The sequence below is a fragment of the Delphinapterus leucas genome, chromosome 2 (assembly GCF_059928025.1).
Source record: "Delphinapterus leucas isolate spDelLeu-1000000601 "Yukka" chromosome 2, BTC_Dleu_Yukka2, whole genome shotgun sequence".
In the NCBI taxonomy this organism is placed as follows: domain Eukaryota; kingdom Metazoa; phylum Chordata; class Mammalia; order Artiodactyla; family Monodontidae; genus Delphinapterus; species Delphinapterus leucas.
Genome location: NC_143130.1, coordinates 41,469,149 through 41,613,327, shown reverse-complemented (window position 1 = coordinate 41,613,327; position 144,179 = coordinate 41,469,149). Strand labels below are relative to the sequence as shown.

At 44.4% G+C, this 144,179-nt stretch overlaps 2 protein-coding genes across 4 annotated transcripts in view; one reads left to right on the top strand and one right to left on the bottom strand.

Moving 5' to 3' along the window:
• The first annotated feature begins 28,672 nt into the window (after window positions 1-28,672).
• ABHD2 (abhydrolase domain containing 2, acylglycerol lipase) lies at window positions 28,673-138,591 on the top strand. Of its 3 annotated transcripts, XM_022564057.3 has the most exons (11): window positions 28,698-28,780; window positions 53,032-53,130; window positions 55,623-55,822; window positions 90,631-90,806; window positions 93,723-93,890; window positions 112,941-113,124; window positions 123,582-123,674; window positions 126,222-126,332; window positions 128,869-128,938; window positions 130,427-130,511; window positions 132,700-138,591. In XM_022564057.3, the coding sequence occupies exons 3-11, from the start codon at window positions 55,629-55,631 to the stop codon at window positions 132,894-132,896; spliced, it is 1,278 nt and encodes a 425-aa protein (XP_022419765.1). In that variant the 5' UTR covers window positions 28,698-28,780; window positions 53,032-53,130; window positions 55,623-55,628; the 3' UTR covers window positions 132,897-138,591. The 3 variants fall into 3 exon arrangements, with proteins under 3 accessions (XP_022419764.1, XP_022419765.1, XP_089762942.1); XM_022564056.3 differs by lacking the exon at window positions 53,032-53,130 and having other exon boundaries at window positions 28,673-28,780; XM_089906816.1 differs by lacking the exon at window positions 28,698-28,780 and having other exon boundaries at window positions 46,657-53,130.
• A 4,567-nt stretch (window positions 138,592-143,158) lies between these two features.
• The window catches only part of RLBP1 (retinaldehyde binding protein 1), a 10,227-nt gene continuing 9,206 nt past the window's right edge, over window positions 143,159-144,179 (bottom strand). Inside the window, exons 8-9 of the mRNA XM_089906226.1 lie at window positions 143,683-143,793; window positions 143,159-143,361 (exon numbers count right to left, since the gene is read on the bottom strand). Of these exons, the coding sequence (XP_089762352.1) occupies window positions 143,203-143,361; window positions 143,683-143,793 (270 nt within the window). The 3' untranslated portion in view covers window positions 143,159-143,202. The remainder of the gene's footprint in view (window positions 143,362-143,682; window positions 143,794-144,179) is intronic.

Here is a 144,179-nt window from a genome sequence, read left to right as displayed (position 1 = left end):
TGAGACCCCGGGCTCTTTTCAGCACCATCAGGGTGGCCATGAAAGTGAGCAACACGGCTGTGGACAGACAGCAGTAGGAAATAGAGTGTCTCTCTGAAGGTGGCAGCCCACCCTGCCTGAGCTCTTCCTGGTGCCATAAATCAAGGTATGTTTGCTATCGGTAGAAGAGCTGGGGTCAGGGGCAATCTATAATGTTGGGATAAATGTTTTGATATATTCATCTGTGAGTTTTTTCCCTCCTCCTTGTATTGTTCTCTTTACCATCCTTCCAGAGATACAGGTGTGGGATCGTTGTCTCTGGGCAGGGCTATGGCAGAAAACAAAAGTCACCCACTAAATACCATCTCCCTTCCTGGACTGTTGCCATGGCTCTGGTCTAAGACTCTGAGGTGGAGAAGATTTCGTGGAGGAGAAAAAATGTCTTGGAGGAAGAGGAGGGCAGCTGGGCATCCCCTCCCTGCTAACACGAGCCTGGGAGGAGGGAGAGGTCATGGGTCCCAGAAGCAGCAAAGACCTGGCCCTGCTCCCAGCAGACCACCAAAACCTCATACGTGACCCCTGGCACAATGGCTGGAGACTGTGTCTAGGTTGGCGGGGGGGGGGGGGCTAGTTGTGATGGAATTTGCAGTTTTAGAGGTCAAGGGGAGGGACTGTGGACCTCTCAGCAGTAACCGTGTGGACATGTGTCCAGTGAGACAGCTCAGCACAGCCTAAGATGTGGGAACTGAAACCAGCCATGGAGTGGGGCAGAGAGCAGGGAACTCATCTCCAAGAAGAACTGGAGTTAAGCTCCCCACAGTTTAGCAGAGTGCTTGATTCATGAAAAACAAAGTTAAACCTCATGTGCACCTGAGTTTGCAGACTGAAATTTCTCCCCAGCGCACCTGTTCTCACATTGTGAGCCCTGGGGAGACAATCTGTTCCTGTTCTCCTTGGAGCAGGGGAGCCAGCACACTCACAGGAGCCCATCTGCTGAGGTAGGAGGTGGAGAGGAGGGGGCTGGCTTTCCCTCTGACACCAGATGACAGTTCCCCAGGGAGCGAATCCTGCCACCTGCCTGGTTCTCTCAGCCCTGAGGGAGGCAGGGGGAGCTTGAATAACCCATGGGTCTGGGAGCTTGGGAGAGCAGACTCCAGGGGCCAGGAGAAAACTGGGAGAAAGAAGTCTTCATGAAGTTTGTCATAGCAGGGGATTCAATCCATTTAAGAATTATACGCTGAACATCTAGTATATGCCCAGTCCTTGGCTAAGTGCGGGGGAATAAGTAAAAGAAAGTATGCAAGAGAGCACTGTTTCAGAGCCTGGCACATAGCAGGTGCTTCATAAATGCTGTATCCCTCATACTCTTCCTGGAAGGATACAAGGATGAAAAAAATAGTCTTGCCCTCAAGGATCTTAAGATCCTGTAAGAGGGACTTTCCTGGTGGCACAGTGGTTAAGAATCTGCCTGCCAATGCAGGGGACACTGGTTTGAGCCCTGGTCCAGGAAGATCCCACATGCCGCAGAGCAACTAAGCCTGTGCGCCACAAATACTGAGTCCGCGAGCCACAACTACTGAAGCCCGAGTGCCTAGAGCCCATGCTCCACAACAAGAGAAGTCACCGCAATGAGAAGCCCGCGCACCACAACAAAGACCAAATGCACCCCAAAATAATAATAATAATAAATTAATTAATTTTAAAAAAAGATCCTGTAAGAGGTCAAGACCCTTGCACACAGTTCTCTAGAACCCAGTCAAAGCAAGGTAGGCACTACAGCCCAGGCCCAAAGGTCCAGGGGTTCAAGGGAGGAGAGAGAGGGTCTGGTTGAGACTTCACAGAAGAGGTACCATCTGAGGGTTGAGTGTGTATAGGGGAGGTGGGAGGTGAGGAAGGGTCCAGGGGACAGGACTCGTGGGGAGCTCTCAGAAGGCTGAGCTACAAGAGAATACATTCTGGCCGTCCCTAACCTCCAGAGTGAAAGTTCATGTGCAAATCAGTTGTTTGGAATTTGGAATGCATTTTCCCATGGGAACAAGGCCATAAATGGAGGCTAGGTTCTTGGGCCAGAGGGTGGAAACAGATTTCCCCCCCAACTAGATTACTCAGAGCTAGGCCCTAGTTTAGGGTTCAGAGAGAGGGGAGCTCTGTGGCATAACTTCCTTCTGGGAGGCTGGGCTTGCCATAGGCCAAGGACTTTTTGTTGGGGGTTTTCTATGGTTTAGGAAGAGATTAAACCTGAGAAATCGTAAGCCTAGTTTTAATTGTATTTAATAACAAAGCTATCAGCTGACATATATTTATGATTACATATTGAAGGAATAGTCCATTTGTAGGAGGTAGAGATGAAGTAAATTCTAAATTACTATCAAATCAGCAGGCAGGCTAGTCTTAGTATTTCATAGTGGCCAAAGCAGTTCTGTTTGTTGTAAATGCCTCCTAATCCCTAATCCAATATGACTGGTGTCCTTATGAAAAGGAGGAATTTGGGCACAGACACGCACACAGGGAGAACACTGTGTGAAGATAACGGATGTGATCATGGTGATGCTGTAGGCCAAGGAACTCTAAAGATTGCCGGCAAACCACCAAAATGAGAGAGGTGTGTACGAGATTCTCCCTCACAGCCCTCAGCAGGAACCAATCCTGCTGACACCTTGATCTCAGACTGATCTAGCATCCAGACATGTAAAACAATAAATTTCTGTTATTTAAGTTTGTGGTACTTTGTCACGGCAGCCCTAGATAATGAATACAGCCATTATAGTAGTCACAGATAAGTGACATGCAGCATAATCCCACCACATTTGTGACAGCTGACCGGGTCAGGGATCTCTAACAAAGGCTGACCAGTGCCCTCTGACCCGGACTGGTGCTAGAGCTCCTGATACTGGCCACCCAATCAGACTGTCTTTCTTGAAGGGTTTAAAGAGAGTGCAAGACTCTCAGAAAAGGGGAACACAGAGAGGAGCTGACACCGGGTGTAAACAGAAACCATGGAGGAACTGGTCAGGAGCAGATCCTTCAAGCAGAGAGGAGAGTGGGGTCAGGTATTGGGAGCAGCAACAGAGATGGAGACTCATGGATAAAGCAGAAACCAAGGCAAGAGGCCTGGACCAAGATGCACTTATGAGGGCGCCCCTCTGAGCAAGAGCACCTCCACCGCCCTTGAAGGCTGAGAAGAAGCTCACCCCACCGCTCCCGGGGGCTGCCAGAGACAGCGTCATCCTGAATAATGTGTCAGCCTCCCAGACACCTGATGTCCTCACCTTTCTGGTGGAGCCTTAAAATAACCTCACCCCTGCCAGGTGAGACATCTGGTCTCTGCCCCCCTGCAACCAGAGAGAGCCTAACACATTACTACACAAGCAACACAGGATCCCTGTAGAAATTTTAGAAAATATAAACAAGGAAAATAAAGGTCATTTATGACCTCACTACTCAGAAATGACCACTGTTAATATTTCAGTTAATATATTTCAGTTAATATTTCTGTTAATATTTCTTAAAATCTTTTATTCTATGCACATATTTTTACAAAATAGGGTAATACTATATAACATGGCTTTTCTCTAAATATCATCTAACAAACGCTTTTCAAAACCAATAGAAATCTGTCATTATTTGTAAGGAATGTTCCTTTGTGTGAGATGTGTGCTAATCAAACTCCTACTGTTGGAAATTCGGCTTGTTCCCAGTTTTAATGAGCATGCACTTTGATCCTATGATCCTACTTTTAGGAATACATCCCACAAAGGTAAAGCACTGGTTTCTAAAAATATATCTACAGAGACATTTATTGCAATATTATTGACAATAGAATAATCCCTAGAAGCAACCTGGATGTTCACCAATAGGGGAGTGATTGAATGATTTATGGCACATTTGTACTATGAAATTTTGGACTGCTATTAAGAATGAGATAGATCAATATTATTTGTAAAAATGACCATGGTATATTCTTAAGTGAAAAGTAGGTCACAAGCTAATTGTATAAGGGGATTTTTGCTTTTGATTAAAATTTTGTAAATGGCAGTGGGGAACTCCTACATGCATTTTTACAAATTTGCATTTGTATCTCCATAGAGAAAATAATAGGAAAAAAACTCACAAGACTATTAATATTGTTCACCTTAGGAGGTGCTGGTGGAGATATTTAGCTACGATAATATGTATTGATTTTGCAACTTGAATCATGTGGTGGAAAGCAGTTTAAGAAGCAACAGAAAAAAAGAACACCATGCCCTAGTGCAGGGATTGTGGCAGGAATCTGAATATTTAATCCCTTCTGAGATGCTTGCAGAAGATAGAACAGTGTAAGGAAAAAAGAGAGATCAGGCAATGCTCCTTATTACTGAGTGACCTTGAGTAAGTCATTAATCTCCCTGGGCCTCAACTTCCTTGTCTGTAAAAGGAGAAACATCACAATCTCTACCCGTCAGGGCTCATGTGAGGGCAATGCCGGGAAAGATAGCAAGATTTATATTTTTCACTTAAAATAACGTTCAGCGAAAGGGGGAAAAGACCTATTTAACTCCCGCTGTAAACATGTGAGCTCTGCTTGAGAGGCTGCCCCCAGGACAGCTCTCCTAAGCTACCCAAGCCTTCATCTCTAAGTTACATGGGCACTTGGCGGGGTGGCGGGGGGTTCTGGTGATGAGAAGAAGCAGTGGTTATACAGGGACCATTGGGAAGTTGGGAACTGCATTCCTTGGGAGCTCTGAGGACTGACTTTTCACCATTAGTAAACAGCTGAGAATCCCTGGGGAGCTTCCATGAGGAAACCGATATTTTTGGTAAGAAAATAAAAAGTAAAACCTCTAATGTAGCTGTGGCTGTGGAATCAGGAAGTGGCAGATCTGGTGCGTCAGGCTCTTAGAGGCCGGCCCCCTTGGGAATCACGCAATGATTTCTGCTGCAGTTCCCACTCTGGCCTCAGGGTGGCACTGCTCCTCTTCAATGATTGTCATTTATCCCTGCTATGCTGTAAGCTGTAAAAACCAACTGGGACTTTCCAACAAGACCGTCCTAAAAGCTGAAGAATAACAAAAGGAAAATAGTCTCAGAGGGCACCATGTGTCAGAACTCTAGCTTGCCAGGTTTAGCTTGTTCCCTGCAGCTCACAGCCCTCTTCCCAGTGCACCAGTGACCCCAGGGCTACGACTCCCTAGCTCCTCACCTCCAATTTCAGGCCCCACTACATTGGTGGGGTTCTTGACAAGAGGACAAATGGAGGGCTTGGTGCCAGTTGGTCAGGAATTCTGGGGTCCTGGTACCCAGAGTCTAGTCTGAGAGTGTATATTAGTTTCCCAGGGCTGCTGTAACAAAGTACCACAAACTGGGTGACTTAAAAAAACAAAAAAATATTGTCTCACAGTTCTGGGGCCTAGAAGTCCAAAATCAAGGTATCAGCAGGGCTGTGCTCCCTCTGAAACCTGTATGGGAGGCTCCTTCCTGGTCTTTCCCTAGTTTCTGGGGGTTTGCGGAATCCTTGGCATTCCTTGGCTTGTTACTGCATCACTCCAGGCTCTGCTGCATCTTCTCATGGCCTCCTCCTCCCATGGGTCTGTGTCTCATGTTAACTAATTACAACTACAACAACCCTATTTCCAAATAAGGTCACAGTCTGAGGTACTGGGGGTTAGGATTTCAACATATCTTTGGGGGCACCTCAATTCAACCCATCAAAGGATGGGTATGTGGACTCTTTTGCCTGTGGGAAGGGATGCAGCCAGAGGAGGTACAGAGCAGGGGCTTCTCTTGCTCTGGGCCAGGATGGTCCTGGGAATGGGGGCAGGGAGAAATGACATCCTTAACCCCCCATCATGGGGCATGCCCCAAGACATCTGGACTCCTAGAAATCTGGAATGAGAGAGGCCAAGTCCCCTCTCTCTTCCTCTTTTCTGCTGTGGACCCGCCTTGTGTCCAATGATTGGCACCAGGAGAGACCTCACCCTCAGGCAAGACCACAGTAAGTGACCTCAAAGCCTTTCTCTCTCCACCCTCAATAGTATCTCAATAAAACTGCAGCCCAACCTTCTTGTGAATGATAGAGGCCTACAGTAATGTGGGGTGGGGTAGGAGCTGTCCTTCCAGGAGCACAGAGTGCCCTTCCTCTCTCAAGGGACAGATGATTCCGCCTTAATGCAATTCTTCATCTGCTCCATCTCCAGCTGCTGTGAAAGCAGGCTCCCAAAGCAGTCCCAGTGAGAGATAAGGGCTCTTTGCCTGAAATGAAAAATTCATGAAGGGAGACTAAGGATGGGGCACTCGGATAGCAGCCAAGTTGCTGTGCTCTGGGGACATGGCAAGAAGCTGGAAAAGCCAAATGGAAATTTTCTCTCCTCTCCAGCACCTCCCTTCAGGCTCCCCTTCCATGTTCAGTAGGGCTCCTTTCTCTGCTGTACCCGCACACCCCTCCTCAGTCTCATTTGAGACTCCAGGCCAGCACCAGCAATGCCCATATGCCAGGGCATTCAGGAAGAGGGGTACCTCTCCTTACCCAGACTGGGCATCTACCAGCAGCCTCAACAAAACGTGCGTTGTTTCTAGAGCAAGGTGGCACAGTCCTGACCACCTGCACCCCCAAACCTGGAGGAGCCACAAACTGGCTATTATTTGCCCCTGGGAGGACCCCTCCAGATTACTTCCTGTTCCAATTCCCTGACCCACAAATCTGACCAAAATTCTTAAGATCGGTCAGATGATGATAACTTACAACTTGGGGAGGAAGCCTTGGATCTGTTGTCACCATGCTGGACAGACAATGGTTTCAATAAAGAGGGAAAACCCCTCGAACCCTCAGAGTTGGAGAATTTGACTCTAATGTAGAGATGGGTTGAGAAATGTGACTGGCTGGCCTGTGATACGCAAGATGCATAAGATTTGCAGATGCTAGTACAGAGACAGTGAGCACTGGGGCAGTGGCTGACCCCCAGAAATCAGGTAGAAGGGCAGGCTGTCATTGCGGGGGAATCAGCCACCAGACTCCACCGTCAGTGGGAAATGGGGAGCTTGAGTTTCCTGCTGCAGAGCTGCGGTGCTTCCTCCTAGTCACAGGTGCCACGGGAAAATCTCACTCCACCATCCCTGCCCAGGCCAGCTGGGGCGCTCCATCAGGCAGAGCACAGATAGGCCTATCTGCCCCCACGCAACATAAACAGGAGCCTCTGACAAGACATCAACAAAAAGACAAAACACAAGTTACGTTTTCCATGTACCACCCTGATGTACTTGAGAGCCTAGCCATTCAGACACCAAGTCCAAGTGTAACTGAGTCATTTCTTCCTCTGTGTGTGGAAAGTCTTTTGGAGCTTTTTCCTACAGATGATAAAAGGGAGTTGTACTCCCGTGGAACACTTGAAAAGTATAAGTATGAAGACAAACGGGAAAAAATGTACCTGTAATCTCACCACCCAGAGGCAAATTATTAATATTTTGACATATTTCTTTTTTATTTTTGTTCTATGACTTTTTTATTTTACTTGAAATCGTGCCAGATATATCATTTTGAGCAAGCGTATTTTTCCTCTGGCATTAATGATACTCCACAAACATATTAATGGCTGCATAACTGTCCACAATAGGCATATGCTATAATTTGCTTAATTTGGTCAATCTTCTGCTCTTGGACATCTAGGCTGCTTCTGTTGTTTTGCTAACTTAAATTATGTGATTCATATTTATGCTTTAATCCTTGTCCATCCATTTCCTTAGGAGAGAGTCCCAGAAATGGAATTATAAGGTCAGAGTTTCAAAGGCTATAAATATTTTCAGGATCTTCTTTCAAATTGCCAAATGGCGCTTCTGGAAGCTTGTACATCCCAGTAGTTTATGAAAAGGCTGTCTCTGCAAGACTAATTCTAAGCTCCACCTGGTCATAAGGCCAAAGCTACACAGTAAGGGGTGAGGGGGGCACGACTGAGCTTGAGGTGAAGGAAGAGTAGACCCAGCCAAGAGGAGCTGAACAGGCAGAGCTAGCAAGGCCGAGGCTCACAGAGAGCACCAAAATTTGAGGACACTTTTAAGACATGATTTCTGGAGGATGCAGCCACAAATGAAAAGAGAAAAACCCTTGGACCCAGGGCTGGAAGGAAAGACAGCTGGAGTCTGGAGGCCAGGCTGAGGTCCAAGAAAAAGCACAGAGCGTGAAGAAGGGTGTTGAGGGCCCCAGAGCTGTTGCTCATTCAGGAACATGAAGGTTGTTTGGGCATGACGCGCACTAGGGTAAGTCTGGAGGAGGTTGAGGAATTGATTTTAAAGAAAAGACACTTAGGAATGGGTAAAGAGAGGTGGTTCCAATGCTGGCAAAGAGAGGATAAGGGTAGTTTCAGATGTTCTATTGTAAAATAGGAATGAATATGTCAAAGAGGAGATCCGAAGCTGGCCCATCTCACCTTGTTGATTTCTACTGTTGACTGACTGAATGAGTCACTTTTATTGAAGAATAATTTCCTTTTAGTTTTTTAAATCTTGCTTATTTGACTGTGTCATCTCTTTAATCAGTCACATTGCCGCTTCTTTTTTAAAAATTTATTTTATTGAAGTATAGTTGATTTACAATGTTGTGTTAATTTCTGCTGTACAGCAAAGTGATTCAGTTATATACATGAATACATTCTTTTTCAGATTCTTTTCCATTACGGTTTATCACAGGATAGTGAATATAGTTCCCTGTGCTTATCCATTCTATATATAATAGTTTGCATCTGCTAATCCCCAACTCCCAAGCCATCCCTCCCCCACTCCCCTTCCCCCTTGGCAACCACAAGTCTGTTCTCTATGCCTGTGAGTCTGTTTCTGTTTTGTAGATAAGTTCATTTGTGCCATATTTTAGATTCCACATATAAGTGATATCATATGGTATTTGTCTTTCTCTTTCTGACTTACTTCATTTAGTCCATCCATGTTGCTGTGAATGGCATTATTTCATTCTTTTTTATGGCTGAGTAGTATTCCATTGTGTATATGTACCACATCTTTATCCATTCATCTGTCCTTGGACATTTAGGTTGTTTTCATGTCTTGGCTATTGTGAATAGTGCTGCTATGAACGTATGGGTGCATGTATCTTTTTGAATTATAGTTTTGCCCTGATATATGCCCAGGAGTGGGATTGCTACATCACATAACAACTCTATTTTTAGTCTTTTAAGGAACCTCCATACTGTTTTCCATAGTGGCTGCACCAATTTACGTTCCCATCAACAGTGTAGGAGGGTTCCCTTTTCTCCACACCCTCTCCAGCATTATTATCTGTAGACTTTTTTTTTTTTTTTTTTTTGCGGTACACAGGCCTCTCACTGTTGTGGCCTCTCCCATTGCGGGGCACAGGCTCCGGACGCGCAGGCTCAGCGGCCATGGCTCACGGGCCCAGCCGCTCCGCGGTATGTGGGATCTACTCGGACTGGGGCACAAACCCGTGTCCCCTGCATCGGCAGGCGGACTCTCAACCACTGCGCCACCAGGGAAGCCCTATCTGTAGACTTTTTAATGATGGCCATTCTGACCAGTTGAGGTGGTACCTCATTGAAGTTTTGATTTGCATTTCTCTAGTAATTAGCAATGCTGAGCATCTTTTCATGTGCCTGTTGGCTATCTGTATCTCTTTGAAGAAATGTCTATTTAGGTCTTCTGCCCATCTTTCGATTGGGTTGTTTGTTTTTTTTGTTACTGAGTTGCATGAGCTGTTTGTATACTTTGGAAATTAAGCCCTTGTTGGTTGCATCATTTGCAAATATTTTCTCCCAGTCCATAGCTTGTCTTTTCATTTTATTTTTGGTTTCCTTTTCTGTACAAAAGCTTGTAAGTTTGATTAGGTCCCATTTGTTTATTTTTGCTTTTATTTCTATTGCCTTGGAACACTGGCCTAAGAAAACATTGGTACAGTTTATGTCAGAGAATGTTTTGCCTATGTTCGTTTCTTTTTTTAAAAATTAATTAATTAATTTTATTTTTTGGGCTGCGTTGTGTCTTCGTTGCTGCATGCGGGCTTTCTCTAGTTGTGGCGAGTGGGGACTACTCTTCATTGTGGTGCATGGGCTTCTCAGTGTGGTGGCTTCTCTTGTTGCGGAGCACAGGCTCTAGATGCACGGGCTTCAGTAGTTGTGGTGCGTGGGCTCAGTAGTTGTGGTGCATGGGCTTAGTTGTTCTGTGGCATGTGGGATCTTCCTGGACCAGGGCTCGAACCCATGTCCCCTGCGTTGGCAGGCAGATTCTTAACTACTGTGCCACCAGGGAAGCCCCTATGTTCATTTCTAATAGTTTTATGATGTCATGTCTTATATTTAAGTCTTTAAGCCATTTTGAGTTTATTTTTCTACATGGTTTGAGGGTGTGTTCTAAATTCATTGATTTACATGTAGCTGTCCAACTTTCCCAACACCACTTGCTGAAGAGACTGTATTTTCTCCATTGGATATTCTTGTCTCCTTTGTCAAAGATTAATTGACCATAGTGTGGGTTTATTTCTGGGCTCTCTATTGTGTTCCATTGATCCATATTGTCCAAGAGCCAATACAATGCTCTTTTGATTACAGTAGCTTTGTAGTATTGTCTGAAGTCTGGAAGGGTTATGCCTCCTGCTTTGTTCTTTTTCCTCAGGATGACTTTGCCACTTCTTGATGAAACATGGGATTCCTTTCTTTTAAAATCAGGTTTATTATTTTCTGATTACACATGTAAAATTTACTCATAGCCAAAGAACCATAGTATATAGAAAAGCATGAAGTATAAGAAAGAGAATAAAGATCATCTGTAACCTGAACAACAAAAGATAAGCATTGTAGACATATTGATATAAATTCTGCCAGATTTTTTTCTATACATTTTCCTTCTCTCTCCCCCCTCTCTTTCTCTCTCTTATACACACACACAGAGAAAGGTAATTGTATTATATACATAGCCATTTCTTATTGTGGTAAAATATACATAATATAAAATTTACCATTTTAACCATTTTTCAGCATATAGTTCTGTGGCATTAAGCACATTCACATTGTTGTACAACTATCACCACCATTTATCTCTAGAACTTTTTCATCTTCCCCAACTGAAATTCTGGACCCATTAAACATTAACTCCACATTCCCCTCCACCATCAACACCCAACCTCTGGAACCACCATCCTTCTTTCTGTCTATGAATTTGACTTCTCTAAGTACCTCATGAGAATGGAATCATACAGTATTTGTCCTTTTGTGACTGGCTTAATTCACTTAGCAGTATGTCTTCAAGGTTTATCCATTAGAGCACATGTCAGAGTTTCCTTTCTTTTTAAGGTTGAATAATATTCCATTGTATACCACATTTTATTTATTCATTCATCTGTCAATAGGCACTTGGTATATATAGTTTTTAAGCTGCCTTCCCCCTGCCCCCTACCCCGCACTGGGCAGCACGTGGAATCTTAGTTCCCCCACCAGGGATCAAACCCATGCCCCATGCATTGGAAGTGCAGGGTCTTAACCACTGGACCACCAGGGAAGTCCTAAGCTGCCTTTTTCATTTACTATATTATGGACATGATTTCATATCAATAAGGTAAGATTACATTATTATTTCAATGGCTTGTTAGTATTTCATTAAACAGATATTTTATGTTATTTAACCAGGCTGCTGATAATGAGCACCTGATTGTTTCCAAATTTGTACTTAATAAACCTCTCAGTGATGAACAGTCTTTACAAACTTTTATTGAAAAATACTTCACACATGAGAGGATATAATATATATGTAAAGCTTAAAAGATAATAATAAAATGAACCCCTCTGTACCCCCCTCCCTGCTTAAGAAACAGAGCATGAGCAGAAGCTTAGAAGCCCCCTGGAGTTCCTGCCCCAGCTTATCAGACTCTCATCCTCCTAGAGGCACTACTCTCTTGAACTCTGCATGAATCATTCCCATGCTTTTCTCTATAATTTTATTCTATGAGTATTTATCCTCCACCCCAATAAACTAGATCCTAAGTATAAGCCTACAGGATAAAATAAAGAACAAGCGTGCTACGGGCATCTTGATTCCTGGCCTTCCTTTCTAGACTAGGGACCCTGACTTAACTGAGCTCTACATTCACAGCCTGGAGCTTAGTATATGATTAGCAATTGTTTGATGAATGAATGAATTTGTAGATGAATGAGTGGGTGAGTGAAAGAACCAAGTTCAGTGGAACTCTCGCCATAAAGACCGACTAAACTTCTACTCCCTTTACCAAGGAATAAGGGAGAATTTCTTTCTCAAAGACCTTGGCCCTAGACTTCATGACCCTAGACTTTTCCCCTTGTGGGACTTTTCCTGTCAGGGCCCCTGCAGGCCATTCTGTGGGCCACCTACCATCTAACATATGCAAACTCACTTTAAAAAGGCCTGTGAAGAGATTTTTATACAATAGATAACTGACACAGTTTTTTTATGTGTATTTTTTAAACTGTTCCAGTCATCCACTGTTACATAACAAACTCAGTGCCCCAAAACAAGCATTTTATTATGTTTATGAGCTCTGTGCATCAGGAATTGAGACAGGATCTAGCAGGGGTGGCTTGTCTCTGCTGCCTGATGTCTGGGGTCTCAGCTGGGAAGACTCAGAGGCTGAGGATATCCCAATGGTTGGGGGCTGGGGCCAACTGGAGGCGTCTTTACTCACATGTCTGGCTGTTTGATGCTGGGTGTTGTCTGGAACCTCAGCTAGGCTGTCAGTTCCAACACCTACACGTGGTCTCTCCACGTGGGCTAGTTTGGGCTTGCTCAAATTAGCTTGTAGCTGGGATGAAAGAGAAGGTGTACAAGAAAGCAAAGCACAAGTGCATGCCATTTTCATGATCCAGCCTTAGAAGTTACATAGCCTCCCTTCTTCCATACTATTGATATATTGACTGAGGCAGTCACATAGTTGCCCAGGTTCAAGGCGTTGGGGGGTGGCAAGTTTCTAGACGAGTATGTAAACAGGAGTTATTGTGTCCATCTTTGGAAAACATAATCTGACATGCTTTTGCTTTCATTTTCTTTAAATTACGTAATCTACACTCAAAAGAAGAAATATAACATCTGAGGAGTCTAAAACTCTCCAATCATGTCTGTCTCCCTTACCTTCAACCAAAGGGAACCACTCTCGTGAATTTTTTTTTTTTTTTTTTTTTGGTACACGGGCCACTCACTGCTGTGGCCTCTCCCGTTGTGGAGTACAGGTTCTGGACGCGCAGGCTCAGCGGCCATGGCTCACGGGCCCAGCCGCTCCGCGGCATGTGGATCTTCCCGGACCGGGGCACAAACCCATGTCCCCTGCATTGGCAGGCAGACTCTCAACCACTGCGCCACCAGGGAAGCCCAACTCTCGTGAATTTTGTGTTAATTATGCTCTTGTTTTCTTTATAATTTTGCCACCCCAGGTTTGTTCCTAAGTAATATACTGTTTAATTTTGCCTGTTTGCAAACTTTACAAAAATGGAGTCATACAGAGGTATACTTATGTAATCTTGTTCATTCACTCTTGTGTCAGGCAGGATTGGCCTGGTTATGCTGTGGTAACAAGCACCACCCAAATATCTCTGGCTTATTACTCTAAACATACTACATATATGTTGAGTTGGCTGCAACTCTGCTCTGGGATCCAGGCTGAAGGAGCAGCTCCTATCTGGAACATCACTAGTCTCGTGGCAGAAGGAAAAGAGAAGATGGTGGGCCACGAGCTGGCTCTTCAAACTCCTGCTCAGAAGTGACAATTGTCTGTTTTACTCACATTCTATTGGCCAAAGAAACCACGTGGTTAAGCCTAAGGTCAATCAGGTTGCAAATATAATCCTCACGTAGATAGGGACCCCAAAGAGAGTAGCCCTAGAGGGGCAACAAATATTTTGGATAATAATACAGTCTATCCCAACATTCTCCTTTGGTCACAAATATTTATTTCCCTTTTTTCTGTAAAATAAATTCACTCGTCTCACAGGAGACAACCTAAATTCTCATCTAACCATGGCACCAGACTTTTTTTTTTTTTGGCTGTGGTGGGTCTTCGTTGCTGGCTTTCATCTTGCAGGCTTTGTCTAGCTGTGGCGAGCAGGGGCTACTCTTCATTGCAGTGCACGGGCTTCTCATTGTGGTGGCTTCTCGTTGTGGAGCATGGGCTCTAGGTGCACAGGCTTCAGTAATTGTGTCATGGACTCTAGAGCACAGGCTCAGTAGTTGTGGCTCACGGGCTTAGTTGCTCTGTGGCCTGTGCGATCTTCCCGGACCAGGGCTCGAAACTGTGTCCCCTGCATTGGCAGGCGGATTCTTATCCACTGCGCCACCAGGGAAGTCCCTGGGTGAGTGTTTTAAAGCCTCCAGTAGTGAGGGACCCATAGAGAGGGGGAATGAATGTTCTGAATACTAATACAATCTACCGCAGAAAGCAAGTCAAAAACCTCACAGCCCCCAGGAGGGTATGCCCTCTCTAGGAAGAAAATAGAACAAGAAGGACCTCCAAGATGGCAGAGGCAAGAACTATGAAGGAAAATGGCCTGACAATTCCCCTCTTCCCCTGAGAGCAGGACTAAGACCTGATCAAGAAATATTCCCTCCACCTAGGGTCCAGTGGTTAAGAATCCGCCTGCCAATGCAGGGGACACAGGTTTGGTTCCTGGTCTGGGAAGATCCCACATGCCGTGGAGCAACTCAGCCCGTGCGCCACAACTACTGAAGGCCGTGTGCCCTAGAGCCCGTATGCCACAACTATTGAGCCCACATGCCACAACTACTGAAGCCTGTGGGCTCTAGGGCCCACATGCCGCAACAACTGAGCCCATGTGCTGCAGCTACTGAAACCCGCATGCCTAGAGCCCTTGCTCCACAACAAGAGAAGCCATCACAATGAGAAGCCCTCACACAGCAACAAAGAGTAGCCCCTGCTCGCTGCAACTAGAGAAAGCCCGCGCATAGAAACGAAGACCCAACGCAGCCAAAAAAAAAAAAAAAACAACTCACCTGATTGATGACAAACTTGGTCGTGTGATCTTTTTGGCCAATGTAATGTGAACACAAGTGACATGTGTCACTTCCAAATAGAAGCTTTGTTAGGGTGACCAAACATTTTGATTTGCCCAAGACTGTTCTGGTTTTAGCACTGAAGTTGTGTGTCCCAGGAAACCCCCATTCCTGGGCAAAATGGGATATTGGTCACCTTAGCTTAATGAATCATTACATGGCCAAGCACTCTCTTTTTTCCTTTTTCATGAGACCACAAATATCATTAGAAACCTCCCATGAGCCTTGATCGCAGAATGAAGAGGAGATGCAGCTGACCTCTGTGGACATGTAACATGAACAGGAAAGAAGTCTTTGCGGCTGTGAGCCATGGAGATGTGAGAGTTGTTTCTCACTGCAGCCTTAGGCATAACTTAGCTTATCTGACTGAGAACACTGGACATGGTGTTTCTGACATTCAGACATTCATTCATCTACTTCTTGCTGACGTCCCGGCAGACCCTGCCTCTTCCTTCCCTCCCTAAGTTTATACCAATTTTCTCCTTGAAACTCTGGTACTGTTGTGAGTAGGGTTGCCAAACAAAATACAGAATGCCCAATCCAATCTGAACTTCAGATAAACAATGAATAATTTCTAAACAATTTTTACCAAATTTAAACTGATCAAATTTATATTTTTTATTAGTAAATTAACTAAATTAATTTTTTACTATTGAAAATAATTTTAATAAGTATAATCCCATGCAATATTTGGGTCATACCTATACTAAAAATTTATTTACTATCTGAAATTCAAATTGAACTGGGCATTCTGTAATTTTATTTGCTAAATCTGGCAAGCTAGTTGTAATGAAAACACCTTCTGAGGTGCCTGGGACAAGGAGTATACTCAGAAAATTTCCTCTTCTGCAGGGAGGCGGCGTTGTGGAGTGGAGTGGTCCCCAGACTTACTTGATCATCACACTTATGAGGAGCTTTAAAACAAGGACCTCGGGCTTCCGTGGTGGCGCAGTGGTTGAGAGTCCGCCTGCTGATGCAGGGGACATGGGTTCGTGCCCCGGTCCGCGAAGATCCCACATGCCGCGTAGCGGCTGGTCCCGTGAGCCATGGCCGCTGAGCCTGTGCGTCCGGAGCCTGTGCTCCGCAACGGGAGAGGCCACAGGAGTGAGAGGCCGGCGTACCGCAAAAACAAACAAACAAAACAAAACAGGGACCTAGGTATGACCTCAGACCTAATGAATTAGAAACTTGGGATACCTAGGGAATTCATACTCTAAAAAAACAAACAAACAAAACTCCCTAGTTAATTCTGATTGTCAGCCAGGTTTGGGAATTACTGGTCTTCTCTTTTTTTGTTTTTTTCCGCACCGTGTGGCATGTGGGATCTTAGTTCCCTGACCAGGGATCGAATCGAACCCACACCCTCTGCCTTGGAATCAGAGTCTTAACCAGTGGACCGCCAGAGAAGTCCCTGGTCTTCTCAAATTTTAAAGCGCATGCAAAGAACCTAGGGATCTTGCCAAAAAGATTCTGAATCAGTGGGTCTGGGGTAGGACCTGAGGTACGGCATTTCTACCACATTCCCAGATGATGCTGATGCTGTGCGTGTGTAGATCACAATTTTGTTTGAGTAGCAAGGCTTTAGAGCAGTGGCTCTCCAACCTGATTGTGCATCAGAGCTACTGGGGGGCTTGCTTTACCAGATTGCTGGGCCCCACCCCAAAGTTTCTGATTTAGTAGGTTAACAAGTAAGTAGGGCCCCCGCTTGCTAGAAAAGTGCCAGGGACCTCACACTGAGAACCACTGCCCTAGGGGAAAGTGTTCAGGCTTTGGAATCAGGCTGGCCAGAGTTGAATTCCATCCCAACATGTGGACCACCTCCAGCAAATTCCTTACGATGGTACTCCACTCTGACTATACATTAGAATCACCTGAAGAACATAAACAATTCAGATGCCAGCGTCTTATCCCAGATCACATTAAATCAAAAAAGCTGGGATACCCAGAGCCACAGTTTACAAAGTTCCTTGGGTGATTCTAATGTATAGCCAGGGTGGAGAGTCATTGAAATGCTTTGAGCCATTCTCCTCATCTGAAAATGAAGACTGTGGGGATTAAGTGAAATAAAAGATGTAAAGGATCTGGTACAAGGCAGGCACTCCAAGCAGCTGCTATTACTCCTTCTCTATTGTTGCTTTCTTCCTTGCCTTCTACCTTAGAGGAAGAGTTGTCTCCAGGCCAGTCCAAGGCCCATCTGGTCCCCCTCCCCCACAAAAATAAACCTAGTCGCCTTTGTCATTTTGCTTCTGTCACTGCCCCCTCTCACCAGTCTCTTAAGTCTATTTCCCATGGGCTCCTCTCTATGTCTTTTAAAATTCTCTGAACACCCTCATCCCTCAATCTTGCTGACATCCTGTTTTCTGCCCCTTCTCATGAATGTATTTTTTAAGCACGTGGCCTACAACTGGGCCAATTCCTAGGTTCTCCTTAACCCCTGGGAACAAGGGACTCATTCTCTCCATCCCTGAACCTAAATTTTACCACACAGACACCCAAAGACTATCACGGCTGTTTGAATGGTCAACCCCAAAGGTCTTTTCTGAGTAATTATTCTCCTTCAATTCAATTGAACAAACATATTTAGTGCCGTCACTGGGGTACAAAGGTGAATGAGTCACCATCCTTGCTCTCAAGGGGTGGGGTATAGGAATGGCTATTTATGTAAATAAGTCAATAGTATTGATGAGATAAGAGCTATGATGTAAAGTGTGAACCATGTGGATTCTTGACTTAGCACTCAGACTTAGTTAAGGGCCTTGAGCATAAATATTTTTTGAATGAATGAATGAATGAATGAATGAACTCCACAGGAAGGTGAGGGAAGGCTTTATGAATGAAATGACCTCGCAGCAGTGTCCCAAAGGATGAGTAGGGTTTTCCAGGTGGGGAAGTGTATAGGTAGGTGTTCCAGATGGGGTCAAAGGTATGGGAGCAACAAATAGCATGACACATTCCAGAAATGGTGATGATATAACTGGCTGACAGGGAGGTGTGAAGGGGAATGGGAGGAGGGAAGGCTGAAGAGGGCAGGTGGTTTGGAGGTGGAGGTGTAAAGAGATGCTGAAGGACATCCTGTGCCTCCATAAGAGTTTGAATGTTATCACTTAGGTAATGGAAACCATTCCTGGGTTTTAACGAGGGAATAGATTGATTAAAATCGCATCTTTAAAGGCAGCCTGGCAGCCACTTAAGCTACTGGGAGAGGATGAAACCCTTGGCAAGAGTATATGGGAGAGGAGCAGAGGGTTTAGGAAAGAACTCATGGCTGAAGAGTCAGACACAGGAAGGAGAGTCCACAATACAGACTAATGGGGGAGGTAGGGAAAGCAGAGGTTCCTGCCACCAGAGTCCCAGGCTACCAAGAAATCAAGAAAGGGGGACTGAAAGCCGACTTCCAGATGTGGGAGTTACAGTGACCTTGTCAGAGCTGATCCCGTGTCTCAGGGATCTGTCTCAGCAGGGGCAGAGACAGAACTACAGCAATGGGCATCACAAGACCACTCCTTGCCCCTGTGATCTCTGTGACCACGTGCCTGCTCTCTCCTTGTCTCTCTCAACGGAAGTACAAACTTAAAAATATGAAGGGCTTCCCTGGTGGCGCAGTGGTTGGGAGTCCACCTGCTGATGCAGGGGACACGGGTTCGTGCCCCGGTCCAGGAAGATCCCACATGCCGCGGAGCAGCTGTGCCTGTGAGCCATGGCCGCTGAGCCTGCGCGTCTGGAGCCTGTTGCTCCGCAACGGGAAAAGTCACAACAGTGAGAGGTCCGCGTACCGCAAAAAAAAAGAAGCCACGGGAAGTAATTCCTTTGCTGGGACATTGAATGTAAGTTTTCTTCTTTTTAAAAAACTTCTTACCTAAAAAATGTTCAAACATATACACAAGTAGAGAGAATGTTACACAGAAACCCAGGTAGCCATCTTCCAGCTTCCAGAATGATCAGCTCCTGGCCAAGGCTGTTTCACCTCTACACTCATGACCAATGAGTGTAGCAAATCCCAAACATCACATCATTTCATCTATAAACATGTCATTACCTCTGACATATAAAGACTTAAAAAAATTAACAATACAATTAATATACCTAAAATCAACAATTTATTAATATCATCCAAAATACAATGTGTTCAAAGTCCCCGATTGTTTCATTATTTTATTATTTTTACAATTTGTTTTAATAAGACCCATGTGTTGCATTTGGTCAATCTCTATCTCTTACATTTCTTTTACCTTTCTAATTGTATAGGATCCCCTCTACATTTTTTTTTGCATTTTACGTGTTGCAGAGGAAACAGGACACCTGCTACCTTGACAGCTCATGGTTAAAAGGGCATGTCCTCAGATCATATGGCCTACTTCTATTTTGCTTTCTTTTGTATGAGTAAACTTTTTATTGATGTATTACCTATTATACAAAAGTATATAAATCGTAAGTGTGCAGGTTGATACATTTTCATAAAAGAACACACCTGTGTAACCACCACTGAGATCAGGAAACAGGACATTATGGGACCCCTTTCATGCCCTCTCCCAGTGTCTACTACCCCACAGATGTGACCTGACTTATTCACACCATAGATTCATTTTGCCTCTTTTTGAACTTCATATAAATGGAATTATACAACATGTTCTCTTTCAGAACTGGCTTCTTTTGCTCAACATTGTGTCCATGCTGTTCCTTATGACAATGGTTTGTTCATTCTCAAAGCTGTATAATATTCCATTGAATATTACCAGTTATACCAGTTATATTGAATATACCATTGAATATACCAGTTAGCTTACCCATTCTAGTGTTGATGAACATTTGGGCTGTTACAAACAGTGCTACCATGAACATTGGTGTATGTTGCTTTGGGTACACACTTTGGTATGAATGTTATGCATGCCTAGATTTTCATTTTGGCTCGACTGCATACCACTTGTGTGACCTTGAGCACATTATTTCCCCTCTCTAGCCTCAGTGTTTTGATTCATAAAATGGGGACAATAATACCCACCCTGGGTATTATTGTGAGGATTAAATTGAGTTATTGTGCGGATTAAATTCAAGAAAGCATGTAAAACAGTGCTTGGCTCTTAGTAAGGGTTTAATAAGGGTTGGCTATCATTATTCCTACCTGTCTTCTGCTAACTTCTCAATCTCCTTACTGTTTTCCTCCTCCTGCCTCTTAAAAGTCCATTTTCCCGAGTTTAAGGTAAACTGGTCTGGTTTTCTCTCTCTGAAACTTATCTATTCTCATGACTTCCACTATCATGTATGTGGGCAACTTTGCAAAGGGTTACATAAAAACTTTGACCCAAAAACTCTTGCCTTGGGTCTTCCCTGGTGGTGTAGTGGGTAAGAATCCGCTTGCCAATGCAGGGGACATGGATTCGAGCCCTGGTCCGGGAAGCTCCCACATGCCACGGAGCAACTAAGCCTGTGTGCCACAACTACTGAGCCTGTGCACCACAACTACTGAGTCTGTGCACCACAACTACTGAAGCCCGTGCGCCTAGAGCCTGATCTCCACAACAAGAGAAGCCACCGCAGTGAGAAGCCTGCGCACCACAACGAAAGAGTAGCCGCCACTCATTGCAACTAGAGAAGGCTCGCGCGCAGCAGCGAAGACCCAGTGCAGTGGAAAATAAAAATAAATAAATAAAAACCCTTGCCTACAAAACTCAACCTTTCCCCTAATCTCCAATCCTGCCTTTCTAGTCCCAATGTACTATTTGCCCTTTTCCTTGCATATATCTGTTACCACGATCTCACCAGACCTAAATAAGACTTGTCTTTCCTCCTCCATATTACCATCACCTTGGAATCCTCTCTGACACTTCCTTTCCCCTCGCACCCCAGATTTAACATGCAGGAAGTCCTGACGAATCTTTCTGTAATCACATCACTCCTTCCTTCCTTTTCCTTTTTATTCCCCCTGTCAAGTTCATATCTTTATCACTTTACACCTAAGCTAATCAATCGCCTGCTGTCTCTTCTACCTGGCTCCAGTCTCTCCCACAATAAATTACCTGAACATTGCCTTCAGACTAACTTGACTAAGATAGTACTTGATGACAAATAATCATAACAGAGCATATGACTGCTGGAATGGTGCCATGAAGAGTTCCATGAACCCTCTCCCCAGTGAAACAACCATAATTGGTGAAAACTATTTTAAAAAATTAAAACCCCAAATGCAACAATTTTTAGTCTCTGAAATTTGTTTTAAGAGCACACAGTAAATTAAGAAACTTTTATTCAAGAAAATCTAAATCTTAGCAAGAAAAGTGAGAGTTGTACAACATAATAAATACAATTAACACTGTTGTATGTAATATATCTCCGCTAGAATAGTCCAGCCAAGTCACTAAACAAACAAACAAGCAAACAATAACAACAAGCCCCAGAGAGGAGAGGAATCCATATCCAAAGTTACTACATTACCCAAAATATCCAGTTTTCAACAACAAAAATTACGGTACGTGCAAAGAAATAGGAATGTATGACCTATACACACAAAAATCAGGCATCAGAAACTGCCTTTGAGAGGGCCCAGTTGTCAGACTTACCAAAGCCTTCAAAATAATTGTTATAAATATGATCAAAGAACTAAAGGAAACTGTGTTTAAAGAAGTAAAAGAAGGTCTGATGACACATTCTCTATTTATTTATAGAAGTATATTTATAGAAGTAAAGGAAGGTCTGATGACACATTCTCTATTTATTCTCATTAAATAGAGAATCTCAGTAAAGAGAACTTATAAAAGAGAACCAATGGAAATTCTGGAATCAAAAGTTCAATAAGTGAAGTGAAAAATTCATTAGAGTACTCAGAATAGCCAAAACAACCTTGAAAGTGGAGAGCAAATTTGGAGGACTCACACTTAACAATTTCAAAACTTACTACAAAACCTCAGTAATCATTGTGTAATATTGGCATAATGATAGACACATAGATCAATGAAATAGAATTGAGAGTCCAGAAATAAACCTATACATTTCTGGTTAATTGATTTTTGACAAGCAAGGGTGACATTCAGGGTGAAAAGTATAGTTTTTTCAACAAATGGTGTGGGACAACTGGATATTCACATGCAAAAGAATGAAGTTGGGCATCTTCCTCACATCGTACACAAAAATTAACTCAAAATAGATTATAGACCTAAATGTAAGAGCTAAAACTATAAAACTCTTAGAAGAAAGTATACAAGTAAATCTTCATGGATCTTGGGATAGGTAAAGTCTTCTTAAATATGATACCAAAAGCACAAACAAAACTAAATAAATTGGACTTCAAAATCAAAAACTTTCATGCTTCTCAACCATTTTTAAATGTACAATTCAGTGGTATTATGCACATTCACATTTTTGTACAACCATCACCACCATCCATCTCCAGAACTTTTTCATCCTGCAAAACAGAAACTCTACCCATTAAATAATAACTCCCATTACCTCCTTCCTGTGGTCCCTTGTAACCACTATTCTCTCTGTCTCTATGAATTTGACTTTTCTAGGCTCTTCATATAAATGGAATCATACAATATTTGTCCTTTTGTGACTGGCTTATTTCACTTAGCATAACGTCTTCAATGTTCATCCATGTTGTAGCATGTGTTAGAATTTCCTTCATCTTAAAGGTTGGATGGTATTCTATAGTATGTATATACCACACTTTGTTTATCCATTCATCCATCAATGAACATTTGGGTTGTTGCCACCTTTTGGCTATTGTGAATGTTGCTATGAACATGGGTATACAAATATCTGTTGGGATCAAGTAGCATGTGGAAGAACGTTTTAAAATTTAATAGTTATGAAATTATTTTAATGTGGAGTAGAATAACTATAACCAGCACACCAAGCTTGCTGTATTATAGATGTTATTACTTAGGTCCACAGGGATTCTCAACCTCAGCACTACTGACCTTTTGGGCCAAATAATTCTTCATTGTGGGAGCTGTTCTGTGTGGCAGCATCCTTGGCCTCTACCCACCAGATACCAACACCACTCCCTTCAGCTCTGACAACCAAAAAGTGTCTCCAGACATTGCCAAATGTCCCTTGGCGGGTGAAACTGCCCCCAGTTGAGAACCACTGATTTCGGATGATACAGAAGAAGGTATTTAATATAAAAAATGAATGAATTTAATGAAACTATTAAGTAAATAATAAGCAGGTAGTAAAGAGATAGGGTCAAAATGATGAAGGTGATATGCAGGTGCCTGGAGCTTAGGATGCCTGGGGCATGCCATGCACTGAGCTAGGATAGCCAAATCCTCAGGCAGCTAAGAGGAAGCCATCAACTTAGATGAAGTATTAACTAGCCTCTGTCACGGGCCCACTCTATCTTTCCATCTTCTCGCCTATTGATTCTCCAGTTGGACTCTTCTCTGGACAAATCAACTTGTATTCTTCCACTTAGAGGCCTCTGTCCCTGTTGTCCTACCCCAACTGGAATGTCATGCCACCCCAGCCTGACTTCAGCCCATAGACCTTCAAAGGCCAGTTCAAATCTGTAAGAATCGAAATCAGAAGAAATTTTTCCCTCCTCAGAATAATTGTTCATGTTGATTACACTTTATTGCTTACTGCTCAGTCCTTTTTAGTCATCTCTTCAAGTATTTCCCCTTGCCCTATATAGGGATGGGACTTCACTTCCTGGTTCTCTCTCTCTGATACTAAATGTCTTGCTTGGTAAAAATATTTACTTTCTTGTTAACTCAAATATTTGGTAAAACAATATAGGGATCTCTGGTAGGATGTAAACAGCTCAAAAATAGCTCAAGAGGGCTTCCCTGGTGGAAAAAAAAATAGCTCAAGAACATGAAATTATGCAGGAAATGATTGTAAAGCACTTACTTAATGCACAAGTTTTACTGATTCCTCTTGAGTTAACAGCATGAACAACTCAATTTTTATTACTGTAATTAAGGATGACGTCAAGAAAAGGAATACATGGTGACTAAGAAGTCATCTTTAGCCAACCACCTGTCTGACACTCTGCAGACATTATAAGGCTACAACAGCTTTGTGTGTGTGTGTGTGTGTGTGTGTGTGTGTGTTACATGAGAATTTTCAGTTCTGGGTCCTATGTATGTAAGTGTAAAAGTTACCACCCAATTTATCTTTCAAACTGAGACCATTTGAGAGTGAAAGACACTCTTTCAAATTTGGGGGACACTATTCATATTTTGCCAGGACAGTAGGCATAAACCACGACTGTCCTGGGCATAAAACCACCCTATGATTTTACTATAGACAACTTCACATGTAGGTTTAAGGAAGCAGCCTGAATCACAAGGTTATTGTTCAGCACTGTTTGACTAGCCAGAAGGAAGCTTTCCTAATAACAAGAGGCTAAACCCTTGAATTTCACCATAGTTTGTTCTGTGGAACTACTGCATGCTGGCACTTAGAACTTCTAAACAAACTTCATCTCTGTTATCAGTCAGAAGCTAGCCAGGAGGCCTGGCCCTGGGGCATTCTGAGCTCACTGCCTAGACTTTACACACAGGCAGCACTTGGTGTGACAGACAATAAAGTGACAATTTTGGAGTCCTCAGAGCCTAAGGTATCTCAGGCCTTGAGGGGAATCTCATGAACACCCAGTTTGCAGCTTTTATCACTATTCTCTCAGCTACAGGCTTTCCCATTTCCCTCAGAGTGATTATGCTGACGAGGTCTGGTCTCAAAAACCTCAACTTATGGTGGGAATGTAAATTGGTGCAGCCACTATGGAAAACAGTATGGAGTTTCCTCAAAAAAATAAAAATAGAGTTGCCATATGATCCAGCAATCCCACTCCTGGGCATATATCTGGACAAAACTATAATTTGAAAAGATACATGCACCCCTATGTTCATAGCAGCACTATTCACAATAGCCAAAACATGGAAACAAACTAAATGTCTATCAACAGACGAATGGATAAAGAAGATACAGTACATATATACAATGGAATATTAATCAGCCATAAAAAAATGAAATAATGCCATTTGCAGCAACATGGATGGACCCAGAGATTATCATACTAAGTAACGTAAGTCAGAAAGAGAAAGACAAATACCATGATATCACCTATATGTGGAATCTAAAATATGACACAAATGAACTTATCTACAAAACAGAAACAGACTCACAGACATAGAGAACAGACTCGTGGTTGCTAAGGGGGAGGGGGAGAAGGGGAGGGATGGATTGGGAGTTGGGGATTAGCAGATGCAAACTATTATATATAGAATGAATAAACAAGTTCCTATTGTAGAGCACAGGGGACTATATTCAATATCCTGTAATAAACCATAATGGAAAAGAATATGAAAAAAAACCTTAACTCAGTCCTCTGAACCCTCTCTGGTAAGGGTATTCTGAAGGAAAAGCTTCTCTCACTAGGTGGTAGATATAACTAGTAAAAAAAATCCTGCATGCATTGGGGCAATGGGTAAATGAGAACTTTCTGTACTTGCTGCCCAATTTTACTGTGAATCTAAAACTATTTTTAAAAATAAAGTCTACATAAAACCAAATCCTGAATCCTGTGACCACTACTTCTGAGGGACAGAACTTAGAAAATGAGTTAGCACTTAGAGGAAAAAAATTTTTTTATATTTCTTTTTTCTTTTTTTGGCCTTCCCACAAGGCATGTGGGATCTTAGTTCCCCGACCAGGGATCGAACCCGCACCCCCTAGCATTGGAAGTGCAGGGTCTTAACCACTGGACCACCAGGTAAGTCCCTAGAGAAAGATTCTTAAATGGGTTCCTACAATAACTAGGGCAAACATTTATTAAGAGCTAGATATGTGGCAGGCACTGTTTGATGCACTTTACATCTATTAACTCATTTGCTCCTCACAGCACCCCATGAGGGAAGCACAAATACTGTCATCTGAATTTTATGGGAAAAAGTGGGCACAGAGAGGTGCGGTACTTGCCCAAGGTCACAAGGCTGGGAGAGGCAGAGTCAGGATTCAAGCCCCAGCAGCAGAGGGGCCAAAGCCCATTGCTCTCAATCATTCACTAAGGATACAGAATAATGAAAATGACAGGCTGAGTGAATCACTGGTTTTGCTAGAAAAGAATAAATAGAGCTCACTACCTTCTCTGACCTCTGCTGCTCGCTATCTCTCTGAGGACCTCCAGGACTTTCACAAATCCTGCTGAGAGGCCCCAGGTGAGTTTAGAGCCACTTCTACTTCGGTAAATTGATGGAGCTTTAGTCATTCCAGAACGTGAGTGGGTGCACACCCTCTCCCTTGTTCCCTTTATAACAAGGCACTCTTATGCTTTCAAAAGTGTACTTCATAGCCACGTCCTAACCACTGGTAATCCCAAGCCAAGCCTCACCAAATCCTCAATCCCAACAGGCTACTAAACTTGAGTCCATTCTGTCTCCTAAATGGCCTCCCACAGAAACTCTTTATAGAGGGAAATAGTATGATTCAACAGAATATGGCAAGAGCCAAAGCAGAAGAGAGGAAACAGAAACCAGAGACCAATAAGGAAACAGTTCTATGTGTTGCAAATGGTAATGGTTATTTAAACCAGCCAGAGCTGCAAAGGAGAAGATGCACGTGTCCTTTCCCTCTTTCTCCTCTGCCTGGCCTCATTCTGCACCTCCCTTTGAGCCTCGGTGACACAATTGTGCTTTAGAATTCCCGAATTGGATGGACATCCCTTTCTGGAACTCTTGGCTGAACCTGTGTTCCTGACATGGGTGGAAAAATCCATTGGCACAATGATAAGTCCATCTGCAATCTACTCCCAACAGCTGCTTTCTGTGGCTCTGAATCAAGCTGGAGAAATCTTCCCGGATATCAGGAGCCACTACATGCTTTTCATGGCCTAACAAGACATCTCAGTCTCCTTCAGCAAACACAAGCAGGAGCAAGCCTGTTTCCCCATCACGCGTGCAGACGTATGTATGGCCACCAAGCAGTACTATTTAAAGACACAACAACTGGAAAACTGTGGAGCAGAACCAAGTGCATGAACACACACGTGCACACACACACGTGCACACACACACATCCAACTGGCCACAGATCTAAAGCTTTTTTCTGGAAGCTCAAACTGTTTTAACACAGAGTCGGAACTATGGGCGTCCCTCACTAAAATCCTTTGGGTTTTTCTTTCCTAAAATAGAAGAGAATATAGAGGAATAAATAAATGCTGAGGTAAAAAAATTTTTTTGACAACGGAATGACAAAAATACAGCAATGGCAAAGGATTCTTTCTCCTCCTTCACCCTAGAAAACCACAAGTGTGGGTTCTCTCAAAGGCAGATCCAAAGGATCTGGGGCTAAATTCAGGCTTGAGAGTCTATTTCTGTTCACATTCTAGGACTTCCACACCTTCAGAGTGGCAATGGGCTTCAGGAGCTCCTGACAGATAGATTTTTATGCAGTGGTTTTTGGTCCAGTGCTGATCAGCCTTCAAAGGGATGAAACATGAGCCATTGGACACTTGGATGGGTGAACAGGAAAAAGGAAGCTCCATTTTTTCTTGTCATAATCCTGAAATGTGTTGGAAAAAATTTAACATTGATACAAATACCACTTCCCTTCTCTGGCTAAATGGCTACTCTCATCTCAACCCCTGCTCTTGGTAGGGTGACCCTGTCTGCCCTAGAGCAGTTGGCCTTTCAAGACAGTCAAGTGTTCTATTCGTGGTAAAAGCACATGCCATTGCAAAAGCAGTTTCAGACTCAGAATTTTAGAACTGGACCTAATTCCATAAACCAATGTGTAAGTGGGTGGGGAACTAGTCTTGAATGAATGCCTACTGAGTGCCAGGCACTCTTAGCGTTTACCGGAGTTATTTAATCTTCTCATCAACTACTATTGTTACTCCCAGTTGCCAAATGAAAAAAATCAGGATGCATGCAGAAAGGTTAAGTGACTTGCTCAAGGCCGTACAACCTGTACATGCCAACAGGGAGTTCAATTCTAGATATGATTCCAAAGGTTACATTCTTCCAGGCTGCCTCCAACTGGGAGAAGGTCGTCTTAAGGGCTGAAAGAACAGTGGGACAATAACTGAGGTCCACACTGCCTGGCACGGCCCCATCACACTTTCCTACCTGGAAGGGGCCAGAAGTCGCTGCTTCTTCATCCTTTCCTCTCCTTGAGGCTTGGTGACTCACTAACCTGACTCCTCTCTCCCGGGACACGACCCCAAATTTTGCCCCTGGTGTCCTGGACTACAGGTGAGTCCACCTGTCGGCCTGGAGCCATCAGACCCGGCAGCTGAACTACCAGTCGGCCTCCCTCCTCCCAACCCCAGACGACACCTGACATTACCCAATCGTCCAACCCAGCTTGCGGTCACAATTGCCTCCCTCTTTGCAACCCGCCACAGTCAACATCAAACAACACCCCTCCAGTAGCCCTCCTCCCTTTTCCCTGCCCCCTCCGGGCTGGCTTTATCCTATAGTGTCTCAGCCAACGGGCTAAAGACGTGAAAAATAACCAATTGTCGTGGAGCTCTTCACTAAGGGCTCAGCCTCCGCTCTGAGGAGCAGCTCCGTTGACCAATGGGCTACCCTCAGGGTACAATGGAAGTGCGGGGCTAGTAGAGCAGCGGCTGGGCGGCCCAATGAACGGGCGGGTTTCCGTGGCTAGGGGCGTGGCAGAAGCGGTCGTCAGGGGCGTGGCGGCAGTTGCTTGGGCGGGGCCGGTAGCGGCGGGAGCTGCACTGGCCAGGGGTTCCGGCTGCATTTCCTTGAGCGCCGGCGGCAGCCGCTGAGCTGCGGGAACCTGACTGGGGGCGAACTGGGCCGCAGTAGTCAACCACAAGCAGGTAAAGCCACGGCGGAGCGAGCTCCGCTAAGCCGTGATTGAGCCCCCCATCAGTCGGGCCAAACCCCTGAGCCCCACGGTCCCTGTCGTGGCTCGGCCCATCGCGCCGCAGCCTGAGCGCCCCGGATCCTCGGGGGGCCTGTCACCTGTCGCCGCGGTGGTCCCCAGGGCTGGCGGGGAGGGAGGCAGCCTGGAACGCATCGGGTGGGATACGCCTTCCTGAAAGGCCTTTGTCCCCTTCAGCGTCAGATACCGAGGATGGGGACAACCCCGACTGCGGCCTCCCTACCGGCCATCCCTCCATCAGTGCGCACTCTTGGGACCTCTGGGGTCTGGGGAGGGGCTCTTCCAGCCTTGGTGATGGAGATCCGGGTTCGGCACCTGCAAGGAGAGGGCCGAGGGACCTGATTACAGCCCCGAATATCCGAGGGGCCTCTGCGTTTCTGGGCTCCAAGGGGGCACCCAGGAATGATGGGTTCAAGTTGTACGGAGGCAGCTTTTGACCCACTTGGAGGCACACTTATTTAGCTCGCCCACGTGCCAGGCACTGTTCTAGGCGCTTCGTGGTCTTTCCCCACAGTGAGAACTGTCCAGCAGCGCAGGCCCTGCTAGGCGAGGCAGCCAACACCGCGACCTTGGAAGTGACCAGGCAGAGGCCAGGTGACAGCCACCTGCCAGGGATGCTTAGAAGGGACTCGCAAGGGAGGACTGCATGACCCACCTGTAAGGCCCTTCTCCATTCACAGATGCACTCTGACCTTTAATGCCTACCTTGAGAAGAATACTGCTGGGGGCTCATTAGTTTGAAAGTGGGTGTTGAATTCATCCACAATGAACTTGTGGTCTCAACTCTCAAGAGTGGGTGTTAGCAAAGAGAACGGACCATACCAAGAAGATAAGGTTTATTTAGCCATTATGAAACTCCTTAATTTGAACTAGTGTGGGCTGCGTGCGTCTTTTAGTCTTCCTGATTCCTCTCCTTTGGTTGCTTCACCTCCAGTGTGTCAGTTTCACCTGCATTCCAGTAACTAGATCCAAAGGCAGGCTCCAAAATCAGACTCCTGAGAGGTGCCTGGGTGGGACTGTAGGTTTGGCAGAGTTAATGTGATCTGGCCCAGAGCTTTTCGAGGGCCATTTCATTGCAACCACACGAAGTAGAGGCCAAAAGAAAAACCATGCAGTACCCCTTTCACTACCCTCTGTCATTTGCCTGAATAGAGGCATAATAGAGGAATAATCTATTATTATTAGAGTAATATATATATATTATATATATAATATATAATTATATATATTATTATATACTAAGAGGAATAATCTTCTGAAGGTCAGGAGGCAGAGGAAGAACCTTAATAGCAAGTTTGCTGCTTGTTTTAGGATGAATTAACCTTTGAATAACCCTTCAGAAAGCAGACCTGTCCATATACTGCTGATTGTCGCATGAACTTGCGGCATTTTAGAGCTGAAGACACCTTAGGTAGAGCTTGTCTAATCCGTCTTCTCAATGCACAGGTGAGGAAACGAAGGCCTGGGGAGGTCACAGGACTGACTGGTCATCACAGAACCATGATCTGTTGACCCTGGATCTAGCCAGTGCATGACTTGTATTTCACTCCTAGACTACTTATCTCGCTCTCTGTGTTGAAATTCTAGGGGAGTCTAGAGAGGTTAAGAGCACAGATTTTGGGGCCAGAGTGCCTGGATTTGAATCCTAGCCCTGCTTCTTACTAGCTGTAACCTTGGGCAAGTTACTTAACCTCTCTGTGCCTCTGTTTGTTCACCTATGAAACAGGAATAATAAGGTACTTAGATTAGAAGGTTGTTTTGAAGATTACTATATCTGAGGCATTTAGAACAGTGCCTGGCACACAATAAGCACTATAGATTTGCCAAATACGATCTTCTGTTGCCTTTTTATACAGCTTTTCTTCATACCTACCACCCAGTATTTTCTATCAGGAGCTAATTTTTTCCCCTGCTTCCTCTCCCCCAGTTCATTAAATATATTTCAGATTTCATTGTATATAGCACATATGTCTGTGGGGTTTTCCAAGTCACGTGGCATTTCATTTCTTATTTTTGTCTTTTATTGAATCAGGTAATTCATTTTCTCTGTTAGTCCTCTCGTTGTAATTACACTCTTCTTAGACTCCAAATCTCATTCTCTTTAAAAGGGGGGTGGGGGAAATCCCTCAAAGTGATAAACCAAGTCCCTGATGATACCAATCTCCACGGCGTCCTTCCAAATATCTGTTCCCTCTGTTCGGCCCTATTTCCCAGTTGTCAGTGTGCTGCAGCGTGATTATAAATGGGTGAACATTTTTAGATGAAGATTTCATGAGCCAGTGTATTAGGTGCTTTTCGGAAGTTCAGGGATCGTGTGTCAAATGCATTGAAGTAAGTTACTTAGTCATTGGAGCAGGGGGTGCATCAGCAACGCCTGCCTTGCCTGGCAGAAACACAAGTGTATGACTGATTCTTGCTGGTAATCTAGCTCTTTCACTAATTTTACTGCATTTTTCCTGTTCTTTTCTTGAGCTTGAAATAAACCAGATGGGATGTGCAGCGGAACGGTCTTTTCTCTCGTTCTAGTTGGGGAAATTCCCTTTCTTTTCTACTTTCACCTTCATTCTCTTTATCACCTTCACGGTTCTGATAAATATCTACTCTCAGTCTGCCATCCAATTCTCTTTTAATCAGAAGATACCTGTCACCTTTATTTCTTGCAGGAATCCGGTCACTTTGGGTTTTCCCTTCTCTGTTTTTACATGTTTTCTAGAATGAAGCAAACTATCGATTGGCACCTTCCTAAGAGTTGATTCTGAGTTTGGGTTTTTTGTTTAGGACATTCTGGAACTCAGCCATCTTAGAATAATTGTTTTAGTTTCTTTGTGTATTAATAAGGGCCCCTTTCTCTCACTCTCTTGTTCTCTTTTCTCATAACGTCTTGGTGAAAGGGCTTCTTATTTGCTGTTATTCCTTACTTCTTCCACTTCCGCCTTCCTCCTGGGAATCTCTGGCAGGGCCCATGAAGAGTGTAGTGGTTCCCCACTGCCCTTGTTCCAAGCTCCTGTCCAGAGCACGAAATAATTTCTTTGGTCCTATGGAAGACTGGGGTGAAGTCTGCCTTGTTCTTTGCCTAAAACCTGGCTCTTTGAAGAGTCCTAGGAGAGAGAGCCTGCCAATATAATGGAATTCACGTGGCAGAATTTCTGCTCTAACCTACTGCTTACAGTTTTCCGGTTTTCATTGCAGGGTGGGTTTTGAGTACTCTTTGACCAATTTAAGAGCATAGGTGACTGGGGCAAGGGGTGTTTAAGCCTTCCTGTTTCATCTTGGGCTACGCTGTCCCTAGAGCAGAGCACAAGGAGTTCAGGCCGCCTTTGATGTTCTCTGGCATTAGGATTTTATAGCAGCTCCGCATGTTCCAACCTCTTTGGCCAGTGCGTGTTGTTTTTAACCCTCATGCTGCTATTTCTGCATTGATACCCTGCAGGTGCTGACATTATCTCCCTTCAGGATCATTTTCATATCTGCATGTTTGTTTTTGTGGTCTTGGTTCCAAGGCATCATGTTTTTGGATTAAACATTTTCTATTTATAAAATGGCTGGTGTGGGCAGGCCACCAGACCTATTGTTACCCATGAAGCTTGCGCACTGGACCCAGTTGGGTGCAGGGCTTGTGACCCAAGGACCCATTTTCCGATCTTTTGCAATAGTTAAGTAGCAGACAGGTAAAGAGCTTATTAGAGAATTGGAACACTGATACCCTTGGGTTTGCCTGGTTTCTGATTTTCTTTTGTTGTCTTTGAATGGAGCTTCATTAAGTTCAACAAACTGAGCATCTGGTGTGTGCCAGGAAGACAGCTGTCCAGATTAACAAGGGTGTTTGGTTTGTTGCAGAAAGACTATTTTGTTTTTATTTTACATTTTAAATTTTTCAGTGTTTTTAATTTTAAAATTGTTTTAATAGGTAATGCATTTACATGATGAAAGAAAATATTCGAAAGGCGCAAAAGTGAAGTAGTAAATACATCTCTGTCCACCCCAGACTCCTACCACCTAGTTTTATTCCTTAGAGGCACCAGCGTTACTGATTTCTTCATCCTCCAGAGGTGTTCCAGGCACAGCCGAGATATTTTATAACATCTATTAGCAAATCCATTATGATTATCTTTCCCTTTAACACAAATGGTAGCAAACGATACATGCTATTTGGAACCTTGCCTTCTTTCACTTAGTGTTTCTTCGCAGTATGGAAAGAGCTTCAGCCTCATTTTTTATGAAGATGATCTATTTTAGATATTCGATTCTGTTTCTAAGGCTGCTAAGAACCAGTCTTATTTAGGCAACAGCTTCACATGGAGATCCAAAAGCATTTTGTGGATTATTTGGGGGCAAATATTTTTCCTCTCTGTCCTGCAGCTCTGAGCCTGAGAAGAGGCCGCGTGAGGGGGAGGGCCTCCCCTGAAGGTCATCCTATGAGGGGAGAGCGGGGACATTACAAAATGAGGAGCACTGACCCTCAGGCTCTTCACCTGCCCTCTGGGCAGAATGTGCTGGAATTGCCTGGGAAAGCTTGCTATGCTTTCTCTGGTCTCCAGGGAAAGCTCCCGGCCTTCCTGATACACCTTTCAGCATCTCTACCACGTCGAATCCTGTCTCCTGCACCCCAGCCCCGGTTCTGTTTGTTCTCGCCCTTGGGCATCAGAGAGGAGCCCTGCCCTTCATGACGGGACTTCCTGTCTGGAAAGCTTTGTTAAGGGCCCCACCCCTTCCTTTCTCTCACCCCATGAAAAACCAGCTCTCACACCTGTGCCTCTGTGAAGCATTTTTCCCAAACAACATTTGGGAATATGATATTTGTTGCTCTCCTTAGGAGTGTTTCCCATTCTCCATATCACTTGACCAAGGTCTCTGAGCCTCACATGGCCTTGCTAAGCTTTTGCTGATGACTATTCTAAGAAGAGAATTTAGGGGGTCTTCACATTTGAATTTTCTGTGGCTGCCCTTATGTTTTGGATAACCACGCTGGTTTAAACATGGTCTCATGGTCTTCTGTGGCTCCCAGTGGTTGCCTGTTGCTTTGTTTCTCACTTTTATTTAAAATGTGTCTTGGGACTTCCCTGCTGGTCTAGTGGCTAAGACTCTGTGCTCCCAATGCAGGGGACCCAGGTTCGATCCCTGGTCGGGGAACTAGAGCCCACATGCCGCAACTAAGAGTTCATATGCCACAACTGAAGATACCGCATGCCACAACTAAGACCCGACGCAGCCAAATAAAATATAAATAAATATTTAAAAAAAATAGAACACAATCCTCCTGGGAATAAGCTATAAAAAAAATGTGCCTTAATCTTCATCTTGTTTTTATTTCCCTCCCAATCTAATTTAGAGTGTTGAATTGCACTGAATCTTTATGGTGTTAGTCAGCCAGTCTATTGAGAGTCATTACTTTCTGATCTTTGCTCCTTGCTGGGTGTCCACGTCATCAATCAGTTGTACCACAGATGCTGTGTTATGTAATATGAGGAGAGGGAGGTGATGTTATCAGTCAGCCTCTTCCCAGTCCCTCTGGGGTAGAAGAGATAGAAGCTTTGAAAAATCTGCCCCATTTCTGCACAGTCACTCCAGGCATGTATTTGTGTACTGTTTACTTAGTCATGTCAATGAGAGCAGTAAAAAACAAATCAGCAAGTCCAACATAGGATTGCCAAATTTTAAGTTTTTCAAGTAAGGCATTAAAAAAGCCCTGTCATCTCCCATCATCGCCATCATTTAAGAAAAGACTTTTTAACCCCAAAAATGTGGGAAGGTCCGTATCCGAGGATAAAGAACAGCCTTCTAAACAGAACATATTTAGATTGATAAAAAGGTCGAGCTCATGGAAATCGAATCGTGGCGTTTGAGTGGGTCTGAGGTAGAGGATTCTATTCAAGGAGGGTTCCACTTTTTCAGTTTCCTTAAACAGTGCCAGCTGTTCTTTTGCTGAGAAACCAGGCCATTCACTTAGCCAGCTAACCTAGCCATGGCATCATTTGATGTGGTTTTTGTGCCCAGTGTTTTTTTTTAGATGGTATGGACCACACAATGTCGATGTGCAGTTGTAGCATCTTAGATTGATGTGAGCTGTTGGTGGGAGTTGTTCTCAGACTCAGCAGGGGCTGGATGTGTTCATGTCTAAAGTGCTATGTTGGGACTTCCCTGGCGGTCCAGCGGTTAGGGCTCCGCGCTTTCGCTGCCAAGGGCCTGGGTTCGATCCCTGGTCGCGGAACTAAGCTCCCACAAGCCACGTGGCGTGGCCAAAAAAAAAGGTACTAAAAAAACCACAATAATATAGTGCCCTGTTGTAGTTGTTAACAATGAGGAGTGAGGGAAATTGGGGTGGGACCTCCACAACTTGGAATGAGGCCATGTGGTGGGTTTACACATCAGGCTTTTGAAGCGTCTGCTTACGCTCCTTAAATTCTTGATGTAATGTGTCAGGTGGTGGCTCCTGTTGTTTCTGAGACATAATGTGACTTATCACCTGAGTCCCCATGGCACCTTTTGCTCTCCTCCAGCAAAAGTAAGTACCACGACATTCCTTCTGTGTTATGGGTATTACCCAGTCCAAGGCCAAGGGTATATTCTTGAGTTTCTTTGAGTTCTCCTTAAATTCAGAACACTCAGACTTTTAGGTTTCATGTTAACGATAACTGGAAATATTTTAAAAGCATGTCCTGGATCATGGGGATGACCTAATTATATCCGGGTCCAGGCACACGCCACCTCAGTGCCCCTTAGGTGTGTGTGAATTTCTGATGAGTTAGAACCAGGCTAACCTGCTATGAGAAAAATACAGAGATGGACTTAGCGTGAAGAAGAGGAGCTAGCATCAGGTGAAGCCAAGTGTGCAAAGGAAGGCTGAAATGGGGGTCCCAGCAGAGGAAAGGGGTGCGAGAACAGTCACCACACTGCGCCTGGTACTCATACAACCTGCCCAGGAGCGGGTGGGAGCACCTGACGTTGTCTTGGGGATTTCAGGTCTGAGAAATGGCATCAGCCTCATTACGTTAGTGTAGTTAACCTGAATTATACTGTTTGGGTAATTGTATTTGTATTTATTTGTACATTCATTTTAGTCTCCATAATTGTAAAAGTGCTAAGAAAACTTTATGTCTGGTTTTATGTTCGTACATTTTAAGAAATAGTATAAGAAATAATAATCGAATAAAAGTAATTCAATTTAAATTTAAGATTCGAATAAAAAGTCCCCAGAGGATCCGGCGGGACCGTTTTTTTCCTGTAGAGGGGGCCAACTAGCACCTGAGTTTGAAAGACCCCAGCGTAGGAATCTAACCTCATGACTGAGGTTTCCAGTCATGTTTGTGTCCTTTCCACGTGCATGCGTGGCTCCTTTCCACGTGTTGAACACTTTAGAAATATTCATTGAGTCGAAATGAAGAGTTAGTTTGCATCATTGCCGTGCTGCCTGAATGAGATCCTGTTTGTATGTGCAGTCCACACTAAGTGTCCGTCCCAGTGGAGGGGAGCCCTCCAAAAGTAATGTCTTTGATTCTTTTTGTTTAATTTTGGAGTTAGTGATAAAGTTTTCTTATTGATATTTACATGACCCACACACTACCAGGAGGACCATACCTGGGAGCAGCCTGAAGCTTATTCACCACAAGTAACTCATCAGCCCAGGGACAGTGGAGATTTGACCATAGCTGAAAGCCAGGTGTGAACTTGAACCTCAGTGACTACTGAGACTGTTTGTACTGTGGCTAAATAATCATTCATTCACTTGTTAGCTTTTATTATGGGATTTTAAAGGTATACAGAAGTAGAGAGAATCATATAGGGAACTCCCGGGTACCCAACACCACTGTTTCCTCTTTACCAGCCACTGCCCCAGCTCACATCAATTTTGAATAAATCCCAAATATCATACAGTTGTATCTATATGTATTTCTGTGATATCTCTTAGAGATAGGGATTCCTTTATTAAACCTAACTACAGTACTATTATTACTCTTTAAAAAGTTAACAGTAATTCTTTAATATCATCAGCTATCTAGTCATCATTCAAATTTCTAAGTGTCTAAAAATGTCAGAAGTACTTTTCTTCAGTTTAACATTTTTGAATCAGGATTCAACAAAGGTTCACACACTGTGGTTGGTGGCTCTGCCATTTATGTCCCTTTTAAACTACAAGTCCATTTCCTTTTCTTTTTTTCCCTGCAGTTTTTTGGAGAAACTGGGTAATTTGCCCTGGAGACATATTTATTTATTTATTTTTGAACAGGTAATACACTCACACAGTATAAGAGTCAAAAGCTATGACATAGTAAACAGTAAAAAAAAAACCTCCCCCAAAGCAATGAATGTTACTAGTATCTTATATATTCTTTCAGAGGTATTTTATGCATATCGCAGCAAATGTATGTATATCTCTATCCTGTTTCTTTCTTTTTTCTATAACTGGCCACATATTGTGCTTGTTGTTCTGTTCCTTGCTTTGTTTGCTTAACATGGAATGATGGATTTTAGCAAATCTCCATATGTATTGTTTGGCATCCTATTAACTTTTCTCAAGTATCCAATTATGACATTACTGCTTTTGAAAAATTGAGGGAAGCACAATCATTCCCAGGATGATGTGATTGCACTGGAATCTTTCAACAAACATTTATTGAGCCCTCTCTCTGCTGGGCCTCTGCCATCCAGGCTCTCCCCTGAAGCCTGGACACCCTCTGCCCCACCGTTGGCCCATGCTTAGCCCAGAGGTGGTTTTCCATGAATGTTTGCTGAGCTCCCAGCCCCTCACAGCTAGCTAGCTCCCTGTGTGGCCTGGAATGTATTCACACCGTAGACTTAGCTTCTCAGATTCCATATACCCTGGCTACAATTCCCTTCTCTATTCCAATCAGATAAATAAAGTGCTCACTCACTCTTGTCAATGACATTGAAAACTGTGCCCTTCTAAATAGTGAGATGATAGAAAATACCAAGGAGATTATAGCCAAGGATATTTTTCCCAATTTAGAAAATACAGACCATTTCCCTCTGTCTATCATTAATATCACCCATCAGTCTATTTATTGACTCCCCGTAGAAAGCTGGATGTTACACTGAAATTGCAAGAGAAATCTTGACTTTGCCACCAAAGAGTTTATGAGAGGAATGCAAATTTCTTTAAGGCTCTCTTTGGATGGGAGAGGACTTGCAGAGCGTCTGTCAATGGGGCAAAAGGGATCAGGATCCATCCAGCTGTGTGACAGGTGCCTTGTTTCTCTGTATTCCTAGAGCCTTTTCTAGACCTGGCCCAGGGTGGGTCTCCAGGCCTCAGACTCCTCCATGGCATTAATAATAACTCACAGAACTGTCATAAGTACCAAATGAGGTAATGTCTAAGGGCATACTTTGTAAACAGTAAATTACAGATTGGTTTCCATGTCAACACCAATGCACTTTGTGACATGTTTCTTTTTTTTTTTTTCTTTTGGCTGCGTTGGGTCTTCGTTGCTGCGTGTGGGCTTTCTCTAATTGTGGCGAGCGGGGGCTACTCTTCGTTGCAGTGCGCGGGCTTCTCATTGCGGTGGCTTCTCTTGTTGCAGAGCACAGGCTCTAGGCACATGGGCTCAGTAGTTGTGGCGCATGGCTTAGTTGCTCCGTCACATGGGATCTTCCCGGACCAGGGCTCGAACCCGTGTTCCCTGCATTGGCAGGTGGATTCTTCACCACTGTGCCACCAGGGAAGCCATTGTGACATGTTTGAGGAATTACTGAGGTCATGTATTTAAATCACAAGCCTGTGATAAACTTTTGAGCTACACAAATAGGAATTTTATTTTTGTCTAGTTCTGCTCCTTCCTTTTGAAAATATGGTGACTTGTTAGTTGGCATTAGCCAGAGAGCACTTACTGGTTCCCAGGATGAGGGTTTGACCCCTAACCTGTGGTTCACAGACTTAATATTTTCTCTGGGGGGCTGATAGATAAGCTAATGGTCTGGAATGGATGCAGGAACTTGTAGTACATCCGTGATCTACTCGTCACCTGCAGAAGATGGTTAAATTGGGGTTGGTAGTGATCGCTCATAGGCAAGTCCAGGACCTGGACTAACCGGGCTTGAAGACACAGACTTTGGTCTCTGCCCTGGGACCCTCTAGCCCTGTTGGATAAAGTGAGCCCCTCTTCTACCATGTCTGGTGGACACACCATTGCCAAGGATTGTGTTTGCATTTAAAATTTTCATTTTAATAATAAGGCACTCTTTATCATCCCCGTTTTAATGGGTAAGGAAACTGAGGTGCCAAGAGGTTAAGAAATTTGCCCAAAGTCATACAACCAGTAAGTGGTAGATTTGTGATTCAGGCCAGACCTATCTGTCCCCAAAGCCTGTCACCCTACTGTGCGTGGCCTTACTACCCCACCATCCGTGCACACCCACAGGAAGCATCTCAATGAGGTAGAAATCTTTGTAACAAGACTTGTTCTGACCTGTTTACATAAACCTGTTTCAGATACCACAGATATTTAAGGAAGGATTTTCCCATTTTTCTTAGATATTAAAAAGGATCCCTATTTTTTAATTTCCACTAACCTCTCAATCTAGGTTAACCTTAGGATTAATCGAACTCAAATTTATATTTTCTGGACCAGATAAGCTCACATCAGTTGGAAAATGCCATAGACAGTTTTGTTGCACTGGATGTTTTGGAGTGAAAAGCACAAATCATGAGTCTTCTAATGGTATTTCAGTATTTATCTGAATGCCAACAGTCAATGGACAGTTTTCTGCCTACCTTCTCTTTGGGCATTTTTCCTTCCTTCTGCCACATAGAACAGCCTGTTTTTGCTTTGAATTCTCTTTCTTTCTTTATTGATGAGCAGTTTCTGAAGTAGATTTATAACTCTTTGAAACTTTAGATAAACAGGGGAAAAGGTGAAAAGAAATATGGCATTGGACCTGAGCTTCTCTGAGTGATGAAAAGTGGAAAACTTTCACTTCGGTGGATAATTATTTGCCTGAACTTCAAAATGTTCTTTAAAATATCCAAAAGCTACTGACAGCCCAGGTCACACTGAGCTTCTTCTCTTGATCCACGGTAGTATGGCAGTTACTCATAATGGCCCTTACCTCTCAGCCTAATGTAATAATTTCCTCATGAGAAAATTCTGCTCAAGGGATCAGAATGGTGATGCGTTGGGCCTTTTCCACAGGCTCAGTCAATCAATAAATATTTACAGAGTGCCCACCCATGCTCCACACCCTAAGTTTAAACTAGTATACAATTTTGCACTGAGGATTGAATTAGCAGGGCATAGACCAGAATCCCCAACAGAGATCAAAGGGATATGAATCATCACTTTTATGTGGAAATGAGGCTTGCTGATTTTCTAGTTATGAAAGAGTATTTGCAAAATGTGAAGGGAGGAAACAGGATGATTTTCAGGGTCTGGAGGGGATGGCCCTCAAATGAAGACTCCTGTATAGTTGAGCAGATTGTATGGAAACTACTTAGCTGTCATGGCGGCTTGGGGTGATTTTCATGTGGTGATTGACAATGTTTGTCCAACACCCCACGGGTCAGGTTACACACAGCCAAACAAAGCCTTCTCACACTTACGAGGCACATCAGTCGCCCATTGGGCCAGCACAGTAGGCTCTACCAAGGTGCCATCTTCCAGGTTGATGTCTGGAATTCCCCCGGGAGTAAAAACCCTGAAGCTTCTTCCACAGTGACTCACTCCCACTGCTCCCAAACCTGTCCCTCTTGCCCTGCCTGCCACTCTCCTGGCTGCTCAGCATCCTTGGCTGGCCTGTGAGGCTAGCTTGAGGTCTGCACCCACCCCTCCTTTTTCTCTTCATCTGTTCCATCCCTTCCCATGGTTCTCCAGCTATCTGAGCCCATCTCATTCTTTCTGCCTCCTTTGTTTGAATTCCTCTAGTATTTATAGTTGGAAATTCAGGATTTCATTCTGAATTATACATGGATTTGCACTGTTTGCTAATTATTTCCTGGATGCCATGTATTATACTTCTTTCATAGTCCCCACAGAGCTTAGAATGAAGCTGGTGTCTTTGGTACCCGTGGGGAGCAGGGTGGAATGTCAGAAGCAGGAGGTAGTTTTGCAAATATCTCCCCCAGTGGTATTAACACACTTTTTTGCAGGGGGAGGTCTATCCTCTTCTTTTACAAACCACTGCTTTATCCATGAGGGTGCTCCAACTTATACAGGTAAATCAATTTGGGGGAAATGGGATCACTTTCCTGATGATGGAGAAGCATTTCCTTCCTTTCCAAGGAAATCTTCCTTGATGGCTAGTTCCTTGCCTCCCAAGAAACGTGATTGGCATCACATATGCGTGGGGAAAGCCTGGCAGAGGAAGACCTCCTGTACAGTGAGCTTGTGGCTGAGTCTCTGCTCCATACGCGGCTCACCTGCCTTGAGCAGAGGTGGAGATGGACTCAGAGAAAATGCCTGCCTGATACAGGCAAAATTTAGACAAAAACCAAAGAGGAAGGCTGCTGGGCAACTAGGAGTAATGGTGGGGACTTGCCCTCAGGCTTTAAAGTAAGCCGAGAAAGCTCACTTCCAAAGTGGGAGGACAGGGGGAAAGGCCCAGAACAGCAGTGGGATGTTTGCGCTGGATGGACCAGGAGACAAGAACTTTCGAGGGTGTGAACCTAATTCTGTCTCTTTACTTGGAAAAGCCATCTATTTAGTTAAGACCCCAAAATATATCAACCCAGAGGGCTGCCCTTTCTATCTCAGAGCCTTTGAATTTTTATTTTTCTAGATTTTCAGTGTCCTCAGTAGAAGTGTCTGATGAAGTCCAGCTCAAGACTGCCTGGGGACCTATTCCCATGTCCTTCATGTGTTGAAAATTCCCTAGCTGTTTCTTTAAAACTGACATTTTTATAATCTTGAAATATGTAATAAGGCAGTTTTCCTTTAAAACGCTCAAAGCATTTTGCAAACCTCATCTTGAGAGTATGGGTATTTTATAATTATAAAGAGTTTTTTTTTACCTACAAAATTTCATCAGCTTCTTTCCCTCAATAGCCTGTAAGGTAACCTCCCCTACCCCGTTTTATAGAAAAAAAGGAAACTTTCACAAAATTTAGGTAGTTCATCCAACGTCACTTGGCACAACCTAAACTCAAACACAAGTCCTCTGACTCTAAAACCTTTGTCATTTGAACCTGATTAAAAAATGGGCAGAGGCCCTGAATAGACGTTTTTCCCAAAGAAGACCTACAGATAGCCAACAGGCACGTGAAAAGATGCTCAACGTTGCTTATCATCAGAGAAATGCAAATCACAATGACAATGAGCTACCACTTCACACCTGTCAGAATGGCTGTGATCAAAAAGAGAACACATAACAAATGCTGGAGAGGGTGTGGAGAAAAGGGAGCCCTCGTGCATTGTTGGTGGGAATGTAAATTGGTACAGCCACTATGATGAACAGTATGGAGGTTCCTCATTATTATAAAATTATGAATAGAACTACCATGTAATCCAGCAGTTCCATTCCTGGGTATATATCCAAGGAAAACAAAAACACTAATTAGAAAAGATAAATACACCCCTATGTTCACTGCAGCACTATTTACAACTGCCAAGATATGGGAGCAACCTAAGTGCCCACCAGAGATGAATGGATAAAGAAGATGTAGTATATATATATACTATATATAGTATGGAATATTACTCAGCCATAATAAAGAATGAAATCTTGCCATTTGCAACAGCATGGATGGACCCAGAGGGTATTATGCTAAGTGAAATAAGTCAGACAAAGACAAATACTGTATGATTTCACTTATTTGTGGAATCTAAAAATACAAAACATAACAAAAATGAGCAAGCATAAAACAGAAACAGAGTTAGATACAGAGAACAAACATGTGGTTACTAGAGGGTGGAAAAAATAGGTGAGGGAGATTAAGAGTACAAACTTCCAGTTGCAAAATAAATGAGTCACCTGTATGAAATGTACAATGTGGGGAATATAGTCAATAACTATGTAATATCCTTGTATGGTGACATAGTGTAACTAGACTTGTGGTGATCATTTTGAAAAGTATGGAAATATTGAATCACTGTGCTGTGTAACAGGAACTAACATAGTGTTGTAGGTCAATTTTACTTCAAAAACGGACGGACAAACAAACTTAGAAAAAGAGATCCGATTTGTGGTTACCAGAGGCAGGGGGTGAGAGGAGGGGAAATTGGATGAAGGTGGGCAAAAGGTACAAACTTCGTTATAAGATAAAAAAGTACTAGGGTTGTAATGTACAACATGATAAATATAATGAACACTGCTGTCTGTTATTTATGAAAGTTGTTAAGAGAGTAAATCCTGAGTTCTCATCACAAGGAAAAAGATTTTTTTTTCTATTTCTTTAATTTTGTATCTGTGTGAGGTGATGGATGTTCACTAAACTTATGTGATAAATTTCATGATGTAAGTCAAATCATTAGGCTGTACACCTTAAACTTATACAGTGCTGTATGTCAAATACATCTCAATAAAACTGGAAGAGAAAAATATAATCTTTGTCATTTGATTATAGCACACAGGCCCTTAGGGTAAGTTTCAAAATCCCCAGAGAGGGCAAGTGATACGCCCAGAGCTACACAGCACAGCATACTCAGAGGGGAGAATAATTCCAGATACCATTGGAAGCAAGTTGTATGGAGACACAAATGGGATTCCCTCCCTCTTCTGACATCCAGAATCCAGCACATCTGGGTCCTTCCACTTGGATTGTAACCTAGAAGTTGGGGACGAGGCTCTGTCTAGCTCTCAGAATCGGCAGGACTGATGGCAGAGGCTGGGTAGGGGCTCCCTGGAGGCCCAGTACTGGGGCTGGCTTGTTCAGCCCCAGAAGGGTGACTATCTCGCATTAATATCGTGTCCTTCATTTTTAGCCTAAGGGTGTGAGTGTGAATCAGTCCTTCATATGTATCTGTATTTAGCTGGTAGAGTTTGTCTTCTAGGACTTGGGCACTTGTCACAGTGGAATCCGTGTGATCTTTAAGCTTACTACTCCAAGCTAGCAGGAGATACTCTTTCTAGTCACAGTGCCCGAGGTATATAAAACAGAAATAAATAAAGCATGCCTTAAAATGCCATGCACGCTGCATACCCTTGCCCCTAGAACCTTCTCTCAGTCTCGGAAGGACAGGAAGCCCAGAACCTTTCCTGCTTTCTAGACTGAGCCCTGAGGGGAGCTACTGTTCTCACTACCGGCAAAATTCATCATCAGAGAGCCCAGAACTGAGAGAGGCGGGGGGGGGGGGTGGTGGAGCTCAGCCCTGCCCCTGGCCTTGCGAGTGGGCAGGGGTGTCTCTCCCTAGGGGAGGGGCGAGGGGCTTGACCTGTGGGTCTGGTCTCCTCACAGATCTACTTCTTGCTGCCTGTGCAGTGAAAAGCAAGTGTCAGGATTATAAAGGGCTGCCCTTGGTAATGCTCACATTACAGCTTCCAGCGGCACTGTGCACCATTCTGGCTCTGGGGCCCTTGGGACACCCCAGAATGCTCAGGAATGGGGACTGCTGATTATTTTTATTTTCTCATTAACTGAAGGTAGCTGTAACTGCTTTGTTTTGCAGCTCTAGGTGAAACTTTCTTCTCTGTTTTAGTGAGTTCCATGGGGTCAATGATTTTTAGCCAAGGGCCGTGCCTCCCACCCCATCCCCAGTTTCCTCCTTCTGGAAGCTTTTTTGCTGGTGAGATTCCAGCACATGCCCCAGAAAGTTTCTTCTGTGGAATAAATCTGGAGATGCTCTTCTCTTCAGCTGTATCTATCTCTTAAAAATTCCAGTAAACTGGGCACTTGGGTTTGTTGGGTTCAGGCAAACTGGGATTTTCTTTTGATATTACAGATTTTAATTGCAGTGTATGGTTTTTTAAATTTATTTATTCATTTTTGGCTGCATTGGGTCTTTGTTGCTGCACATGGGCTTTCTGTAGTTCCAGCGAGCAGGGGCACTCTTTGCTGCGGTGTGCAGGCTTCTCATTGTGATGGCTTCTCTTGTTGCGGAGCACGGGCTCTAGGCGTGCGGGCTTCAGTAGTTTTGGCTCGCAGGCTCAGTAGTTGTGGCTTGCAGGCTGTAGAGCACAGGCTCAGTAGTTGTGGCGCACGGGCTTAGATGCTCCACAGCATGTGGCATCTTCCTGGAGCAGGGCTGAAACCCGTGTCCCCTGCATTGCCAGGCGGATTCTTAACCACTGCGCCACCAGGGAAGCCCTAATTGCAGTATATGTTTTTTAATACAATGTTAGAATTATCAAATCTCTCCATTAAAATGCCTGTTCTATTAGAAAATTCTCTCATCTCCATAGAGGAAACACTTGGCTTAGGATTTTTGGTTTGTTCTCAGGTGTGCATTGAATGGTTTCTTGATGGTAGAGAAAGCAATTTTGCTTGTGATTTTACTAAGTGCTTTTACCCATTGTCCTCCACTTGAAAGTACTACTCTTTGAGCAAGACTATTTGCTAATGAAAGAGGCCAGCTGCCTTTCAGTAATTTAGTAAATGCATGTAAAAGTGTCCAATTAAATGTGCATGCTTAACTGGTGACTCAGTCTCCAGCTATTTTTAATTTAGTGACTTTGTGAAAGTTGTGGGTTAGTAGCCATTCCTGATATTTAAACAGGAGGTTCACATTTTCTCTCATAGGGTAACTTTCCTCTTACTAGAAACTTGTAGGACATTTTCTGAAATTTCAGCAGGATGAATGTGTGGCCTTATGACTTTGTGGAAGAATATGGTTAAATAAAACTATTATCACATGAGTGAGTTTGCACAAAAAGGCAATTTCAAGCTCTTAAATTTGAATGCAACTGAGAGTGAGGTTAACCTAAATGTATTTAATTATCTGTAAATTCTCTTCTCTTTACCAAATTGTGTGTGACTTAGGACATTCCCTTCACCTCATAGGACCTGATTTGTAAGGGACGTGGGACTAGATCTTGCTTTCAGTCTCCCTGCCACATCCCAGTGTCATAACCTGGTCCCAGGCCCCCAAGGCTGCTTCCTGGTTTGATCTGCTGAAGGAAAGGGTCTGGGTACTTGATGCTTAATGTTCAAAAATTAATTAATTAATCAATCAATCAGTGTCTCTTGGCATCTCTGGAAAACAGGGTTTTGGCCCCGTCGTTGCCAGTGCTCTCCATCATTTGGGGCTTGAGGTAGTGGCGGTGGTGAGAAGGGGAATTTCAAAACCCAGTTACCCTGAAGACTCAGCCAACAGAACTATCCCTGGGAGAAGGAGACGCAGGACTAGAACAGCCTGGCTGTGCTGAGAGGCGGTGCCGTGAGCTGCTGGCGGAGGTGCTCACCCAGGGAATCGAAATCTCACTGTGAGATCAGAGTGGGGCCCAAAGTGGCCCAGGTTATCAAGGGTACGCAGGCCTGGGTAGACTAGGACATGCCTCGGAACCTTCTGGCCGTGCCTCCGACTCTGTCCCAGACCCGTGGCAGTGAGCACTTAACAAGTGCAGAGAAACAGCTCAGTGGGGGTGGTGGGGCTTTGTCCTAGCAGTCTGCTCTGGGCTTGTTTCTCCCCTTCTGTGGAGTTACTTTTTTCTGTGTGTGCAATAGCCCTGATTTCTTTAGTTAAATGGCAGATAAAGGGGTGAGAAACTGGCCCTTTTCCTCCCTGCTTTCTCCCCAAAGGTGTCATGTTGCCTACATTTCGGGTTAACTACTTTTATCTAAGTTGCCACCAAGAAGGCTGACAGATTGGGATGATGTGAGGTTTTGTCTGCTACACTACTCATAGGGCATTCTGGAGGAAGGAAGCCTGCCTGAGGCTTACTATGCTGGCGTAGGGTTTTATTTCAGGGCATTGAAGAGGTTTGCTAGGAGAGTCGGGCCAGACATGAGTGGTTTTACCTGCAGGAAGGAGGTGCAGATGAAGGAACGGTCTCTCTGCGGGAAAGGAGGGGTCCCTTGGCAGGAGAGAGGTTGTGTGTATCGGAAGGAGGGGGTCCAGGCTGTGCACCGCCAGACCCCTTTCAGCACAGAAACGAGAACACACCTTGGAACTGTTAATGGACCTTGGTGGTGAACACTCACTATCCAACAATTTATTAAGTCTAACACGGTTCCGCGTTAGAAGAATCAAGAGTGTGTCCTGGGATTAATTTTAAACTTGTTGGAGGAGGCCCAAGCAGTGGATCCACTAGTTATTTCATTGTTGATGAGGGCTGTCAGCTGGGAAAAAGTATCTTTTGTGGTAATTTCTGTCAGATTAGCGTTTACTTAGGCAAAATGGAGGAGAGTTTAATGGTGGGGATGGGATGGCTTATATTTGGGGAACGGACACTTACTGTATGTCAAGGATTGTTTTAAAATACTTACTGTGTATTAACACCTTCAGGTTGCAGAGGAGGCCCAGAGGAGGTAAGAAACTTGCCCAAAGACAAACACCAGAACTGGCGGGACCAGGATTTAACACGGGGTTACCTCACTCCAGGGCCTGAACCTAAACATAATCCTCTTCAACCTGATTGGAATTGGAAGAGAGAAATCCTTTAGGAGTTTGGTTTGGTTTTCCTTGAGGAGTATTTGCCATGGGAGCCACGTATGTATTGAAGTTTGCTTGTCAGGTCCTTTGGGTGGCAAGGCAAAGAGGGCCCTCCCCTCCTAGCCCGTGATGTCTCCGTCTCTGGGCTCCCTCACTTTCCTATAACAGGAGAGGAAAGGATGGTCTTGACAGCTGAATCACAGAGGCAAAGAGGCCAAGCTAGTAAACATTTGTGCACAGAATACAATTTGCCTTGTGTTAACAAGTAGCCTGGGAGTATCTTGTTGTTAGCTGATTATTGGTATGTATTGGTTGGAGTTTGTCTGGATAACTTCTGAAAGCATGTGGCAGAGGGTCTCTTCAGCCTCTGAAGAACAGGGGTGTGGAACAGCTGAGTCACAAGAGGTCATTTGGGCTTATTCTGTCACAGTTCTGGAGGCTAGATGTCTAAAATCAGGGGTTGGCAAGGTTCTCAGTGTCAAGCCAGGTTCTTGAGGGCTCTGAGGGAAATCTGTTTGTTCCCTGTCTCTCTCCTAGCTTCTGGTGGTTGCTGGCAATCCTTGGTGTTCTTGGTTCAGAGATGCATCACCCCAGTCTCTACTTCCATCTTCATATGGTCTCTCCTCTGTGATCTGTGTCCAAATTTCTCTTTTCTTACAAGGACACCAGTCGTGGGATTAAGGGCCACTCTAACCAGTATGACCCCATCTTAACTTGATTATATCTGCAAAACCCTATATCCAAACAAGGTCACATTCACAGGTCCCTGGTGAACGTGGATTTTGGGGGGACAGTATACACCCCATTATACCAGGTAATGAGTCTTTTGTGTTTGAGGTCTCTGCTTGTTTTTTTCTTCACTGTAAGTTTTAGATTTTCAGTGAACATTAATATTCCAAGGCTGAAATCATCACTCACCCATGGAGGTGGAATGAATATGATGGAATTATTGGCATAAATGGCACAGCTGAAAATATAGAACTGTTTAACTTATTTGAAGGAAGAACAAAGGCCCTGAGGGTTGTTAGCTCTTATGAGTTTTACTGTTTAATGGTCCATGTAGTAGGCTGGAAAACAGGGCTATCTTCTGTTACAGAGCACAGAGAGAGTGTTCCTGTGCTCTTTAGCCAAGGACTGCAATTCTATACCTAGAATCTCAGAAATTTTGAGCTGAGAGAGACCTTTGGTATCATTGACTTCTAATCTAATCCTCTCATTTTACAAATGAGTTCTTTAGGGCCCAGAAAGGTTCAGGGACTTGTTCAAGGTCACCAAGTGAGAAGGGGCAGAGCAGGCACGAGGACCCAGGTCTCAGAACCCCCAGACTGGGCGTCTCTCGCTGAATCTGTGCCTCCATCTTAAAATAACACTCTTAGTCATGGGGGAACAGTGAGAAGCCCAGGCCCTCGCACTGGCGGAGATGCCAGTGGAGCCTGTCTTAGAGACTGAGGGCAATACCGAAAGTTCCTTTACTGCTGGGCCTTTGACAGCACCTTGGATTTCTTCGTTAATGTCGAGAAGACAAATGGAATTTTAACTATCATTTACAGCACCGAAATCTCACTCATAAGAAGACTGCGGTGGGAGCAGGGAAGGGTGGAGGAAGTGCTGATCGGGTGCGTGTGAGGTGTGGGTGGGGAGATGTCTCCTTTCCATCTTCCGCATACCTGGCCCTAAGCTGCCTGAAGTGCACTTTAACTGGATTTCACCTGCCCAGAAAGGGAGAAGGGGCACACAAAATAGCGCAATAGAAGCTAAGTTTGTTATGTCTGGAACAAGTGCAGAATATTAATTTTTAGTGGCAGGTCAAACTTAGATAGAAAGAAGACCATAAAATAAAATGCAGCAAGATAAGTTAAAATGAATATCAAGAGTTTTATTCTACAGTTGCGAGTTAATTCCTTGTTTAATGTATATCGTGCACACGCACATGCACACACACACGCACACACCACAAAATCTCTCTCACACAGACTTACACACACTTCTTCTAAATCTATACTTCACTAAGGTGCAGTTCTAGTTCTAGCTGCTCCATAAGTCCTTTCCCCACTTATTTTTTTCCTGGACTACTTATTCTTGTCCCCAAGTTTCTAAAGTATATGTAGCCCTAACATAAACTTCTTTTCTTTTTCTCCCCAGTTAAAATGAGAATTCGACTTAACTGTGGTTCTACACAATGCTTAGTACAGAGCCAGGCACACAGTAGGTCATCAAGTCCTTAAGCCCACTGAAGTTCAAGGAAGGTGGCCCTAGCAACATGCGGTAGAATCGCCCTGCTCCTCAGGACTTCAGCTCAAGGCTCTGTATCTGGACCGTAATAATTAGAAACCTCTCATAGGATTGCCTTCACCGAATCAAATTCAATTTTAAACCGTTGGCATTTTTCAAGCGTTGAGGAAGTTAATTCTCTACTTCATTTGCTATTAAAAAAAGTTGTAGGAGGACATTACCTATCACATCACTCAAGGTCCCCTTATGTAAAGTCCCGCAGAATTTTTTTTTATAAATCTGTGCCAGAAGAACCCTGTTTTCTTTGAGTATCTGTCGTGTTCTCTGGAGGTAAGAAGAGTGTACTGTGGATTAGCTCTGCATTTTGGAGAAACCATAGGTCTGACTAGGTTTCCCTTTTCCCCCTGGCAGTCAGAAATTTCAGACACATTCTAGGCTTAGTCGTACGCTTAGTTGTATATCATTTATATATATAAATTTATTTAATTTATTTATTTTGGGCTGCATTGGGTCTTCGTTGCTGTGCAGGCTTTCTCTAGTTGTGGCGAACGGGGGCTACTCTTCCTTGCGGTGCGGTGCCTTCTCTTGTTGCGGAGCACCGGCTCTAGGCGCGCGGGCTCAGTAGTTGTGGCGCACGGGCTTAGTTGCTCCACGGCATGTGGGGTCTTCCCAGACCAGGACTCGAACCCCTGTCCCCTGCATTGGCAGGCAGATTCTTAACCATTGCACCACCAGGGAAGTCCCAATTGTATATTTTGACCTAGGTATTTTCCTTGTTCAGAGCCTCTTAATTTCTTTTTAGATTTTGTTAGTTGCTATTTTAAAGCTTTTTTTTTTTTTGTAATAAAAAAAAGTTTGTAGTCATTATGAATTTTGGAAAAGAAAAAGAAAAATTGCCTGTGCGCTAATAATAACCCAACCAGTGTAGCATCCATAAAGATTTGGGGAGATAGTTCTTCCTCCTGTGTCATTAGAAATTACAGACTACAAGAGTCTAGAAATAACAGTGGTTTAAAACATGCAAGGGTTTATTCTCTCACATAAGAGAAGTCCTGAGGTAGGCAGTCTGGGTCTGACATGGTGGCTCCATGGAATCATCAGGGACGCCAGGTCTCTGTCTTTCTCCTCTGCTGTCCTCTCCATGTGGCTCCTAGAGTGACCTCAGGGTCACTTCACGGCCCAAGATAGCTGTCGGAGTTGCAGCCCTGTCGTCTGTATTCCAAGGAGGCAGGGAGGGAAAAGGGCAGAAGAAGAGTTAACTCCCTGCCTTTTAAGGATTCTCCCCAGAAAGCAGAGCAGCCCCCCCAGAACTGGCCAACATTTAGTCACGTGGGCTTGCCTACCTGCCATGGAGCCTGGGATCTGTGGTTAGTTTTTTCCAGCTAGGCGCATTTTCCAGATTTGTGTTGAAAGAAAGGAGGAGAGACTTCTTACCGGGAAGCAATCAGCAGTCAGCCACATTTCTGAATCTTTCTCTGTGTAAGTCTATTCAGCATTCTCTTTTTTTGTGTGGGGGGCATGTGGGATCTTAGTTCCCAAACCAGGGATTGAACCCGCAGCCCCTGCAGTGGAAGCACGGAATCTTAACCCCTGGACCACCAGGGAAGTTCCCTATTCAGCGTTCTCTTGAAGCTATCTCAAATAGTTTGTGGAAAAGAGTGAAGGTATAAATAAACATCAGTGTAAATATCAATAAATAAAACATACTACATCTTGTTATTTGCTACTCTGCCTTCCCATAATTGTTTTTTATTAATTCATCATTTATACATATACTGATGGTGTTATGTTTTGAATATTCAATCAATATAGACTTATCCAGGGCTAGTAAGGACCTTAGATTTCTGCAAGGTTTGTACATTCGGATGCCAGCAATGATTAAGTAGGCCAGAGGTCATTGTTGAGGGCCATGATAGGGAGTGGTGGGAACTGTGGCAACCAGGAGGGAGCATGGCCTGTCTAGAGGGGCAGCCCCGCCCAGCTCCATTCATTGCTGCCTGTGAGAATGCTGGATCAGTGTTGCCAAATCTTCAGATTTTTTCTCAAGAGAAACCAGAGATCCAGATTTTTATCTGAAATCTCCTGGTGTTTATAACTTAGCAGCTAATAAATTCATTTTTTTAAAATGCCAGTTAAATGCACTGCCATCCCATAGGTTGCCAGTTTAAGGTCTCTGATCTGGCACATCCCTTGTTTTTTAGTTGGCAGCCGAGCCCTGGAAAGGTCAAGTAGCTTGTGATGTGGCTGGAGACATTGCTCTTTAGTCCCCTCCCCAAAAAAGCCTGGTCCTCTGTGGCTAATTTGTCTCAAAATGTGAAGAAATAATAAAAATTTGAAGTTGAACAAGGCTACTCTGAAGGTTAATTGAATCTCCCCTTCAACTGGCTTTCATTTTCTTTTTAAATCATTTTGGTGTGATGGAATCAGAGAAAATTGGGCTTCAATACCAGCTCTACTATTTTACAGCCGCATGAACTTGAGCAAGCTTTTGGTGTCTCATTTGTGTTTTCAGGTACTATCCACTTTCTTTCTTGTTTCTCTCTCTCTTTACGTTTCCTGCTTTCACACAGCGTAGTGGTTAAAAGCACGCTCTTTGGAGCCTGGTATGAATCTTGGTTTCTCTGCCTACTAGCTGTGTGACCTTGAGCAAGTTACTCAAGTTTTCTATGCCTCAGTATCGTCGTCTGTAAAATGGGGATAATAATAGTACCCACCTCAGAGGTACAATTAATAGCGTTGGGATGGGTAAAGTATGAAGAGCAGAGCTTGGCACATAGATAGTGCTGTATAAACACTGGCTGTCCCTCCCCGACCCCTTTCTCTCTTGTGTTTCCTCTGCTGCTTTCGAAGCCACAGATCTTTAGCCCAGTGGGCCTGGCTCTGGTTCCCCATCTCACGGTGAGCACTTTTAGCTCCGGATGGCCCTGAGTAGCCAGCCTCCAGCCCCCAGTATGGACCAGATCTGGCAGGTGTTACGGCTCCCCACTTATTACTTTCAGTTCTGTTCTGTTTCTGGAACTGTGTTTTTGAGCCCATCTGTGCCCTTTTACTTTTCTCAGCTCATATTTTTTCCTGTCGTTGCTGTATACCTGGGAGAGATGGAACAAGTCAACTGCCTGCTGTCTTGACCTAAACCTGGTTAAGTTATTTCATTGGTCACACAGAGATGGTACCTGTCAGGTGTTTCTGAAGATTATGTTACAAGTTAAAGGACAAAAGCAGTGTGAGTTTGCGTTAGCCAGAGTTTTGAACACAGCAGATAACTCGTCCTGGAAACCACAGAGAGCCCGTCAGTCTGTGGATTCACAGAGGCTTCGCCAGCAGGTCTGTCCAAACAGCAAAGAGTGCGTCACATGTGTTAATTAAAGAAATTGTCTTTTTCCCTAAAGGCTTTAAATGCAGAAAAACTTAGACTATGCTTATATTTCAGTTAAATTGCTTCTTTCTCAGCCTTTAATAGATCACCATCCGATCTTTTCAGCTTTTAGGTTAAATCGAATGAGATCTGACCTGACTGGCCCAGCTGTACAGCTTTTCAAGAACAGTTCATATTCGCAGTAGAGAGGAACAGGTGACGTAGGTACATATTGGCGAGACTCTTATTTTTGCTTCTTCTCCCCACCTTCCCTGACATTAGTAAGTAGGAGTGGAAGTGGGGACAGAGGGACTTCTTGTACGTTTTTAATTCAATAAGTCTACTCTAGACCAGCCAGGAAACTGGTCAAGCCATCCAATGCATTCCTCTCAGAAGGATGTCTGTTTCAGTTCCATATCACCAGCATCATGTCAGAGAAACTGGAATTCCTGCTAGGTTTTGGTTTTGGCCCTTCACTAACTACACTTAAAAATCCCTATTAAAATTAACACAACATTGTAAATCAACTATACTTCAATAAAATAAATTTTTTAAAAATCCCTATTAACAAGCTGTGTCATCTTGGATGTTTGTTTCTCGTCGGTTTGACTGGCATAGGTGGCAGGGCTTTGGAGAGATGAGGGACAGGGGCCACAGGTGGAACCCCTGGGGCATCTTTGAGTGCAGTGCTGTGTACTTTTTAGGTCACAGGCCCCTCGAAGAATCTGATTAAGTCTGCAGACCCTCTTCCCAGAAAACTTTCAGACACACACACTTTCATGTATAATTTCAGGGAGTTCCTGGACCTTAGAATTCCATAGGGGACCTACAGACCCCAAGTTAAAAGAATCCTTGTTTTAAGGGTTTGAGGAACAGCCTTTGGGGAACATGGCCCTAGGAGTGAGCTGACATGTCCCCAGAGGTTAAGTTTTAAGGAAACTGTCAGCTCATAAAAGGTCAAAGGTTGATGTAGCTGAAAAGTATATTCTGAGGTCCAGCCTTGATTCTAAATCATGCCAGATAAATTTTAAAAAATTATTTTCTTGCCCTGATGGTGAGTTAAGGAGCTGGGATCTTTTTTTTTTTTTTTAGTTGATTTACAATGTTGTGTTAGTTTCAGGTGTATAGCAAAGTGATTCAGTTATGCATATACATATATTCATTCTTTTTTAGATTCTTTTCTCATATAGGTTATCACAGAATACTGACTAGAGCTCCCTGTGCTGTACAGTAGGTCCTTGCTGGTTATCTGTGTTATATATAGTGGTGTGTGTGTGTTCATCCCAAGCTTTTGATTTATTCCCCCCCCTACCCCCGCACTTTTCCCCTTTGGTAACCATCGTTTGTTCTCAATATCTGTAAGTCTGTTTCTGTTTTGTAAATAAGTTCATTTGTTTCTTTTTTTAAATTAGATTCCACATATGAGTGATGTCATATGATAACTTGTGGGATGTTTAATTGCCTTTCCTCACTGAGTTGGAACCCCTGCCAGAGATCGTCTACAGTGTGTTTGGGTCCTGTATTTGCCAAAATCACCTCGATTTTAGAAGAGGGCTTCTGAGACCTCTCTGGCCTGGCTGTAGGTCTCAAATGAGTTCATTCGGTTATGCCCCAAACACGTTTTTGAGAGATCGTTTTGTCCTGCCTCTTCAGTCTGCACCGTTGGCCACCAGAGTTCTCATACTGTTTTTAGCAGAGGCTACTTGAAACCATTCCAGAGGATGCTGTTGCCATAGCTACCTTGGCTGCCAGAGTTACCGTTTTCTCCTTTTTGTTAGCTTGTGGTTTCCCTGATTTTTAAGGTAACAGCTGATGTTCTGTTTTCCTGCCTTGCAGCAAGGAAAAGGATGGAGTTTTGTTGCTGTTGATGTTTGGTTTTTTATGTTTGGAGTGGTGTGTGTGTGTGTGTTCTGTGTACAAAATAAAGCTACCCGAGAAGATAAAAGCCAGATATGCATGTACATTTTCCATACTCCAGTTTTTAATTTTGGTCTAGCAGTTGAATTTGGTCCACTTTTAGTCCAATTTTGGACTAACGGCTATAGTCAGTTGCCTTCGGTGGGGAAAAATGTGGCCAAGTTCCATTTCACACTGCCTACAACTCCCAGGAGCAAGAACCACTGTGACCTGGGCTGAGCCTGAACTTGGCTCCAGCACCAGGGCTGCCTCCAAAGTAGCAGGTGGCTGAATCAGGCCCTTCCTGCTCTGAAAACAGAGGTGAGGCCAGCAGGCAGTACAGCCTCACCTGGTGGCAACAGCAGTCCCATCTCACGTCTCTGTCCGAGGCTGTAAACACAGCGCCTCACGTGCAGCTGGTGCTCCAGGTGCAGGTTAGGTCTGCAGAGAGATTCAAGGTTGCCTGGTAACAGAAATCAGAGCTCGCCTCCTGGTCCCCCTTGTACCTCTCCGACTGGACTCCTGTCTCCTGCTCTCAACAGGACACTATTCACAGCATTTTCCAATTCGCTCATCTTAGAAATAAACGTTCATTAGATTAAAAAAAACACCACCCAGCCCAGTTTATTAGTGCTCAGGACTGTTCATGATCTGGGTTGTTGCCAGTCTATTGGCACTTGTAAGGCACCGATGGGAATCGGCCAGGGTGGGTTCTGTGGACACATCTGGATCATGACAGGTGATCGCTGGCTTTGTCTCTGTGTGGTGGGCTCCTCCCCTCCCCACGTGCTTCTAAACCTGCCTGTACCCCTGCTCCCCAGATCAAGATGAATGCCATGCTGGAGACCCCCGAGCTCCCGGCTGTGTTTGACGGGGTGAAGCTGGCCGCAGTGGCTGCTGTGCTGTATGTGATCGTCCGGTGTTTGAACCTGAAGAGTCCCACGGCCCCGCCTGAACTCTACTTCCAGGACTCGGGGCTCTCATGCTTCCTGCTCAAGTCCTGTCCTCTTCTGACCAAAGAGTGAGTAGACCTCAAACCCACCTGTACACCGGCCTACTGATCTGTCTTTGCAGTGTTCAAAGAAGAACCTTCTCACAATGTGTCCTCAAGGCATCCATGTAAAATAGTGTCATTGGTGTTAAAGTAGCCACCGTCTCAATAGGAGCCTGGCGTTTGAATCCTGGCGGGCAGGAGACAGCCTCAGATCTTTGTTGCCTGGAAACATCCCTTCCTCCACGGGGTGGTGTCATCATCCATGACAAGGACTTTGCAGAAAACGGTTGTCATTTTTATGTAGATGCAGAAAGCTTAGACAATATTCTAGCCCTTTATCAAATGCTCTGTTGCCAGTTCTAAGACAGAGAAATCATTCTGACCCAAAATAATTAATGAGCAAAAAAAGCACAGGCTCATTCATTGGGTACTGTCCCTCTGCCTTATTGAAAAATATACTGAGCATTAACTAAGAGAATCTACTTAAAGAGAGGGTTTTCATTGCAAGTGAACCAGATTTCCCTGCAGAAGCCCCAGGTCTGTGTTTTGGGGGTGGCAGGGGTGAGCACTGCTTTTGATAGAGGAAACCGTAGTTGTAAAACAAAGGGTATCTGCATTCCACATCACGCGTGCTGTTTTCAGGAGATGCCTCGTGAAATCTTCCCTTGTAGATGTCTTCTGAATAACTCCGTCTTCCTGCAGCGCTTGGGACAAGCCTCTCACGTGAAGCAGTCCATGCTCTCTGGGGTCTTAGTTCCTTCCTCCTTCCTCATGATTGCTGCTTCACCTTGTTTGTGCCTCTTCAAGGTTAGTCCTTTCTGCCAGGTGTGGCTTTCCAGATGGATGCTGCTCGGAGAGCTGTCTTATCCCAACCATGTCCCCGGAGCGCCTAACAAAGTTTCTTATACTCAGTGGACAGTAGCAGAAGCTCTTCCCTCTATCCCGGTATAACCTCTCACCGCCTCTGTTGGGTGAATGATTCCCTTCTAAGAGGAGATGGGCAGCAGAGACACCTGAGAGTTTGAGCTCTTGCTTTGTCCTCTTTGGTTGTCTAGTTCATTTTCATCTGCTGTTACCCACGGGTGAAGATTTGTGGGTTGCAGGTGTTTTGGGTGTTTGTGTACAGTTTGCTCGTAGTTGTAACAATAATGCCATGACTCCAAAAAGTTGCTGTCAAGTCGAGAGAGACTTATAACTCCGTTATATTGCCTAACACCTGTGGACTGCCATGTACCATATAAATGTCATCATAGTAAATTTGGACCTGCCCCTGCTGAAGGGACTTTACATTACAGTAGGCTCCACAACCATTATCAAGGACGTGGTGTTCTTAGCAAGCAGTGTTTGCATTGAAAACGCTCCTCTCTGAGGAGCGTGCACAGAATCGGTATGTTTTCAAAATTGTCCAGCATTTTTCTTCCATACTTAATTTAGATAATTCACTCATCTGGCAAGGAACATTGGCACCCGATTTCAGATTGAGCGGGACCCAGTTAGACCCAGTTCCCAGGTCTTCTCTTTGTAGAGAGCTTTTGAAAACCAAGATATTAAAAGCCCTACAAGATTATAGGCAGCTGAGTACACATTTCGACCCAGCATTGCTTCCTAAGTAATTAGAGGAAGCCCTGGGAAAGTTGCTCCTGTCCAGGCTCTGGATAAACATCACATAAGGTTTGATTCCACACTAATTGTTAAAAAAGAGCTGATTTTGGCAGGTTTTTTTTTTAACCTCTTTTCTTGTTTTTCTTTGAAAAATACCCCAGAGACATAAGTCCAACAGTTTCTCTTTGCTTTTTCCCCTTCCTGGCACTCTTTCTCGATGAGCCTATGGAACTGTCCTGGCGCTGCGTGACCTCTATTGCGATTGCCCCCACCCTCCCTCCTGGGATGGAAGTGCATCCCTGGTCACAGTCTCCTTGGACCTCGTGGCTCTGGCCACCCTCTCCCACCACCCCCTTCATTAACCAGTTGCCACGCTCCTTCCTGGTGAAACCCAAATCAGGGAGAGGTGGAGGTCAGCCTAGGTTAAAGGCAGAGCTGATGCATGTTTAGGACTTAGCTATGGTTTGAAGGTGGCTGTGAGAGGACAATTCCCCAGAAACTATGTACTTCCAAGACCTGTCCTGTTGAGCACAGGACCAGCCCTCCTAGAGCACGTTGGAACATTACTTAAAACAGCTAAATGCCAAACACCCACATGCTCTGACTTGATCGTGACAAATGATTATTAAAGGGCAAAAGGATTCACTTTTCCCCTCCATCTTTTAACTAGGTTCTTATTTTTTATTTATACTCTTAATTTTGAGAAAAACTATATCCTGTGTTCACATAGCATATCACCAAAATGTTTTCCTGTTACTCTCTCATCCACATTACTGCATTTAAAATTTTGAGTATCTCTCATAGGCATTATGCCATTTAATCCTCTTAACAACTTTGAGGTTGGATTCATTTTTCCTCCCATTTTAAGGATGGGGAAATGAGGAGTAGCAGAGGCGGAGACTGGACCCAAGTCTGTGACCCCAGAGCTGGCTTCCTTCCTATCCACAGGGAGGGGGACAGAGACCTTTCTCAGTGTACAGGTGAGAAAGAGGAAGCCGAGAGTAGTGAGGGGCCAGCCCACGACAAGAGTCTCTAGCAGGACTGGCCCCAGAGTGGCCTTCCGATTCCTGCATGACCCTCTTTCTATTTTAATCCCTGTCGGAAGCCAGTGGCCTTGATGTTCTTTCTCTGTGTGGCGTGTTTGTAACAGCCTTCCATATATTTGAAGCTGAGGGCAGGAAACATATCTGTTATGGGTAAAAGTGCTTCTCCTGGGACTTTGAAGATTTTTTTCCCAGAGGAAGCCTGTCTGCAGCCTTCACAAACAATCATCTAGGCTAGAAATGTCAGTTAATTGATTTACAAAAAGCTAATGGTGTTACTCAGTAACCCTGACTGAAAGTGGCCAGTTATTATGACTTATGTCCGGAATCAGGACACAGTCTCTTGCTGTTCTGGTGTAGAAAAAAAAGTCGGTGAAAGGTGAACATCGAAAACCTGTTAGGAGAATAGGGATTTTTTTCCCTCCTTTCAGCACTAAAGTCAGTTTTTAAATCTGTTTTGAGATCACCTATGTAAAGATACATTAGAAGTGAACCTTTTAATGTCTGGAAGAAAACTTTTCTAAGATGGGATGATATGTCTCTTGATCACTTAGCAACAGATCAATATTTACCTAGCAATTCCTTTTTTTTGTTCTCAAGAAGTGTTTGCTTTCAGTGAAACAAGCAAACTAAAAGATCAAATCAGTATTTAGAAAATGTAGTTGATGATACAGATCTCTGTTTTTTCCCGAATAAAAAATTTAATGCATATTCATTTTTTTAAATGGAGAATAAAGTGAAACATACAAAAATCATCTGTAAGTCTCCTCCTCAGAGATTCATATCATTACTACTTTGGTCATCACCCCTGTGGGGTTTTTTCTGCTGCAGATACTTTCCCCCAACAAAATCAGGGGCATATATAGCATTTGGTAACCTGCTTTAACACTTCGTGTTCCCTGGGAACGTTCCTGGCGGTCCAGTGATTAAGAGTCTGCACTTCCAATGCAGGGGGTGCAGGTTCGATCCCCTGTGGGGGAACTGAAATCCCACATGCCTTGCGGCGCAGTCAAAAAATTTAAACAAAACAAAGCACTTGATATACCATGGACATTTATCCACGGTGCTACATATCTTCTAATATTTGATTTTTAACAGCTTCAGAATTATGTCAACCATTCAGATTTCCTAATGGCCGCTGGCAGCAGTGGTGTAGAGAAAAAGGCTTGATTTGAAATGTAGATTAGGATACAAACTGAGGTCTTCTTCTAAACTGGCTGCAGAACCCTGGACCAAGTGACAGGCCCTCTGATCCTTGGTTTCCTTGTGTATAAAATGAAACAGTCTTACAAAGCTACTTCTCATCATGAAGCTATGATAGGAAAGTACTACCCAAGACAGCATCAATGTTCTTTTTATTTATACATGTGGCAGACACCACGTAGACTTCTAATACCCCAGCTTTTTGTTGGGGGTGAATGACTCAGTGACTAGAAGTCACAGAGCCATGAAGAGGGGAACATTCTAGAGCTGTGCTTTACATATATCTCTAGTCTTAAGCCATGAAGAAAAGGTTGAGTGTTTCTGATGGTAATTCTTTAACTGTAATGCATGAAAAAAACAGGGCTGATTGACCCCATTATTCTGGCTGTGTATACTACCTCTTTTCCCATTCTAACTCACATTGAACCATCCCAGTGTGGCTTGGGAAATGGGTTGTGCTATGGACTGAATTGTGTCCCTCCCCAAATTCATATGTTGAGGCCTTAACTCCTGATGTGATGATATTTGGAGATGGGACCTCTAAGAGATAATGTGGGTTAAATGAGGTCATATGGGTGGGGCCTTCATGATAGGATTAGTGTCCTTGTAAGAAAAGGAAGAGATACCAGTGCTCTGTCTCTACCATATAAGGACACAGCAAGAAGGTGGCCTTCTACAAGCCAGGAAAAGAGCTCTCACCAGGAATCAGATTAGCTTACACCTTGATCTTGGACTTCCAGCCTCTAAAATTGTGAGAAATAATTTCTGCTACTTAAGCCAGAAAAAAAAATTAAAATTAAATAAAATAATAAAATGAAACAGGTAGCTTTCCTGCAGTACCCTTTCAGCACTAACATCCTCTGAGTCTAGGACCACTGCATTGTCACCAAGCACCAGAAGAGCTTCCTACGGGAAGGACCCTGGGGTTGGGGAGCCCTGGCTACAAGGTAAGGGCAAGAACCCAAAGAGAAGGATTTTCTTGTGTATCTGCCCTCTCCTAACTATTCCCACTCCCCTTGCTCTAAGACAAGGGGACACTGGATCCCATGGGCTTTTATTTTTTTTAAGGACTTTTTTGAGCTATCATTTACATATATTAAAATACACAAACCTTAAGTATACAGCTCAGGGCCTTTTGCATATATATTCACCTGTGTAACTGTCACTCCCTTGTGCTTTACAGGAGTGTCCCGAGTCACCTCCCTGCCTCTGCCCCACTCTGTCACAATACCACTTGAGTTGGGTTCTTCAAGCAGGCCAGCACCCAGGGTGCTACAGTGTGACCCCAGCCTACCTGGCCCACCTTACCACTCATGGCGTTCTCCTATTGCCTGTTAAGTGCCTACCCCTTAGGTGTTCATCCCTGGCTCCCCCAAATCCCTTCTTTCTCTCTCCACCAAGATACCTCCTTACCCTGTAAGAGAAACTTTAAATAGCTTCAATTCTGAGAAAATTTGCCTGACTTCCTCCAACTCCTCTTCAGCCAGAATGAGGCCCTCTTCCATCTTCCTACCCATGTTTCCCCAGCATGTAGCTTCTGTGTCCATTTAGCACATTTCATCTTGTTCTTTAGGGATCTGTGTCTGTCTCTTTTCTTCATCAGTGGAGTACATGTACCCCCACATCAAGAGCCATACTCTTGACCAGACAGAACAGGTTTCCTAGCAATGCCAGATCTTTAAGTATATGCCATTCTGTCTCTCATTTTCCATAGACAGGTGTAGATGAGGGATGTTCCCATTTTGGTGAATGCCACGTGCTCAGGCGAAAGAAACCACACTGTTTTCAGCTTATGCGATCAGTGCTGCTCAGGGGCGCTCCAGGGAATCAGGTGTACCTTCGGCTCTGATCAAGTTTTGTTTATTAGGAAGTCACCATGCTGTCTCTGAAAGTAGATAGATTGGTTGTTTGGTCTTAAATTAAGTCAGGGCAACCCCAGGTCTATGCAGAAAGGCAGTTTGCAGCCTCTGCCCTTCCCTTGTATTTTCCATCACCAGGTCCTCGTTAGAAAACGAAGACAGGAAGCAGGTGCCCCATCTCTGGAAGCCTGCTATTAAAGTGTATATATTCCCTGTGGGAAGCCAGGCTTCTACTTTTTCACTCATTAGCAGGCCTATCAGTATGGGTCATGGTATAGCTGAAGATGAAGGCATTTAGGAGGAATGTGATGGAGCACTTAGCTAATAGACAAGCCTAAAAGCGGGTAGCTGAGGTGTTTTTATTGTATGCAGGAGACATCTGTGAGTCCCTACGGGGTCTGGAGAAGGGAAGCAGTGTGATCAAAACCTCAGCCACATGTTTGTGGGTCCTTTCTTCCACAGAGACAAAAAGGTAATGGGTTTCTTCTGCAACCAGCTGCCACCTGTATTAATAAGAACTGGATGTTATTATTCTCTGTGAGTTTGAGAGATACCTGATACTTGAAGAAGAGGGTCACACCCATTCCAACGCCAAGTCAAAAATAGTAGTTGACTCACCTATGCCATGGTGCCCTTTCTGAGCATTTCCTCTTTGAAGCTGCTTCAGACACTGATAAGAGAATGGCAGAAACCCCATGACCTTTCCATGGATCGTAATGGGGTCATCTTCTGTGGTTTTTTTCTGTTTGTCTCCTCACTCACCGAGAGTACAAACTCCAAACAAGACTCCTATTGAAATGTTGTTCTCATCGTAATTAGTCCACGTTTTTAGTTTCCTGCCAGTGGTCCTCCGTTAGTCTTGGTTAATGAACATTTGAAGACCTACTTCTCTGAGACTCCATTGTTGGGAGGTATTTTTAAAAGGTCATTTTTAAAAACGTTTTCATTGTGAACAAAATTTTTAGGGACTTCCCTGGTGGTCCAGTGGTTAAGACTCCAAGCTTCCATTGCAGGGAGTGCAGGTTCGACCTCTGGTCAGGGAACTAAGATCCTGCATGCCACACGGCACAACCAAAAAACAAAAACAAAAAATGTTATTGGTTTCTGCACAACTGTACTTCCTAATTATTTCTTCTCTCAAGCAATACCAATTCCCTCTCTGTTGCAGTCATACACATTCCCTTCCTAACAGTAATATTCATTTTTCTTTTATGTACCCCAAATAAAAGCCTGATTCTATATATAAAATTACTATATATATATATGTATATATACGCAAGATACACTATTTTTGTCCTAATTAGAAGTACTCAACAGAAAATCACTAATTCAGATCTCTCTGATACTGCAGTATATGGAATTATTTTCCAAATCTAAAGAGCAAAGGACTCCGTATATAAACTCCTACTCCCCTTCCCATTTCCTTCCTTGCCTCCTTTTTATTTTACTGTCTGTTTGCAGTGGCAGTGTCACAGGGGAAGCTAGGGCAAGGGTCTTGGATATAGACAATTGGTGTTTTCTCAGTCTTAAATAAAACACCATGCAAAAGCAGCTTCACATGTCCCCTTCCAGTCAGATTGCCACCCCTAGGCCCCTCCTGGGTAGAAATTCTGGAGCCAGCACTGCTTATTTATAGTGAGTTAAAGTTGAAAAGAATTTGATTATCTTGGGCTTAAATTCTTAATTCCCTCTTGCTCCCAGAGACATTCCAAATCAGATTTAGATCCTTTCCTCCTTGGCTGAACACTAAAGCTTTGTCCTGTTTATAGGATAATCTCCTAATTGCCAAGAGTCTTAATTCTATTGACCTGATTTTACCCATTTTAAGAACTGTACAAATATTTCCTTAGATGCTTGTGGTAAATCATTAACAATTGATAAGTGGATCTGTAACGCTCTGGTGAGCTTATTATGTAAGCACCAGACCTTCAAGCACATTTTTGGGAAACTTACATTGCAAGAGAGTTCTTGAAAGATGAAAGATTCAAAATCATCTCTGTTGAGACTGATTATTGATGGTTAGCCTCAGTGAGGACACGTTCTCAGGTGACTTCATCTTAAAATTCCTTGTTTCTGATGACATGGCCCAAACCAAAGCGGTCAAGGTGAGAAAGTTGAGAGTTGTTAAACCTTGGCTACTGTCCTCTGTTACTAGGCTGACCAAACATCCCGGTTTTCCCAGGACTGATAGGTTTCCCAGAATATGGAACTTTCGATGCTAAAACCAGGGAAGTACCAGACAAACGGGGGTGCGTTGGCCACCCTCTGTTACTGTCTTCTGCCATCAGATGGTGAGGTTTTTATAAGGGGGTATGCATTAGGGGTAGGTGTTCAGTTCACCAGTGGTCAGGTTTAATTTAACTCTTGGATGTTGCCCACCTGTACTGTCTCTGCCCTAGCAGGTCACTTATCCAAGAGGCCAGGAGGAAAGTGCTACCATCTTTGAGGCCTCTTGTATTGAATCAAGATGAGCAAGCTGAGCCTGTGGAGAAATTCATCCACTTTCTCTAACCTTGGTACAGGTTGTAGCTTCTTGTTAGAGACTCTGTGCCTTCATGCAGGAATTGCTGAAAGATCTAAAAGCTTCCAAATCCAGAATATTCAAGACTTCTTTGATTTAGTTCAGATGGAAGGCAGCACATCTCCCATGTGCCGTGCACTCCTTAAAGCAGTCAATTTCAGTTTCCAAAAACGTATGACCAACCTATTCCCCTGTTCATCATGCCTGAGTTTATTCTTCAGGGCTCTACCATGCCTTCAGAAAGGCAAAAGAAGCATGTGCTACAGCTGATTCCATCACAACGGTGTCAAACCCAGCACATATGGATGGGCAAGTGGGCCTCTGCTCCGTGCAAGGCCGGTCCCATTGCCAAGTCACCCTCTCTTTCACTCTTTCCCAGACTAGGCTCCAGCAACCATCTTTGTCCACCAATCATCCTTAATTTTGCTTAAACAACTTAACTAAATCCAATTTACTTTACAGGATTTGCCTGGGATCAGATCCACGTTTCCCGTCCTTCTCAATATGTAGTTGACTGAAAATCAATCCAATATCCAGGAGCAGAAAATGGGCCTCATTATCTAGAAACTCTAAAATTTCCAAGTGTAGCCAACTTTTATCAGTTTCTTATGTTCTACTGATCCTATAAATTTAGTGCTTACCAATTTTGATGTCAAACTAATCCTTTTGTCTGCCTGCTCCACGGCACGGCTCTCTTCACTATGACAGTACACTCGATACTGCAAAGCAGTATATGCTTTACTAGTAAAGTATAATTAAGACAGTAACTTGACTTTGAAAGTGTGTTCTAGAGGGTTAATAAATATGATTTCTAAACTCTAACTGCCCCTGTTGCCATCCAGCGGTGTAGAGGGTTAAGAGCTGACCGCAGTTTTACTTCATCTTTGTCTGAATCAGCCGTGTGTGAAGCGACCAATTTTGGAAGCCCCCAGTTCTCTGTAGCAGCCTCAAGGATACCTTCTGTGCAAATGGAGTCTGTTGGGGGGACTGGGTTTTAGGATCAGAATCTGCTTGGTGGTTAACTCAAGGAAAGCATCTTCCTGGATTTCTAAGGAAATCTACCCCTCCGTGAAATTCTAGGAAGCAAAGCTTTTACTCATACAGAAAGCTGTAATCCTTCACGAATTGTTGTTTCACATGATTGGATGAGATGCCATCCCTGTTACCACCCCAAGTAACTGTCTGCCAGGCTGAGCAGTGCCCTCTCTCAAGGACTGTGTCCTCAGAGCAAGCACTTCCTCTGCCCAAGGCGGCTGCCTGCGGTGCAGTGTCACCACGAGCCCTGGAAATGAGTCAGCCCTTGTGGCAGCTTGTGAACCACCCTAAATCTCCACCCCATGTCATTTCTAATCATAGAGTGAGGACTCTCGGTCAGCGAGGGTGCCTGGCGTCAAGTTGGAGGGCTTAATTTCTGAGGTAGACAGTAAGAGTCTATAATCCGGAGCATTTGGGAAACCTCCTAGCCTGGAGGTCCAGTGGTTGATCCCAAACCATCTCTGGCCTTGTGGGAATGGAGAGGTCCACAAGAAGCAGCAGGTTGTGTATTTTTCCATGTTTCCACTGAGTACTAATGCCATTGCCAACCAACCTGACTTTCCTGTTGACATGTGGCACCAAATTCTCCAGAACTAGTGTTTTCAGCCAGATAACAAAAGCTTGAACAGTAATTCCTTATTAATATAAAGTGAGAAACTCCATGTTTGTTTGTTTGTTTAATTTCTTTTTCTTTTATTTTTTTGGCCGTGCTACACGGCTTGTGGGATCTTAGTTCCCTGACCAGGGATTGAACCCGGGCCCACGGCAGTGAAAGAGCCGAGTCTTAACTGCTGGACCACCAGGGAATTCCCCATGTATGTTTTTTAAACTTGAAATCTGCCAAGCCGTAACAGTACAGACTTTTCCTTCCTTAGCATTTCAATAAAGGATGATTCTTCTCAGTGAATACATAAATATGTATTTTTTGAAGTTAGTTAATATTTAGTAACCTGCTCTTCCAGTCTGTTCTCTGTGTGTATACCACACTCGTCCCCTCCCACACACACAGAACCCTTTTTCTCGTGTTTCCATCTCCTCTGCGTGTCAAAGTGCTCTTCGTCCCTCAAGGCCTCCCCACATCCTAGTTCTTCCAGCATTCTCAGACTTTCAGTCTTCTTCTGCCCCTTTGGCTCCTACCTAACTACAGGGATGTAAATGATATCATTCCATGTGTGTATCTCTCTTCTGTATTCTGAGAGGCTTAAGGACAGACACCATCTTAAAATTTTCTTTATTCTCTATGGCTGCTACTTTGCACAGAGTCAGAGCACCCTAATGTTTTTAGGTAGTTTTGGTAGGAACCCAGGTGATTAAGTGTCAGAATGAGTAATTCAGGTAAGTGATAAAGGAGTTTAGAGAAAGAGGGAGATGGTACTATGGTGGCTTGGATGTTGAGGTCTTGTGTGATCCTGAAAGATGAGTTGATTTGGAAAGAAGAGAAGATAGAGAGGTTGGTGTGAGCGTGAGCCAGTGAAATCCATCCTTTAAGCAAATGCTTCCGGTAGAAAACTGCCTTTGCTCTCCGGGCCAGCACTCTTCACCCACCCACATCTCTCCCCTTGTCCTGCTAACCTCCCAGCCAGCTGGCCTGCGTAACAAGATGATGGAGTCCTCACCGACTTGGCATGTGTCCTCATTGTCACTGCTGTGCCCTGATCCCACAGCCCCTCTGCTCCTGTCGCCCCACTTCCAGGATCTTCATTTGGCTGGACGTTGACCATCTCTCTTGCATTTCCCAAACATCTTCTTGGTGCTCTTTGTGTAGCCTTTGGACCTGCCGCCCTCTCTGCCCTTTGTTCACTGTGCCCTTGATTTTGTTTGCTAGTGTGCTTTGGCCCCATCACTAGCCTAGTCTCCGTAGCTGCTTCCCGGACAGCTCTTTGCCAGGTCCCTATGCCATGATCTGGTGTGACAAGAGCGTCTGACTACAGCAGAGAGCCCCAGGTCTTCAGGGGAGAAAGAGGAGGTCAGATCACATGGATTCTCAAATTCCCAGAAAGGAGGTGTTTGGACTTGATCCCACGACCAGTAGTGGTGGTAGGAAAGGGAAGGATGGGACAAATTCCAGATGCCTTTCAAGGTAGAATCAATAGAATCAATCAATCAAATGTTGGTGGATAATGGAATGGCCTTGGGCATCGGGCGGGAAGGGCTGAATCACAGAAAATGCAGAGGTTACTGAGCAGTTGAGAGAAGAATAGAATCATTGACAGAAATAGAGAAGTCCAGTAGGGAAGCTGCTTTCTTGGGGAAAGCTGTTTAGTTTGGGGGCAGTCTGTAGGATGTACCTGTGCCCAGGTGCAAATGTGACAACGGTGTGGCTTAGGTGTGGGCTTAAGGCCGGACATGCAGATCCCAGAGCGGCTGCCGGCAGGGGAGAGAAAGACAGAGGGGCAGAGAGAGCTGAGGACTGATGGCTGTGGCAGGTGAGGGTGGGAGGAAGAGCCAGTGAGCAAGCCAGAGATAGGCAGTCAGAAAGGTTAGAGGAGAGCCAGGAGCCCCGGCTGCCACAGAAGCTAGAGAAGGAAGGCGTGGCACGAGACAGTGTCAGAAACCACAGAAAGTGAGGAAGAATGAGGGCTGACCAAAGGCCTTGGAGCTCGGCCAGAAAGAAACAGGGATTTAAAAAAGAATCTTTTGGCTGCACCGTGTGGCATGTGGGACCTTAGTTCCCCGACCAGGGATCGAACCCGCGTCCCCTGCACTGGAAGCACAGAGTCTTAACCACTAGACCACCAGGGAAGTCCCAGAATCAGGGATTTTTGAGGGTGAGTTTTCAGTAGTAGGGTCAGAAAAGAAGTCAGCTCATAGAAACTGAGGGAGAAAAAAAAAATGAGTGTGGTAACCAAAGCTGAGAAAGAAAGGAAGGGGAAAAAATAGGAAGCTAGAGGAGAAAGTCAAATTGGATGAAGGTCTTCCTCAAGATTGGGAAGGTGAGTGCCGGGGCGCCAGGCAGAGGGAGAAGTTAGCAGCTGTTGCTCCGGGAGATGTGGAACCCGGGCTCCGTGGTGAGACCACCTGGGCTCAAATGCCAGGTCTGGCCCCTCGTGGCCAGGCCACTTCACCTTGCTGAGTGTCTGTTTCCTCATTCCTAAAATGGGCATAAGAGCACTTATTTCATAGGTTCAGTATGAAAATAAAAAGAGACAGCAATGGGAAACGGTTTATAGGCCGCTTAGCATGTGTAAGACTTCAGTAAGTATAGCTGCTTTATTGTAGCTATTTTCATATTAACATTGTTAGCTAGATCAGTTATACAAATGACAAAGGGCATCATGTACACCAAGTTCATACAAGAATATTTGGACATCTATAAGACCTCGGTGGATAGGTGGGTAAAGGATATGACTAGATAATTTCCACAAGAGGAAAGACGAGTAATAAATACCAAATAATGCTCAGCCTTGGTAGCAATGAAACTTTTATAAATGGAGTATTGTTGGATACTCAGAGGAAAATCTGGCAATATGATCAATATGAAATTAAATTGGACACGGCATTAGTCAAGATAGGCAAGTTTATGCCATGGTAACTAATTACCCCTAAATCTCAGTGTCTTAAAACCACAAACATTTATTTCTCACTCCTGCTACATGTTTACTTTAACCAGCAGGAGGGCTCTACTGATTGTATTCCCACTAGGACCCCAGCTGATGGAGGTGTCATCTCCATGTGTGCTTCCATGGCCACCATGGAGGTGGGAAAAGGGCTGAGACAACTCACTGCTACCCAGAAGGGACCCTCAGTCATTTTCTTTCCCATTTCGTTGGTTAAAGCAGGGCTTATGGACACGCCTAACTTCAGGCACACAGACTCACCCTGTATCCAGGAGGAGGGAGTATGATGGTGACCACAGCCGCTGACTCCTATCAGCTCAACCTCCTCAGTCTGTCTCTCCACACCATCCCATTGCTTCTGCCTCAGTTCAGGGCATCATCAGGTCTTGCTTGGACTGATCCCATAGCTGCACATCTATTCTCTACCCTTCTAACCACCTTGCAGGCCACCAAGTTGTCTTCTAAAGCACAAATCTGGTCATGTCATGCCCCTGCTCTAAGCCACCTGTGGGGTGAGGTCCAGCATCAGCCTTGCTGCTTCTTTCCCACCCACATGCCTTGTGTTCCCGACACATCAAATCACTCCACATTTCCTGATAACCTGTGTTCTCTCTGGCCTGTGTCTCACACTTGTCATTCCTTCTACTTGGAATCCTTCCATACCTTTACACAGACTCCTTATTTGAGAGAACACAGATACCACCTCTTTGAGAAAGCCTTCCTGGTTATCGTCCTCCATGCTCGGAGTGAGTTGTTGGTTATCTCACAACATCTGGGACTTCCATTGTAGAATTTACATTCATCTGCATTAAAATTAGTTACTAGTTGGTATTCCATGATAAATTATGAAATAACTTACTATTAACAGCAATAACAACAAAAATAACAAATGCCATTGTCTCTTGAGTGGCTCCTATCCACCAAGTTCAGTGATTTCAATATATTTTATTTCATCTTTAGAACAACCCTGCAAAATGGGTGTTATTATTCTTCACCTCTACCCTCCAGTTTTTAACTAATAAGTAAATGCAACTCAACAAGGTGAATTGACTTGCCCAAAGGTGCAGAGCTATAAGAACTGAGATTGGACCCTGGTCTGTCTGACTCCCTAGTCCTTGTTGTTTTCTCTCTGCCATGTGTCCTCACTGCCCAGGATCATGTCCAGCACACACTAGGTGCTCCATAAATGTTTACTGAGCAAATACATAAAGGCACAGATCATAAATAAAGGAGCAAAAATGTTGATTCCACTGCTATGAATTTAATACAAGGAAATCATTTAAACAAAGAGAAAAGCTAACAGGCTTGATTAACAGTGGCCGATCGAACACATGTTTATCTTCACCTCTTCTTGAGTCCCCACTAAAATGATAATAAGGGGAAAAAGGGCACAAATTCTCAAGAACATAGAGAATAGGATAGGAGAGGGGAGCAGATGAGTGGAAAGCAGATGGACAAGTAGAAACTAACTTAGAGGAGCAGAGACAGCTGAAACCCCAGCCTACAGAGTGAGAACTCTGCAAGAGTCAGGCTGATTTGAAGGCTCAGGAGCGAGGCATCCCTGAGGATGGGGTGTGAAAGATGTCTGAAACCACGAGGACTGGTGGAGAGTCCCCCATTCTCTTCCCATCCCACACAACCAGGTGACTGCCCTGCCTCCGCCCTGGCAGGAGACTGGCACATAGAGAGTGGGAGTGAAGCGCCAGGCCACAGAGTCTGTGCGTGGAAAGTCCCAGCCATGACCAGGTTCCCCAAGGAGATGGAAGGACTCGCCTCTGGGGAAACTAGCCTGCCCAAGGGAAAAGTCCCAAAGACTGCTATTTGGGGGTCCTGTAACAGAGCGGCTGGAAGCCACAGATTGACAGGCCCGGCCTATGTAGACAGATAGCTGGGCATCAACTCTCCTGCCATAGGAGCAGACCACCAAGAGTTGCTGGACATGTAAGGAAAGCCTTGAACATGAAAGGCAAAGATATAAAGCAAGCAGATGAAAGGAAGGGGAGGAAACACAATGGAGGGAACCAAAGTAAACTGGAGAAACCTGTCATGAGCATACTCAGAGGGAAGAGAAGATGTACATCCTTGTGGCAAGAAGAATTGCATCGTTCAGAGAACAGGAAGAGCTTTTGGAGCACAAATGGAGAAGATTAATAAAGAGATTAGAAGATTAAATGAAGATCTCTTCCAGCAGGTAGAATAAGAAGTCCTTATAACTTAATATTAATAACAGTAACAACAAAAATAACAAAGAAAAGTGGAAGAGATATTAGAGGATCAGTCCAAGAAATCCAATATCCAAATTGTCGTAGTTCCAGAAAGAGGCTAGAGCAAGTGAAGGGGAAGAAATATCAAAGAAGTATCCCAATAGCTATCCCATAAGTATAGGACCTGAAAACTCCAGATTGAAAGAACTTCTGAAATCCTAGCCCAGAGAATGAAAAAGACCTAATCAAGGCTCTTGTGAAATTTTGGAACACTGGCACTAAAGCAAGATCCCAAAAATTTGCGGAGAGTAAGGAAATAGAGCACACACAAGGACCAGGCATCAGAATGACACCAGATCTCAATGGCAGACCAGAAGCTGAAGGACAGTAGAGCAAGGCCTTCAAAATCCTGAGGTAAAACGGTTTTTACTTGGACTTATATACCAGACAAGCTAAACTACTGTGAGGGTAAAATAAAGACATTTTCAGATATGGAGAGTTGGTCTCAAAAAGTTTTTTTTCCAATTTACTTTTTCTCAAGAAGCTAGTGGAAGCCAACTTCCACCAAAAGAAGGAAGTTAGCCAAGGAGTGTGGCCATGGGGTCCACAACACAGGAGAGAGGCAAAGGGGCCTCGCAGGATGGGAGGGAGGGGAGCCCTTCCAGAGGGAGCAGGCACAGAGGGCTCCTTGAGCAGTGTCTCCAGGATCAAGCAAAACAGGTGATTGTCTGATGTCTTTGACTGTCCAGTGACTTACAGGTCCTTTAGAGTTTGGAAATAAGTTGGTGATTGGTGCAAAGAAAACTAAGCTAATGAGGAAAAGATAAAAGTGGTAACCTGAGGGAAAATGAAGAGTCCTACAAGAAAAATACGATATGTGACTTAGTTGTGACTGATATTTACATAGTTATAATATAAATGCTGAAAATTAATTCAAACATGTTGCTATAACAATATTGAAAAGAATGGGTGGGGTGGTGGAGAAAATGCATGTTTTGGGGTGGTATAAGAGAGTAGGGACAACCAACAGAGTTGAAATACTTGTCTTTCAGAAGCAGGAATTGGGAGTGGAGAAGGGTAAGGAGGCATCTTGTTGGACTTTTTTACTGTGTTGAAAAAAATGAAAAAAATTCTAGAAAGGCAAAAACGAGACGTGGAAAGATATTCTACCAGCGTTGTTTATTGTAGTAATAAACCTTGGGAACAAAAGGATCCCCAATGGAGGCAGCAGCAGTATAATGCAGGAGAAAGAACGTGGGTATCAGGTCAGAGATGTGGAGTTCAAATGCAAGGTCGACTGCCTGCTGGATCTTTAGACACTGTTTCCTGGTGTGTAAAGAGAGGTCCTGATAACACATGTTGCTGTGAGGGGTAAATTACATTATGTAATGTGTCCATAGAAGGTGCCAGATAAATGTTTGCTCTCTAAACTATAGCTAATAAACAGGTTAGAATTTTGTGCAGTCATCCAGAACTTAGTATTATAACTATATGTAAAAACAGGGAATAAGTGAAAAAAGCAGAGGACAAAATTATATATCTACATATTGATGTACCAATATTATAACTATATCAATACTCTATATTCAAGTAGATACAGGTAAAAAGGAAACAAGTGAAAATCGTTTCATAAGGGTTGTGAGGATATAGATGATTTTTATTTTGTTTTTTTGATGATTTTTAAACTTTTGTTTCTTCTAGCTGTTTTAGATTGATATGAAATAAAACTGAGGACTCTGAATATACGTTTCATCCTTCATAGTTTTGAAAGTCGTTTGTAGTTCATTGCTAATAATAGGTATAAGCAGTGACACCAGCCGTTGTCTTTTGAATCTGTCCTTCATGTGTAAAGAGAGATGTGCTTTGCTTTAGCAGAACTTTCTAGAATATGCTTATCTGTATGATTTTGTGATGCTCTCTTGTCCTGTGGACAAGTATGAAGGTTTGTTGCCTAAGTTGCTGTGAGTTTTCACAAGGGTGGAGTCGTTGACTATTTGAGGAAATATTTATCTGTTCCATGTCATAGCAAAGAGCTGCCATTTCAACAGGGCTAAACCACAGCCTTCAACAGTGGCTTCTTTCAGCCTTTTGGAACTGCGTTCCTCTTATTGAAAGCTCCAGGGCAGCTGCATCATTTACTTCCTTTTACATTTCTGCTCAAGAAGCAGTGTCTGCATTTGCCAGTAGTTCTCTCATCAACCAGCAGAGTCTATGACCTTGTTCTGTCCTTCAGTGTTGCCCTTGTAGGCTCTGAGGTTTATCAGAGTAAATTTATTATAGTTACACATATCATAAACATCCTCAACTCCTGGATAGCTTATATTTATATTTATTTTTAAAACAAAGGTTACATTCCCATGAAAAGATTCCCCCAGACATCATCAACCAATGTTTCCCTTCAACCAATGTTTCCAGTTTCTTGACTATTTTTCCAGACATATTTTATGCAAAAACAATTACACACACACACACACACACGCTTCTTTTCCTTTTATTGCACAAATGGTAGTATTCTGTATACTCTTCTGCATTTTGCTTTTCTTCATGAAATACCACAGAGGGATTCTCCCATATGAATGTAGGAAGAGCTTCCTCCACATATGTCTTGACTTCTTAGTATTCCACAATGGACCATCATTTGTTTAATTAGTCTGCTAGAGGGAGGTTTCATTTATTTCCAACCTTTTGCTTTCACAATGCTGCAACAGATAATTTTACATTTACATCATGATGCACACGTGTCTGTGTAGGATAAACTCCTGGAAGTAGAATTGCTGGGTCAAAGAGGATGCGCGTGGAAAATTGTGTTAGCTAATGCCCTCAGGGCTATCCCCACAAGCACCGGGAGTATGAAAGTGCTGTTTCTCCCAAACCTTGCTAACAGAAGGGGTTCTCCTACATTTTTATATCTGCCAATCTGATAAGCAAAAAGTATTTTCTCACTGTGGTTTTAATTTGTATTTCTTTTATCAAAAAGGCTGTGCATCTTTTTTATATTTAAGAACTGTTTTTATTTCCTTTTCTATTAACCTCCTATTGGTAGCCCCTGCCCGATTTTCTGATGGTCATTGGTCTTTCAGAATCACCTGAAAGAGCTCTTTAAGTACTAGGGAGATTAGCCCTTTGTGGTAGGAGTTGCAAATATTTGTTCTCGGTTTGTCATTTGTCTTGTGACTTTGCTCATGGTGGTATTTGCCATGCAGAATTTTTTTTAAACGTTTGCATAGTCAAATCGTTGGATCATTTCTTTTGGCTTCTGGGATTTCTGTTTTCCTCTGAGAGGTCTTCTTCATTGTACAATTATTTTAAAAAACACCAAACTTTCTTTTGGCACATATATGCTTTCATTTTTTACTTTGAAATGTTTAATCTCTCTGGAATTTGTCCTGGTGTGAAGTGTGGCTCCAACTTCATTTTTTTCTAGATGGCTACCCTTTGCCCAACGCCACTTATTGAACAAGTCATCTTTACCCCATTTATTGAAACACCACCTTTTTCTCCTGCTAAGTTTCCTGGATGCATTTAGACGTATTTCCAGTCTGTTCCATTCTGGTGATAATCCTGAATATATACCATAAGCAGATTTGTAGCTTTTTAATATGTTTTACTCTGGGCAGTGGGGTTGGTTCCACTACCCCCTCACTACTATTCTTTTTCATAATATCCTTGACTATTACAGCTCGTTCGTTTTTCCATATGAACTTTAGAATGCTTGTTTAATTCCAGATATAAAAATCCTGTTATTTTTACTGTGTCTCTGTGACATTTATAGATAATTTAGGGAGAACTGGCATATTTGCGAGGCTGAGTTTTCCAACGCAAGCTCATTTGTTCCAGTCTCCTGAGCCCTAAAGAGCTTTATACACTTTCCTTCTTATCCCCTTCTCGTGACTGTGAACTCCCTGGGAACAAGAACAGAGCCAGGTTTTGAGTGTGGGGCAGTAGTAAGGATATATATAATTACTGACAATAGAAGCATGTTTTTAATTAACTATTTTAAGAACCATCTTTTTTCTAATGTCATTGTTTGCCATTTTGTGAATTATTTTCTGCATATCAAAGAAAGGCAAGATATGTGCCCATGTTGAATGCTAACATTTTAATTCTTACAGTAATCTCTTGATTAAAGTGTTCTTAAAAGGGGCATTCCATGTAGATAATCCAGGAACCTCACATGTAGCTATTCCAGTTCCTCCCACACTAGGAATAGTAGCAGATACGATGTGATATTTCAGCTCTTATCTTCCTGCCTAGCCCTGGAATAGATTTTTGAGGTGATCTTGGCCTGAGACGTGGCCAAAAAGGGTTGGGCAAAGAGCAGACCACTGACATTTCTCTGCGTGTCCTCCAGACAGAAGAGGGCTGAGCGGGGAGACAGGGACAAAACGAAGGTGTTCTGTGTGCTGTGCATCACCATGTGCCCTGTCTGGTCAGCAGAGGCAGTTTTTTCAAATCCATGATTTAGCGATAAGAAAGGTAAGGTGGGGGAACAGTTTAGCATCTTGAGTGCCAGACTCCAGGAGCTGTGATGTAGTCCCCTAGTTAGGTAACTAATATTTGACTGGGTCTTTGCAGGACTAGTTCTTTAATGTATGGTATTTTTTGGTGGAACCCTGGAGCCTCGTAATAAACTACGAGCCCACTTAGAGCATAGTGTCCAAAACAGGTTGAGATATACATGAGGAGAGAGGACTGTGCTTCCTCCCTTCTGTATACAGAGGACTGTGACCAGAGCTAGATGTGCAGGAAGATTGGGACTTCCCTGGTGGCCCAGTGGTTAAGACTGCACGCTTCCACTGCAAGGGGCGCGGGTTCGATCCCTGGTCAGGGAACTAAGATCCCGCATGCTGCATGGTGCGGCCAAAAAACAAACAAACAAAAAAATATGCAGGAAGTTAATGGGATCAGAGACCTTTAACATGTGAATGCAGTTCTGAGGGGTTTTAACTGGTTTTCTTTGAACTTTAAAATTGAGTTTATTTTTCCTCAGAGCAAAAAATGTGTGGTTTCTTTTTAAGTGGTTTTATTGTCACTCATGTGCTTGTTCTTGCTAACATTCGCGTTTCATGGCTTTCACAAGGTACACAATGGGTCGTAGATGGGCCAGTGTCCTGTATTTATTTAGAAACCAGTCTCAGGAACAGAAGCTGATTTCTCTCATTTACTTAGGCCACTTTTGGTCATTTCAGGCAGAAGCAACCCATTCTGCACTGGAATTTTCCTGTGCATCATCCTGCAGTTCAGGAATAGAGCATCTAACAACAGCAGTTTTGAAAATGTAATGTGTGACAGCTGTGAAGAACTGTTTACCCCATCCCCCCAGTGGGGAAAATGCTGTTCAGTGTTCAAAGCGTATTTCTTTCTTTCTTTCCTTCTTTTTTTTTTTTTTTGATGTGGACCATTTTTAAAGTCTTTATTGGATTTGTTACAGTATTGCTTCTGTTTTATGTTTTGGTATTTTGGCTGCGAGGCATGTGGGATCTTAGCTCCCTAACCAGGGATGGAACCCGTACCCTCTGCATTGGAAGGCGAGTCCTTAACCACTGGACCGCCAGGGAAGTCCCCCAAATCATATTTCTGATGAGCCTATTAATGGGTGTTGGGGAAGCTGAATATGCCACTTGACATTTTGAGATAAAAGGCCCAAGGTGTTTGTTTCCAAAGCTAAAATGATAGAGTCCTTTCCCAGCCTCAGCCTTGCCTCCCCAGCAGGACTGGTGTCATGTGGTGCAGGGTCTCCTCCACCTCTGGGCCTCCTGCAAAGAAGGGGCTTCCAGGGGCCTGTGTCCTAGTGGGGAAGGGTGAGGCCCAGTGTTGTAGGCACACAAAAGACCATCTGGCTTCAGGCCAGCCAGGCTGGACAGGGGAAGAGAGGCCACGAAGGGAACCAAAGGGATCTGTGGTAGGAGCAGCAAGAGTCCTGGGTTCAAGGTCTATGAAGGGGAGGCTCTGGCAGTTCAGGATCCAGGATAAGTATCTACAAACTGTTCCCCCAAGTCTAAAGAGTTCTGCCCCTTCCCTGCTTCCTCACCTCCTCTGTGGGGACACAGGCTTGTCCACACACACACACACACACACACACACACACACACACGGAGGCGGAAGTCAATTTTCTGACTTCCGGAGCTGCCCCAATGCTCTGTTCCCAGTATTCCCCCCACCCCAACCCCCTGCCCTCACTGATCCTTGTCCTGATTAATTTATTCTCACTCATTAAAGTAGGTAAAAATGCTTCCCCAAACCAGACATCTCTTGCCTTTCCAGAAGTACCTCTAGCCTCTTTATCATCACTCTTCTGGGTCTCATTATCTTTGGGGAGCATTCAGTATGAGTTAACATTCTGGCCCCATCTTGAAATAATCAATGTGAATATCCAAATTAATTACCCTCCAGATGGATCTCCTGCAGAAAAAAACTTCACTAATCTAAAGAAGATGGTTACAGTTGTGAAAAACATGTAAAATCAAAGAAATGTTTTTTTGTTTAATGTACGTGAAGAACACCAAAGAGAAGTTCCAACAAATTCAGTTATCAATTTGGAAAAACATGATTTAATATAACATTCTGCCAGTTGATCAGACAGAAAAGAGCAGGCACAAAATGTTTAATTGTTGTTCTAACTTGTAGTTGAGGGAGTTGATGGGTCTCGAGTGTGGCGTGGTAAGAAAAGCTCTGGACAGACATCAGAGATCTGTCCTCTAATCCTGACTTTGTGATATCAAGCAAGTCAAGACTCTACTTTTCTCATCTGTAAAGTGGGGGGGGGGGCGATATCGTCGCTCAGAGGTATTGTGACCAGCCCAGTCCTTGACTCAGAGGTTGGTTGCTCAGAAACTTGCCCTCTCTGAGAACCTTAGACTGCCATCTTAGTCAGCTCAGGCTGCTATACAAAATACAGTAGACTGGGATGCTTAAACAACAGATACTTATTTTTCAAAGTTCCAGAGGCTGGAAAGTCTAAGATCAAGGTGCTAGCAGGTTTGTTTCCGGGTGAGGGCCTTCTCCTGGCTTTGCAGATGGCCACCTTCTCACTGTGTCCTTGCATGGTGGAGGGAGAGAGAGAAAGAGAGAGCTCTGGTCTCTCATCGTCCTCTTATAAGGGCACCAGTCCCATCACGGGGGCTCCACCCTCATGACTTCTTCTAAGCCTGATTATGTCCCAAAGATCCCACCTCGAAATATCATCACATGCGGGGTAGGGGGTAGGGGGTAGGGGGTAGGGCTTCAGTATGTGGATGTTGGGGGGACACAAACATTCAGTCCTTAACACTCCCCATCATGTACTGAGTTAAACTGGTGCTTCTCAGCCTCGTGATTGTCTCCCCATACCATCCTCCCATCCTGCCTTTCTGCCCCCATTGCCCACTCCTTCTCACTGTGACAGTAGTTGTCTGTGTTTCCCTCATGCACTTCCACCCCCAGGTTGTGAACCCTACAAGGCCAGGCACTGTGTCTTGCTAATCTCTGAATTTTATTGACTCAACATGTAAGAGCCAAAAGAAAACATAGGCAGAGGCCAGCTCAGTTCCGATAATGTCTCTGGTTTGGTCCCAGATGCCAGCCACGTGTTCCTAGAGGCATTCCTCATCCGTGTGCTCACTCTCCAAACAAATCTCTTGGTCTGAGTAAATCTCTTCTCGGTGGACAGATATTTTTCCTGAAATGGAAAATTTGTTTTACTTTACCTGAGGCTGTGCTTTGAGCAGAGTGGAGGGCCTGCTGAGAAGGGCATTCTCTGGGGAAGCTGAGGAAACATCCTGAGCCCTTGTCTCCTAAAGAGTCCCAGCACCTGCTCTGACCCCTGGCCGGCATCTTGGCTCAAACCCAGGGAAAGACATTATCAGCCACTTGAAATTGAGGTTCTCAGGAGAGAAACGGGAGCAGCTGTGAGGCAGCGCTCTGTGGGGCCGACGCAAAGGGAGCTTTTCCCTTGGGAGGGCTTCCCAGGATGACGTGACCCCTCTGCTTTCTGCCCCATCACTGAAGTGTCCCTTGGGCTTGGGCTTTGCTGAAGGAGAGGGAAGCCGAGGGCAGACCCGTGTCTGTGGAGCGAACCTCTGTGTTGGGAACAAAGTCAGGGCCATGGGCTGGTTGGGCTTCCAGTCAAGTGCTGAGTTCCCAGACACTGACATTCGAAAGTCACCAACCCTTGAGAAGGTGGCCGCTCATTTTGCCGGATGACCTATTAAACCTCAAGAGTGAGTTCTAGGTGAATCCCGGAGGTAGCTGTGGATGTCTGGGGGAATCCTGCAGACAGATGGCTCTGCACTGAGTGTTCCTTCTTCTGCCCAGTGCCTGGAATTTAGTTGGGGATAAATTAAATTACTACTTTTTTTTTTTTTTTTTTTTTGCGATATGCGGGCCTCTCACTGCTGTGGCCTCTCCCGTTGCGGAACACAGGGTCTGGACGCGCAGACTCAGCGGCCATGGCTCAAGGGCCCAGCCGCTCTGCGGCATGTGGGATCCTCCCAGACCGGGGCACGAACCCGTGTCCCCTGCATCGGCAGGTGGACTCTCAACCACTGCACCACCAGGGAAGCCCACTACTTTTTTTAACATTACAATGTTTAATTATTATCCTGATATTCTTTCTAGTCTTCAGTGGAGTTGTATCATATGTGTCTTAACTTGTATAGATCCAAGTCTTTACACCAAGAAAGATACACACGCACACACACACACACACACACTTCCTTTGTGCTGGCCCCTCAACCGGCCTCTCCACTCAGACAATTGCAGGCCCCATGGTGTGTGAGCTGGGAGCCTCACATCCCTGCTGGTAGTGCCAGGGCCTGTGTGCCTCTCCTGCGACAGGGAGCATCGTGCTGCATCTTCTCATTTAAAGATTTGAGTTTGTTTTTTTTTTAATTTATTTATTTTACTTTATTTTTGGCTGCGTTGGGTCTTCATTGCTGTGCGCGGGCTTTCTCTAGTTGCGGCGAGCGGGGGCCACTCTTCGTTGCGGTGCGCAGCCTTCTCATTGCGGTGGCTTCTCTTGTTGCGGAGCACGAGCTCTAGGTGCACGGGCTTCAGTAGTTGCAGCACACAGGCTTAGTAGTTGTGGCACGCAGGCCCTAGAGCACATGGGCTTCAGTAGTTGTGGCACATGGGCTCAGTAGTTGTGGCTCTCGGGCTCTAGAGCGCAGGCTCAGTAGTTGTGGTGCACAGGCTTAGTTGCCCCGTGGCATGTGGGATCTTCCTGGACCAGGGATTGAACCCTTGTCCCCAGCATTGGCAGTCGGATTCTTGACCACTGTGCCACCGGGGAAGTCAAAGATTTGGGGGTTTTATATTTCACAACACAGCCCTAACCTCAGGCCACCAGTGCCATCTGTGTTAATGCAGTCCCAGCCATCTGCCTGGCACTGGACAAGAGCTACCTGGGCTCTGCTTACAGACAGTGTGTTCCTTCCTTCCTGAAGGGTATTCTGGGGGGTGATTTGACTGTAGTTGATAGCTTGACCTTTTAACTTGAGGATCAGGCTACGGGTGAAACGTGACACCACTACACTAACAGAATGACCCTGAGGAGGAGAGAGCAAGGTTAAAACAGGAGAAGGGGTCACTCTCGAATGACCCCTTTGTCGTGACTGTTGGGCTTGCTGGAGGCCCAGGTCGTGGTCTGAGTGTTTGTCCTTTCTCCTGTGTGTTGCCAGCTTCCAACTCAACAAGCAGATTTGTATCAGGAGTGGCCTCCTAGGGCTCCCCGTGTTGCTGAGAAGCCCCTGGTCGGCCATAGCCTTAAAAACAGACAACTCTGGAATACACGTATGCTAATTTGATGTATTTTTAAAGCTAGAGGCTGGCCGTTGACTATTTAAGATACCTTAAGCCTCATTTACACTGGTTCTAGATAACTAATATTTTTAAAGGATGACTAATAGAGTCATAGGAGTCTCCGGAATGAAAGCATCTATTTTCCTCATCACGCCTATTTTATCATCCAAACAAGCCCTGGACGCAGTGGTCAAGGCCTCAGTTGAAGTCCTAACTCTGCCCTTGATTAGCAGAGTGACAAGTGACCATGGCCAAGCCTTTCACTCTCTGGGCCGCAGGGTCCCCATGGTTGACAACAGCTGCCCATTTCACAAACTTGTTATCACAGGCAAATGAAAGCAACAAGGTCCTGCTGTATAGCACAGGGAACTGTCTTCAATACCCTATAATAAGCCATAATGGAAACAAATCTGAAACAGAGTATGTATATATGTATATAACTGAATCACTTTGCTGTACACCAGAAACTAACACAACATTGTAAATCAACTATAATTTAAATTTTTAATTAATTTAAAAAGTAAAAATAAATGTTTTAAAAAGCAAATGAAATCCTATACAGAAAGGACTTTGAAAAATTGTGAAGTGCTATAAGTAAATAAAATGTTCTGTGTTCAAAGAAGGAGGTAAATAAATAATGGTGATGGAGCCATGACTAGTACCTCAGATGCTCCTGACTTCCTTTGGTAAAGGGCTTGGGGAACATCCTTAATGTGCCCAAAGTCATGAAGGGAGAGGCCCTAGGTTTCAGTCCAGATGATATTCCTTTGCTCTAGTAAGGTTCCAGCGACCTTTGTCTTCAGTGTATCTCAACTCATTCTTGCAGATAATTAGAGCATGGTAACCCTTCCCTCCTGTTTCCTTTTTCTCTGTGAAATCATGAGCCCTATTACTTCCTTGTGAAGGAGGAGAAGCAAGACATCTCAGATGACTCCCACGGATCTCCACAGCCCCTGAGTGGACCCTGCATTTGGGATCTTCTCTTCCACATGGTTCCTTTTCAGTTCATATCATCTCCTTTGTTGGTCCCGAGTCATTTGTCAGGATTGGGCTGGGAAGGAGGACCTCTAGTTGAATTCTAACCACCTGCACTCCCATTGGGAGAAGGCTCAGGAGAGGTTGAACCCAAGGACATTTTAAATACAAGTATCTTCATTAGAGTTGTGCTAACATTAAAGAGTTTTAGACTATTTTCAGGAACAAAGCCTACTGAGCCAATTTGATTCCGTGTTGATTTTTTTAATATAATACAGTTAAATTTTATCTTCATCAGGTTTATTTTCCATTTAACTTTTGCTACAAAGCTTAGAATCAGTTTTTGTTCGTATTGTATGTTACTGACCGTAGAAAGTTCTCTTATGGCTCTCCTTTTCATCAAGACCAATTCTCTAGGTTAAACTTTGCAAGTCTAAATGCTTTTATGAAAACTGGATTGTTCTGTCAAAATTTAGGCAATACTAGATTATACCACATGCTGTTTTAACTGTTACCAATTTTATTCTGATTCGATTCTTTCTACCCGTAGTAGCCGTTGTGAAGTGAACAGGAGGCTAATAGTATACATTTATTTTATTTTATTTATTTACTTTTAAAAATTTATTTATTTATTTATAGCTGCCTTGGGTCTTCGTTGCTGCGCGTGGGCTTTCTCTAGTTGAGGCGAGCAGGGGCTACTATTCATTGCGGTGCACGAGCTTCTCATTGCAGTGGCTTCTCTTGTTGCGGAGCTTGGGCTCTAGGCGCGCGGGCTTTGGTAGTTGTGGCACACAGGCTCAGTAGTGGCGGACGAGTTTAGCTGCTCCTCAGCATGTGGGATCTTCCCGGACCAGGGCTCGAACCCGTGTCCCCTGCATTGGCAGGTGGATTCTTAACCACTGTGCCACCAGGGAAGTCCAGTATACATTTATTTATCAACTGGTTCATCTTTTAAATTGTGATCAGTATCACAGACAGAGATAGAAGTAGAGATAGAGTGGAAGAAAATAGCCTAGAGTCAAAATGGTAGGGCTGTTCAATGTCATTAATTATTAGGAAAATGCAAATCAAACCACAAGAGATGCCGCTTCATACCCACTAGGATGACAGTAATAATTTTTCTAATGGAAAATAACAGGTGTTGGCAAGGATGTGGAGAAATTGGAACCCTTGTACGTTGTTGGTGGGAATGTAGAATGTTTCAGCTGCTATGGAAAACTGTTTGGAGGTTCCTCAAAAAGTTCAGCATGGAATTACCAGATGACCCAGAAACACTACTCCTTGGTATATACCCAAAAGAATTAGAAACAGGTATTCAATCAAAAACTGGTACACAAGCGTTCATATCAGCACTCTTCATAATAGCCACAAGGTGGAAGCAATCCAAGTGTCCATCAACAAATGAATGAGTAAACAAAATGTGGTATATCCATGAAATGAAATAAAAAGGAATGAAGTACTGACACAGGCTACAACATGAATTAACCTCGAAAACGTAATGTAGGTGAAAAATCACAAGAGAAAAAGTCACACGTTGTATGATTCCATTTACGTGAAATATCCCGAATATGTAAATTCATAGAGACAGAAAGCAGATGAATGGTTGCCCAGGGCTGGGGGAAGGGGAGAATGGGGAGTGATTGCTTAACGCATATAGGGTTTCCTTGTGGAGTGATGAAATGTTCTGAAAGTAGGTAAAGGTGATGATTGCACAATGTTGTTAATGTACTAAATGCCACTGAATTGTATACTTTAAGATGGTTAATTCCATGTTATGTGAATTTTAACTCAAAAAGATAGCGGGGGCAAAACGATGGGCTGCATAAAATGTACTATTTTACTCTAAGACCAGTAAAGATCATTGACCAGGAGTCATAAAAACTCTACTTTGCTAGATGTCTCCTTTAAAGAAAATAACACAAACTCTTTTTTTTTTTTTATGAAATTAGCTTTTAGAAAGATGACTGTGTGAGAAAAAAAAAACAACAATGCTTGAGCAAGTAGATTGCCTATTTCTGATCTATGTTGTATTATAGGTGAAGCTTTTCTGAAGAGGCTTTAAAATATCAATAGATACATTTTAGAACGATGTGAAATACTAAGAGTTGGGGCCAGGTTTCAGGGAACAGTGACAGAAAGAAAGAGGAGACTTTGGAAGAACTAGAGGGAATACTGTGATTTGATGGGGGCTGTGGAGTGTCAGGGGCACTGAAAAAGCTTTTTGAACCAAAGACATGTCCAGCTAAAAACCTTGTAGGGGACATTTGTCACTTTTCTGCTGCCCAGCATCCATTCTTCCTCTCCAGGGGCACACAAATTTCCTTTTGGGGAACTTCCTCTCTCCCATTGCATGTAGGTAGTAAATCAAGGTTGCCCTGCCCACCCACTCTGAAATTCCCTGCTTCTAGACACCTCACTCCTGGGATATTGACTCTTTCCAGGTGGGTGGGGGGCAGTGATGTTGCTGACTGTGTAAAAGAGCACATCGCTAGAGCAGCCCCCTGGTTTCCTTCCTGGATCCTGTGCTCTTCAAGCCTGGTTCTCCAGACTCTTGTCCATTTGGTGAGCACCCCAGCATCCCTGTAATATAAGAGGAGTTAAGTTAGTTGGAGTTGGGTTTTGTTGCTTTAACCAAAGCAGCCTGTTTGATACAAATTTAAAATGCCAAGGAGTAGCGGCTGATGGGCATTTGGTTCACTGGGAAGGACTTGCTGGGAGTCGGCGGGGGACTCAACCTCAGACAACATATCCTAAACACCTACTGTGTGCCAGGCCTTGGGCCGATTTGGTAGAGAGGTACTGGAGAGGATCAAAGGGAATAACGGCTAAGTCTGGGTCCCATAGCTATAAAGTGGTTTGATCTACAACCAAGGGACCCAAGTCCCATAAGGAAGAATTGGTCACCCACAGATTTAGGGCAAAGATGAGCATTAGTCGGCTTTTTTTTCAACTGTCTTATAAACAGCGCAGCAACCATCTGTCCTTGCTCATGTGAACTCCACCTGCCCAAAGGCAGCATGTGTGTGTGTGTGTGTGTGTGTGTGTGTGTGTGTGTGTGCGCGCGCGCGCGCGCATGTCTGGAGGGATGTGGGAGGGAGGGAGGTCCAGATTTTCCCTTGTGGTCTTTCCCTTTGGGCAATTCCGTTAGCATAGCCAGATGTTGATTATAAGTAGGTTCAGAAGATAAAGACATGCTGGCCTCTAGATTTTGTTGTGATCTTCTAGCTTCTTTCTTAGTAACAGGATTCATTAACCACTGACCACAGCATGACATTGGACAAAATACCATCTAGATAAGTAAAGAAGTAGAAGATATCACTTCTGCTTTCTGGGAGTCAGGAATAAAACGTGCCCAGATGCTAACTCTAAGAATAGCTTTTTAAAATGTAGAAATGCATGCAAATTAGTGTAGTAAAAAATGAGTATCGAAACGGGAAGCAAGACATAAAGTTTTACTATAGGACATAAATACCTGAATAATGGAGAGATACACCATGTTTGGTTTTTGTTTTTGTTTTTGTTTTTTGCGGTACGTGGGCCTCTCACTGCTGTGGCCTCTCCCGTTGCGGAGCACGGGCTCTGGACGCGCAGACTCAGCGGCCATGGTTCATGGGCCCAGACGCTCTGCGGCATGTGGGATCCTCCCAGACCGGGGCACGAACCTGTGTCCCCTGCATCGGCAGGCAGACTCTCAACCACTGCGCCACCAGGGAAACCCCCATGTTTGTTTTTTTATCTTTTGGCCGTGCTGTGTGGCATGTGGGATCTTAGTTCCCCAACCAGGGATCGAGCCCTACATTGGAAGTGTGGAGTCTTAACCACTGGACCACCAGGGAAACCCCTCACACCATGTTTTTGAATGGGACAAATCGAAACTGTAAAGATGTCAGTTCTTCCCAAAGTAGTGTATGTTTGGTGTGTTTCCAATTTAAAACTCCAAAATTTTTCATAGAACAAGCTAATCCTATAGTTCATCTGGAAACTAAAATGCCAAAAGTCTGCCAAGAAAATTTTGAAAAAGTAGAGTGAAGTAGGCCTGCACCATCAACTCTCAAAATATTCCATAAAGCTGTATTAATTAAAGTGGTACCATATTGGCATAAGAATAGACAAAGAAATCGGTGAACCAGAATAGAAAATGCAGAAACAAATCCAGATATTTAATTGAGAACTTGGTATATATTTAAAATGACCGTTGAAATCAGTAGGGAAAGGATGGGCCATTTATGGAGTAAGGACAACTAGCTAACTAGTTGAATTAGATTAAAAATGAATTAGATCTTTACTTCGCATCATTTTCAAAAATAAGTGACTTCAGGGTAATACATTTTTAAAAACTATAGGAATAATAGAAGGAATATTGCTGAATATATTTATAACTGGGTGTTGGAATAGCCCCTTTTAAAGCAAAATGCAAAACACAAAGGTTTTAACAGAAAAAATTAATAAATTTAACCACAAAATATAAAAAGCTATATAAGATGAAAAATAAAATTAAAATATACAATAGACTGGAGAAAACCCTTGCAAAATATAATATATAATGACTTAATGTAGGAGTGATAAAAATAAAAAAGGAAAAAGAAAACTATAATAGAAAAATGGACAAAGGATATGAACAGACAATTCACAGAAGTACAAATTGCTAATAAACACATGAATCAAGGAAATGCAAATTCAAGTAAGAAACTTTTTTTCTGCCATAGATTGGATCAAACTTAAGAAACACAAATTGAAATATAATACCCATTTTTTGCCTATCAAAGTAGCCAAAACACCAATTTTTTTTTTTTTTTTTTTTTTTGCAGTACGCAGGCCTCTCACTGTTGTGGGCTCTCCCGTTGCTGAGCACAGGCACCAGACGCGCAGGCTCAGGGGCCATGGCTCATGGGCCCAGCCGCTCCGCGGCATGTGGGATCCTCCTGGACCAGGGCACGAACCCGTGTCCCCTGCATCAGCAGTTGGACTCTCAACCACTGCACCACCGGGGAAGCCCTAAAACACCAATTATTGATGAGGGTGAGGAAGACAGGTACTTTCATACACAATTGGTAGGAATGTAAATTGGTCCCTCTCTTTTGGGAGGCAGTTCGGTGGTACTATAAAATTTTAAATGCACACAGTTCTTGGTTTTATTTCTCATTCTCTAGCCCCCCTCCGTATTTCCCTCATCATTGGGTAGTCAGGGCCTGGCTTCTTTATAGCATAGCACCAGACTTCCAAGGAGGTATTATACAAGCAGAAGCTGCCAGGCTTCTGAAGGGCCAGGCCCAGATCTGCACAGCAGGCCTCCCACCACATCCAGCAGACCGGACAAGTCACAGGCCAGCCTAGATTCATGGGGGTGGGGTAGGGGGGGTAGGAATCTAGCTCCTGACGGGAAGAATGGCTTGTGGGGGCAGGAATAGGTGGAATTATTTGGCGGCTATATTTTCAGACAAACTACCCCATAGGTAGTTAGAGTAAAACATATTCCTCCATGTACCACTTCAGCAACATCTCTTAAATGTTTCCAGGGACTTCCCTGGTGGCGCAGTGGTTAAGAATCTGCCTGCCAATGCAGGGGGTGCAGGTTCGAGCCCTGGTCCGGGAAGATCCCACATGCCGCGGAGCAACTAAGCCCGTGCGCCACAACTACTGAACCTGCGCTCTAGAGCCCGTGAGCCACAACTACTGAGCCCACATGCTACAACTACTGAAGCCTGCACGCCTAGAGCCCGTGCTCCGCAACAAGAGAAGCCACCACAGTGAGAAGCCTGCGCACCGCAACGAAGAGCAGCCCACACTCACCGCAACCAGAGAAAGCCTGCACACAGCAACGAAGACCCAAGGCAGCCCAAAATAAATAAATTTTAAAAATTAAATATTTCCATATTTATATAAATTTCAAAATATTCTGTTGTTTTGGTCCAGATTTCTTCCCTGAACTGAACCACGTGAGTGGGCACCTATTCTGGTTTTTACTTTCTTTTTTTTTTGCGGTACGCGGGCCTCTCACTGCTGCAGCCTCTCCCGTTGCAGAGCACAGGCTCCGGACGCACAGGCTCAGTGGCCATGGCTCACGGGCCCAGCCGCTCCACGGCATGTGGGATCTTCCCGGACCGGGGCACGAACCCATGTCCCCTGCATCAGCAGGTGGACTCTCAACCACTGTGCCACCAGGGAAGCCCTGGTTTTTACTTCCTTAATGTTTTTCCTATGATCTGTGGATCAGTTATGAAGACAAACAAAAACACAATAAAGCTCCACCACAGTAAATGCTATGCAAAAACTCAATTTTGTAAGCCCTGGTGTTGGGTTACTGTGATGTTAATTAAAAAGTGTTTTATCAGTAGGTGGTATTGTCATAAAATTATAGACAGTGAAACTTCCACTGTGTACAACTGACCTTACACTGAACTGAGAAAGTCCCAGGCAGTCACCTGTCCACACACCATGCACGCACGCATGCACACACACAGGAACAGCTTGAGAATTTCATCCCAGCCCAGTCTGAGAATGGTGCTGAGTAGCCTGGAAGGAGAACAACAGCCAAACACCAATCATGCCACAGCCAAGTTCACATCATCCTGATGCATATGATTTTTTAAGCATATCTTTGTCTTTTCAGATTTACTAAGTGGGTCTGTATTCTGTTCATCCTCAAGTCCTCCCTACGTGCTTCGTGTGTTTCGAGTGCCCTGAGGATAGACACAAAGGAGAATGAGCCCAGGCCCTGCAGGTGGCAGGGAGGAGTGTGCTTGAAAAAGGTGTATTTTAATCAAGCCTCGTGGGTGCTAGGGTGTGCAGGATGCTTTTCCAGGGGGCACAGAGGCAGGGAGCTTCCAAAAAACCTGATTGGAAGTGACTCTTGAGTGGACGGTGGTTCAGGTTTTTTGGAACTTAGGCAAAAGAGGTAAGCAGGCACCAAGGTGGCACCTCCTAAGCCGAGCTACTAGGACTCAAACAATGGAGGGCCGTGGCCAGGTTTGTGTGTTAGTTATCCCTCCACTGGTGGGGGGATGCCAGAGTCGATGGGAGCAAGACTAGAGGCTGAGAGGCCACTTGGGGGGCAATTGCCAAGATTCAGAGGCGGTGACAGGACCTTGAATCTGGAGCATGGCATCAGGATTGATCACCTGTGTCATGATTATACAGGAAATCTGAGTAGCCAAAAGGAAATTTTATGCTTTTGTCATCTTTTCTATGATTATATTATATTCTAAATGAGATCAGAGGATAAGTAAATGAAATTTAACCCATTCTTCTGACATTTTTAACCTCAGCACATTTCTGTTTTTAATTTATATGGTAAACAAAATTTTCTCCGAACTTCTCCTCCAGGAACAATCGGAAGTTTGGTTTCTTGGACCACTCCCCTCCCCGTATGCACAGTTTATTGTCCAACTTAGTAGTCTGAAACCCTTTATAAATTCGGTTATCTAAATCTTGTATAGTATTCAGCTGTCCTATTGACATTATTTTATAAGCTTGCTTTTTGTTACTCTCATAATCCACTTATCTCTTAAAAATGCCTTTGCCTGCTTTCTAAAGGCCGTGGTCTCTGCACTGAGATTTGCACCTGTGGTTGATGCTGGCAAGTGGTTTCATGTCCATAGGTCTTAAAAATACTCTTCCTTGGGCTTCCCTGGTGGCGCAGTGGTTGAGAGTCCGCCTGCCGATGCAGGGGACACGAGTTCGTGCCCCGGTCCGGGAAGATCCCACATGCTGCGGAGCGGCTGGGCCCATGAGCCATGGCCGCTGAGCCTGCGCGTCCGGAGCCTGTGCTCCTCAACGGGAGAGCCCACAACAGTGAGAGGCCCGCGTACCACAAAAAAAAAAAAAAAATACTCTTCCTTCTCCTCCCTGCCCCCAGAGGGGAAGCTTATCTGGGAACTGGCTTGCTTAAGGTGATGACTTCCCTTCTCTTAAATTTGTGTAGATTTAATGAATTGCCAAAAACAGAGAGTAAATCTGGTTTAATTTAAGAAGAGGGTCTGGGATCATCTGGTCTGATAGAAATGATAGGCACAAATCGGCAAGCAGGTTAAGGTAAATTCTTAATAAAATGTTCACCACTGTGATACACTACAGAGGTGAAGGATTGATGTCATTACCATTTTATATTATATGTCTCTAGTTTAATACAGAACACAAATCCTGCTCATGCATCAAGCTTGGGCTCAAAGCTGAAGAAGAGAAACCAATAGCAGTTTCAGTAAATGGGATCATCTTGCCCTGTGGTTGTGAACTATAATCATTTCTTAACTGTAACTTGGAACACCTTGTTTTCCCAGTGATTAACTAGTTTGTGATTTTTGCACTTCCTACCAAGGACCAGAGTCACTGTGTTTTCACGAAGGACAGTTGTTAGGGTGGTATCATGCCTTGCTTATGCTAACAAGACTTTATCCTTCATTAATCCAACAAATATTTACATTGCTCTGCCCTTCTAGCACATTCTCCAGAGCATACAATGTGCCCCCCAGCACACACACACACACACACACACACATGCACAAGGCACTTAACAGACTCTTAGGAGGCTTTGCAGCCCTTCCCAGTTTAACAAGGCAGCAGGTTTGGTTCATGGGGTAACCCCTGCAGCTGTGGCCTGCCTTATTGGGGGAAGGCAAAGAAGTGAGCATTTAGTTTGCATAGGTGCCGTGCTAGCTATTTTATATACATTAGCTTATTTGATAATGAGGCGAACCCTGTCAAGTAGCATGTGTTCAAAATGTATTAGTTGCTTTCTTTCTATTCTACATTATGGAAATAACCCGTGTTGAATTAATTTATTATGGAAATAACCCGTGTTGAATTAATTAACACCTTAAATTTGAAATCCTGTCTGTATAAGCATGCCCTGGTTGATTTCTAAAGCTAATCTGATGCGTTAAATGGGAAAAGGAGATAAATCATGGCATGGATATCAGGTTTAAAAAATCTCATATTTGTGCTTAGTGAACAGAATTTGTCAGGAAAAAAAAAAGAGGTTGAAAAGCTCTTGCTCCAAAGTTTTTTTAGAGCATTATTCAAGGAGTGTGGGAAAATTGACCTCTCCTCTCCTTCTTTCTTAGATATATTCCACCTTTGATCTGGGGGAAAAGTGGACACATCCAAACAGCCTTGTATGGGAAGATGGGAAGGGTGAGGTCACCACACCCGTATGGGCACCGGAAGTTCATCACCATGTCTGACGGAGCCACTTCGACCTTTGACCTCTTCGAGCCCTTGGCTGAGCACTGTGTGGGAGGTAAGCTAGTTTAGGTCATATGATTGGGCCATCACTCAGGGAAGGGGAACTAGTCCGTGAGGGAGCCTCAATATAAATGCTTGAGCCATTGATACTTACCATCGCATTCAGGGTCCTGTAGGAGGTCTGCTGAGGTGCATCACTTAGGAGCAACCGGCAAGGACTGGCTCCAGCGTGTGCTTGCCGGACGCCTTGTAGGGCTCTTCAGAAAGCATTGTTGAATACAGTTTTTTAGTCCTCTTGTGAAATAGAAAAGCTTGGTATAAGAACTTGGAGCCCAGGACCAGGCCTCTAGTTTGATGACAGCAACAGAAGCTGGACTATTCTAAGTGCTTTATGTATGCTATTATCTCATTTAATCCTCACAACAACCCTGAGAAGTCAGTGCCTTATTATCCCTACTTTACTGATGAGGAAACTGAAGTTTAGAGATGCAGTGTAGCTGGTCTTGTTTGTTGGACAACAGCAGGTAACAAAGGCTCTCATATATATACCCTCTGCTTAGGTTTCCAGAGGTCTGGGACACCTATATCTCAGAAACAACCACTGTTTCTACTGGTGATAAAACTCTCATTGCTCTGTGCAGACTGCACAATAAACATTCATAAAAAGCTTCACAATGAGGACTTCTGAGGAAGTGGAGTTAGATGGCTGCATCCTTTGAATGCTGTTACTACTGGAAGAGGACATGTCTTTTGAGTTCTGTAGTATTCAAAGGCACCTAGTTTTTTACAGGAGCTCAGTCAATATTTAGGGGTAAATTCCAGTAAATGTAATATAGCTCTCAGTTATTTAAAGCACTTAGAACCTCTGAGTAACTAGTGACAACTGAGCTTATGTTCCCTCTGTCTGGAATGCTTGTCCCAGACCTTCACACAATTGCCTCTTTGTCATTTAGCTCTCAGCCCCGATGTCACCTCAGAGGGATGGTCCCTGACTCCTCTAACTAGTGTTTCCTTCCCAGGAAATCCATTACACCTTCCTGCTCTAGTTCTTCATGGTACCTGCCACTCTCTGAGCTTATTTGCATAGTTGTTTATCATCTGTCTGCTAGAATGTAGGAATCCCCAGAGTCGAATAAACAGTCACAGAAGAAGTGAATAAATGAATAGATTAGGAGTTCACATTGTGTTTCTAAGCCTTGTAGCTGATCTTTCAAATATTTATTTCTCTACCATTTAAAAAAAGTTAAATATTTTTTCCCTTGCTTCTAATGCTCTGACTTCTTCTACTATTAAAGCACAAAATTTAAGCAATTTAATTTAACCTGCTCTTCTAGGACTGAGGTGGAAAGTTGAAAAGGACGAAACTGATTCTTTTTTGTGATTGTCTGTGTCTTTCTATCACCCTTGTGCCCAGAAAGGATTGATGAAGGTGGTTCTAGAAGGCAGAAATGCTTGCAAGAAACGCTCTAAGAAAAGCAGCCGTTTTTCCTTTTTAATGATTTCTTCCTGACAACAAAAGGAATAAATACTCACTCATAGAAAATGTAGATAATGTAGAAACATTTAAAAAAAAGAAAAGAATCATCTGTAATCCCACACCCAGCATACCACTGTTAGCGTTTTGTTCCATTTACCTTCGGTTCTATGCAAAGTTTTTCTAAAATTTAAATTACTACACATTATATTATAAATTATAATATAAATATTTCCCCATATCGTTAAAAGTCTAAAAGTCTTCAATAACAAAAGTCTAACAATTGCTTAATAGTCTCCAATGTGGTCATACCATAATTTAATCATTCTGGTTTTGGGCATTTAGCTTGCTTATAATTTTGTTGCTCTCAAATAATCCTTTGATAAGCATCCTTGCTCATAAAATTTAAGGCAGGATTCCAAGAATTGGAATTACAAGGTCAAGGTTTATAAAAAATTTTAAGTTTCTTTATGCATATTGCGTACGAATTTTAAAATTGTTCTTATCTTAACTTTCGGAAGGAAAATTTATGATTAGATTTAATAACCCAAACACCACTTTTCTTTTAAAGAAAAACACATATTCATGTTTTTAAGTAGGTAGTTCATGCTCATGATAGAATATTCAAAAGGTACTAAAGGACATACAGTAAAAGTGTAAGTCTCTCTCCCACCCTAACAGTGGTACCCACTGTTAGGATTCTTGTGTTTGATTCCAGAGCTAGTGGATGCATTTATAAACATAGATGTCTTTTCCCCCCAACAAATAGTAGCATATCATAACCCTTTTCTGCACCTTGCTTTTTCCACTTAATACATATTAGAGAGCTTGCCATATCAGTGTATGTAAAGATGTCTCATTATTTTTAAGGGCTACATAATATTTCATCGTTTGGATATGCAAAAATTTATTTAAGCAGACCCCTATTTCTGGACATTTATGTTATATTCAATCTTTTGCTATTACAATCTATACTGTAGATATATTGTTTTGTGTATGTACAATGTACCTGTAAGATAAATACTTGAAAGTAAAATTGCTGGATCAAAGAGGTCTATACAAACACTGCTTTTTATTTTTCCATTCATTCATTCATACAGAATTTCATATAGAAATTAAGAGTAATGCTTGGAAACTTGTATAAGAATTTGACAGAGTGATTTTATATCCATTGAATCTAATAATTAAAAAATTGAGATTTGAATCTTTTTCATTTCATTTTTCTAGTAATTAATTTTGATTGTATTTTATTTTTCAAAAGCATCTGTCCATAATGATTGGAACTTTTAAAAACGGACCCTTCACCACAAATAATTTGAGAAGCACTGCTATAGAGAGTTCCAGCTAGAGGGAAAGATATTCTTTCCCAGAGAAATGAGTGACAAGATGTATGTTAAATTCTCTCCTACTGTTGGCTAAGCCAATGAAGTGTAGTTGTGACCATTTATCATGTCACTATTTATTGGCTATCTCGGAATCTCCTCCTCCACCACATAGATGATGTTACCATGGTCATCTGCCCTGGAATTGCCAATCACAGTGAGAAGCAGTACATCCGCACCTTCGTTGACTACGCCCAGAAAAATGGCTATCGGTGTGCCGTGCTGAACCACCTGGGCGCCTTGCCCAACATTGAACTGACCTCGCCACGCATGTTCACCTACGGTAAGCTTGGGGCACAGCCAAGTGGAGAACCCCTTATTTCTGTTCCCACTCCAAGTGTGCTGCTACTTCTGCTTCTGCCTTACTTTTGTAAGCTTAGAATTTGTGCGCATCTGAAAGAGCTGGTGGGGCACACAATTGTAACAGCAGCCCATGTGTACTGGGCATTTGAGAAGCCATGCCTCACATCAGCCTCTCAACTGGGCACTGGAACAACCCCTATCTCAGCCGATCTCAGAGGCAGAAACTAAAGCTCACAGGGGAAGGTCTTGCACAGCACCCCCTGCTGGTAAGTTAATGCCTTTCATCACTAAGCCCTCCTGATGCTCATTCCTCAGGACTCTTGTGAGTGGCAGGCCAGTGCTGTGATGAGGCATGTGGATGTTAGTGGGAAGGGAGTCTGGCACATTAACAACTCAGTGGGTTTCAGGCTGCTTGAGGACGGGAATTGGATCTCATATTTAGGCAAATGCTTCTTGAGTTTCATCGAAGTCCTTTGTTAGGTAAGGCTCTGTCTTCTGGACCGCTCGTTCTTAAATCTTATTTAACTCTCCCTTCAGATTAACTGAACACACATAAATAATAAACATTAAAATATGTGTCTGTATATGGACCAACATTTGTGGTGTTTATAACCACATCAATTATAAGGTGTTTTCATGGGAAACAAATGAAAATTACATTTATAATCTCACCATAACTAATTTTCTCTTTCTTCATCCTCCCATTCTTTTATCTGTGTGCACATAGTTTTTATTTAGATGCAGTCATAGTGTGTATATCTATGGTAACTTAATTTAAATAACTTTATATTCACTAACATAAAGATGCATAGTCATTATATTTAATCTTTTTAAAGAGCCACATTGCTGTGATTACCCTGTTATAGTTTATTTAACCATTCCTCTTTGTAGCCATTTAGGTTATTTAAAGTTTTTCAGCATTTTAAATAATGATGCTATAAATATTTTTTCATAGAACTTTTTTCTTCTCTTTAATGTCTTCTTGGGAGTAAATTTCCAGGAGTAGAATTTCAGAATCAGCATTTTTTATGCACTTCTTGTCAGATTGTCCTCCAGTAATATTGCTCCAGTTTTTTCCACCCTTAGTGGCATGTGAGGGCGGGTAAGGAAGCGTGAGCGGGGGCACCTGCTCTGTGCCAGGCTGGGGGCTCCCATCCCACTGCTCCTCCGTGTGCACTCCCACCTAAAGACACCCATTTTACAGCCTTCCTTCTGTTCAGCAGTTTGGTCAGTAGCTTGAAGATACAGGTGAAGCTCCAGATTTACACATAACACAGGCACATGGGGAGTAGTGAGTAAGTGAGAGACAGGTTTGGATCAAAAGGCAGAAACAGGCAGTATCTAACAAAAATGAAAACAATGGAGAACAATTATAAGGTCCTGTACTTGGATATACAAATTCGGGTGCACAAGTAGAGGATGGGGAAGCGTGGCTTGGCCGCAGGGTCTGGGACGGGAGTGCTACCTAACAGCACAAAGTGCCAACAAGACGAGAAATGCCAGCGAGAACACTTAACGTGTGCCCAGCACAGTACCGCCGTTTCCCATGGACGTGATCTCTTCCATCTCCACAGCAGCCCTTGAGGCAGTGAGTGAAATTGTGATGGAGAGACTGAAGCACAGAGAGTTTAAGTAATCCGGGCAGGGAGAGAGCCCGTAAGTGGAAGAGCCAAGATAAGAGCCTGAATCTTGCCACCCTGGCCTCCAGAATCCTAGGAGAGGAGCTAGGCCTGTGCAGTCCAGGCCCCCGCCCCTCAGAGTGCTGAGCTATAGAGACACGGGTCTATACTGGGGGGCACTCGCACACAAGTCGAGGAGTCTGGTGGCTAAAGGAGCAGAGACGAGTCGGCTCAGTGTGGGACGTGGTCACAGAGAGGCTACCCAGCCCTGCCACTGGCCAGCTGTGTTACCTTGAATTTGCTTAACCTCAGTTCCAGGTTCTTCAACTGCAAAGTGGGGGTTACAGTTTTACAATTAAATATGGGTCACTAAGGACTTAGCAGGCAATTGAGTGCCTAACATATAGTATCCACTTATGAAATGTTCGACTTATTCAAATACTTGAAGATCCTATAATGCTAGTGAGAGATTAGCAGTGCTCTGTGTGGCCCAGATAAATAAGACGTGTTCTGCAGGGGAAGATGGGAATATCAATAATAATTACAATACAGTATGATGAGTGCACCAGTTGAGAGCACCTGGTGGGCGCACAGCAGCAGGGTGGAGAATACAGCCTGTCTCCATAGGCAAGGGTCACGCGTGGAAGGAAGGGTCCTCCCAGAAAAAGCATTTGAACTGGGTCCTCAAGGTGAGGAGGGGTTGGAGCTCAAAAATAGAGAGATGGGGGCTGTGGGGTAAACAGCCCTACAGCTGCCTTTTAAGAGAGTGGCACATCTGGGCTGGCGAGCAGAATTTGAGAAAGGAAAATCCGTGGGGTGACGTGCGTCCATCTAGGGTGAGCTCAGCACCCACATCTTTCATAGTAATTTAACTTACCCTTTTTGTTGTTGTCACCGTTTGTTTCATCAGAATTTTAGAAATAAATTCCTATAGTTTATTATATTTTAGTAGTTTTCCAGAAAGACATGTACCTAAAGATATGAATGATTTTTCTAGCTGTGCTATTTAGTTCTTTTGTTTATCAGTACATCTTTTAACTGTTGAGGTGCATTGTTTAACCATCGGTTAGTAAGGTCAAACAAATGTGACCTGAGGTCAAAAATCCAGAACTTAAGGCACTTGAAATCCAAACAAAAAAGCCTCTGGGGGCTTCCCTGGTGGTGCAGTGGTTGAGAGTCCGCCTCGATGCAGGGGACACGGGTTCCGGTCCAGGAAGATCCCACATGCCGCGGAGCGGCTAGGCCCGTGAGCCATGGCCGCTGAGCCTGCGCGTCTGGAGCCTGTGCTCCGCAACGGGAGAGGCCACAACAGTGAGAGGCCCGCGTACCGCAAAAAAAAAAAAAAAAAAAAAAGTCTTTGGTAGCTTAAATAAGCTGTTAGTACTTCCTTAAGTGCTATTAATATGACTTTAGTTTAAAAGAATGGGTTTCTAAAGAATGAAATTTTGCTATTTTCAACAACACAGGTGGACTTGGAGGGCATTATGCTAAGTGAAATAGGTCAGACAGAGAAAGACAAGTAGTGTATGATATCACTTATATGTGCAATCTAAAAAATACAACAAACTAGTGAATATAGCAAAAAAGAAGCAGATACACAGACATAGAGAACAGACTAGTCGTTACCAGTGGGGAGAGGGAATGGGGGAGGGGCAATATAGGGGATTAAGAGGTAGAAACCTCTTATTTTGTACCTTAGGTATAAAATAAGCTATAAAGGGGAATTCCCTGGTGGTCCAGGAGTCCAAGGATGAGGGTTCAATCCCTGGTTGGGGAACTAAGATGCCACAGGCCGTGCAACACGACCGAAAAAAAAAAAAAAAAAAGCTACAAGGATATATTGTACAACATGGAGTATTTTCAAATATTTTATAAATATAAGTGGAGTATAACCTTTAAAAATTGTAAATCGCTATAACGTAATTTGTAATTTATATAATATTATATATCAACTATACTGCAATTTTAAATAAAAATAAAAGAATGGGTTTTTAATAAACGGTTCCCTGGACTGGTGAATAAGGAGCAATCGTTCAACAAAGCTGACTTGATACGTTAGAGCAAAGCCTATTTTGTTACTTTTCACTGGTAAAGTGAGGCAGCTCAACTGTTAACAAGCTAGAACTGAAAAATCTTCATCACACTTAGTCCTGTATTGACTAGTTGCCTATTTATGGACTTTCTATACTTCAGTATAAATATATTTGTCGACTTTTATTTCTACACCTAATATCATTCATTTTTAATTACTGTTGCTTTGTGATATGGCCTAATATCTGATAGTATTCACCCTGACCCATTGCTTCTTCAGCGTGTGCGTTTGTCTCTCTGCGTGTTTATTTTTTCAGTTGAACTTTAGAATTATTTTGTCAAGTTCTGTGTTGAGTTTCTGTACCAGTCAAGATGGACTCGATTATGCTGTGGAAACAACTCCCAAATCTCACTGGTTTAAAAACAAAGATTTATGTCTTCCTCACATGACAAATCCATTCTGGCTTGGCCAGGGGTGTCCTATGTCCCATCACCATCCTCACTCAAGCACCCAGGCTCATGGAGCAGCCCGCACCTGGAGCATTACCCGTAGAGGTCACAATATATTGGCCAAAGCACATTACATGGTCAAATCTAACTTCAGTCGGGTGGGGGAGGTGTGTTGTTCCCAGAGAGGGAAAGTAGATTTTGGTGAACTCCAGCACACTGTATCACAATTTTTGAATAGAAATTTTATTGTATAAATTAACTTGGAAAAGTTCGTTGTTATAGTGTTTTCTTATCCAGGAATGTGGAACTTCCCTTCAAGTCTTCCTTTATTTCTCCCATAAAGAACTTCTAGTTCAGTGGTTATCAACATTAGAATTCCCCTGGGGAACTTCTGAAAGATACCAAGGCCAGGGGCCAGCCCCCAGGAGTGTAAGGTTCCCCCGCCCCAGGCTGAGAGCCACAGATGTAGGTCTTACACATTCTTTGTTTCCTCTTCAGTTTTTTTCTTTTACCTTTTTATTACAGAAATGTTCAAAATATAGAAAAGTAGAGAGAATAGTTAAATGAACTCAGAATAAACCCCTCTGTACCCATCACTCAACCTCAACAAGTACTCAGCTTCTGGCCAATCTTATTTCATCCATAAACCACACCTTTCCTGCATCCCCCTTCCAAGATTGTTTTGGAGCAAGTCCCAGACAGCCTATCATCTCATCTGTGACTGTTTCAGTGTGATGCTAAGGTACATGGACTCTCTGTAAACTGTTTTAGTTTGCTAGGGCTACCAAAGCAAAACACCATAGCCTGGGTGGCTTAAATTAAAGAAATGTGTGAGTCTAGAAGTCTAAGTTCAAACTGTTGGCAGGTTTGCCAAGGCTTCTTTCCTTGGTGTATAGATGGCTGTCTCTCTGTGTGTCCATGTCTGTGTCTCTGTCTGTGTCCTAATCTCCTTTTCTTTCTTTTTTTTTTGTCAAATATCCATACCATTTGTTTTGTTTTGTTTTTGAAATTTATTTATTTATTTATTTTTGGCTGCGTTGGGTCTTTGTTGCTGCGCGCGGGCTTTTCTCTAGTTGCAGGGAGCGAGGGATACTCTTCATTGCGGTGCGCGGGCTTCTCATTGAAGTGGCTTCTCTTGTTGCGGAGCATAGTCTCTAGGCGTGTGGGCTTCAATAGCTGTGGCTTGCAGGCTGTAAAGCGCAGGCTCAGTAGTTGTGGCACACAGGCTTAGTTGCTCTGCGGAATGTGGGACCTTCCCGGACCAGGGCTCGAACCCGTGTCCCCTGCATTGGCAGGTGGATTCTTAACCACTGCAGCACCAGGAAAGCCCTAATCTCCTTTTCTTATAAGGACACCAATTATATTGGGTTAGGGCCCACCCTAATGACCCCATTTTAACTTAATTACCTCTCTAGAAGCCCTGTCTCCAAATACAGTCACATTCTGAGGTACTGGGGCTTAGGACTTCTACATATGAATTTGGGGAGGACACAATTCAGTCCATAACATAAACATAGCACAGTACCATCATCACACCTAAAACTTTAACAGTATTCCTTCATAGCAGTTCAGTTTCCCCAGCTAACTTCTTTCTTTGTTATTTTCCTTTTTAATTACAGTTTGCTCAGTTCGGGATCTGAATCAGGTCCCGTATATTACAGTTGTCTCAAAGGTTTCTTAAGCCTCTTTTAAATCTCCTTCCCTTCACTTTTTTTTTTTTCTTTTTTTTGGCTGTGTTGGGTCTTCGTTGCTGTGTGCGGGCTTTCTCTAGTTGCGGCGAGTGGGGGCTACTCTTTGTTGCGGTGCACGGGCTTCTCATCGTGGTGGCTTCTCTTGTTGTGGAGTACAGGCTCTAGGTGCACGGGTTTCAGTAGCTGCAGCACGCGGGCCCTAGAGCACATGGGCTCCAGTAGTTATGGCTCGCGGGCTCTTGAGTGCAGGCTCAGTAATTGTGGCGCACGGGCTTAGTTGCTCCACAGCATGTGGGATCTTCCCGGACCAGGGCTCGAACCTGTGTCCCCTGCATTGGCAGGCGGATTCTTAACCACTGTGCCACCAGGGAAGTCCCTCCTTCCCTTCACTTTTAATAGACCCAGTCAAGTCAGCCTCTTCCATGTGGGGTAACTGGATGTGACATGAAGGGGGTCCAGACCCCTGGGACATGGCACAGCCCATCCAGAACATACGTGGGTACCAGGCACTGGCCTGAGGGGCCTGCTGACCTCAGGTCTGCCCAAGTTCTGTGTGGAGGGCCCTTCTCTTGTCTCACCAGGTTTCACCTCGTCATGCAGGACTCAACCAAGATGGCACCTTCTTAGAGAACCCTTCCAAGACTCCCCTCGCCTCCAGTCATTCTCTGTCTAATCCCCCTCTTCACATTCTTCAAGGCACGTATGGTTTGATGAAATGTTGTATTTGTTTACATGTTTATTTCCTGTCTCTCCATCCCCAATTCCCCTCCACAAGTGCCCGGGGTCTTTGTGCTCCTGTTCTAGCCCCTCAGGGCCTCGAACCCTGCTTGGCCCATAGAAAGTGCTCACTAGGCCGGTGTTGCCTGAATGAGGACTGAGAGGAAGGGTGCGAAATGACAGTTTGTGGATGGACGGTGATGTTGTGCAGACTAGCGTGTCTCAAACAGGTGTGCCTTATGGTTGTACGACCTGTCCTTATGTAAACCGTGTCGCTCTGGAGCAGATGGCAGGCCTTCCAGTCACTGTGATACTCTTCTGGCCTTTGGAAACTGTGATCTTGACCAGAGCAAACTAAAGAGGGCATCAGCATGAAGCCCTTATTCTTCATTTCCTGTTTACCCCCCCCACACACACACACCTCTCTTTCTGAGAAAATTGCAAAAGACCTTTTCCTGCTTATCAGACTATCTCTGTTCTAAACCACGTAAGCACTAATCCCTTGTTATTGGGCATCTTTGCTGATGTGATTAGAAATTGTTGAAAATAGATCTCTTGAACAGAAGAATTTCCTAAATGGATAACCTTACATTCTTGTGACTTAGAATCACATGAATCCTTAGTTCTGCCTTTGAAAGATAAATTCATTAAGGAAAATCCTGCATGACAGCAGTTACCATTTATCTCACACTAACAGTGCCAGGCATGTGCTGAGCATGCATGGGTATTACTTCCCTTGATCCTCCTGATGCCTCGGAGGTAGGCATTAGTTTCCCCACTTCCCAGGCTCAGGGAGGTTAAGTACCTTGCCTGGGGTCACACAACCAGTAAGTGGTAGGACCAGCGTTCAAACTGAGTGATTCTTAACTTCAACTCAGTACCACCTCTGCCGTAGTGTTCATTTCCTATTTATGATATTGCTTATTAGAATAAAGGGGAGCAGGGAGATAGTTGAGCATTAAAAAGATTTGTCCCCACTATGGTGGTAGTGGTCATTACTGTTTTTATTAGTAGCTGTCGCTTACGTAGCACTTGTTGTGTGCCAGGCACTGTTCTAAGTACTTTATAGGATGTATTAAATCAGTCATCCTCCTTTTACAGATGAAGAAACTGAGGCCCGGCAAGGTTGAGTAACTTGCACATACTGTATAGCACAGGGAACTCTACTCAATACTCTGTAATGACCTAGATGGAAAGAGAATCTAAAAAAGAGTGGATATGTGTGTATGTATAACTGATTCACTTTGCTGTGTACACCTGAAACTAACACAACATTGTAAATCAACTATACTCCAATAAAAATTTTTTTTAAAAAAAGGTTGAGTAACTTGCTCCAGATCACAAAGCTGATGAGTGGGTGATCCAGGTTTCCATCCCAGGCAATCTAGTCCTGGAGTCCATGCTTTTGAACAACTACATAGCCTTTCCATGTAAGGGACTGCATCCTGCTGATACTTCTAAGGAGTAAGGAAATAGTTCCCAGTCGGATACATTTTAGGTTTAAAGCAAAAGAGCAGCCAGGAGCTTCTCAGAGCCACAGAAACAGGCCTGTTGGGTTTGGGCTCTGGTTTTTGTTTATCCCACATCCTACAGACATTCATGAGGCCAGACCCTGTGATGAGAATACAGGCGGGAATTCAAGTCCCTGCTTTTCTGAAGCTCCCATTCTAGTGAAGAACAGCTTACCATCGAGGGAAGGGGGGGAAATAGTCCCAATCGGTCTGCACTTACTGGCTGGCCTTGTCCAAAAAGAATATTTACCAACAGCAACCTTTTTAAGGACAGGGGCCAGATTTTAATATTCAATTTTTATATTATGTTCTTGTTAATCTCCTGCATCTAGCGTGTCACTTAGAGAGAGTTGCTCAGGAAATGCCTGCATAAGGAAAAGGCAGTGTTTTAGAGTCCAACAGATGGGAATTTGAATTCCGCAGTTGGGGAAGTTAGCATTAATATAAAAGTACACAGCATGAGGCCCAGCAAATACCAGTAAATGCCAACGATTATTGTCTTTATTAGTCTTTCACTCTTACTTTGTGTTTTCTGTGAGCCCGCTTAGAGGAGAAAAGGCGAAAGTTTACTTGAACAATTAAATGGCCTAGCCTCTATGTCGGCTTCAAACAGTTGACTGCCTGTGAACTGTCATAAGGGCCAATTTGAGAAGCAGTGCTCGTTGAGCATAAATTTCTGTTTTGAGCTTGGTCTGAGTTATGACTCTTTTTACAGGTATGGCAAGGCCCCGGTGGTTATTTTGCAGGGTGCAGTGCTTGCTTTCCAGCTTCATAACCTTCAGTACTGGCTCCTTGCCAAATCTGGTGGGCCCAGGCTGAGGGTAGGGGGGGTGGTCACACACCTCCAGCTCAATGTTACTGGCTTCTATATTCAAAATCAGTACTGGCAAGTTGTTTTTATTGTAGTACATGTTTATTAGCTATATTTTAACTTTCTAAAAATTATTTTCATTCTTTAAAAAATTTCCTCACCACTTGCCTCAGAATAGTTCATAGATTTTTTTTTTTAACCAGCAGATATTAAAGATTTCCCTTGTGATGAGTTACATGACATTATCTGATCTGACCAAAGACAAAATGTGAAACTGTTAGGATGACTAGTAGAACCCACAAGGGTAGAATTTATCAGTCTTTTAAATTTCTTATTTAAGTACGATACTTTGCTGGAACAGACCGGGGATCCATAACCCTATCTTCTGGATGAGATCAATGAATAACACTTGAAAATGAAGGAAAGCATAGAAGCCTTGAAGATTCTTTTGAAGTGTATTTATCATACAGGGCCTAATCTTTAATTGGAACACTGCGGTAGTGAACAATTGACTTAATTGATTTTTTAACCTAGGCAGTGTTAGGAATATGAGTAATGTCGTCAGTGATGCTGCAGGGGACCAGTAAATTCAGGAAATACTCTGCTCCATCTTTATCTTTGGCTAAATGCCTTATCCCAGCAGTCCAGTATTCATATTCAGAGCAAAGTAGAGCTGGATCAAGTCCACCAGCCAAGGAAACGAACTAAAAACCAGAATGATCCAGTTGTGGTTATTCTGACCTCCATTTCTAAGACTGACCTTGAAGTCTTATGACCAGAAAGTTAAGAGCCAAGTGACAAAGGGTCTATGAGTTTGATCTTGATTAGAGGAAAAATTTAAGATTTTTAAAAAGTCTTTTCTATATCAGATGAAAGGAATAAAAATAATAACCTTGCATTGGCCCCAATAAGGTAACTGAGTCCCTTAGAATCATGAGCCTCCTAAGAACTTAGGACCGAACACCAACCTAGGACATTTTGACATTGAAAATGGTCTCAAACGATTTAAATTGCCTTTTCCTGTGAGTTTAAACAGTGAAGTGGGCTCTTCCCTTATTTCTAAACATCTGGCTTTCTTACATTAGACATCAAGCTGAGAAGAGGTACATGAAATCACAGCATCATCTTCTGTTGCTTGGAGGAGGAGCTCATTAATGTCCAATTGGGTTTAATACTGGATTTTTTTTTTAAACTATCTTTTGGAACCTCAGTGTAAGATCAGAAAATTTTGCCTTGCTTAGGGGATACCATTTCCATCTTAGAAGGGAGGGAAGCCCTGTACCTGGGGTCACCACATAATTTAGCAACCCAACTGGGTCACTTATGAGAGTGAAAAAGGACCTTACTAATAACTGCATCAGAATAACAGACAAACTCCAGGACTCTCTCAGGCAAACTAAGGTGTATGTCACTCTGCTATACAGCATGCTGTAGAGATCACCCACATGATCCAAGGCATTTTGCCACAGAGTTGCAGACCGTGATTTTTAAGAAACTTCTACTTTGTTAGAAGTAGAAGTAACTGCTCAATCTAGCTGAAGATATTTGATTAGATCATGAACATAAATGTTTCTGTAAGCTTTTCATGTCTACCATTTTAATTGATGCAGACTCCATTTTAGTTTTTTTTTGAATTTTATTTTATTTATTTTTTATACAGCAGGTTCTTATTAGCTATGTATTTTATACATATTAGTGTAGATATGTCAATCCCAATCTCCCAGTTCATCCCACCACCACTCCCCGCAACCGCCACTTTCCCCCCTTAGTGTCCATACTTTGTTCTCTACATCTGTGATGCAGACTACATTTTGAATCGAATTCATGATCCCAGATGACAGCCAGGAACTGTGTTGCCTCTGCAACAGTCGAGTGTTATAATGGCAGAAGGACACTGTGGGAAGGGAGTGGGGGGGGATGAAGAGAGAGGGAGAATGGGGAAGCGAAGGTAGTGAATTTGCAGAAGCTCAAGCATCTTAGTAAAACATCTGACAAGACCATCTGCTGAGAGTCATCGAGCTTTGAGAGGGTGCCCAGGGAGGGGCCCAGAGTTTAGGGGACATGTTGGGGAGTAATACTGCGAGCAGAACTGTGGAGGAGCCTCGACAGGTCTGTGCTTTCAGGATGAGATCTGAATATTTAACCTTCAGACAGAAGAGGGCAGTTTTCAGCATCCTGTACCCCGGGAAACAAAGCCAACAGCACTCATTTGCGAAAATCTCTGTTTCAGAGTTAAAGACAAGGCAAATTCATATGGTGGGCAAAGAGGGCTCTCACTTTATTTCTACAGCTGTTTTCTTCCCGAGTGAGTCAGCTTTGCAGCAGCTTGCCCACAGCTCTAGGAAATGACTCACACACCTTCACTATGAAAATGCTAGGGGCTGCTAGGCCCCCAACAGTCTGCCAGCGAGCCATGTTGTTAGCTGACCACTCTCTTGCATTAAATTTAGTGGGAAGGACATTTAGGTTCTTCTTTCCCGTCCCCTGCTCAGTCACGCTGGCTGATACTGTGTGCTTTCATGCCGCATGATTCAAACTTCCTTCTTACCGAGCTCCATCAATGGCACGCCCACCATGTGCCTGGCGTGGAGGATACAGAGATGACTCAAAGTCTCCATCCACAAGGAAGACCACGTCTCTGGGTCCTTGTATTTGAGCTGACTGAGTCATGATAGTGCCATTTTGGGGGAAATGGCTTTTGAAATAGATGGAAGGTACAAGAAAAAGGTCTCTCCTGTCCTCGGCAGTTTGCTTTTCCAACATAGGCCTGTGGTACTCATCTGTCTAAGGCCAGGTTAGTGCCTCCTATTTCGTCGTCTTAAAAAGCTGCAGCAAGGACTTCCCTGGTGGCGCAGTGGTTGAGAGTCCGCCTGCCGATGCAGGGGACACGGGTTCGTGCCCCGGTCCGGGAAGATCCCACATTCCGCGGAGCGGCTGGGCCCATGAGCCATGGCCGCTGAGCCTGCGTGTCCAGAGCCTGTGCTCCGCAACAGGAGAGGCCACAACAGTGAGAGGCCCGCGTACCGCAAAAAAAAAAAAAAAAAAAAAAAAAAAAAAAGCTGCAGCAAGATTATATAAGGGCCTACTGTATAGCACAGGGGGGAGAAAAAGGTACAATCTGTTTGCAGTACATATATTAAGTTAACCTTAAAAATGCATTCCAATATACATTTGTCTGTAGACAAATACTGTTTGATTCCACTTATACGAGGGACCTAGAATAGTCAAATTCATAGAGTCTGAAAGTACATTGGTAGATGCCAGGGGCCGGGGTCGGTGGCGGGGTTGGTGAGGGGGAATGGGGAGTTACTCTTTAATGGGGACAGAGTTTCAGTTTAGGAAGGTGCAAAATTCGGGAGATGGATGATGGTGAGAGTTGCACAACAATGTGAATGTACTTAGTGCCACTGAACTGTACACTTAAATATGATTAAAATTTTTTTTAAAGTGGGCTATAGAAACATTTAAAAAAAAAGATTATATACCTGAATCTTGTTACTGGTGCTAATCCTTTAAGGATTAAGTACATAGAACCTCATTACAATCCTCCTAGTATTAAAAAAACAGGTAGCTGCAGCTCTTAATAAAAGAACCCAGGGAGGGGTTCCCAGACACTGAGGGTGTTTGGTAACTGACATCAGGTGGAGATCCCGGGAGGACCCTGCATCTACCAGCAGGCTGATCCTGGAGCTGGGCAGACACCATGTCCTTGCCTTTCCCTTGCCTGGGAGAGATGGCAGCTCTTCACAAAACACGCAACAGCTTGTCTAGGATTATGTAGACCTGGCCTTTTACCCAGATCAGAAGTGCTTGAATCTAATTAAACTGAGGCTCCCAAAGTGCCTACATGATTAGCTGTAATTGCTCCTCAGTAGTGTAGCAAATCCGAGTTACAAAATCCAAGTTTTGTAACTGCCCCAGTGACATCTGAACATCTCCTCTAGGTCTCAAATAATTAGTCTCAAACCTGGATAAAGATAGGTAGGTCCAAAAGGCATCAGATGGTGAAAAAGTAAGACTTTTCACAATTGAAAAATAAATCCTGGCCGTGCAATTACTTATGTAGATTTGGGATACAAGACAAAGGACTTGGGCTATGGGGTTAGACATGGGTCCAAAGCCCGTTGCTCCCACTCACTCACAGGGCCTAGCACAGGGCCTGGAACGTAGTGACTCCTTCCCATTCGTTTAGATGATACTGACTGAGTCCCCGCTGAGTGCCAGGCCCCACAGATACAGTGGTGAACAACACCAGGAATATCTTTGCTTAATGGCGTTTATAGTCTAATAGAGAGGCTCATTCAATGGTAGAACAAAACTTAAAGATACAAATAATTAGCCAAGGGATGAAAAAATTAGGCAGAGTCCCAAGGAAATGGTGGTAGAAACAATTGACAATAAGTCCCTTAGTACCATTTCTTATACAGGCAAATAATGTCCCCATCACAAGCTGCACACATCACTGCCCCAGCATGAGGGATGTGTTGGGTGTATTTAACATAGTTGAAACTGGTCTAAGGATATTTAAACATCTTCTTAAGAAATTATTCTTGATTTTCACTAGATTTTTTAACTGGCTGGATTTTTATTGAAAAAGTAATGTATATACACAGGAAAAACATTCAAATGGTGCAAAAATCTGTGTAGCAATGAGTCAACTATGTCTTCCTCCCATCCTAGCCCCTGGTTTTCCTCTTCAAAAAAAAAAATAATAATAACTGCTATAGTTTTTCAGCAAATATTCAATCAGATATGTGTACACATATAACCCCTTTAAAAACACAAGTACACACAGGAGATGGTGCCATCCCACTGCTTCGCTCTTGTTTTGGTCCCTCAGTAAGCTGGCTCAGGGTCATTCCACATCAGCGGACCGGACTCTACGTCATTCTTTTTCACAGCAATTTAGTCCTCTTACTGGTGGAAATTTAGGTGATTTCCAATCCTTTGCTGCTGCAAACAGCGCTGCAGGAAACATTCTTGCACATATATCTTCGCACACATCTGCAGTATAAAGTCCCCCAAAGTGGAATTGCAGGGCCAAAGGTTTGTCCTTTTAAAAGCATTAATAAATGTTACCACATTGCCTTCTGAAGGCTATTCCAGTGCCCACTCCCACATCAGTGGATGGACCAGCAGTCCTGGTACCCACACCCTCCCCAGTGCTGGGTATCGGCAAAGTTGATCTTTTCTAATATGGGCAGTGGAAAAGGATTGTGAATTGTCGTTTTAATTTGCATTTATTTAACTGTGAGTGACATGAAGCATCTCTCTGAACCGCCCTTTTAAAAGACAAAAGAGGGCTTCCCTGGTGGCGCAGTGGTTGAGAGTCCGCCTGCCGATGCAGGGGACACAGTTTCGTGCCCCGGTCCGGGAAGATCCCACATGCCGCGGAGCGGCTGGGCCCGTGAGCCATGGCCGCTGAGCCTGTGTACCCGGAGCCTGTGCTCCGCAACGGGAGAGGCCAAAAGAAACAGAAAATTGAAGATTTTACCCACCTTTCCTATCAACTCAGACAGGGGTTCTCAAAGTGTGTTCCCTGGACCAACATTGCCTGGGAACTTGCTAGAAATGAAAATTCTCATCCCACCCAGACCTCCTGAATCAAAGATTCTGGAGGTGGGACCTAGCAATCTGTGTCTTAATGAGCCCTCTGTTTAGACCCCACCCCTAGAGTTTCTGATTCAGTAGGTGGCGTGAGGCATAAGAACTTGCATTTTGAACAATTCCCAGGCAATGCTAATGCCGCTGGGCCAGGGACCACACTTTGAGAACCGCTGGGCTAGCACATTTTTCTTGCAGTAATATTTAACCTCAATGCAGCTTTTCTGATCCACTCTACAAGAACGATTACCAGAAAGCAGTTGTGTGTATTTAGGGCTTTAAAGATTGTTTTTGTTAGGAGTTTGATGCACCCGGTAGAGCTGCCCTGTTGGGTTGAGCAGGGGTTCACCCACTACAGAAACCTGGCTTTGAGGAAATATTTGGAAAGCAGCTACCAGGGTAACAGCCCTGCTTCAGAAGCTTCCAAAAGGTAGGGCAGTGCCTCTGTGTGGGCAGGTTGCTTACTGCAAGTGGAAAGGGAAGTCTGAAGAGGCTGGTCCAGAGACCAAGTGGGAGTATGCCTTAAAGAATGCTTTCTCCTATTGGTCTGAGCCAAAGGGATCCTTGTTCCCTAGAACAGTGGTTCTCAGCCCTGGTTGCACTTTGGAGTCACCTGTAGATCTCATAAAAGAACACCCATGCCCGGGTCCTACCCTCAGATAGTCTGATTTAATTAGTTTGGGGAGGGCCCAGGCATTAGTATTTGTTGTTGTTTTACAAGATCCTCAGGTAATTCTAATGTGCAGTCAGATCACAGAACACTGCTTTGGAGAAAAATCTAGAAATCTAGATTGGCCTTTTCAAGTGTTAAGCTACAATCCGTTGTTTAAATGATTTTTTTTAATTGTGGTAAAATACACAAAAATTTACCATTTTCATCATTTTTAAATGTACAGTTCAGTAGTGTTAAGTACATTCACATTGTTGTGCAATCAATCTCCAGAACACTTCTCATCTTGCAAAATTAAAACTCCGTACCCGTTAAACAACAACTCCCCATTCCCCCTCCCTCCAACCCCTAGCAACCACCATTCTACTTTCTGTCTCTGTGAATTTGACTACTCCTGGTACTTCATGTAAGTGGAATCCGACAGTATTTGTCTTTTTGTGTCTGGCTTTTTTCACTTGGCATAATGTCCTCAAGATTCATCCATTTTGCAGTGTGTGTCATAATTTCCTTCCTTTTTAAGACTGAATAATATTCCATTGTATACATGTACCACATTTGGTTTATCCATTCATCTGTTGATGGACACTTGGGTTGCTTCCACCTTTTGGCTGTTGTGAATAAAAACTGCTATGAACATGGGTGTACTTAAATAATATTTTTAAAAGAGAAGAGAAGTAACAGTTATAATAATAATTAACACTGAATACTTACTATGCCCTGGTCTAAGCCTTTTACCTACATCACTTTACTCAGTCCTGCAAACCAACTCTGTAAGGTATTCACCATTATTACCTCCATTTTACAGATGCAGTAACAGACCCAGAATGGTTTGGTAACTTGCCCAAGGTATTTTCCAAAGTTCCCTCAGGATAAAAATCATTTGGAGTATTTGTTAAAAGTACCCATTGCCAGATCCCATGCTGTATCTGTGGACTCTGAGCCTCCAGCAGGGAGCCCAGAGGTATAGATTTTCCTTGTACCCCAGGATTTGCTTGTCATCATTGGGAAGTTGAGAGCACTGGGGGCCACTAAAGGGGCCTACCCTAAACAGTGTGACCACAGAGCTCTTTCACTCAGCCATGGGGCCAGACTGCCTCATTAACGCTGTGTTTTTAAGGCCTCTTATGGCCTAAGAGAGGTGAACAAATATCTCTAACAAGAGTTCTGAATTCTTTATTTGTTGCATGCCTGAGCAGCCATGATATCAGCTGAGTGTGTTTGAAGACTCCCCCCTCTTTTACATCCCATCTCCCCATTTTAAACCTAGTGTTTCCCAGAGATATAACATTCCTTCTATTGCTACCTTTTTAAAAAGAGAAACTTGGATAAATAACCTAGGTGGGGACAAAAGTCTGGCGTTTCAGATTCCTAAGTTAAGAGTCAGGGTTCCCTCTGGACCAGCTTTTTGTTGCTCCAGGAGGCTGTCACCAGGACCCATCAGAGGCCTTCAGAATCCACTCAATTCATCAGCTATTTATTGAAGTGCACCACCCTCTGCTGGGTGCAGGAGGGAGAAAAATAGGAGACTTGATCTCTTATATCTCAATGGAGAGAGAGACATACTCCCTTTTCAGGGTGACGCCTGGGTCTTTCCATGTTGAGAAGGAGCAGCTCTTAGCCCCCAGTTTTCCCCCTAGTCTTAAGCATCTTTTGCCACCTTCCAAGCCTCAGGAGCTCCGAACACTTTCAAATTGCAATTGTCAAAGTCTGGGGGATCTTGTCTGGAAAGAGGCGCGAGGGGGCCTCTAGGAGTGTCAGGAATATTTTCCGTCTTGATCTGCACAGTGGTTGCATGGGTGTAAATGCGTAGATTCATCGATTGTGCACTTTCCTGGGTGTATGTTATACCTCATTAAAAATAAAAATAAAAAAGAAGGCAGCTTTATGTGTATTGTTACACAATGGCTTCCAAAACATATTGTTAAAAAAAAAAAACAGTGCTAAGCAATATGTATGCTGCCATTGGTTTGGGTTTTTTTGTTTTGTTTTGTTTTGTTTTTGCGGTATGCGGGCCTCTCGCTGTTGTGGCCTCTCCCATTGTGGAGCACAGGCTCCGGACGCTTAGGCTCAGCGGCCATGGGTCACGGGCCTAGCCGCTTCGCGGCATGTGGGAGCTTCCCGGACTGGGGCATGAACCCATGTCCCCTGCATCGGCAGGTGGACTCTCAACCACTGTGCCACCAGGGAAGCCCTGCTATTGGTATTTTTTAAAAGAGTATAGGAAAGTACCTTTTACCACATCTTTTATGTCATTTGAATTTTGTGCCATGTGCATGAATAACCAACTCAAAAAAAAAAAACATTTAATGCAGATTCCTGGGCCTGGCCACCATCTTACTAAATAAGCTTCTTTAGGGGTGAAGCCCAGGAATGCCCGTTTCTAACACCCTCTCCAGGTGATTCTTTGTACCCCGGGGGCTGAGAACCCCTGCATGGGGTTGTGCTGGCCTTCCACTGTTCAGAGGAAGACAGATCCAAGGGGGAGCTTGTCCCGGCTCAGAAGGTCGTGTCCCTCAGGGTTTGTGGGTTAGGAGAGGAGCCGTTCAACTCTCTTAGGAATGTCCAGCCCTCTGAGCTGGCTTTGATAAGCAGGAAGATGTGGAAGAAGTCTGTTTTCATTTTTTTTTTCCAACGAACAAAATCCATACCGTCTTCATGCTGGTCTGTCTCGTACATGCCTCTTGGCAAAGTCACTCACTTGCCCTGTTAGGTTTTATTTTAAGTTGTCTCCCTGCTGAGTCTGGGGCTAGGCCTTAGAAGGATGTGATGAACCCCCTCATTTATATGGCCACTAACCTCCTCCTCTTCGCAAAGCTGCTGAGACATAACATGACTTCACCAACTTCCCAAGGGGACACCAGTTGACATCATCCCTCCCGGGCAGGCTGGGCCCAAACACCCTCTCTGTTCAGAAGTCTCCTCTGTATGTTTCTGAATGGGTCTGTCTCCCACGGCACCTGTCCCTATGTCACCAAGAACATTTTATCCTAATCCCACAGAGCATCTTGGCCGTCCCTCTGGACTAAAGTTTGTCTCTCCTTCCCTTCCCCACATTGACAAGGCAGTCCTGTAAATAACATCCACTTGGTACTTTTCTTAACACCATGAATCATTGTACATGTGGGTGTAACATCCTATTTTGTAGCCTAAGAATCTAACCCCAAAGAGTATTGCTCTTGCTTTTGTTTACCTGTGTGTGCAAACACAGGTGCTCATGTACACCCTGAATATCTGTTTTAATTTCCAAGAGTATCCAGATAGGTTTCTCACAACCCATCTTTAAAGGAGCATTGTACAAGCGTTTGATACATGGTCCCTTCCCTCATGGGCACTATTAATGTCATGTTTCCTCTAATACTGAGGGGCATCTGGAAACTTCGCTGCAGGCAGCCAAAGAGAAGTCTGTCTGGCTGAATGTATGTGTGTGTCTCTCTCTCTCTCTACACACACACACACACACACACACACACACACTCCTATACAGTCATCCCTCAGTATCCTCAGGGGATTGGTTCCAGGATCCCCATGGATACCAAGGTCCACAGATGCTCAAGTCCCATATATAAAATGGCATAATATTTGCGTATAACCTATGCACATCCTCCTGTATACTTTAAAACATCTCTAGATTACTTATAATACCTAATACGATGTAAATGCTATGTAAATAGTTGCTGGTGCACGGCAGATTCAAGTTTTGCTTTTTGGAACTTTCTGGGATTTTTTTTCTGAATATTTTCAATCTGTATTTGGTTGAATCCACGGATGCAGAACCAGCAGATACAGAGGGCTGGCTGCGTACATATATATTTCTCTCTCTCTCTCTATTAGAGTCTTAACACCGACTTAGTAACCTTCCAGCTCACATTTTCTCCAATCTTTGTTGCACCCGAAATGACCAAGTCATCTTACCTCTCTGCCCATAGGCTGCACCTGGGAATTTGGAGCCATGGTGAACTACATCAAGAAGACATATCCTCTGACCCAGCTGGTGGTCGTGGGCTTTAGCCTGGGTGGTAACATCGTGTGTAAATACTTGGGAGAGACCCAGGCCAACCAAGAAAAGGTTCTGTGCTGCGTCAGCGTGTGCCAGGGCTACAGTGCACTGAGGTGAGTGATCCCGGCCACATGCTCCCAGTTCTTTCTGCCGTTGGTCCTCCAGTTAGCACTCGTTTATTGAGATGCCCCAGTGCACCAGACATTGGTCCATGAAGAGCAGGGGAAATTCTGGGGCAGACTGAGCAGAAGTTTCTGGGTCTTGGATTCACCTTGTTTTGCTTCCACATCGTACACTGGATTTGTCCTATCAGACCCCTTAAGCCTGGGATATGCAGCTCTATTTTGGGATCAGATCTGTAATTGAATAAGCCAAAGCCCCCCTTAATAGCTGCTGTTCCCCTTTGGAGTCTCTGTGAGACGACTTAACTCTGTTCGTGCTCCAGGAGTTTTGTAGAACTGTGGGTTTATGAAAACAGAGGAGACTTGGTGAACCAGGGTCTGAGAACTGGGCCTTATGACCCCAGATTCCTCCTGTCTACCAAAGAATTGAGTCTCAGGTGGCATCTGGAAGAGGTCTTTAGAAACCATTTAATCCATGCCCTCACTGTCAAATAGTCATCTCTCTCAGGCATCCCAGAATCACACACAGGAGATGACCTACTGGGTAAAGGTTTACCTCTCCCCTTAGTCTCCTGACAACAGAACCCTGAAGGGGGAGTCCTAGGAGGGCATTATCGTCTGCTCTGACCTCCCACCAGATCAGTGTTGTCCTAGATCACTCCAGAGTCACCACACACACACACATTCACCCCCACACACACACACTCATACACACACACATTCATACACACCACACTCACACACACATCTTTCCAGACTCTTTAAATGCATTCATATTTTTTCCTGTACTCACTGCTCATGATAATGTCTTTTGTATTACCAATGGGTATGACCAGTTTATTAAAGAACTCTTGAAATCCAAAATCACACAAAAAAAGTAAAAACAAACAAACAAAAAGCTCCCTGATTGATCCAGTCTAATGCCAAAGAGTCCTTATAGTTAATAAATGAATCCTTCCTTTTTGCCTCACCTATATCTCTCATGGTGTAGTTTAAACCTATCTTGTCATTTTCTAATGGATAAGGGACTACGTTATTTCTAAAAATATCTGTTACTGGAATGTGAAGTCAACACGTCCAAAGGGCAAATGCAGGCTCGGAATTCAGCCTCTGCCTGAGCCTTAAAGCTGGCCAAAACAGAATTTAAATGTACCCAAAAATAGACATGAAAGACATCCCTGCTGGAACCTTCCCTGAGTTCCAGCGCCAGGGCCTAGGTTCCAGTTGTCCTCACCTGCAATATGCAGATGACGGTAATAATAAATGGTACCTACCCCATGGCGCCATTGTGAGGGTCAAATGAGTTAATGGGCATGAACTACTTGCAACAGTGCCAGGCATGTAGAAAGTTAAGTCAGTAACTGTTAATTATCATCGTTATTCATTGTAAAAGGAGAAGTGGACTAGATCAGTGGATGACAAAGACCAATCTAGTGAACTAGCGACTGCCTCACTTCATTAAGAATCACTTGGAGGATCGTGTTAGAAATAAACTCATTTTCTTGGGCCCCAGCCCTGGAGATCCTGATTCATGCATCTGCGTCACAGGGCCGGGAATCTGCGTTTGGACACATTTCACAGGTGACTCCTGAGATTTAGCCACGTTTAGCAGTCATTGGGCCTGGGGACCTCAGCGGTCTCTCCAGCTCTAATATTGCAGGACTAGGTTAGTCCCCTCGTCCTCCTGATGGGAATCCTCCCCTTCACTCCTCTCTACACTCTGGTGAGCGAGGACATGTTCCTTTATTTTGGCTTGGCTAAAAATATTCAACTCCCAATTCATAGCCATTATGTAACCAGAGTTAACCGAAGTCCCATCCTGCCCAGTGACTGGAATATTAGAGCAATGAGCAAAGGGCCCGCCACAGGATCCGAGGGAGGGAGCAGGGCCTGGCAGGAGGCCCTTGTCACCTGGCAAGTGGTCGTTTTTGGCAAGGCTTCTAGCATCTGTAAAAATCAGAATCTCTGAAGTCCCCTCCTAAACCAAGTGCTGTCAAATTACTGTGAACACTGACTTTGTGTTCAGAGAGCCCTGGATTTGACAAGCAGGAGGATGCAGGACAAGTTTGTTTTCATTTTTTTTTCAACGCACAGACTCTTCAGCAACAGCCTGATTTCATTTTGCTGCAACAGCGCCATCTGCTGCTGGCCAATCACACGACTCACGCGTTTGCCGATCCACGGTGTTCAAACTATGGCAAAGGTTTAAGCTAGGAAACTGACCAACATCTGTGAGGTGCTGAACATTTTGCAGGCGTGGTCTACACCACTTCTCTTTGAGACCTCAAAGATCTTGATACTCATAATCATTGTCACATCAGCCTCCTGCAAAGAGGAGAGAAACAGGCAACTTTATCCTCTAGAGCACAGAGAACTAATGCTAAGGCTAAGATCCTGTGGCCCTACACACAGGAGCTGGCAGCAGGTCAAGGAGACACCATCGCCCTATGTGCACCCCCAACATTTTAATGAGCTCAGGTCCCCCCAACAGTTTAATGAGATCTACTCGCTAAATGACAGTGGCTTACTTTAAACCAGCATAACCCTTTTTTTTCCTGCCAAGGCTTGAGGGCAATGAGCATTTTCAGCACTGGGATGATGGCAGCCATGCTTCCTATATGCCAAGGTGGAGCGGGGAGGGCTCGTCTGCCTCTGCAGGGGCCACACAGGAGTTCATGCTTCCGGTAAATTCCTCCTTGTTGAGTCTACACAACCGCTTGTCAGTGATCCATCCCCTCCCTCTGGCTTCTCGTCCCTATAGCGCACCTCCCCACTAGCCAGAGCCAGTTCTAGGCTCAGAAGCCAGCGCCTGCTTGCTGTAGTTAGAGCAGACTAGCTGCTGCTAAACTAGCTCACCTTTGATGAGGTGCTGAGCCAGTGAAGGAGGGAAACAGATGTCCCAAAACTACATGGTATCCAGCTGACTTAACATGTTGCCTCAGGATAAAGAGCAGCCAACTAGCTAGCCCTGGAAATGTGTGTGGTCAAACTCAGCCTAACTCTCTGGTTTAATTAATCATTTGAAGCTATCATGAAGACCTTCATTATAAATTCATCCAGTGAATAGCAACCAGACAGAAATGCAAGAGGGAGAAGTAGTGATGCCTAAAGATTACCCGTGATTAATTCATTCATTGATTCTTTGATTCATTCAGCAAGACACCCTTCTAGGTAATAGGACACAACCGTGAGCAAGGCCAACAAATTCCCCACCCTCGTGGAGCTTAAAGAAAAGGGAAGGGAAGGTCTTGTAGTCTCATTTCAGGTAAAATCAAGTCGTCATTGCTGAGGAAGCCCTCAACAATCTTGCACTGAAGAATCCGCCAATAATAATATGAGTAAATACAAGCATTCTATTGCAGTTTGGGTGTAAGAGATAGTCTGTACCTGCTTTAGAATGATGTTTACACAGCAGCAAACCAACAAATAAATGTCACTAATGGTGACACGCTAGGCATATGGGTGCCAAGGAAGTCTTCAGTCAAGTGGGGAGTCAGTGGGGAGGGATTTTTGGAAGGAGGTGAGGTGGGGTCAGAGGCCCCTTACAGGGCAGTGGAGGAACCATCAGATCTCCCTAAATGCAGTATGTTTCTGGCTAAGTGAGTGCATGAGCACCACTAACTCGTAGCCACTTTAACAGCCCAGCATTTTTAGCAGGGCCTTCCTGTCACAAGGAAGAGGCAGGCCCCACTTTTCCTGCCAAATTATGCATATATTCTCTCTTTTGCAAATGGGCAAACTCCAGACTACGGATAAGTTTATGACAAAAGCAAGCATTATCGTTCATAAAGTCCCTCTGTAGAGCTGTAACTTCATCAAACCTGTGTCCATAGTCGAGCTGTAAAATAATTTTAATACTCAGTAATTTTTTTAACAGAGCCCAGCAAAGGAGGAAAATCTGCTGAGTTTAGACAAAACTCCAGGGACAGAATTCCAACCTTAAGAAACAGCTTAAGGGCTTCCCTGGTGGCGCAGTGGTTGGGGGTCCGCCTGCCGATGCAGGGGACACAGGTTCGTGCCCTGGTCCGGGGGTATCCCGCATGCCATGGAGCGGCTGGACCCGTGCGCCATGGCCGCTGGGCCTGCGCGTCCGGAGCCTGTGCTCCGCGCGACGGGAGAGGCCACAGCAGTGAGAGGCCCGCGTACCGCAAAAAAAAAAAAAAAAAAAAAGAAACAGCTTAGCTTTGTCACCACTGGGTTATGAAGCTAACCAAATGTTTTGTCCTTGGAGATTTTTGTTTACTTTTCATTGTTAATTTTTGTAATCAGAAAAATGAGGGTGTATGATATGCCGTTTGACCCATTAATCCCATTCCTGTAAAAGTGCATCCTAAGGGAAAATATTCTGATAAGGAAGAAAGGGGGTTGGTGGGTGGCCATCCCTACCCTTGTCTGGGCTCCCTGCCCCGTCCTGCCACAAAGCCCAGCCAGGCAGGTGTGAAGAGTTCTGGGCCCAGTCCCTACTAGGGTACAGAGAGCTTTTCTTTTGCTTGCAGTCTCAAGCTGAAGTAGCTGGAGGTAACGACCTCTCCACAGGTCAGCCCTGCCCCTGAAGGGCAACCAGCTGCCAGCCCGGAACCTTCTGCTGGGTGTCTTGGGCACAGAGGTGCCACTGTCTTCCTCCCAGAGGCCACACTGTTCAAGGCTTGTCCTGGTTTTGCCCCACTGCAGTATGACTCTCTTGTAGGGCCAAGTTAGAAATAACCCACGTGTCCAGCAAGAGGGATAGCTGTAAGCTATGATATACCGATTCAGTAGAAAACAAGCCTGCTTGTATTTTTTTAAATTAAGAAAATATATAAAATGGCAGACTGTGTATATTAAACATAGGGTGGAAGGTAACTATGTAAAAATATGATTGTAGGGAGAGAGAAATGGAGAGTTGTCATTTAACTGGGTATAGTGTTTCAGATTTGCAAGATGAAAAGGTTCTGGAGATCTGTTATATAACAGTGTGAATATACTTAAGATTTCTGAACTATGCGCTTAAAAAGGGTTAGGATGGTAAAATTTATAATATGTTTTTTTTACCACAATTAAAAAAAAATTTTTAATGATTGCATATTGACAAAGCCTGGAGGGGAACCCCCTCCCTTCGCAAATAAAAATATTGGTTATATTGGTGTGGTAGCATTCTGGGAAAATACTTAATGTACTTTAAGGTTTCATTGGCATATTACTTTCAAGGTATTTTTTAATATTGCCTAGGACCTTATTTAAGAAATTCCTCACCAGTCTTAATTTGTGGTGCCCCTTTTTGGAATGTGAGAGTCATGCTTGCCCATCCCAGATGTATAGAACCTATCTCTCATTCTCATCCTCCATATTTTCTCAAAGACCACAGGAAAGCTGTGTGGTGTTCTCACAGTCTCCCAGCACTCTGAGATGAAATTTATATGCGCTAGGAGATTTGAATTTCTTTGGGTGTTAGATGCATTCTTCCCCCAGTTCATTCTCTTCCAACTTTAATTCCTTTTAATGGATGCCTTGTCCACTCATTTTGCAAAGTATGAGTTGGAAAAGTTGAGCTTTCTCTGAGCAGTACCCCAGGAGCATAAAGCAGTTGTCTCAGTTCTTCCTTGCCTAATTGATTGTTCTGAACGTAATTACAGACCCCTGTTTTGTTGGGACCCTCTTCTAAGTGATTTAAAAATCCATCTCCTGGGACTTCCCTGGCCGTCCAGTGGTTAGGACTCCACGCGTCCATTGCAGAGGGCTCGGGTTCGATCTCTGGTCTCAGGGAACTACGATCGCGCAAGCCGTGCATCACGGCCCAAAAAAAAAGAAAAGAAAATATCCATCTCTTTCCACAGCACCTTTTAAAATTCTTTTAACCCTGCAGAGAGAAATCTCTCACCAGCAGATGGCTGGGAAACCAGTACAGATAATATCTTATTAATGTTACATTGATTAGAAATAACAGCATTTTAAAGAATTTTATTGGTTTTCATAATAGATAGGTAGATGGATGGATAACGTTCTTTAAAAATCCATACATGTCATTCTGGAATAAGACTCCCAGTGAAACCTTACTAGTGTTTTGGGGTACTGTCTTTTCTCATTTGCCATCTCAATGACAGAATCATTTTTGAGGGCTTTGCAACTCTCAGGGGGCATCATCCCTTTTGGAGTCATCTCGTTCTTTCTGAAGTCTATGAAACCTGCCTTCCTTCCAACAAGGGTTCACTTTGGATTATACAAAGGCTTTCCTCCCTGTAATTATGACCTAGTTGCATTCTCCCAGGTTCCACACATCTCTGCTGTGTCCTCAGCCAGTTTCTCCTGGTGGGCCAGTATCTAGCTCAGCCTGGGAGCACTTCCTGCCATCCCTTCTCTCTTCTGGAGAACATAGCTATTTAGAGGCAAGTCAAGAACTTGGATATTCTGCTGTGTGGCCAAGTAAGGGATTCTTTCAGTGTCTAGAGAGCTGAAGTCCCCTGGTTTGGGTGCCCATTTAGCATCAAAAAATGAAAATTCATTTCTTCCATCTGACGTGGCAGATCTCACCCAAACATTCCCCACATATTTTTCCACCTTGGTCTGTGTTTTCTTGTCATATAGCACTTTTCTGCTTCTCCTTGTCTACCTTATTTTGAATAGCTACACAGTGTCCATCACAGGGTTCCTTCCAATCCTGCTCTCATCTCAGCAAGTCTCGCTGATACCTCTCATATCTTATGACTCTGGCGAGTTGAGTTCACCTGTATGTGCTCTTCCCATTGGCTTACTGGTATCTGAGGCTATAAATGTCATCTCTCCCTCCCCGTTCTTTCCCGTTTGTTCTCATGACACCACTATGCTTATCACCCTGTCATACTTGAAGTCTGTCTGCCATGGTACCCTATGTTATAGTCTCATCTGAGTGTTCTTCCCCTACCACCACCACCATTCTCTTTAAACCTTCTTGACTGAGTCATTGGTTTCCAGGCAGACATTCTCTTCATCCTCATGAGATGCATGCTCAGGAGCCTGCGCATCCCTCAGGTCTCTTCAGCCGAGGCCAGAATTCAGACCCATTCTTAACACCACCGGTTGGCCGGCTCCCCACTCACAACATCCACCACTGTCTGCAGAAGTCCATCCACCATTAACAGAAGCAATGAAAGCAACACCAAGGACCCCAGGGTGGCCTCTGTCAGGCCTGTCATAGAACTGTCTACCTACCTCAGCCACAGAGCAATCTGGGTGTGAAAACTGCTTCTCTAGTTCAACCTCCTGATTTGACAGATAAGGAAACTGAGGCTTGGAGAGGTGAAGTGGCTTCTGCAGAGTTTGGTGAACTACCCAGTGGGGTCAGATGGGCCCTAGTTCAAGTCTCTGCTCTAACTCTTGCCAGCCAGGTGGCCTGGACATCTTGTTAGACCTTCATCCCATCACCAGCCCCAAGCCCTGGGCTCGTTTGCCCCTCTAGCCTGGTTCTGCCTCCTGCTTCCTCTCACTGCAAAAACATGACAGATAAATTGGAGTTTGGCTTCAGTGGGAGCTGCATGAGTGAGGTTCTTGACGGGCCATGTATATAACGGTTCCAGACCACCTGCTGGTCTTTTGCCATCCTTGAAAATGGTTGTTGAGGCTCAGGGTTAACTGTTAAAACTGACTTTGATCTTTGGCTTTCCTCAGCAGGGTAAATAATTTTCAGTAGCTCATAATCCAAAAGATTTTCTATTTTCTATCTTTCTTTTCCTCCTCCTTCTTCTTCATTGTTATGGAACATTTTAGACACATACAAAATAAAAGCAATAGGATATTGAACCCCCGTGTACCCACCACCAGCTTCAACCATGCTTAACTCTTGGCCACTCTTGTTTCCTCTGCACCTCATCCACGTACCACTCCCCCGTAAACTGGATTATTTTCAAGCAAATCCCAGACATTATGTCATATCACTTGTAAATATTTCACTAAGTAGCACTAAAAAACTCTAAGGACTTTTTCTTAAACATAATCACAATACCATTATCACACCGAAAAATTAATAATTCCTAATATCATCCCGTTTCTAGTCAGTGTTCAGATTTTCTTGATTGTCTCATGGAAGTTTTTTTAACAGTCAGTTTGTTTGAATTGGGATCCCCATAATGTCCACACATTGCATTTATTGATTTGTCTCTTCAGTTGCTTTTAGTCTGTAGGATCCCCCTCTCTTTTATTTCTTTTCAGTTTGTTGGTGGTGGTGGTATTGAAGAAACCAGGTCATTTTTTAGATATATGGAATGAATGTTTTTATAATATGTTGGTCTTGATTATGTTTTCTTAAAACTAATATAAAATTAAGTTTCAATCCCTTAATTTTATATTCAGAGGTAGTGAAAGACATCCCTTAAATATACTGAGTGGTAAACCGAAGATATGAGGAATCAATGTTGGCCAGCGTTGACTGGGTAAAACATTGGTCCCAGCAACCTTATCCCAGTCCCTCCTTGAGCCCGGGGCCCCTGTGTATTCCCAGAGCCTTTCAGTGAGTGGCACCTCTGGGGTGATTCAATCAAGGAATCTGCAGCGCTGGAGCATCTTCTCATAGCTTAAATTTATGGTCAGTGCCCCCTCCCTTCCCAACCTCCGCAGTCCCTCTAATATGAAGGAGATACTAACAAAAGCAGTTAGAAGGTCAGCAAAGGGAGAAAAGGATGAGGGCAAGAGAAAGCTGGGATTTTGAGACCATAGGCTTTCTGAAGAAGGGACAGCTTGGGTCCAAGGTCGGAGGAGGGAGACCCGCCCTGGCAGCAGGCTGTGGGTCACAGATTGGGTGACCCCCCTCCTCCCTCAGACCAAGAGGCAAGTGTCCACAGTCCTGCCTTAGCTGGGGCCCTGCCCATGGTGATCCGGCCCGTCCTTTCTGCTCCTACAGTGTTCAGGGAGCCCCCCACAAAAAACCCGTGCCTTTATAGAATGACCTTTTGACCTTTGAAGGCAGTGTTAGTCTTCACTGTGAGCTTTAGCCCATGTTTTATGAGCACGTCATAGGCCGTTAAATCCACAAACCCTTTCACTTTTGACTTCCCACCAGCTCTGATTTTTTAACCACGATGTTACAGGAAATGTTTGTTATTCCAAAATTGAAGTGTGGCAGTTTTGGGGAAATTACTTTTGTAACTCCCTGGATTTTTTTTAAAAAATACCTATGTACCACCCTCCCTCAAGAGTCCCCTCTCTGGCTATCTGGGAGATGAGGCCAATGGATTCTGTATGGGAATAGTGACACCCAGACTCATTCCCAGGGTGGAATCAGGCCTCAAGACTCAGAAATCTGCAAAATGAAGGTTAGCGTGGCCTCCATGGCAGCTGTGTCTGGGTTCACACCCCCCGAGGGAAGAAAGCACGAAGTGGGGAGGGCTGAGCGGCAGCCTGGGAATGACAACATCAGTGTTTGTTCACCTGACACGTGGGTGAGGAAATCTGGCCGCAGAGGCGAGTAGAGGAGGGACAGGGTGATGGTGGCGGAACACACGTGCTGGAGCCAGGCAGGCCTGGCTTAGACTCAGCCATACCTGACCGTTCCAATGTGACCCAGGGCAGGTCGCTTGACATCTCTGAGCCTGTGGTCTCCTGATCTGGAAGCAGGGGTGTTGCCTGCCTGGTGACCCCACACGTTGGTAGGCCTTGCCGTGCCAATCACACACTAGCTCTAGAGGAAAAAAGACTCAGGACCAGCCCCAGCAGCTGGGCCTAGAAGGGGTTGATGGCCTCGCTACTTCTTCCATTCCTTGCCCCTTGAATATGCTAAGGCTAATCAAGAGAAAGCTCAAAGTATATGATTTTCCTTTGCCTCACAAATGGCAACAAGTGGTGTTTTTTTTCCCTTCCCATTTTTTAAACTGTTATTGAATGATTCTTTAAATTCTATAGTGCTTTACCATTTTTAAAAGTTTCACACACATGATTTCATACACTCCCATAATAACCCTTCCCCCCACGGCCCCTCCCCCCTTCCCTCTCCCCACTGATAGCCACTAGTTTATTCTGTGAGTCTGCTTCTTTTGTGTTTTATTCACTAGTTTGTTGTATTTTTTTAGATTCCACATATAAGTGTTTTCAGGTTTTGCCGTGCACTTATTTTCTCCACACACCCCCTCCCTTTACACACTCCTGTTATTAAGCCAGAAAAACATGCTTGCAGGGTAGGAAGCCGAGTAGCGAACGTGCTCAAATGACAATTGAAGCAGTTCCTGTGACGAAGAGAAGACCAAGGTAATGGAAAGAGGGGGTCAGGAGTGTCAGCAACAAAGCCTGTGGCCCCAGAGAGCTTTCTGGCTGGGGCTTCATGTTCAGCAACGTTCAGCTGTCCTGGTGTCTCTACAGGTGGTTTGAGGACCACGCATCCAAGCCCACGTTCCAGCGTAGGGAGCCGGCGCTCTCCAGCGGCAAGAGCTCTGCCTTCTGCCCTCGCCAGCCCCATCCTCTCCTCTCCAGGACGCAGTCCCTCTCACTGTCACTTGTGGTTCTTCCAGGGCCCAGGAAACCTTCATGCAGTGGGATCAGTGCCGGCGCTTCTACAACTTCCTCATGGCCGACAACATGAAGAAGATTATCCTCTCGCACAGGTGTGGTGCCTTCCCTATCCCTTGGGAGACAGTTCCTTTCTGAGCTTATTTCACTAAAAACCAAAATTCCTCTTTCTTCAGGAAAAAAAAAAAAGGCAGGGGTGGTACACATTGTCTGCTGACTGTTTTGTGACTTGGTTAGAAACAAACTTGTCCCAAGCTACCAAATTCACCAAATCGCTTTCTGCTTCCATAATTTTCAAAAAGTCCAAGAAGAAAGAGAAACCGTTTCCACACCATTCTTTCCCAAATGCGGGCAATCCTGAGGGTGGCTTGTCACTGTTGGGGAGCTTTTCTCCTTAGGATGCTTTTGTGCTTGGGGATCCAGAATCGTTCTCTGCTGGCTCTTGGGGTTCTGACCAAGCAGCAGCGTGACAGGAGTCCGGCCGCTGATGCCAAGCATGGTGTCCACACTCTCCATTCTCTGCCCGCCCGTCTCCTGCTCAGAATCCTTTGGTGGGTTAGCCCCTGACAAGTGCTTAGAGCAGCGCCTGGTCTTCAGTAGCGCTCAAGAAATATTAGTGATGATTTCATCGTTGTGATTATTGTTAGCGATATTGGCTCTCCCTCCTCCCCCATGCCTCTCTCCCTCTCCAGCTGGACCAGGCCGCTCAGAGGCCCACGTGCCCTCTGGCCTCTCCCACACCACTTATGCCCTTGTTGAGGACCCCCTTCCCCTCATCTCTGCTTGTCCAAACCCAGCCCATCCTTTTAGGTCCGTCTCGGGTATCTGCCTCTGTGAAGCTAGCTCCTCCCCCGACAAGTCATTTTTCTGCTGCCTCCGCAGTGTGAGTCCCGCATCATGAACTAAACTGGAAAGCACTGGAGGGCTCAGGCGTGTTTTGATTCCCCCAGAGCCTGGTACATATTGGGCACTCAAAAAGTACAATTTTAGGGGGTTTTTGATGCCATCCTAGGAAAAGCAACCTGACTGAATGATCAGTTTCTTATCCTATTTTTTTTCAGTGATTAAAAGAAAATGTACTGCCCACCTGGCCAGCCAAGCACCCTAGATTGGGCTTCCTGTAGGTGGGGTTCACATGGCGCCTGGGCAAGGCTGGCGCTTGCAGGCCCCTCAGGCTGCCAGGCACATCCCCAGGCCCTGGTGTTGGGTGGGTGGAGGGCACAGGGAGACTTATGTCCCCCAGGCTGGCTGAGTTTCTGCTCAGATCGTGGTGTGTGAGCATCAGTTGTGTGCTGGGCCCTGATTCAGGTATGGCTCAGCTGAGGTTTGGATGGATCCAGGGATTTGCTGAGGTTCCAGCAGGGGTGAAACCAGGCCATCAGACACCAATTCCAAGTCCTCTGTCTGTCTTCCCATACCTCTGCAATGGAAAGTGAACTCCTTCCTCCCAGGGAACATTTGTTTTGCTACAGGGCCCAGTCTTGCCATTAATAAATTAGTCCAAAAGGTCCATCTTGTAATTCTTAACAAACTGGCAGAGTCCTCTGGATGTGCTCTCAGGGTATTTACATTTTTAAAATTTACCACAGAAAGCCAAACACCTAGAAATTTTAGGGATACTTTATTATAATTTTTTTTCTCTATCAGCATTGTCTTTTCTTTTTTAAAATTTTGTTCTAGTTTTATTGGGACACACTTTAAATTGTGAATTCTATCCTTTAAGTATATAATCTTCCTAATACTCTTTTGAAAAAAAAATTTTTAAGAAATCTGTTCCTCTTCTTTGGAAGAGGTTGTGAATGGATACCAGAGCATTTAGTTTCCGTAATGAATTTTTCCCACTGTAGGGCCAAACCTCAAAGCAAACTCAGTCTTCCTTCAGCTGTGTGAGTGAGAGCCCTTGCTGGGAATGGACGTCTAAATGTGCACATTTTGATCTCTGCCTTTGTTGTCATCCTCTCCAGAAGGATCATTTTCTTACTGGAAATAATTACTCTTCTGAGTATATGTTAGCTTTTTAGCGAAAATACTGGAGGGCTGTTGATTTGCCCAAATGCTGAATGGGTTAACCGTTATCTTCCTTGTTAAGTGACACAAAGGGCTCATAAAGAGAAAGGGGTTCTGCTAAAGGGGGCGGTGTCAACACCAGTGTAAAGATGGGGCCTCCACAACTTTAGACTAAGGCCCCCCACTGTTTGGCTGACAGCCCACCACAGGCCACAGAGCCCATCCTGAGACCTCTCTGCAGGGCCAGTTTTGTAATAGTCACCTAGGCTCAAATACAATCTTCAGTTTGTCTAGCTGCCCCTTAGACAGCGGCAAGGAAAATAAGGTCTTGCTGTTGATCCTTCTTCGGTTATTCAAAAGTCAACAGTGCAAGGGCGTCCTCTGGGACATTCTGAAGGCTGAAGGGATTTATTTCTAAGTTACGCGCAGACGCTATGTCAGAGACCCTCTCCTGGCTTGCCTCTGGGCAAGAAAGTAGGCTCGGCTGTGGTTGTTTATCATGTGCTTTAAAAAAAATTTTTTTTCAGCTTTACTGAGGTATGATTGACAAAATTGTAAGGTATTTCATTGTACAGTGTGATGATTTGGTTTGTCATCTGCTTTTCATTCTCTGTTTGCTTCTTGTCTCATTGTAGGCAAGCTCTTTTTGGAGACCATGTTAAGAAACCTCAGAGCCTGGAGGACACGGACTTGAGCCGCCTCTACACAGCCACGTCCCTGATGCAGATCGACGACAATGTGATGAGGTGTGCCCATGCTCTGGGGCAGGGTGCTAGGCGGGAGGTAGCAGGCCGTTGCTGCCCAGCGCTAGGGGTTTCCTCTGCCCACTTTAGTGTTAAGGGTTTTGGTTTTTTGTTTGTTTTTTAATGTCCACTGTTTAAAAACTGAAGATTTCACAGAGAAATCCAAATTTCTAATGTCTCTTAAAAAAATAGGAAGAGGACTTCCCTGGCAGTCCAGTGGTTAGGACTCAGCACTTCAAATGCAGGGGGTGCGGGTTAGATCCCTGGTCAGGAAACTAGAATCCCACATGCCACATGGCATGGCATGGCCAAAAAATGTAAAAAAAAAAAAAAATAGGAAGAGGCTCTGACCACTCGTTCTACATTCCTGCATGGCCAACTGAGCTTGAACTGGGGAGCTGGGGTATGCGTGCCCTAGTTGTCCACAGTCCTCAACACCGGGTCAGGGATCAGATGTCACATAAACTGCATGTGGCATTGGAGTAAAAGGAGAAGGAAAATATTTCTTGTACCTGCCTATGTCTCTATCAAAAGTAGAAAAACCAAAAATAGACCGAGAGAGCTGTGTGTTACAAGAAAAATGGACAGAGCCTCTTCCTTTAGGGGCGTAAAGACTCTCCTCTGAGTGTAATATGCAAAGCCCGCCCACTTCACTCGGTTGCCCTTTCCCTGCCGCCCCTCCAGGCCTCTCCAGGCACCTGAGGTCACCACACTGACAGTGTCCTCTTTCCTGGCACCAGTAGTTTCTGACTGAGGTTAGCATTAGCTGGAAGAGGTAAAGTTAATCTCTGACCTCATCGTTCTCTTGAAAAAGTCATCCTTTTTATTTAGAGATCTCTTGATACCTTCAGGTGTGGCCTAAAGCAAGCTAGTGTTCATCCAATAGATAGGCACATATTGACCTAAGAGTATGAGATCTGTATTTACCTTCCTTATGGGATTTTAGTAGCCTTCTTACACCAAGTAACTTTGAAATATGCCCATGAACAGTTACTCAAAGGAAATGGAAATTGGGAAATTGCTGGCACATTCAGAAGGTGAGAATGAATTATACCCAGCCTCACTTACAATGGGGTGTGCAACTTTACTGTGGTGCAGACACTACACTAATGAGAAAAAGAAAACAAAGTTACTTAAATTTCATTCATCTTCTAAATTGTTTTAAGCCCAAAAGAGAGTGTTCTTCAACTCTTCCTAAAACTCTTCCTTTTTTTTTTTTTTTTTTTTTGCGTTATGCGGGCCTCTCACTGTTGTGGCCTCTCCCGTTGCGGAGCATAGGCTCCAGACGCGCAGGCTCAGTGGCCATGGCTCACGGGCCCAGCCGCTCCGCGGCATGTGGGATCTTCCCAGACCGGGGCACGAACCCGCATTCCCTGCATCGGCAGGCGGACCCTCAACCACTGCGCCACCAGGGAAGCCCTCTTCCTTTTTTAATAGTGCTAGATAGTAGCAGTTTTCATGATCATAACCAGTTTGGGCAGCCTCTTCATCAACCCACCACCAGTAATACTGGAGGACGAGAGTGCCTTCCTGGCCCGCTGAGACCTCAAAGGGGCTGATTTCACGGAGACAAATGTCCTAGAGATGATTTCTGCACTCGGCCTCCTCCCTGTCAAGTTTGGGCCAAATAGTCCAACCTGAGGGTCCTTCGCCGGCAGAGATGTCTAAGGAGCCTGGGAGTGGAAGAGATCTACAGCTACAGGGGAGCCGAGATACCCTGAAGACCCCAGTCAGGACAAAAAAAACCCTACTATTCACAAACCAGAGGCCTTAATCTGTGTCAGAATGAAATGAGGTTTCCAGAGATCCTCTGACCTGGGGTTGACTCTGTCTCCTGGTGTCAGAGCTCCAGGCTGAATCGTGCCGGCCTCTCAGAGCACAGGGCAGGGCAAAGCTGCAGGACCTGCCTGCTGAAGCACCGAAGGGTTTGTCAATGTCAGTGTGTCTCTGACTACTGCTCCATGGAGGACAGAGTCGGTAACTTTGAATCCCATTTCTATTATCCAGTACATATTTCATTCCAGTTCACAGTGGTCCAGATCACTCTGCCAGGAAGAATTCTGTTGAAAACAAAGTTCTAGTAAATGTCTTCGAATTGCAGTTTCTTAGTGTCTACAGTGACATCTGGTTTTATGCTGCCTCAAAAAGATGTAACATCCGCTAATAATTACTACAGATAACACTTACTGAGTAATTAATCTGGGCCAGTCACTGTGCTAATCAAATGTCACTTTAATGTCGTAAATCTCACAGTGCCGTTAAAGAAGCTTCTGTCGCTAGCTCCATTTTACAGAGGAGAAGCTCAGAGAGGTTAAACCCTTTGCCTAAGGTCCATAGTCAGTAAGTGACAGAGCCAGGATTTGAAGCCAGATGCCAAAGCTGGGTGCTCTTAACCCCTAACTCTGGTGCCTGTGTATATTCTACTGATATGATGAGCTAGTGTGGGAACTGGCACAGTAATAAAATCAATTCAGCATTCTAATCTTATTTCAAGCGTTGTTTTGTCTTTTTCCTTTGTGTGTGTGTGTGTGTGTCCCAGGAAGTTTCATGGCTATAGCTCCCTGAAGGAATATTACGAGGAAGAAAGCTGCATGAGGTACCTGCACAGGGTGAGTGACCACGTCAACTCAGGAAACAGCATCTCAGAATTAGTATCGCCCCACCCAGCTCCACCCGTGATATAACAAGCATCCCTCCTAAGCTTTCCTGGTGGAAGCTCTCCCAGCATCTGGCTCCAACTGCTCTAGTTGTTGACTTGGATTTATTATTGAACCAAACTCTGCCCCTCTGTGACCTCCATATAATATCCCAGAGCTGCCCCTCAGTGCGGTGAAAGCCCTTAAAATCGCTACCGCACCCATTTTTTTCTTAGTCTTCCTTTGACTGTATAATCCTGCCTGGTTCCTATACCATGGTTCCTCCCAGGAAGTCCATGTAGATTTCTTATAATCCTAGACCCTGTTTTGGTCATCGTGTATTTTGTTGGTATGGTGCCTAGGACTGAACTCAAAATTCCTGCCATGATCTGGCAAGCACAGAGTGAAATAGATGCATTTCTGTATCAGAATGATAGAGGAGCATGTGTTTTGTCGAAGTAGACTGGTTTATATTAATGCAGGTGTGAGCAGCTACAATAAACTTTGTATTAAATTAAGCTTGTGGCCAGTCATAACCCCCATGTTTTTTACCTGAACCACCACCAAATCAGTCTCTCCCCTTCTGTCTTTGAACAGTTGCTCTTTCTACTCAAACACAGGACTTCCCATTTATCCCTATCAATGTCCACCTGTTGTTTGGTCCACCGCTCCCCCAGCTTAAGCATACCATTGTGAATGGCAGTTCTGCCTTCGTGTCATATCGGCCACCCCTCCTACTTTAGCATCATCATCCAGGCTTTTCATGTCTTCATTTAAGCCATTACAGAAACGTGAAGCTGTCCAGAGCCAGTGTCAGGGGCCTCCAGGTGAGGCAACCAGTCATTACGTTCCTGGGCATGGCTGTTCAGTAATGTCTGAGCACCCCCATCAGCACCACCTCTGCTAAAATGAAAAAGGACGCTTACTGACTGTTTTGATAAATGGACGTTGAATGCAAAGCTGCCAAGAGCTTCCCGATATCCACCAGCCTGCACCTATTTTCAACCTTCAGATTCTTCTAGAAAGCCTCCTTTGTCTGGAGTGGAGCACACTCCTTTTTTCCTCCCCACCATATAAATTGAATGAATATGTACATAACTCTGTAAAGTCATTTTTCGGAAAGGTATGGCTAATATGAGACACTATGCGGACGATCAGAAATATTTTGCCAGTGGGTATTGTAGAGTCTTTACCCGTGCTCCATCAGAGCACATGGGTCACCTAGGACACCGAGCTTGGCTCCTGCACATGCCTGCCAGGGCTGTGATCACAGCAGCAGTTATCATTCCTGCCACCACCAGGAAATACGAGGTGTCCTGAGTCCACATGTTCAGGAAACTGAGCACTGACCCTCTTCCCTTTGCTTCAAAGACATATCCGGTAGTGTATTTGAGCCTTGGATCAACGGGGTCTAAAAAGAGAGAACTGATCATTTAATTCTGCTTTATTTTCTTGTTTCAGATTTATGTACCTCTCATGTTGGTGAATGCAGCTGATGACCCCTTGGTGCATGAAAGTCTTCTAACCATTCCAAAGTCTCTTTCAGGTCAGTGTTTCTTGCTGCTGCTCCCTCAACCGCTCAGCAAATTGCCACAGTATGTCACCTTCATCATGCTGTCATATCCTGGCGATCAGGGTATCTCTTGGCAGTGTTCTTATTTATTCTAGCCTGATAGTTCTGGGGCTGTGATGGAGCCTGGGTAGAGCCTTTTCATGTTCTCTCCTGGTGCAAGAGACAGGATCATCATTTATATCCATAGCCAAGAGGTTCGGGGAGTCCCCTGGTGTTCTGTGAAATTATGGCCTCAGGGATGTGGGTCCATTAAGTCTGAGAGTTTGACTTAAAGAGATATTTAGACTTAAAATTTGACCTGAAAAGCAAAACAAAAAAGCCAGTTTTGCTACCTCTTGTGACAGACAGCCTCCCCATCTGCTTTGAGGATAAAAATATAAGCAACTGAAAAAGCAAAGAAGGTTGTTCATGAGAATGTTATCTTGCCCCAGGCTTGCACGGCCTCACAGCATGCTAGGTAGGAGCTACGGGATAAACTAGAAAGAGGGTAACGGAAGGAAACACTTGGGTCACAATCTAAAGTTACTTTGCATTGTACCTAATCTCCTCCCTTCCCAGTCCTCTGTGATTACATTTCCTCTTGTAAATACCATATGTTAACCAGGGGGAAAAGGGGTACTTCTGATTCTCTCATGACCCCAAGTTAAAGAGTAGATAACATAGCAAGCAGATAAAGGACCCACGCCCAGACAGAGCTCCGTTCTCCGCTCAGAGTGAATGCGTGTGTCGCAGGTGCATTATGTGATAAAAAGCTATGTGTCAACCGTCTATCAAACTACAGGCTCCCTACACAAAAGCAGCCACGTGGGCTGCAGTGAGAGGAAGCAGCCATGCTGGTTTCCTTCTGCATATCTAAAGTAACATCCATAACAGTAATGCTGTCACACAGAAACTTACAAAATAGCAGCCGAAAGGGAAGAATAAAGGGGGTCAGACAAGAAAAAAGCCCTTGCAGAGCCAGAAATGTGAGTGCCAGGAAGCGCCTCAGAGGCCTGGAGCAGCCAGCAAGGGACCCGTTGTCACTTATCCCCCTGGGAAGAGAGATGCTCCCTGTGGTACCTGACTGTACCTGGCTGCCCATTTTGCACATATCTTTGGTAATGGCTTTACCAGCCCATGCGGGACTAACTTAAACATGGACTCATAAAGTCAAGCTCCAGGTTAATAATTCTCAAATGGCCGTTTAGCACGTGCCATTGAGAGCTTGGCCGTCTTTTAACGCAACTTGCAGCTTTATGTTTTAGCCTTGAAAAATAAAGTTCTGTAATGAAAAATCATTGACTCCATTGAATTCATCTGGTTCTCTAGTAAATAAGAGTGTTAAGTGTTATGAGTCCCTCCTCAAAGGCTGGTCCCCACCAGTAGCATCGGCATCGCCCAGGAGCTTGTCAGAAACACAGAATCTGGGGACTTCCCTGGTGGCGAAGTGGTTAAGACTCCGCGCTCCCAATGCAGGGGGCCCAGGTTCCATCCCTGGTCGGGGAACTAGATCCTGCACACTGCAACTGAGAGCCTGCATGCCACAACTAAAGATCCCACATGCCGCAACTAAGACCCAGTGCAGCCAAATAAATAAATAAATATCTTTTTAAAAAAAGAAATGCAGAATCTCAGCTCCTTCCCCAGGCCTGTTAAAGCTGAATCTGCATTTTAAGGCAGTCTCCCGGGTGATTTGGATACACGAAGTTGGGAGGTACTTGGCTGTACAATCAAGTCAGCTGGGGAGTTTTAGCAACACCAGCGCCTGGGTCCTCCCTCTCTCACCTACCACCCCCCAACTCCACCCCACCCCTACCCTCAAATCAGAATCTCATTGGTCTGGATGCAACATAGGGATCATAAAAAAACCCCAGGTGATTCTAATATGCAGCCAAGTTTGAGAACCACTTAGAGTTTTAAGGATCTCCTAAGGTGGTACCCATTCTGCTCCAAAGCCAAGCTGCTATTCCAAAACTTGCTAGATCCCACCATGTTGCCTGCCTCACCAAATCTCCCTCCCGCTTTGGTGAATGAGGCAGAGGGAGTAGAAATCAGATGCCCACTTAGGTGACACCTTCGCCTGTGGGGAAAGCCTGGGCCGCCCTGGTCAGCTCACTTTTGCACCTCCTGCCCTGGAGCTGGTCAGAGAACAGTGACTCACTCAGCTGCCTTTCTCCTACAGAGAAACGGGAGAACGTGATGTTTGTGCTGCCCCTGCACGGGGGCCACCTGGGCTTCTTTGAGGGGTCCGTGCTGTTCCCCGAGCCCCTGACATGGATGGATAAGCTGGTGGTGGAGTACGCCAATGCCATTTGCCAGTGGGAACGTAACAAGTCGCAGTGCTCTGACACGGAACAGGTGGAGGCCGACCTGGAGTGAGGCAGTCCCCGGACTCTGGTGCGCGCCAGCTGCCCTGGTCACCGGCTGTTTCAGGTCTCCCATCTCCCTCAGTGACCTGGATCTGACCTCACACCATCAACGGAGACCACCCACTAGACACACCTGACTTGAAGTAGGTGGCCGTCCCTGGGAGCTCCAGGCTATTTTTGTGCTTAGTTACTGGTTTTCTCCACTGCATTGTTAGCCATGGTGACAAGCGACGGGGTTTTCACCCTCCTGTCCGATGTCAGCATCTGATTGCTTTCAAGCCAATTACATCTAGTTTCCCTATTAAAAATGTGTCTGAACAGCAGTTTTGCTTTGCCAATCAGAAGGCTTTTCCCCAAGAGCAGTGAAGGATGTATGTTATTTTGTGGTGGTGTATGTGTCCTGACGTAGACCCTAAAAAGAGCCAATGCTGTAGATGCAGCTCAGCTTGGGAGCCGGGGACCCTGGGCCTCCCAGGCCAAGACTGTAGCCTCCTACGTGGCAAAGAAAATTCCCTTGACTCACAAACCACGTTTCTCCCCCACTGTCCTCTAAGACAGTTTTCCCACAGGTTGCTGTTGATGAGAGTTACCTGGGACGCTTGTTACAAATTCAGCCTCCCGGGTCCCTCCCCTTGGAGAAGCTGTTTCAGTGGGTCTGGGAAGGGGCCTGGGGATTCTAATTTTTGACAGGTGCCCCAGGTGATTCTCCTCACCAGGCAAATTTGAGAAGCACGATTGTGCAGAGCCTTTAAATTAGAAACATCTCGGTAGTTTGTGTTGTTGAAATTCGTAGTCAGAGGTATCTCTTAGATCCCAGGAGCCTCCAAAGCTGCAAGGCCTATCTTGTACGGCTGCCCTGGTGCGATCGCTATGTGATGTCTCAGAAAGGGCTTGGGCTGGGGGTGAAGACTTCAGGCCATGCCTGACTCTGCCTCTCACTGGCTATATGACCCTGGAAAAGTCCCTTTGAACTTTTGTTTCTTCACCTGTAAAATGGGGGACTTGGGCCAGGTAGATTGCCGATATCACTACCAGTTCTAAAGTTCAATGACAAACTCAGTTTACTGAGGTTTGAGAGAACACCTCTCCAGGGGAGCCTGAGAGCTATTCTAAGCATGTAGACGTCATTTGCCTTTCCTTCTTTTTTTTTTATGTCCCTCATTTCATATAAAGAGGGGTTTTTTTTGGTGTTTTTTTTTAACCCTCAGTTATAATTTTATTTTTTTAACCCAGGTCTCTCTAACTCTGGCTTTTGATACCAAACAATTCAAAAGTTGGATCTGAGTTTGGAGAAATATCTTTCCAACTGAAGAGGGTGTGATTTTGAAACCAGATTTTGTAATGTAATAGCTCATATTTGTAGCGTGTTGGACAGATCTTTCCAGAGCGTTATCTTCTCAAATGAAAAGTCACTCTACATTTCAAGTACTCCTTTCCTCCAATCCTGTGGTACTTGAATATCTAAAAACCCTGCACTTTGAAAAATCAGCAGTTGCTATCTGGAACTAAACAGAATTACAAGTGAAATGACCTATAGATACTTTAAAAAAAAAAAATTCCTGGCTTCCTCTCCTTTGCTATAGGACAGACAGGAATGTAAATAGTGGGTCTGTATGTGCCACCTGAGGGCCTGGATGCAGACCCTTATGGCCGCAGGTGAATGTAGTTTGGGCATCGGTCCAAGTCATGTGACAGTAATGTCTGTAACCTGAAGAAGTTGTTTTCTGACAATCACCAGGTCATCCTAAATAATAACATCAAAAACAGCCGTATCTGAAGAGACTGAGACTTCTATGGTCTCGACTTTGCTTCGGTACAATTTCTCACACACACCAAATTCATCATTGTGACTTTCCCCCCAAGTTGTTACTTTTCAAGTGCTTTTCTTTTTCATGTTCTTTTAGTACAAATTGGCACTTTATCATCTACCCCTCAATTTCGAAGCTAGTCTCTCCCCTCTGTTACTTTTCCCTCCAACCAACAACCACAGCTGTAATCTAGAAGGTTCATGGTCATATATCCTGCTACAACCTTCATGTCTCAAGACCTTTTTTTGTGAAATTAGACGAATGAAGCAATAACTTAATGGGGTTGAATCACCATCCCAGGAAGCAAGAGGCTCCTTTTCATTTGCCTTAGGTCACATCCCTTGATCTATTCCGACAAAGCAGTGGCCAGGTACCAGCTCCATTCAGGAGGAGAAAACAGTCCTGTTGTCACACACTTGGCAGGGATGGGGGCAGAAGTCCTCGGAGCGTGGTGTGCACGGCAGTTCTGGTGGCCCACGGAGGAGAGGCAGGGCTCGGGGCACAGCCTTTGTTGCCACATAACCGGAATTTACCCCACGGGACTGTGGAGACCGTCTCCCAGCTGAAATCTTTTTAGTGTGTGACTCTGAATGGCACTTACATTCCATTTTGGCTCGCATGAAATCAACTGAAGGCCTCTGTTCAAGCTCCAGGCTCTCAGGCAGGGAAATAAGAGTGTAACTGTGGCTATCTTACAGGAAAATTCTTGTTTGTCCCTGAATGAGAGCACAGAGGCATTGAATTTACAGAGATGCGAGCTCGCCTAATAAACAAGGGAGCAGCATTTTATATGTAGGTCAGCTTTTTCCTTCCTCCAGCTTTCCTTGCTTTTCCTTCGTTCCTGATGATAATGTGAGGGCTCTTGCTACTGAGGTCCTCTTGGGCTAAAACAAGGCAGAATTTTCAAAAAGTATTTGAATATTATATTTTAAAATCAGGTTAAAAATACAATAAAATCAGGTTAAGGATATAAATTGCAGAAACCTAGACAGTTCTATCGCAGGAAGAACATTTTAAAAACAAGCAGGTTTTTAACAGTTCTCCCGGTTGTTCTCCCTGCCTCTAAACAGTTTGAAGACAGTGATGAAGACCCCAGTCAAGTCAGGATTATCTGACTTGAAAAAATGGTCTCAAGTCTCCTAGATGCATTTATGTTAGTAGGGAGTTTAACAGACTTGAGGAAAACCTCTTACCTTCCCGCCCGTGAGTTTGCACCAGTGATTCCAGAGCAGAAGGAAGGCAGAAAGTTGTTTGTTGTCACTATATTCTTTGAACCTCCCCGCAGCGTTTTACACGTGAGAGTGGGAATATACCTGCAAGGGGAGCATCCCTTTCTTGACATGGTGTTAGGGAACCAGGGTTTGGGAGACTTGGATTCTTGTCCTGTCTCTAATTCACATTGGATTGTGGGCAATCACTTCACCTCTCCGAGCTCCAATACCTCATCTTAGACCATCTCTAAGTCTACTTAATCTACTTACACATCATTTGCCAGAACATTCCCGCTGGCCTTCTTACAGCCCTTGCAAGTGGAAACAGATAAGTCAAGACTTCGGGCTGATCTTGAGGGGACTTGGAGAGAGGGAGCTACTGCATTCAGCCTTTGCTGGTGAAGACCCTTGATTTTGCCCAAAGCCCTGTGTCTCTGACTGGCTTCTCTTCAGAGCCTCCATTGTCATCCCAATATTCTTTCTGTACTGAGGGTGGTCTTATGACTGGGACAGGTGCTGACCGTTGGAACGAGGTGGATATCCCCATCCTTCTGTGTGACTCGGGCAAGCTTTGAGAGTTCCCAGGGCAGAAACCCTTCCTGCTCAGACTTTCATTCTAAAACTACAGTCTTCATTAAAGCTGAACTTTCTGGGTAGCTGAGCTTATATGCCTGGCATTTGAATGAGAGCTCTCTTTGTCACTGTGTGGCTTGAGATCCATTTTGCCAGCTCCGGGGAAACAATACATGTGTTCTTGTTTGTGTTTGCCGGGCAAGCAGATGTCTGAGCTGTGAGAGGCTTTTCTTTTCCCGTGGCATTGCTTCTGACTTAGCGCTAAAGTGAAGATCACTGAAACATCACGTTGAGTTGAAAACTCAGGTCTTTGTCGTCTAAGGCAGGACAGGAGAGTTATTACGAAGCATTTCACTGCAGCATCCGCTCACAATATCATCTGGAATTGTTCTCTTTGCCCAGAAAGCCTTAACTTGCCTCTAGAATATCCCCTGGTGGACAACACTATAGCGGCTTTGGAATTCAAATTATTCTGCTGCAGAAGTCTGAAGCAAAGCTGCCACAAAACCAGAAAATGTCTCCATGTGGCCTGTACGCTCCTTATTACATTAGGTGCCCCCACCCCTTGACAATAAGAGCAATCCAGAACTGGCCAAACACCTCATCTCTGACGCCTTTCTTCCTTCTTGGCCTCACTCTGTTGTTCAAAGCCACTTCGGATGCTTCAAAAAACCATGAAAAGTGGCCTGCCTTTGGCATTTAGAGGCCAAGCAATTGGGGGAAAGGTTTTCTTCTCCCCCCTGTTATCAAAGCAGAGGGAAGTGCCCCCTCTTCATAAACTAGGATTGCTTTTGCCAAATTCTATTTGAAGGGGAACGGGCCCGTACTCGCAGTGAGAACTGGGATGCTATCCAAAGCTACAGCTGCTTCCTCTTGCCTATGTCACTGCTGCAACCGCCTCGGACGCTGTAGCCCAGGCATCCCCCCGAAGTGGCCCTTGGAAGCAGGCTGCAGAGCCCAGCTCGCCAGCCATTCTCAGACCCCAGACGGTAGACAGCTCCCCCTTTTGAAGGAGTCAGCCCCCTACACACACCACGTTTTCTGAACCGTTTTTCCTAGCATGTATTGTGGGTAAAACATTCACCTATCTCTAATGAATAAGCTGAAGTTAATTTCCAACCAGTGAATTAAGTCCTTTAACTTGACTCCTGTCAGTCAGTAATAAAACCTATAACCTGCCGTCTCCCCGTTCTGGTCCTCATTAGCCAAGAAATCTATCGCCGTAAGTTGGGGACAGTCCACGTATAGCACCTGCAGAAATACCTTTCATCTCAATAGGCATTCTCCTTCCAGACCACCCACATGGAGCAGCCAACAGTCACGTAGAATAATTGCTGAGCCCTCAGTCCCAGCGCCAGCCACTCCCTCCCAGTGGGTGGGCCGAGTTCCTGGGTGTGGGAGTTAGGTTTGGTTTGGTTTTTGTTTTGGCCTCTTTAGTTTTCCTAAAGCACAAGTCCATGTAGAATCCTGTCACCTCTCCACACCAGTTTCAGGTGATCTGGGTCTCTCCCACTGCCTCAGGAAGACCTTCACTGTACCTGAGCTTTTGACTTCTGCCACTGCAGCTGCCTTAGCGACACCAGGGGCTGGGGGCGTGGAGGGGGGAGCCAGTTTGCATCTCCCCCTTTCTTGGTTAGACTTCCATGAACCCCATTCTTCTGTTGGCAGATCTGCTTCCAGACTGATTTTTGAGAACCATCACTTTCACATTCCTAATTTTTGTTTGTTTTGTTTGATTTTTTTTTTTTTTTTGGACTTTCTGAAACTTCAAATGCTGCCCTGAAAATAATGTATTTTTGAGTTTGTGTTCTGAAAGCCTCCGTGCTGGTGGATTGGGGGTGGGGGAGGCAGAATACAGGATCCTCCAGCACTGAGGTGTTTAAGATTTGCAACTAGCAATGCAATTTTTTCTAAATATGAGGATATTTACCTTTATTAAGAAATTATACTAAACAGTGGTGTCCTTGATCATTTTATGTTCTCATATTACTTTTGGTTCTGTTTTGATTCTGTGTGGTGGTAAACAAAGATCATTACAAACAAAAACTGTAATTTTGTTATCTTTGATTCAATGGAATTTCTTTACTTAAAAAAATAAAAGGCTAAAAATGTGGCGTGGCTGTGCGTCCTTTGTAGTGGAGCTTTTCTATCTAAAAGGATTCTTCCTGTGTCTTCACCGAAGCACGAGCTTGAAAGAAATGGGCAAAACACCAAGTTCTCATCACAACTGATTTTAACCCAGCCTTGCAAATACCAAGGAAATGAGCAGCCCACAGGTGTCTTTACAAGCCCATCCTCTCCAGGAAGAAAGCCAAGGCCTGGGAAGAGTGAGATATCAGCATTTTAAATACTTGCTCTATAAAGTGAACCATGTAGACAGAATGTAAGGTGAGATGTAAATGGTGGTTGCCACGCATGAGTCCCTTCCTTTTCTAATAGTGTTCTTTGAAAAGACTGGGTGAACGTGACCTAAATTAAGGTTATACTGGGTTGGTTGAGTAATGGTGGTGTTTTCTTCTCCTTTGCCTCTGAATCCAAGCTAAGGGTCTCCAAGGGCCAAGCCCTGGCCCAGCCAGGACAGTTGTGCCAGTCTGTGCTCCCCCCACCCCAGGGACCTTGCACTCAGAGTTTTCTTCCCTCCTTGGCCATGCAAAACCTTTGACAAGCTAAGTGGGGTGGGGAGCGTTGGTTTTGGAGGACATGCATTAGCGAGGCCTAAAAATGCCCAATATCGAATTCCAAAGTGTATCCCTTGCTGGTAAGCAAGCTTCTCCCCCAGCACCAACCCCACCGCCCCACTTCCTGTCACCCACAAAATAGCAAGACTACTTTGATCCAAGAAAACCAACTTGCAAAGAATACTAACTATGAAAAGTACCACATGAAAGAGATTTCAGGTCCAGGGTGTTAGGCAGATCGATGCCAACAGCTTGCCAATGTGGTCAGCGCACAGCTGTGCCTCTCCTGATTCTACCCTATAGATTTGCTCTCGGTGACATTTATCTACAATCACTCGCTGACCCAAGGGTGCTGATGTCTTTTTTATTATACCTTCCAATAACAGGCCTCTCAGCTCTAGCTCTATAGGGAGTACTTTCCCATGTTAAGGACCAAACACCTAACTGGATGGCCCTCCAGCTGTATGACAGCCTCCCTCCTCATTTCTGTCTTGGTGTATCCCCCCTTAGAGGGGGTCACATGTAGCTGAGTGGTTGGGACGACCTTACCGGTGGTTTAGCCTTGAACTGCTCAATCTCTCCCCAAAGAAAAGTTAAACCTCTCTCTCTCTCTGTGGCTATGTGCACCCAGGACTTATATTTGATTCGTGCTGTCTACCCCATTTGGAATTACCCCAGCATCTCTACTGAAGACCATTTGGTTTCCCCTTAAAGTTATTTCCTCCTTTATCTGATGATGTTGGTGAAATTGACCTGGAATAAATGAAGCTCTAATTCCATGGTTCCTCTTCCCCACCTCTACCTACATTTCCTCTATCCCCAGAAATATACATTTGAGACAAAGCATTGGTAGTAACAGAGCCAAGGGATTTGGGGCCAGAGTTGCTGGGTTAGGGTCCCATCCAGGCCACTTCCTAGCTCTGTGACCCTGATCAGTATTGGACCGTGGGTTTTCATTTTTCTTTTTCTTTTTTTTTAACCCCTAAGATGAGAATAATTTTAATAAGTATGCCTGTCTCTAGATATTGACAGAATCAAATAAAATAATGTTTTTCAAAGTGTTATGTTGAGCAGTCCCCTCCTGGGACCACACTTTGAGTAGTAAGTCTCTCTGGTATCCTGTGAGCTTCCAGACCCTGCACTGCTAACCTTCCTCAACACCAGAGCCACGCCCACCATTGAAAGTGGGATGAAAGGTGGTCCGGTTCACCCTGAAGGTGACTCTTCAGCTCTTTTCCTGGTTGACTTAAGACCTGGGCATCCCTCTTCCAGGAAGACTTTGCCAGGATACCAGGGAGCATTGGCCTCCTACAGCGTCCCTTAGGTAAACTCGAGGCTCTAAGCAGTGACCAGTCTTGCTCAAAGGCTCTCTGCGGCTGATGGCCCATTTCCCTACTGAGACCTCCATCCACACCTTAACAAATGCTTCCATCTGCTAACAGATAGTATTTCCCCAAAGGGCCACATGACGCATCACTGTGACTTCCCAACCTTTGCTATGCTCAAATTACTTTCACATGCAGAACCCCTGCCTCATCCCAGACGTCTCCAGAAAGGAAGGTGTTCTGAGCAGCAAGTGGTCCCCCTTCCCACATTTGCTGGCTTTCAAGAGTATTTTACTGTCCCTCTTCCTCTCTCATTAATGCGGGGGTTGTGGCCACTTGTAGGAATACAGCATATGTAGGCAGCTCGGATTCTGTGAGACTGAGCACATCAGATTTTAACATTAACATTCATGGTCTTCAGGCACCTGTTCCCAAAGGTGGCAGCACCACCTTCCTGGCAAGGTCTGGCTTGGCCTGCCCCTGGCTAGTCTGTCCCTGGGCATGGAGGGGCAGTACCACGGCACGGCCAGCAGGGGGTGGTGGCAGCCCACGGTCAGAACCGACTCGCTGGGTCCCAACCCTCTAGATTCTTCCTCAGAAAGCCCCTGGGCTTTTACGTCAAACCCTCCCTAAGCTAAGGCCCTAGCCCTGCTGACTTTAGGAGGGACACCAGCATCCGTTTGGATTTGAGTAAGACAAACCTGCCCCAAGAGCCTCTGCCTGCAGTTTTTTCCATATCCTGATCTCATTTATAAATTAGAGCTCCCACAAATCAGAGGGTGGGACTAGGAGGGCTCCTGGCAATTAGGGGCCAGGGGAAAGATGGGAGTCATCCAAGAGGAATCAGCCACTGTCTCCCTCACATTTGGGACACAACTCTTTTACAAAACAATTATAAGTGTATCTTGAAAGTTTAAAAAATGCTCATTCCTGTAATTTTTTAAACTCAGCCTCATCCCTGCTCCCACTCCACCAACACCTGTACTGTCGACACCAATGCCCTCTATCTTGGCAAACGCAAGTCCCCATTCTCTTATCACTTGCCCCCTCAGCGGCATGTTTGTGCCCTCACACTTGAAATACCTTCTTAGCTCCAGATGTTCTAGGAGACCTCTCGGGGTGAGGCTGCTGAGCCCCCTTCAACCATATCACCTCCACTCTTTTTAGGCTTAATACTAGAGTTCCATGTAAGGTTTGATTTGGAAAAGTTTCAAAGGGTTTAAAGAAGGGTTTGGGAGAAATCCTCACTGGTCAGCCACCCACAATAATTTGCTATGATTCCTCCTCCAGCTCTGAAGTCGTATGTATATCATTTATGAACATAGATTGTTGACTGTGAACGTCATAGAGAAGGAAATTACTTGGGTGATGAGCATACACTGCAAACCCTAGAACTGAAAGAAAAGATATAAGAAGTAAATGCATATATATGTACAGTCACATATATATGTACATGTACATAGCCACACTGGAAAACAAGAAAGAGAATTCAGTGGTTCAGAGAAATTCCTAAAGGCGTGAAAACAGACTGCATTGGATTGAACCCACAGCCTAGGAAACAGCTGAAGGTCCTGCCCCAAAAGGTAGGTACAGCACCAAGGGTGCTTCATGCCCAGAAGGAGGCAAGAGCAGAGAAGTCTTGGGATGACTATCAGGGTACCTCTTGGAGGCAGCCAGGCCAGGTGACCCTCACCCACCACCATGAGCCAGACAACAGGAACAAGTGTCTGCCTCCACTGGGAAAGTCAGTGTAGGATCTTGGGAAAAGAATCTGTCAGTGCCTATGAGCCCCATGCCCAGAAGAAGCCAGGCCTTCCCCAAGACAGAGCAGCATGCCCAGCACACACTCAAAAGTCACCAGACACTTGAGGAAAGCCAACTGCACAGAAAGGAAAGCATTTATATTTGTCTAAATATGCAGAGCTTGAAAGTAGAAGTTCATTTCTATAAGGTGTCTGAGACTGAAGACAAAGAAGAGCTTTCACTGTATAACTTGAGGACTGGGAGAGTGCTCAGCGAGGATACCATCTGTAAATCTAAGTAAAACCATCCGTTGAGGCAAGGGGTCTGGAGGAGAGAGCTTTGGTGGAGAGACCCCACAGACAGGAGGGGGACACAACTGCTACCCTTGAAGGAAGTCCAAGCTCCTGACCACCACTGCATACATCAGACTGCACCTGACTGAGGAGGACCAGACCACCCCAAAATGGAGCTACTTCAAGGCTGCTTCCACCCTGGAATTACACGTGGAAAGCGTTTCACCTGCCTACCAGCCACCAAGATCACTATACTTGCCAGATCATTTTCACTTATATTCCCCCTCTCTTATCTTCTTTTTTATATTTTTAGGGGTGGGAGAGACTTTTAAACCAGCCTCCCCGCCTATTTTCACAGACCCTAAATAGTAAAACTATTACAAAGAAAATCACTGAGAAGCTTGATTAGAGTCTTTGACACTCAACCCCACACAAGTCTCCGTCCTAAAGCTTCAGAAGCAGTAGGAATATAACTGCCCTCGCTTCTTCTTGCTCAAGGGAATTCCCCTGCTTTTTTATTGCCCCCCAGCTTGGGAGGAGGGTGACACCTGAGCTCACCCAAGCTTAGGAAGGTTCAGAGGAACCACAGTCATCCCAGGCAGCCCTTTTCCCAGCCTTCTGGGTCCGGGGCAGCTGAGGAGAGGCCCAGGGACACTAACTACAGATCAGATGGCAGGGGATGTTCTCAGAAGGCTGTGTTCTCAGCTTGGGCCCGGGGACCAAAGAGCTGTTCAGCAACGACTTTGCCGTCATACTTGGGCAGTGTGCCCCCAAAGTCGGAGGGCAGGATGTCCTCGTTGAACTCCTGGTAGAAGCTGGAGAGGTCTTCTCCATGGACAAAGACCTGCAGGGAAGCAGAGGAGATAGAGCTGAGCAAGGGGGTTCCCTTAGGATGAGGGTTGGGGGGAGAAGAGGGACAGGACAAAGGCACACATGCCATCTCTGCCTGGTGATGGCCTTCTCAAAAGTCCCCCTTGTTGTGCTGTCTGTGGGATCCACTTGGTTCAGAACCTTGGTACAGAGCCTGAGGAGGGCTCAGGCGGGGTGCCCTCCTCCTCCACCTTCATCCCTCTTTTCTCCTGAACCCTTTCCTGCTACAACCCCCTTCACTCACTCACACACCAGACGATCACCGGGCACCTTCCCTGCGTGGCCACGCACTCACCCTCTGGAGCAATTTGCTCTTCAAGAAGGGCTTGACCACGTTGTAGGTTGTGGTGAAGTACCACGGCTGGTGGATGAAGTGGATGGCTTTGAACCGGGCTGGGAAGGAATCCTGCAGGGACAGACAGCACCCCACCACATGCCCCATGACCTCAGAGGTTCCCACTCACTCTCCCACTGCCTCTTCCCATGACAAGAGGACAGAGTTGTCATCACTCGGTTGCCCCAGAGGATAGCCCACTGAAGGTTCCATCCCCAGGCCAGCAGCTGGGGAGCCCTGGCTTCACTGCAGCTCCAAACTGAAGGAAGGATGCCCCAGAGGCCACGCAACCCAACCCTCATCCTGCAGATGCACAAAACCTTGTAATTAGGTGGAATAAGGAAATGAAATGGTAGCCTTGCTTGGTTTTTAGGTGACCAAGGTTTTTCAAATCCACTTGCCTGCTGAGCAGACTGCAAACTATTATAGACCAGAGGTACACTATTGTCATGCCTCAT

Coding starts and splice junctions, on each gene's coding strand:
- ABHD2 (XM_022564056.3), top strand. CDS start 55,629: ATGAATGCCATGCTGGAGACCCCCGAGCTCCCGGCTGTGTTTGACGGG. Junction 90,807..93,722: donor GGCTGAGCACTGTGTGGGAG/GTAAGCTAGTTT, acceptor TCCACCACATAG/ATGATGTTACCATGGTCATC. Junction 128,939..130,426: donor GCATGAGGTACCTGCACAGG/GTGAGTGACCAC, acceptor TTCTTGTTTCAG/ATTTATGTACCTCTCATGTT.